General features: G+C 41.7%; 1 protein-coding gene and 1 long non-coding RNA gene across 2 annotated transcripts; both read right to left on the bottom strand.

Annotated features, from left to right (window-relative positions):
• Positions 1-72,655: 72,655 nt before the first annotated feature.
• Positions 72,656-124,536, bottom strand: LOC307003452 (neprilysin-like). Its single transcript, XM_079621854.1, has 19 exons — positions 124,460-124,536; positions 124,121-124,216; positions 123,909-124,027; positions 123,547-123,612; positions 122,660-122,794; positions 100,656-100,757; positions 100,341-100,477; positions 96,867-96,960; positions 96,652-96,780; positions 84,253-84,351; positions 83,954-84,031; positions 80,702-80,805; positions 80,479-80,537; positions 80,250-80,369; positions 80,028-80,161; positions 79,462-79,527; positions 78,844-78,939; positions 75,203-75,279; positions 72,656-75,087 (listed from the first exon to the last, which is right to left on the bottom strand). Exons 2-19 carry the CDS (start codon positions 124,176-124,178, stop codon positions 74,988-74,990), a joined length of 1,773 nt encoding a protein of 590 aa, XP_079477980.1. The 5' UTR covers positions 124,179-124,216; positions 124,460-124,536; the 3' UTR covers positions 72,656-74,987.
• Positions 117,670-118,955, bottom strand: LOC307003453. The gene is made up of 3 exons (XR_013798713.1): positions 118,632-118,955; positions 118,067-118,140; positions 117,670-117,794 (listed from the first exon to the last, which is right to left on the bottom strand). It is a non-coding gene; the product is annotated as an uncharacterized lncRNA (long non-coding RNA).
• Positions 124,537-144,179: the final 19,643 nt, after the last annotated feature.

The following is a 144,179-nucleotide window of genomic DNA, read 5'->3' as shown; positions in this document are numbered from 1 at the left end:
GAACTACGGCTTGCCAACAGTGTCAGATGTGACATACGGAAACACCTTGGCGACTTCGCAGCGCAATTACGCAAATACTTCCCCGAAACAGACGACCACGACACATGGATTCGTAATCCTTTTTCGTCACCCAACACATGCCAGCTTCCTATGCTCGAGAGAGAGAGCCTTATTGAAATATCCACAAACGGGTCGGTCAGAATCGAGTTCGGTCAGAAGACACTGACAGATTTCTGGATTAGTTTGGGGGCAGAGTATCCTGACCTGGCAAACCGAGCGATTAAGACGTTGATGCCATTTGCTACAACGTATTTATGTGAGACTGGATTCCCAGCTTTGGTCTGCCTTAAGACCAAGTATAGGTACAGACTGTTTGTGGAAAATGATCTAAGACTGAAACTGTCCCCAATTCGGCCTAACATCGCTGCATTATGTAAGAACCTCCAGGCACATCCCTCACATTGATTAAACTGGTGATGTGGATGGAGAGGTGGTAGGCCTATTCTGTGTGGTTTACTACAATTTAGTTTACTGTTTACTATTTAGTTTACTATTGTTAATGTGTTCTATTTTTTATTATTATTTTACAGCAGAGAAGTTAAGAAAATATACGTTATCATATGTGAAAAGCAATACTTATCAGTATGTGAAAAGTTCACAATAGCTTTAATGAGATGTTGGATAATGTGTTGTAGGCCTATTGTGTGTGAGATTGGGTGCATATCTGTTTAAAATCATCATATTCAGCACATTTGTATCACATGTTGACTTTTTGATGAGATTTGTATCATATTTTATCAAAAAAATTGATAAAAATAAATATGAATAAAAATAGAAAAAAAATGTTGTTAACAATTGGTGGTGTTGGGGTACTCCGGAAGATCTATAATGTCTCAGGGGGTACATGCCTGTTAAAAGTTTGGGAACCACTGGTCTAGAGAACACATCACCCCCGTTCTCCAGCAGCTCCATTGGCTACCTGTTCATTATCGCATTCAATATAAGCTCCTTCTCCTCACTTATAAGTCCCTCCATAACCTGGCCCCGCCCTACCTCACTGAGCTCCTGGAACAGCACCAACCCACCCGCAACCTCCGTTCAGCTGGCACCAACTGCCTTACTCCGATCATCTGCACTAACCGCCGGACTTTGGGGGATCGAGCCTTTGCTATCACCGCCCCCACCCTCTGGAACTCACTCCCTACATCCATTAGAACCTCAGACTCACTACCAAACTTCAAATCAGTACTCAAAACCCATCTGTTCAAACTAGCTTTTCCTTAAACCCCTTGTTTTATTTTGTTCTATTCCCCATGTGAAGCGTCTTTGAGTGTACAAAAAAGCACTATACATGTATTGCATGTGTGATGTATTATTATTATTAGGGGCCAAGCACAGAATGTGCGTAGGCACCTATTGTATCTGTTCCCGTACCAAAAATAATTATTCTTCTTCTTCCGCTCTGGGAGTCTATGGCAGCCCATAGAACCGATCGCGGGAAAGTTGTAATGGTTTGACATTCGGATAGAGGACAGTCCCAACATGAAATACACCAATTTTGGTGTGTCTAATTCATTCCCTCTAGCGCCACCAACTGTCCAAAGTTTCACTCATGTTTATACTAATAATTTTTTAACCACAAGGGCTAGAAACAAAATTATTTTTTTCCTCTGATTCCTGACCTCGTGACGATTCGATTGCACCCAATTACGTCATTTTGCGCCATGAAAAGTTTTCCGCCATTTTGAATTTTCCGAAAAAGCTACTTTTTTAAACTCCTCCTAGGCCGTTGCTCCAATTTCCATGAAAATTGAATCAGATCATCTACAGACCATGCCGAAAAAAAGTTATGGAATTCAAGTTGATTCGCTTAGCAATTTTCGAAAAAACCCACAAACAAATTTTACGTAGCGCTTGCAAAAACAGACGTAAGGCTGTATCTCCGCAACGCTTAATCGTATTCAGACCAAACTTCCTACATGTCATCACAAGCATGACCTGAGGCTACATACTGCGTTTCGGCGCAATGCCTCCTACTGGTCCGGAGATATGAAAAAAGGCTATGTTTGCTTATAACTTCTGAACGGTTTGTCCAAAAATCATAAAAGTGGTCTCGATAGATTCAAGGCGTCATGCTGAGTTGACTGATATCCAATTTCCAATATCCAATCCAACCCAAGCTAAAATGCTGTATTTTATGAACGCATGAACGTATCGTTACGAAACTCAGTATGGGTCATCAGTACAAGGCCCTAAAGGTACTCAAAAGATTACGGGACAGCGCCACCTTTTGGTCAAAAGTTATAATGAAATTTCCAAAAATGCTAATAACTTTTGAATAAATTTGCCTATAGTAATGACCAGAGGTGGGAGTAAGTCACTAAATGCAAGTCTCAAGTCAAGTCCAAGTCTTAACATTGCAAGTCAAAGTCAAGTCAAGTCATTCTGTTGTAAGGGTCAAGTCAAGTCAAGTCAAGTCATACTCTTTGTCAAGTCAACTCTTTGTCAAGTCAAGTCAAGTCAAGTCGCAACTTAGTCATCAAGTCATACCAAGTCGCACACAGGCTCGTTTGACACATTTTTTTAACTCAGGGACTTTTATTACTTTAGACACAGAGGGCTAATGATGGGTTACAAAAATAAATAAAATATCGTTAAGAAGCACTTTAAATGCCCTAAAATAAAAATAAATTACATGAACACAAGTAAACAAAAATTAATACAACTTTTCCCATCTTGTGCTAGCCCTACATAGTTATTTTGCTGTGATGTCCCCTATTAAAGTGTAAACAAAACAAAAGCATTCAACATTTCAATTCAATGTCAATCCAATTAGGCCAACGTGAACACGCTTAAAAAGAACTAAGAACATCTATCTGGGAATTTCATATTATTGTAAGTTTTTCAGACAGTAGAATGTGCTGATGTTCCCTTCTCAGGAGGAGTCAGAACTACAGCTGTTAAACTGGATCATTTATATGATGTATCTGTGTAAACATGGAGTGAACATTGTCACATGCCCCCATCTCAACATTGTAATAATACCTATAAGTGTAAAGTATACTGTCATCTCATCAGACACCAAACAATGGGTTGCATATTCAAAGTAGAATATCAATATCAGAAAGAAAGAAAAGAAAAAAAGAAAAATCTTACTGTACAAGTGAGGCAGTGGTTTTTAAAAGGTGATGAATCCAACATAGTTTGTGGATAACTCTTAACAGAACAAACTATTATGATCATATTACTCTAGGGCTTTTCATTAGTTTTCTAATATCTTTAATAATGTTAAAAAAAAAAACCTATCAGGTCATGCCCCAGTATTTATGGAGATATTAACCGTACATCAGATCAAACCATATTTATGTATTTGGCCATAACAACTTTAACCCTTGACCACTGATGTTTGGACAGTTTAAAATAGTGTCAATGTGAAGGCAAATTACAGTGAATTGCATTTGCAAAAAATCAAACTGGACAAAACTGTATCGCTCATTTGTGAGCGATGGGGTCGCATTATCACTCCCCCATGGCTGAATACACGTTCAACTGGTGCACTAGATGCTGGAATTGCCATAAGCCTTGTAGTCAACTTAAATAAAGAGGGCAATGCATTCCTATTTATAGACCAAAACTGAAGAGCATTCTGTCCATCACAAACGTCAAGGTAGTGGTTAAGCTGGATAAGCGGACTAGAGCACGAATTGGTTTTCTGTTTTTTGCGGTAACCTGTGAAAAGTCCAGATTGATGCCCTGCCTCTGGCTCTCCAACTTGGACTTCAGGGTTACTGGTGGAAGCTGGAGATGGCGTGGTCTTGTTTGCCTCTTCGATAATCAGGTCTGAAAAACACAGAACATTCATTGCAAAATATTGAAGATATGTATGGATTAGAAGTTATAGTTACTGAGTTACAGACATGACTTCTACACTAAAATAATTTATAGACCAATTTGTGTTATATTTCAAATTGAACAATATTTAATTACAAACCTACCTTTAATCATTGTAGACACTACCTCCTTGGTCTGATCAGGAGCCAAGACATCATGCATTAACAACATGGTGCCAAAGGAGGGGTCAAGTAATGCGGCTTTCAGGTAGAGAGGGTCTGAGAACGGAAGGGTTGCCGCATCATGCTCACCATCTTCCATCCTTACATTTACAAAGATCCCCTTGAATCTTCTTTTAAGGGAGGCCTGTAGGCTATGAATAAAGCCACCCAAGTAGCACACTTTGTCTTTTTCATTCTCTAAATGGTGATTTAATGAGAGAACACATGGAGCCACTGCACTGATTGTCACTACTTTTTCTCCCTGGGTGAGATCGGTGGCCTCTGCAAAGGGCTGTAAGATGCGGACAAGTTCTTGTAACTGGCTCCACTCTCGTGATGTGAAGATCAGTTCTTTATGGCCAACATTTGAAAGAACTACGCCCAGTCTTTGGTTTTCACATGCAAGAATTGCTTTTAACTGTCTCAGGGTGGAATTCCAGCGAGTAGTCACTGAAGCTGGGATTCCATGTTTACCAAACTCCGACTCAAAGTTCTCTTTGAAAGAAGAACTGGTGTGGAGCAATGAGCTTAATTTTGAGGACTTCGACAAACTGGCACTTGCAACTTTTGTGTCTTTAAGGCCATCCCCTATGACCAACTGCAAGGTATGAGCAAAACACTGGAGTCTGGTTTGTGATTTCAAAGTTCTATCTATCATCTCTTGCTCATCTACAGACACATCATTCCACATCTCTGCGTCATCAAGACTATCCTCCACCTCCTCCTCTAGTCCTGGAAAGCAGACAGTGAAAGCTTTCTTCATGTTGGCCGCATTATCACATATCACATGTGAAATCTTCTTCTTGATGTGATACTCATCACATATTTGTTGAAATTTTTCACATATGTTTTCACCAGTGTGTGATCCTTTGAACCGGTCACATGCTAACAAGTTTGACTGTAGCTTCAGATTGTCATTTTCAATGTCGAGCCAGTGTGCTGTGACCCCTAAAAAGCCCCTCATTTTACGGTCAGACCAAATGTCAACGGTCACTGACACATTGTCTATTCTGGCAAGTTCCGCTTTTAATTTAAGCTTCATTTGGCTCACCTGATCTTCAAGTTTTGAGGTCATTGTGCGTCTACAAACAGGAGTGTATTTACTGTCCACAATTGACAAAAAGTGATGAAAGTTTTTATTGTCAATTATTGACAATGGAAGATTGCAGTTTATGATCAGGTCTGATAGTATTGAGTGCATTATTGCTTTTTGCTGAGGATGACTACTGCTGTAGAGTGGAACAGTGCGCTGGTCAAAGAACTGCAAGATCTGAGGCTGCGTTGAGTCCATCTCAATTTTGGCCTTGAGGTACTCTTCATATCTAAAAGAAAAGAAAAGCACCTATTACTTTATGTAATAGACACATTTTAAACATTAAGCTAGAGTAATTATAAACATAATCTTAAAAAAAATAAAGATATTACATTCTAAATTAGTACTGTATGCCAAAGTTTGAATGTTCTTACTCTAAATATCCAGGTGATTTGATCCCATAACACAAAATATTATATGGAAATTTTAAGAAAACAAATCTAATCAAGCAAAGTCGATCATTGCGAAGAATGCCGATATTAGCCTATCAACACATGTGATCAATCATGTGTGTCGATATGCCAATCGGCACCCTCCGCAATGGCGACGTGTTTCCTTTCATTTTTTTTTTACCAATTGACCCGAAACGTAAACTAATTTTATGGTTTGACTACTGTCAAATAACTTGTGTAATGCAATTTTCGTTTCAACTCTGATTCTGACATGTAAAAGGATTTGGCCTTGTAGCCACAATAGTATACGTACGTAGGTAGTTACAGTGACAAAACAATAGTTTAGCGGCATAAATGCAGCATTTGAGCTTTCAAGGAGCACACAATTCTAATTGGCTGTATTATTTATTTACTGCGTTTGCTTTTATGTTCTTGAGCAACCGGAATACCGGTACAGATATTTTCGACACGGCCGTCCCAATTAGTCTCACCTGATAAGCAGTAAAAACGTCCCTGTCCCTCCACTATCATCCTAAAAGCTCTCTGTTTTAGCAGCCATAGCTGAGATCGACCGAGGTGCACATTTGGATATTACATAGTAGGTTTTTGACAGGCACGGGATAACACACCCGTTGTGAATGTGGACCTCAAGTTTACATTATTATATCGCTAGCTTTTTATTTAAGTTGGAAGTAGATAGATACCACAAAAAACCTCATGCTTGAAAACTAGCAAAACATTTGCGTTTGCCCAGTGACCAACCAACACTTACTTCTTGCTGTGCAACTTGAAGTGACGAATGAAATTTGAAGTTGTGGCCGATGAGTCACTTATCTTGGCACTGCAGATATTACACACAGCCGTTCTTTTTTTGGCCGTGTGCGCGTAGTCTCTAAATCCAAATTTAATTATCCTCGGCGTTGAAGCTGGTGTTGTTGTTGCGGTGTCCATGTTGTCCGCGGAGGGATCTGCTGTTTTGGCAGGCGGCGACGGCTTCCGTATAGCGTCTAGCGGTTTACGCATGCGTATAAATATATAGTTAATTCTTAAATATCTAAAAATAAAATCACAATAATTGAAAAAAAAATATTTTCCACAAGTCATTTCAAGTAAATGGGCACAAGTCCGAGTCAAGTCTAAAGTCACAAGGAGCAAGTCTAAAGTCAAGTCGAGTCTTTTCATAGATCTAGTCAAGTAAGTCTCAAGTCCAGAAAATTGCGACTCGAGTCTGACTCGAGTCAAGTCATATGACTCGAGTCTCCCACCTCTGGTAATGACACTGATCTCAATAGATTCCTTGGGTTATGGTGAAAACATAGATACCAATTTTGCCATAGTCAGTCAAACTTCCTCTCCGCCATCTTTATTTTCTTTTAAAACCTACTTTTTCAAACTCCTCCTAGACTGAACGTCCGATTTTCACCAAATTCGGATCGTGTCATCTTCAGACCGTGCCGAGTAAAAGTTATGGATTTCGTGTCGATAGACAAAACCGTTTTCGTATACCGCAGATGCAAAGTTTAGGCATGATGCCAAAATGACTATTCAGGCTTTATATCTGCAATGCCTTGACATATTGACACCAAACTTTGTATGTGTCATTGTCACTTCACTCTGACCACATCACATCAGTTTCATAATAGTGCCACCTATTGGTCGAAAGTGATAATCATATTTTTAGTAAATGTATGTGATTTTTCAACCATTTTGTCAAAATTCATCTTTAAATGTCTTCAATTGCTCCTTGCTACAGTTGGTCTCACACTCCCAGCCACTTCGGCATGTCTTGTCGTCTTGCTTGCGCTTGGCCCCGGTGATTGCTGCTTGCAGCTATATTTATAAATGTATTTGTCACGGATACACCTAACGACACACCCCAACCAGCATCAACTCAGTACACCTGGTCACGCTCATCATCCCCTGAATACTGATTACTCACCACCTGCACGGCATCACGAACTCACCACGCTGCACACAGGATTTAAGCTTCAGTTTCTCCATTGTTATCTGTCCGGTCTCGTCAATTGACTCGTGTGACTCACCCGGTTCCTCTGGCTTCCCGTGCTCGGCAAGTATACTCTAGGTTATCACTAACTACTCTCCTGTGTGTATTTCCAAGCAGCCATTGTGTACAGTGGTGCTTCAGGATCCTCCAGTCTGATTCCCAGAGATGGCTAAAGTACTCACTTCTCGTACTCAAGTAAAAGTACAGATACTTGTGTTAAAAAAATACTCTGGTAAAAGTAGAAGTACTGATTAAACTTGTTTACTCAAGTAAAAGTAACAAAGTACAGGCTTGAAAATCTACTTAAAGTATAAAAGTAAAAGTAGCCTTGCGAATTACAAAAAAAAATTATGTAAAGCTACCTGGACCGCACAAATGTTACTATGAGTGCAAACTGAGAAACTGAAGTGGATATGGAAAAAAAAACTTCTTTATATGCCATTGCCTACATTTTAAATGTATATCTGCCAATAGGCCTAAAACATAATATGATTATTGTGACAGAGATTGGAACTCCAGGTTAATAAGATTCTGACTGAGTAGCAAGATAGGAATTCAATTGTGATTCTGTGAGAATTCACAGATCCAGTTTCTCTTTTTTTAATCTTCCCCATAACATTTAAATCTACATGTAGGTGTGTGTGTTCAAATATGGCTTCTGGAAAGAAAATAAAGGATAAAATATGAATTACTAAACCGTCATTAATTAAGAAGTTCCCCATACTTTTAGAGTTACAACTAACAACCACTATACAGCAGCGTATATGAACTGACAGCTAGTAAATCTTTGAACATGGAATGCTAATAATAATAAATGTAATATGTCAGGCTCAATTTAAAAGTTCAAGAAATTACAAATTCATTGTGCATTGTATTGACACTTTTTTTATTGATTTTTCAATAGACAATAGACATCCAGCAAAAGAAAAATGGTAAGTGATGAATGCCCTCAAATCAAATGTGCATGGATTTGTCCTGAAGCCCTTCAAGAACTTGGGAGCAACTAGGGTATACGGACCTTCTGTACAGTGTAACTCGTGTCATAACGTAGGACAGTGAGTGAGTGAAAAAATGTGCGTGTGTGTGTGTCTGGGATGGACAGGGAGAGAGAGACTGCAAGTGATCAAATGTACAGTATACCTCAAAGTCTGTGTATGGTTAATGTTGGGTGAAACCCTAAGACCCTTCAAGACCCGTGGAACAACTTTCAAGTTATACTTAAAGGGTTAGTTCACCCAGTGGTGTAGTCTACGTGATACGCAGGTATACGCCGTATACCCACTTGGAAATGCCAAGTATTTCCGTATACCCACTAAAAAAAGCGTGAGGATACGTAACAACTTCGTTTTGTGACAGAACTCTCATTCATAAATTCACCGCGTCTGTGTTTGCAATGGACACAGATCAAATCGCGGAATCCACTCACAACTGTATAAAGCAGAACGTCACGGAATTTGGTCATTTTTTGAATGAATAAATCAAAAGTAAGACTGCAGTTGTTCAACGCGTCTCTGGGAATGAGCGCTCAATGTTTGCTCTACTACATACACACACACACACACTGAAGCAAGCGCGTGCTTGTTTCAGCGCTTCACTGTAGATATGAGGACATGATGTAGGTACACATGTGCACTTCATCACAGAGCTGCTATGAGAGTCACTTCATGAGAATTTCACCATTTCATTTGATAAAACTATCGTCATTCATTCGTATCATACACACACAGAAACTGTAATGTCTTTACGACAACCTGTCAAAATAAAAGTTCGGTATAAACTCAAAGAAATTATGAAAGAAATTGCACAGTAAAATGTACTGTAAAATAATAATAATAATAATGAAATCTATTAAAACTTATTTTAAAAAGGAATATCACACAAATTTTCATGCATGTTTTAATTTAAACCGTAAACTTGCCAAAACAATAACACCATTTTCTTTCAAAAGCACTATTTCTAAAAGTAAATCTGTATTTGTGCCTATAATGTTTTTATTATTAGGGCCCAAGCCCTGAAAGGGCGCAGAGCCCTATTGTTCTTCTAAGAATTTTTTGTTATTAGGGCCCAAGCCCTGAAAGGGCGAAGGCCCTATTGTTTTCCAAAGGATTATTATTCTTCTTATTATTATTTTACTACCTTTTGGGCACTTTTGGGTGCCTTAACATGCTCAAAAACTCTTGAAACTTTGCACAAATGTCAGAACCTGCGGCCATTAGGGCCGCGCTGAAGCTGGTACCCGGGCGTGGCAGGGGGGCTCGGCAGCGCCCCCTGGAATGGGATTCAAAAACATGTCCATATATCAAACACGCTTGCATGTAATAATATGAAACTCGGTACACATATAGATCTCATCGGGCCGAACAACTTTCGTGCTCTAAGTTTTACGCCAGTCCAACAGGAAGTCGGCTATTATGGGTTGTATGGAAACGCATGTTCTGGCATTTGAAACACTTCTCCTAGAGAATTCATCCGATGACCACGAAACTCGGTTAGCATGAAGTCAAGACATGGAGGATGATAAATTGCGAGGGGATTTTTGATATCTCGAACGGTTTGGCCGTGGCGAGGAAACAAATTGATGGCGAATATTGGAAACAGGAAGTGTGTTATAACATCCTCATACATTAATTGATCTTGATGAAACTTCAGCAGTGTGTTTGTTGTAAGAGGCCGATCACATGGATGTGACTATTGTGAGTCAAAGTTATAGCGCCACCAACTGGTAGCAGGAAGTGTGTCACTTTCAAAATGCTTTGAATTCACCCTCTTATTTTTACCCGATTTGCTTCAAACTTCATCTGTATAATGTAAACACACGACAGATGTAGACCTGTGAAAGGATTATTGATATCTTTAATACTGTCGCCATGGCAACGCTTTAAACTTTTATATTCTTTTTGGATGCATTTGAGGCTCTTAACATGCTTCAAATTGCATGAAACTCAACATGCATATCACATTTATTGCCTAGTACACTTGTGCGAAGTTTCAGAAACGGGCGTGGTAAGGGGCTCAGTAGCGCCACCTTTAGTCAAAAATGGGGTATTAGTTTTACCTACAGTAACCAAACTCGCTACGTATATTCTTCTCTTCGATCTGGACAACTTTCTAATTTACACTCATTAGCTCCGACCAACAGGAAGTCAGATATTTTGGTTTGAATGTGTACTTTCTGGAGCATTTTCCCTCTGCCCCTCTGCGTCTCTGTGTGTGTGAGTGTGTGTGTGAGAGGAGGGGGGCTAGTTTAGTTTAACCCTTTCTCTGCTGTGTGCAAAATCTCTGGCACTTTTGAGGGCCTTAACATGCTCGAAAACTCTTGAAATTTTGCACACAGGTCAGAACCCGAAATATTATATTATTATATATAGAATAATAATATACATGTTAAAAATAGGGAGGGGGGGGGGAGAATATACACACATACCGGTATATATATGTAACCCAGATAGCATTTATTACCAGTAAAGGGTTAAAGGAAAAAAGAGTGTTCTAGACGGAAAAGACATGTATCCAACCACACATCGTGCTGCAGTGACTGACACCTCTGTGAGCCAATAGTAGCAGCATATTGAGGAAGCCGCCCACAGGTCGCGCGGGCGCTGTCTTCAGCAGTGAGCAGATGAGAGCGCATTAGATGAAACAGCAGCACGGAGTATTTCTTCAGAAACTCTGCGTTAAAGAATGAATCTTGTACAGAACTAAGTGCATCTGGAAAGTTGGACTTTGGATACATTAGCCTGAAAAGTCGTCGAAGAGAGAAAAGAGTGAATTGATGATCGGAGGAGAGCAGATGTAAAGGATTTCGGAGTGAATCGACGTGAATGATCTTTCTTTTATGAAACTGATTCTATATCGCTTTGGTGAGTGAAAATTCAGCTATCAATCCGTTTCATATAAAAGACATGCCAAAATCTGTGTGTGTGTGTCTGTGTGGGGAGGGGAGGGAGGGAGGGCACACACACACACACACACACACAAATAGCCAGCCCCCCCTGTCTGTGTGTGTGGGGAGGGGAGCAGAAAGACTATGAACAATTGTGCCATCTAGTGTTTTATACTATGTATAAATGTGTTTTTTATTTTAAACAAGTGTTTTAAAGTACACTAATTTCAATTAATGATATGCTGCATTTTTATGTATATTTAAACATTATCAGAGTTAGGATGTCATTTTTTTAGTTTCAAAAGTTATCTGTCTCTGTCTCCCTTTGGCTGTCATTACCCTCCCCTCACTCCCACAGTCTCACTTATTTCTTTCTGTATCAAATAATATTACCATAAACAAAAAGTTTGAGTTTCTTTTTCAATCAATGTATTATGTGTAACTTAAAAATAAGCAGATTAAACAGATATGTTTGAGGGCAAGACATGAAAACGATGAAATATAATATAGTATTAGTAAAAGAGTGCAGTATAGGGTTGGATGAATCAGATAAATAACATATTTTGTTAAAAAAACATTTGGTTAATTTTCGGTGTTGTGTACTTACAATGGCTGCTGATTCATGTGTCCGTTAAGTCCATGAGACTGTAGGGTGTCTAATTATTCATTTTAGGTTTCAGAAGGGTGCTCACGCATACTTTGTGGTTGATATGTGCCCTCGATGCGCACTATTGCAGAACTCACACTGATGCAAGCTCTAAAGCAGACTTCTTCTCGACAGTCAAAGCGGAGTTACGTTATTGCCCGTCGTGCACAGGAACCCTAAAGGCACCGGGGTGGCGGTTTTTATATATATATATATATATATATATATAAATAAATATAGCTGCAAGCAGCGATGGAGGGCCCAAGCCGGTGGCACCGCCACCGCGGTGCCTTTAGTGCAATCTTCTTCTTCTTCTTCTTTATAATAAATTTTTTTTCAAGGTTTTTGCCACTTTTGGGGGCCTTAACGTGCTCAAAAACTCTTGAAACTTTGCACACTGGTCAGAACCCGCGGCCATTAGAGCCAGACTGAAGCTGGTACCCGGGCGTGGCAGGGGGGCTCGACAGCGCCCCCTGGAACGGGGTCCGAAAACTTGGTCCATAAATCAAACACGCTTGCATGTAATAATATGAAACTCGGTACACTTATAGATCTCACCGGTTCATATATCCTTCATGCTCTGACTTTTTACCCCAGCCCAACAGGAAGTCGGCTATTTGGCGTAGTTTAAAAAACACATGCAATGGAATTTAAAATACTCCTCCTAGACGATTCAACCAATCACCATGAAACTCGGTGTGCATGAAGTCAAGACATTGAGGATGAAAAGTTGCGAGGGGATTTTTGATATCTCGAACGGTTTGGCCGTGGCGAGGAAACTAATTTATGGCGAATATTGGAAACAGGAAGTGTGTTATAACATCCTTATACATTAACTGATCTTGATGAAACTTCAGCAGTGTGTTCGCTGTAAGAAGCCGATCACATGGATGGGACTATTGTGAGTCAAAGTTATAGCGCCACCAACTGGCAGCAGGAAGTGTGTCACTTTCAAAATGCTTTGAAATCACCCTCTTATTTTTACCCGATTTGCTTCAAACTTCATCTGTATAATGTAAACACACGACAGATGTAGACCTGTGAAAGGATTATTGATATCTTTAATACTGTCGCCATGGCAACGCTTTAAACTTTTATATTCTTTTTGGATGCATTTGAGGCTCTTAACATGCTTCAAATTGCATGAAACTCAACATGCATTTGACATTTATTGTGTAATAGACATGTGCGAAGTTTCAGAAACGGGCGTGGTAAGGGGCTCAGTAGCGCCACCTTTAGTCAAAAATGGGGTATTAGTTTTACCTACAGTAACCAAACTCGGTACGTATATTCTTCTCTTTGATCCGGACAACTTTCTAATTTACAGTCATTAGCTCCGACCAACAGAAAGTCAGATATTTTGGTTTGAATGTGTACTGTTTGGAGCATTTTCCCTCTGCCCCTCTGTGTGTGTGAGTGTGTGTGTGAGGAGGGGGGCTAGTTTAGTTTAACCCTTTCTCTGCTGTGTGCAAAATCTCTGGCACTTTTGAGGGCCTTAACGTGCTCGAAAATTCTTGAAATTTTGCACACAGGTCAGAACCCGCGGCCATTAGGGCCAGGCTGAAGCTGGTACCCGGGCGTGGCAGGGGGGCTCGACAGCGCCCCCTGGAATGGGAATCGAACACTTGTCCGTATATCAAACACGCTTGCATGAATTAATATGAAACTCGGTACACTTATAGATTTAATCGGGCCGAACAACTTTCCCTGGGTCAAGTTTTATGCCAGCCCAACAGGAAGTCGGCTATTACGGGTTGATTGGAGAACGCTTGCTCTCGCATTTGAAACACTTCTCCTAGAGAATTCATCCGATGACCACGAAACTCGGTCAGCATGAAGTCAAGACATGGAAGATGATAAATTGCCAGGGGATTTTTGATATCTCGAACGGTTTGGCCGTGGCGAGGAAACAAATTTATGATTAAAAAAGGATGCATAAAGTGTGTTATAACTTAGTTATAGTTTTACCTACAGTTACAAAACTCAGCGTGTATATTGATCTTATCAAGCCGAACAACTTTCTAAATTACAGTCATTAGCTCCGACCAACAGAAAGTCAGATATTGTGGTTTGAATGTGGATTGTGTCTCTTTCTGTCTCTCTGCCATTCTGTGTGTGTGTGTGTGTGTGTGTGTGTGTGTGTGTGTGTGTGTGTGTGTGTGTGTGTGTGTGTGTGTGTGTGTGTGTGTGTGTGTGTGTGTGTGTGTGTGTGTGTGTGTGTGTGTGTGATATTTTGGTTGGGTGACAGTTGTAGGTTACAGTTTGACAAGAGTTTATAGTTTAACAAAAGCACAATGTTGTGCTTGATTGCGAGTGTACACAAATATAGAGAAACACTTTGAATGATGTCCTGTGTGAACAAAATGACGGAGTATGTTTTTATGTCTCCATTCGATCGAGCCACACACACACACACACACACACACACAGCATTCCAATCTTGACATCGCAGCATGTTCATTATAGCCTTAATAAAATTTAATAATAAAATAGTCAACCTAACATAAAAAAATTACACTGCTCTGTTTAAATAGTCAGTTGTACAGTTCGTACCGTTCACAGTAAGCACCGCTCCACTGTGATGTTTCCAAGCATATATATATATATATAATTAAAGCTGCAAGCAGCGATGGAGGGCCCAAGCCGGTAGCACCGCCACCCGGTGCCTTTAGTGCAACTAAAGGCACCAGGGTGGCGGTGCCACCGGCTTGGGCCCGCAATCGCTGCTTGCAGCTTTAATTCTTCTTCTTCTTCTTCTTCTTCTTCTTTATAATACTTTTTTTCAAGGTTTTTGCCACTTTTGGGGGCCTTAACGTGCTCAAAAACTCTTGAAACTTTGCACACGGGTCAGAACCCGCGGCCATTAGAGCCGGACTTAAGCTGGTACCCGGGCGTGGCAGGGGGGCTCGACAGCGCCCCCTGGAACGGGGTCCGAAAACTTGGTCCATAAATCAAACACGCTTGCATGAAGTAATATGAAACTCGGTACACTTATAGATCTCACCGGTCCATATATCCTTCATGCTCTGACTTTTTACACCAGCCCAACAGGAAGTCGGCTATTTGGCGTAGTTTAAAAAACACATGCAATGGAATTTAAAATACTCCTCCTAGACGATTCAAACAATCACCACGAAACTCGTTCAGCATGAAGTCAAGACATTGAGGATGATAAATTGCCAGGGGATTTTTGATATCTCGAACGGTTTGGCCGTGGTGAGGAAACGAATTTATGGCGAATATTGGAAACAGGAAGTGTGTTATAACATCCTCATACATTAATTGATCTTGATGAAACTTCAGCATTGTGTTCGTTGTAAGAAGCCGATCACATGGATGTGACTATTGTGAGTCAAAGTTATAGCGCCACCAACTGGCAGCAGGAAGTGTCACTTTCAAAATGCTTTGAATTCACCCTCTTTTTTTTACCCGATTTGCTTCAAACTTCATCTGTATAATGTAAACACACGACAGATGTAGACCTGTGAAAGGATTATTGATATCTTTAATACTGTCGCCATGGCAACGCTTTAAACTTTTATATTCTTTTTGGATGCATTTGAGGCTCTTAACATGCTTCAAATTGCATGAAACTCAACATGCATTTGACATTTATTGTGTAATAGACATGTGCGAAGTTTCAGAAATGGGCGTGGTAAGGGGCTCAGTAGCGCCACCTTTAGTCAAAAATGGGGTATTAGTTTTACCTACAGTAACCAAACTCGGTACGTATATTCTTCTCTTCGATCCGGACAACTTTCTAATTTACAGTCATTAGCTCCGACCAACAGGAAGTCAGATATTTTGGTTTGAATGTATACTGTTTGGAGCATTTTCCCTCTGCCCCTCTGTGTGTGTGTGTGTGTGTGTGTGTGTGTGTGTGTGTGTGTGTGAGGAGGGGGGCTAGTTTAGTTTAACCATTTCTCTGCTGTGTGCAAAATCTCTGGCACTTTTGAGGGCCTTAACATGCTCGAAAACTCTTGAAATTTTGCACACAGGTCAGAACCCGCGGCCATTAGGGCCGGGCTGAAGCTGGTACCCGGGCGTGGCAGGGGGGCTCGACAGCGCCCCCTGGAATGGGATTCGAACACTTGTCCGTATATCAAACATGCTTGCATGAATTAATATGAAACTCGGTACACATATAGATTTAATCGGGCCGAACAACTTTCCCTGGGTCAAGTTTTACGCCAGCCCAACAGGAAGTCGGCTATTACGGGTTGATTGGAGAACGCTTGCTCTCGCATTTGAAACACTTCTCCTAGAGAATTCATCCGATGACCACGAAACTTGGTCAGCATGAAGTCAAGACATGGAAGATGATAAATTGCCAGGGGATTTTTGAATGTGTGCCCCCGAACCCCCCTAGAGGGACAGAGGTAGTCACCACAGTTTTACCAAAGATCCTGTGGGAAACACTGGTATTGCTATGCCAATGCAGCTTATAGCTTGTTTTTTGGATGCATCACTGTGGAGTATAGTTCAATTGTATTAATAAATGACAATTTTGTACTTATTTCATCTGTTAACTCTCACTCGTTCCTACTCACTCATTACATGGCGTTAGTGGTTTTAATGAATAAGAGTTGTACAAAAACATATTCAAGGGCGTGCAAAGATGGGTGATGTTTATGATCATAACAGTACTGAAGTAGTGCAGTATTACAGAGGACAAATTACAGGTGTGGACATGGGATGGAGTTTAATTGTTTGATTGACTTAAATATATGAGAATGATAGTCAAAATACCATAAAAGCGCATGTCGCCCTGTCAAGATTATTTTCATGGGGCCCAAAATCCTTAGCAGCGCCCCTGGTAATGAACATTGAATATTCGAAGCTTTGGAGAGAGGGGGCTGAAAAGCAAGCTCAACAGGAGTGAACCTGACAACAACAAAAAATAAGAATTTAGAAAATTGTAGCGATTAATGAATGTACCATTTCATTCATAGTGGGAAAGTATTCATTAAGCCAATTTAAACCCATCCTTAACTGCAAGACATTAAATTAAACTATATGAGGATACCTTATATTGCAGTCCAGTCAATAAATCTACAAAATAAAAAGGCAGGTACAGATGGTACTCAACCAGAATGCCTATTACCGCCGCCCGCGGCAAAAATAATCAAGTCGCATTTTAAAGTCATTCGCGAAATGACCGCCAGGTGGCGCAGAGGGACATTGTGCAAAACAGCAGCTATTGCCGTATTTTGAAATTTAAGCGGGGTTCATGTCAATTAACAGATGAAATAGCCTACTATAGAACATTGTTTAGGACAGAAAAATAGAATCATAATTTAAAAATAGAGACGAGAACAATGTAGCCTTTAGGCTATTTCATATTGTAGCCTACGCCTAGACGTCGGTGGGCGACATACGCCTATTGCCCGTTGGGAGCAGCGTGATTAAAAAATAAATAAAAATAATAATAACAAAAATAACAAACAAAAATAAATTAGGTGCAATGAAGCTGATTATTTGTTTTACTATTCTATTGAGCATGGGCGTCAGTTTGGTTTGAAATGTGCTGGGGACAGAGACGCATTCGGAAGTGCATTTTCAGAAGTGCTGGGTACAATGACACATTAATTTTTTCTCTCTTTAGCACAGGTCATGTTTTGAAAGACGACGTCATGTAGCTTACTAATGTAGCTTAAAGCGAAAAGAACTTATCCATCTGGCATGGCAGCTCGCTCTAACTTTAACCAATGTTCGCTATTATATGGATATTAGGTGCATATTCAAAGTGTGTGTGCGGAGTGTGGAGCGCGCATGCACTGCATGACACGCGTCGGGGCGAACACTTGCATTTTCCTATCAACAGTGGAAACAACTTTAAATAGGCCTACTCAATCTTTTCTGGTCATACAGAAAGGAATAATGCTTCTGTCGCAAGTAGCCTACTTTTATATGGGTAAACTCACAATAACAAGAAAACGTTGTGCTTTTGTAAAATAAAATAAAACAAACAGGGCGCGCTATATAGCCTATAATTATCTCCATGCGTGAACTGGAGCGCGTCTCAATAATGAACTAAAATGCAGTGTATAGCCTCAAAAACATGATGAATATTTCTATATAAAGCTCGAAATGTCCACTTTTAAACTAAAAAATTCGAATCGAAAGCAAATACCGGCTGATTAGGCTGTAATCCATATGAAAGGTGCATTTCTCTCTAAAGGCGCATCCACTAGCGGAGATGTATATAGATATGTTTGGAGCCGACACTGATTTAGAAATATATATTTTATTAATAAACAATAAAAATGCCTCATTTTTTCAGACATATTATCATTAGTCTGCTTTTGCCAGTGTTTTGCGGCAAGATTTATGCATGTGCTTGAGCGCGGAATAGCCTAGGCTATATTCCTCCATGCACTCAGTAGCCTATTTAAGCAGAAAATAATATAAACGTTTGAAAAAATAAAACGAGCTCCACAGAACATAAAATATTCATTTTATTTTATTTTTCGTGTTCGCATATGAGGAAAAAACGATGTTACGGACGTGACTGCTCTGAAATCGGCACTAAAATATGCTTTAAAACATTCACAGACCTCAATCAGAAAGCACAAAGCCTTTCTTTAAAGTGAATTTCGTTTTGTATTAATTGTATCTTAATTTTAATCAATGTTTCATCAACCAATTGCCTGGATTTAATACATAATAAGTAAAGCAAATAATAGATATCTATCACGACGACAGGGAGGCGCCAGCGCATGAAGTGGAGCTTGTCTCATAAATGAACCGAAACTCAGCACAGCCTAAGCCTCACAGACCTGAGAAATATATATATATTATCTACAGAACGCTTTAAATCATACTTTTAAACAGAACCATTCAAAACGAAAGAAAATTATGTAATCCGTATGAAATGTGCATTTCTCTCTGCCGTGTTCACTAGCCTAAGATCGCGAGTCAGCATCGTCAACTTCATCTTTGCAGCGAGACAGAAAACACTTGTTTATTAATAAAAATGTCTCCTTGCTATATTTGACATATTCAGATTACTTTTGCCAGTTCTTTGTGACAGCTTTTAGGTGATTCATTGGCAGCGCCACCCTTATGTTACATGAACGGGTCACCACTGCATCAGCACCGATTTTTTTTTTTTTTTATCCCCCAAAAAATCGTGATACGAACTGAATCGTGGGTCAAAAATCTTGATACGAATCGAATCGTGGGTTTGGTGTCACTTACAGCCCTACTAGTAGCAACCCTAAAAAGTGGTGGGTACAAAATGACTCATGACGAAATCATCGCCACCGAAATCGACGGCTATGCTATTGAGGAATGAGACGAATGAGTAAATTCATGGCCGAGTGGTAGAACTTACGTATCGATCATTTGGATGACACGGGTTCGGATCCCGAATAAGCATATACTAAACATTTTATATTAGCCTATTAATGCATGTCATAGCCTATTATTAATGCAGACAATCAAACAAACAAAACATTTTTTTATACAGGATAGCCTTTTTTTTGGTTCCTAGCCTAGGCTATACATTTTTTTTTTAAAACATGGTTTTAATAAGGTGCGATTTGCCAGGGGGACGGGGATTTCCTTCTGGTCTATTACACCCCCACAGTAATCAATGGTATACATTACTTCACCAATAGACCATTTAAAATATATAAAATAAAGATAGACTGAAGTGAATATCAGTATCAATGGGAGGGCTGGGCCTGGTAGCAACATTCAACAGTGAGTGAGTGAGTGAGTGAGTGAGTGAGTGAGTGAGTGAGTGAGAGAATATCAGTATCAATGGGAGGGCTGGGCCTGGTAGCAACATTCAACAGTGTGAGTGAGTGAGTGAGTGAGTGAGTGAGTGAGTGAGTGAGTGAATATCAGTATCAATGGGAGGGCTGGGCCTGGTAGCAACATTCAACAGTGAGTGAGTGAGTGAGTGAGTGAGTGAGTGAGTGAGTGAGAGAATATCAATATCAATGGGAGGGCTGGGCCTGGTAGCAACATTCAACAGTGTGTGTGAGTGAGTGAGTGAGTGAGTGAGTGAATATCAGTATCAATGGGAGGGCTGGGCCTGGTAGCAACATTCAACAGTGAGTGAGTGAGTGAGTGAGTGAGTGAGTGAGTGAGTGAGTGAGTGAGTGAGTGAGAGAATATCAATATCAATGGGAGGGCTGGGCCTGGTAGCAACATTCAACAGTGTGTGTGAGTGAGTGAGTGAGTGAGTGAGTGAGTGAGTGAGTGAGTGAGTGAGTGAGTGAGTGAGTGAGTGAGTGAGTGAGTGAGTGAGTGAGTGAGTGAGTGAGTGAGTATCAGTATCAATGGGAGGGCTGGGCCTGGTAGCAACATTCAACTGTGTGAGTGAGTGAGTGAGTGAGTGAGTGAGTGAGTGAGTGAGTGAGTGAGTGAGTGAGTGAGAGAGAATATCAGTATCAATGGGAGGGCTGGGCCTGGTAGCAACATTCAACAGTGTGTGTGAGTGAGTGAGTGAGTGAGTGAGTGAGTGAGTGAGTGAGTGAGTGAGTGAGTGAGTGAGAGAATATCAGTATCAATGGGAGGGCTGGGCCTGGTAGCAACATTCAACAGTGAGTGAGTGAGTGAGTGAGTGAGTGAGAGAGAATATCAAGTCAAGTCAAGTCAAGTCATCTTTATTTATATAGCGCTTTTTACAATACAGATTGTATCAAAGCAGCTTCACAGTGATAACATGAAAATAATACAAAAAAAACAATTTCATCATCATCCACCTTTAAGGCAGATCTATAATATTGTTGAATATTAAATGTCCCCAACTAAGCAAGCCAGAAGGTAAGGCAACAGCGGCAAGGAACCAAAACTCCATCAGGTGACAGAATGGAGAAAAAAACCTTGGGAGAACCCAGGCTCAGTCGGGGGCCAGTTCTCCTCTGGCCAATGAGTGAACAGTGTATGAAGTTCAGAATGAATCAGAGTATTTGTCCAGTTCCGGTTGGTTGAAGTCGGAGTGGAGAGGAGGAGAGACTGGTTGACACTTCAGGTCAGCGGCGTCGTCGTCGTGTCCTGGCGCTGGTCCTTCATCAGATCTGGATACGGCCTGGTTCCGGTGGACAGCAGTAAACCTCGGGATAGACAGAGAGACTAATATTAGCGTAGACGCCATCCTTATTATGATGTACCAAGTACATCAGGATTTACGGGAAGTGTTCCCGGTCCCGGCTGTTCTAAACTATGCAGCCTAATTATAGAAGTCTATAATGTGTTATGTGTATGCTAGGCCGAAGAGATGTGTTTTTAGTCTAGATTTGAACTGACAGAGTGTGTCTGCTTCCCGGACAATGGTAGGAAGACTGTTCCAAAGTTTTGGTGCTAAGTAGGAAAAGGATCTACCGCCAGCAGTCGATTTTGATATTCTAGGTATTATTAACTGGCCGGAATTTTGAGATCGCAGTAGACGTGAAGGACTATAATAAGTTAAGAGCTCGCTCAAGTACTGCGGAGCTAAACCATTTAGTGCTTTGTAAGTGATCAGCAATATTTTAAAATTTATACGATGTTTAATAGGCAGCCAATGCAGTGTTGACAGAACGGGGCTAATATGGTCATACTTCCTGGTTCTAGTAAGAACTCGAGCTGCTGCGTTTTGAACTAGCTGTAGTTTGTTTATTAAGCGTGCAGGGCAGCCACCCAGTAGAGCATTACAATAATCTAGCCTTGAGGTCATAAACGCATGAACTAATTGTTCTGCATTATTCATTGAGAGCATATGACGTAATTTAGATATATTTTTAAGATGGAAGAAAGCGGTTTTACAGATACTAGACACATGACTTTCAAATGAAAGATTGGTATCAAAGAGCACACCCAGGTTCCTAACCGACGACGAAGACTTAACAGAGCAGCCATCAAGTGTTAGACAGTACTCTAGGTTATTACGTGTGGAAGTTTTTTGTCCAATAATTAGAATCTCTGTTTTTTCTGAATTTAGTAGTAGGAAATTACTAGTCATCCAATTTTTTATATCAGCTATGCATTCCGTTAATTTTGTGAATTGGTAGGTTTCGTTAGGTTTTGAAGAAATATACAGCTGAGTATCGTCGGCATAACAGTGAAAGCTAATTCCATGTTTCCTAATGATATCTCCTAATGGTAGCATATACAGAGTGAACAGCAGCGGTCCTAGTACTGAGCCTTGTGGTACGCCATACTGAACTTGTGATTGATAAGACATCTCTTCATTTACTGCTACAAACTGATAACGGTCAGATAAGTATGATTTAAACCATGCTAGTGCAATTCCACTAATGCCAACATAATGTTCGAGTCTATTTAAAAGGATGTTGTGGTCAATGGTGTCAAATGCAGCACTAAGATCCAGTAATACTAATAGAGAGACACAACCACGATCGGATGATAAGAGCAAATCATTTGTGACTCTAACGAGAGCTGTCTCGGTACTATGGTACGGTCTAAATCCGGACTGAAAATCCTCGCAGATATCATTTCTTTCAAGAAAGGAACACAGTTGTGAGGATACTGCTTTTTCTAATATCTTTGACAGAAATGGCAGATTAGAGATCGGCCTGTAATTGACTAGTTTTGTAGGATCAAGTTGCTGTTTTTTAACAAGCGGTTTAATCATAGCTAGCTTAAAGGTTTTTGGTACGTATCCTAGAGACAAAGATGAATTAATGATATTAAGAAGAGGATCTATGACATCTGGAAGCATCTCTTTCAGCAGCTTAGTCGGTATAGGGTCTAACATGCACGTTGTGGATTTAGATGATTTGACGAGTTTGCAAAATTCTTCCTCTCCTATAGCAATGAATGAATCAAATTTTCCCTCAGGGAGACTACAATACACTTCCTGATGCGATACTGTATTAGACGGTTGCATAGTTATAATTTTGTCCCTGATATTATCGATCTTATAAGTGAAGAAGTTCATAAAGTCATTACTGCTGTGTTTCTTGGAAGCTTCTGGGCTTGAAGCTTTCTTTTTCGTTAGTTTAGCCACTGTTTCAAATAAATACCTAGGATTATGTTTATTTTCTTCTAATAGGGTTGAAAAATAAGCAGATCTAGCAGCTTTTAAAGCCTCTCTGTAAGCAATCGAGCTCTCCTTCCATGAAATCCGAAACACCTCTAGTTTTGTTTTCTTCCAGTTGCGCTCCATTTTTCTGGCTGCTCTCTTAAGGGCCTGAGTGTGCTCGTTGTGCCACGGCGTTGGACTATGTTCTTTAATCTTCTTTAAGCGCAGCGGAGCAACTGTGTCTAAAGTGCTGGAAAAGAGAGAGTTAAAAGTTTCTGTTGCAATATCAAGTTCTTCTAAGCTATCCGGGATGCTGAGATGATGAAACTGATTAGGAAGATTATTGATAAAGCAATCTTTAGTAGCAGAAGTAATCGGTCTAACATATTTATAACACGGAGTCGGCTTTGCAGCCTTGGCTAAATGTAATTTACACGAGACTAGATAGTGATCTGAGATGTCATCGCTCTGTTGCAGTATTTCAACGGCATCAACATCTATTCCATGTGATAGTATTAGATCTAGAGTATGATTACGACAATGAGTCGGTCCTGACACGTGTTGTCTAACTCCAATTGAGTTTATAATGTCTTTAAATGCCAATCCCAATGCATCTTTTTCATTATCTATGTGTATATTAAAGTCACCAACAATTAGTACTTTATCTGCAGCCAATACTAATTCTGATAGAAAGTCCGCAAATTCTTTGATAAAGTCTGTATGGTGCCCTGGTGGCCTGTATACAGTAGCCAGCAGAATTTTCAAACGTGATTTATCGTTTACACTATATATTTTTACATTAAGCACCAACACTTCAAAAGAATTATATTTACAACTAGATTTCTTAGTGGTTTTGAAAATATTACTATAAATTACAGCAACACCTCCTCCTTTGCGTTTCAGACGAGGTTCATGTTTATAACCGTAATCTTGTGGGGTTGACTCATTTAAAGCAATGTAATCGTTTGGTTTTAGCCAGGTTTCTGTTAAACACAGCACATCTAGGTTATAATCTGTAATCATATCATTAACTATTAGCGCTTTTGAAGTAAGAGATCGAATATTCAGCAACCCAAGCTTTATCATTTGCTCATTTGTATTATATCTTTTTTTTATTTGTTGAAGATCAATAAAATTTTTAACCTTAGATGGGTTTGAACGTATTTTTGATTTCCAAGTTCGGGGAACAGACACAGTCTCTATATGATGATATCTAGGTGAAAGAGGCTCTATGTGATGGGATTTATCTGACCTTGGTGACGTGAGGCCGCTAGCAGACGGTCGGTTAAGCCAGTCTGTCTGCTTCCTGACCTGAGGCCCAGATTGTCATGTTTTATCTCTAAGACTATGAGCCAAATTACTAGAGAGAAGAGCAGCACCATCCCAGGAGGGATGAATACAATCTCTTTTCAACAGGTCAGGTTTGCCCCAAAAACTTTTCCAATTGTCTATGAATTCTATATTATTTCAGTATCAATGGGAGGGCTGGGCCTGGTAGCAACATTCAACAGTGTGTGTGAGTGAGTGAGTGAGTGAGTGAGTGATTGAGTGAGTGAGTGAGTGAGTGTGTGAGTGAGTGAGTGAGTGAGTGAGTGAGTGAGAGAATATCAGTATCAATGGGAGGGCTGGGCCTGGTAGCAACATTCAACTGTGTGTGTGAGTGAGTGAGTGAGTGAGTGAGTGAGTGAGTGAGTGAGTGAGTGTGTGAGTGAGTGAGTGAGTGAGTGAGTGAGTGAGTGAGAGAATATCAGTATCAATGGGAGGGCTGGGCCTGGTAGCAACATTCAACTGTGTGAGTGAGTGAGTGAGTGAGTGAGTGAGTGAGTGAGTGAGTGAGTATCAGTATCAATGGGAGGGCTGGGCCTGGTAGTAACATTCAACACTGTGTGTGAGCATATTAATGGGATGGATGGGCCTGGTGGCTCCTACACAGTTTGTCAAGCCTGGGCTTTATGTTTGTCAGTGCAACACGCATGTCACTCTCCACATTTAGACGTGCTCTGTGTTTTGTTTTAAGTACTTTTAAAGTCGAAAAGCCAGACTCACACAAGTAAGTAGTTGCAAAAGGTAGAAGGCATTTCAGAGCACACTCAGCTAGGCAGTGGCGGAGCCAGGAATTTTTCATAGGGGTGGCCGGGCAGGGGCCAGCAGTTACTCTGGGGTGGCACAAAAAAACATAATTTTGCAAACAAACATGGCACTCATCCAACCGTAAAATACTTTTTAATGTCACAATGATGTATAATGTACAATAGCTAGCCTACAATACAAAGTTCACCAAATAATTGAGAGTCATAATGTTACTCACCCTCAAGTTATTTAATCAAATAAAACTTAGGAAATTCCCTTTGAAAACAGAATACATCTACACTTTATTTATATAGCACATTTACAACAGCCAATAGGCTAATCAAAGTGCTTTACAGAACAACCAGATCAATAATATGAAAACAATACCTGCATAACAACACAAAGCAAAGCTAAGAGAAACCTTAGACCGAGTGGTAAAACAGAATGAGACTCAAATATAGATTGAAAAATAAACAGAAGTGACAAGATAGTATCATACTCAAATATAAATAATTCAACCTACCTAACAAATAGCAATCAATATCTATATATATATATATATATATCAAAAAATATATATACTGAAGTGAATTTTAGTTCAAGTGCAAACTATGAAAATTCAGCAAACTTACAAGCGGTTTCCAAATTACATGACACTAGTTAAACTAGTAAAAACAACCTACATTAGTTGGATTCTACGGTTACTGTGATTTAAAGCAAATAAATTCACAAATTCATCAAGGTTTAGAGACTTGGCTCTCCTGGACTCCACACTTAAGACACCTAGATTGCTCAGTCTATCATCATTCATGGTTGAGCGCAGGTAACTCTTTACCAGTTTGAGAGTAGAGAAGCTGCGTTCACATGCAGCTGTACTCACAGGAATGGCAACAGCAATTTTGCACAATCTAAAGAGCTCGTGGAATACCTCTTTAAATGGCTCAATGAGCACAGTCAAATCTACAACACTGGTGGGCTTCTGTATGCCAGCTTGCACTTTTCTCTCCAGAATTCTTTTCATTTGGTGAAGTTCATGTCTTAGGTCATCTATGTTGCATGAATAGATAGAGGCAAATGGAAAAAGTTTTTCCTCTTGGCAAAATGTTGCACTAGTGGGGTTCAGAGCTTGGATTCCCATCATCATTTCGCAGTTTGGTTTTGAGAATCGTCTGTTTAACTCACTCAGCATATTGTCAAGCACGGGGTAGAATATACTTGTCCGAAAAGTGTCTTTAGTACTTTCAGAACGGCCAGCTAATTGGGACATTGTAACATATCCATGGAGCTTTGAGCTCTGTTTAGTCTTTCTTTTTGGAACTGGCTCTGTTTCAATGTTGCATTGTTCAGCAGTATTTAAGACATCTTTCCAGAGTCCTTCAAAGTAGGATTCATCCCTGTAACAATGAAAACGATGCATAAGAGCTTCAATTAGATCCAGTGCTGAACCCAAATCAAGAGATGTTGATTGAAGAATATCAGAAAGACATCTTGTGTCACCAAATAGCTCAGTGAAGGTCACTAAAAGACCAATGAATTCCAGGTCGATTTGAGCAAGAAGTCCACGTGCATCAACGGTTCTATCTCCACTGTTTTCTTCAGATAATTCCTCTAGCACACGAATTACAGCAGGTAATCGTTTGAGTACAGTATTGCAAGCCATGTGCTGACAAGCCCACCTTGTGTCACTTAATTTTTGCAGCTCTTTGGGTGCACTATTATACATTTCTTTCTGTATGTTAAGCCATTTGATATGAACAAAGGAGCCTGACATGAATGAATACAGTCTCTGCAAAATTGTAAAGAAACATTCAGCTTGGGGGACTGCTTTCACGGTGTCAACTAACACTAAATTAAGGCAATAGGCATTGCAATGTACATAAAATGCCTGCTTTGCCACCTCCTTAATACGAGACTGAACGCCAGAGTGCTTGCCACTCATTACGGCGGCACCATCATAGGCTTGCCCAACCAGGTTACTCCTGTAATCCAAGCCGTATTTCTCGAGGATATGGATGATTTTTTCTGTCAGCCCTGCAGCATCAAGGCGCTCTGCAGCTTCAAAATGTAAGAAGCTTTCCTTAACTGCTCCCTGGTAGTAGTATCTTAGCACCAGAGAGATCTGTTCTTTTTTTTTGGTATCTTTTGTTTCATCAGCCATAATGGCAAACACCTCACTTTCCTTGACTTCATTTATGATGGAGACACGCACCATTTCTGCCAATGTGTCCAAAATTTCATTTTGTATATGATGGCTTGTATATTTTGCGTTTTGAGGGAGGCCCCGCCAATTTCTTTTTAACAGTTGCGTCATGGTTGCCAATGACATTTAATATTTCTAAAAAGTTTCCCTTGTTGTCAGCATCAGCTGTCTCCCTGTGACCCCTCTGGGATATATTCTGTGTTGCAGTTAACAGCAAGACTTCTGCTACAGTTTTTATGTATGTACGATTTTCCTCTATTTGCTTTTTGTGCTCTTTATTTAAAATAGTCATTAAAGATGAATCAGTCTTTTTTCTTCTTTCAAATTCCTTCCAAGCGATCATTGCATTTACGTGTGCCTCAGACTTTGCATGCCCAGCAAATCCACCACCTCTGAATGTTGCCTTTTTCCAATTCTTATATCCCACAACAGATGTAAAGACTGAATCTGTGTTTAGAAAGCCAAAGTTTCTACAAGCGAAACAGTACACTGAGTCCTGGCACTGGGAGTATTCTATCCATGGGTGTAAATTGTACCATGAGGCTTGAAAGTTTCTTCGTCTGTCACCCTGGAGGGTCCTGGGAAAGACTTTAAGGTGTGGCTGAACTGGACCATCAGCTCTTGATGTGGAAATGTCTAGAACAATAAAGAAATGGTGACAGAACAAAAATTAGCTATAATGAATTTACACATCAGAAGGGGGGGGGGGGGGGGGACCAAGACAAAGATTTTTTTTTTTTACTGTTTTTCCCATCATTTACACCTAACATTTGACTGAGGTTCTTTGATAAACCTGAAAACTTTCACACTTATAATCAAGGTATATGTGATGGGTATTTTACCTGGAGGTCCTATTGGGTCAGCGTGGTTAGTTGGCTCCTCTTCATTCCCAAAGTCTTTCTCCTGAACTGTCTGAGAAATTGCTAGAAAACAAAAATCAGTCTCAGTTTGTTTTCATACACTTTAAACAGTGTTATATTATTGATTTCTATATCACTTGATGTATTCAAACATGTATACCAGTAGAGTAGTCAAGTGTGTGAGTGGAGGAATACCTAACATTTCTCTTGGGCTTGTGCTCTCTGGAGATTCTTCTCCCTCACTCTCTGGGTCAGTCTGTACTTTCTCACTTTCATCCTGCCTATTATTCTCCTGTGTCCTAGAGTCATTTGGCTGCTTCGTGCTATTCTTCCTGAAGAAGGATGCTATATCTGCTGCCTTTCTCTTCATTTTCCATACATTTCACTGACTGTCTGACATAAATACACCTGAGCAAAACATTTCAACATTAACATGTAAGACTATTATTGAAAGCAAAGATTATAATGTTTTATACTGTACATAAAATCGATCTAGAAGCTAGTAATTATATTGGAATGTTTGAAACACATTAAATGTTTCATGATAAAAACATAACTAAATAAATGTCTCCATATATTCAGAAATAACATGGAAATAGTTCTGAGCAAGCATCCAAGTCAGCTAATGTAAAGCTAACTGCTTCCTAATATATAACTGTTTACACAGGACATTGATACAACTTCACTGACACAAAGAGTTGAAAGGAACTAAAATAAAATAAAAATAAAAATGTAATCTTTTAAATCGATTTTAGTAACTCACCTGAAAAGAGGTTTATGATGTTTGTGTGCTCAAACACGAGTTGATCCAGGCACCAAAGCGAAGCTGCACCCCTTGTCTCCCAGTCCTCCACTTTTTACAAATGCTGAAAACGCGCGCTATGGAAACTCTCGCGATAGTGCATTTGGCTGTCAGTGACAGTGATTAAACTCTCGCGATAGTTTCGCAGTCCGAACGTAATCGTTTAGCCATGATCGATCGAGATCCTTTTGATCAATATCTAAGAAATTATTATTATTATTATTATTTATAATAGATCGCAATTACGATCGGGGTGGCCAGTGGGGTGGCCGTGACTATTTCCATGGTGGCCGTGGCCACCCCTGGCCACCCCCTAGCTCCGCCCCTGCAGCTAGGATGGGAAACTCATTTCTTACATAAATCCAGTAGTTAGAGAGGGAAAGATCCTCAAATTTAATTTTTAAATCCCATGAAGAAGTCATCTCAATTAGCTCCTCCTGTGATTTTAAGTCCATAAAAGAGCCTACATCAGGGGCAAATGGGTTTCTTACCCAGTTTAGACGAGTGCTGTCAAGGTCAGGGAAATAGTCTCTGAAATGTCCCTGGAGGTGCTCCAGGTGGGATTGTATCAGTGGAGAAATGGTGTCCAACTCCCCACCAGATGACAGCAGCTCTTGGTGTAATAGTGGGAACATTTCTGTAATTCCCTCCTTGAGTTTGTTTGACCACAGCGTAATCTTCAGGGAAAAAGCATGTACTTTGTCTTGCATATGCACTATGTATGTGTCACGCCCTTGCATGCTTTGGTTAAGCACATTCAGATGACAAAAAATGTCAGCCATATAAGCAAGTTTGAGAATCCAGGCTGCATTTGTAAAACGGTCAGCCAGCTGATGTTTCTCAGACAAGAGAAACTCTGCAACCTCCCTCCGCAACTCATACTAGTGTTAATTTTGTCACCTATTTTTAATTTAGTCTTAGTCTTAGTCTTGTGCCAAATGTCCTTGTTAGTTTTAGTCATATTTAGTCATTCACATATCTTTTTTTGTTAGTCAAGATTTAGTCGACTAAAAGTCTCATCATTTTAGTCTAGTTTTAGTCAAAAGAGAACTCAATGTATCTTAGTCACGTTTTAGTCGACTAAAAGTCTTTTCATTTTAGTCAAAACATTTTTGTCTTTTTTTTTTTTTAAATAACACATTATTACTGAGATTATTTCTGAAACATTTCAGTAAAAAAGTGTTTCACATATCTCAAATATTGGATAAATGTCATAATTACCTGACAAAATACACTTGTTGAATGATTTTTGTTGAATGCAACTGTTAAACATGGTTTTCAATTTCTGATTTAGGAGACACATTTACAAATGATGAACCTGTTCTGAAGAGTATTTTATTTTAATCAGCACAATTCAAAAACTGGGGCCCAACAGACTCCGACTGACAAGTTACAACGTTTTTTTTTAACTGTTTTGGTTGCCTTGTGTCTCATGTTTCTGTTCAAAGCAGAAACAAAATATATATACCCAGAAAAACTGAAAAGAATAGGCCTACTTTACTGTGGGCCTAAAATACAACCTATTTACAGTCTAGGTTGATCTTGAGAAATAACAAATAATATTTAACAAGGCTCAACAATTAACAGTTCTGCTGTTACTACAGCTGCTGATACTAACTAGAGCTGCTGATACTAACTACAGTACAGCTGCTGAAACTTCCATTTTAGGAATGAATTTAACAATCAAGTTCAAAGGCAATATTTGCAACAGTAAGCAAAATCCATTACAAGGTAGAGTGCTAGAAAAAATAAATGTGTGTAGCGTTTAATTGAGGGTTATTTAAAGTAAAAAATAAATAAAAAATAACCAAACTTTAACCAGAGCAGTATGCAGCATCACTCTATACTTTGTTAAGTTTTAGAAAAGCACTTCTTTCTAATGTAACTCTAGCTCTGTTGCGGCGGCCACTTGAAAGGTCTCCAGTTAAACTAAAGACCCGCTCTGCAAACGCTTCGGAAGCTGGCATTGCCAGAAGGTCTAATGCCAGAGGTTTCAGCAGTGGATACATGGTGGAGCTTTGAGAAGACCAGAAATCCATGCCGGATTCTTCTGGGTTTGCATGGGACAAGGCTTCTTTGAATTTTTGGACCTCTTGTTTGATGGAGGCCTTGGAGGTCTTTGGCTTTGATGATGGCCGATGGGCACTAAAAAACCTGAATCTAGGCCGCTTTTGCTGAGGCGCCTCTGAGACCTCTGCATTTCCAATGTCCTCATCATCTGTCACCTCTTCCTGGTATGGTACACTGCGAGTGATGTACTCTTCAGCTTTACTGAGGAGATTCTGTATGTCGTCATTATCATTGTCAATCAGGGTCTCTGCTGACACACTAGCGTCAACAAAACAAGCAGCTGCAGCAAGAGGAGAAAACTTGCTTGCTGACACATCCAGAAAACAGCTGAAGCGTAAATCCATGTTTGCAGACATCTTCTGTGCCAGTGTAGCTACATCCCTGTAGCTCCTGGCATGAGCAAGGGAGAAGTCTGAAAGGTGGCTTTTCAAGTCCAGTAGTGCAGGCACAACCAGGGAGAAACAACACGTGTCACTTTCAAGCACCTTTGTGTGTTCTGAAAATGGAAGGAGCAAATCTTTGAGGATGGCCACCTTCTGCCATTCACTGGGCAGTAGGCAGTCCCAGCCCATGGTGTCAGCCACTGATGTCACATGGTCCTTTACTTCGAGTAAACGAGACAACATCAAAAAGGAACTGGACCATCTGGTTTCACAGTCTTTGATGAGAATGAGTCCACATTGTTCCAGCAACCGTTCTGTGGCAACAGATGATTTGCGAAACTGTCTCACCAGATGCCGGACCTTGTCCAGTAGACGTTTGATTGCTTGTTCCTTCTTGACCATGTTGACGACAAGCTGAAGGGTATGGACCACACATGGGGTCCTCTCCAAGGTTCCATATCTGATAAAAAAAGTTTAACACAAAACAACAATTATTTCAACCCGATCTCACCAAATGCGTCTATATAGCACGCAGTGTGTTTATCGTGTAATATATACGCGAAAATGAGTTTTTACGTGCATAGTATACGCATGGATAGCACATGGTTGGGTTTAGGGTGGGGTAGGGTGCGTGTGTATTATACGCTTGGGTAGGATTAGTGGTGTGGGGTGCGTGTGTATATCACGAAATTAAGTGCGTATCATATGCACGCGCAAAACTGCGTATCATATCCACGTAAAAACTCATTTTCGCGTATAAATTGCACGATAAACACACTGCGTGCTATAGAGACGCATTTGGGTGAGAACAGGCTGATTATTTTCATCAATCCTACAATAACTATTAATCTATACAATAGCACTTTATCAGTACATTAAATTAATTAAACCTATTTATTTCTTTTTCTTTTTAGATTCAATATCAAATATCTATTACAGTGAATAAGCTCTCTATAATAACAAACACCATTCACAGACTGACCTTTCGTCTGCCTCTTCCTCTTCATCACTATCATTCGAATCGTTCTCATCAGAACTGGTGTCCTCTTCTTCGACGCGAAATGCAGAAACCATGTTGCTGCCATTATCAGTTATTATCATGATAATTTTTTCCTTTGGGATCCCCCATTCTTCTGTGCACTTCTCCACAAGAGTGACAATAGAATTAGCAGTGTGTGGGTGAACCATTTGCTTTAGGTTTAGTAGTATGTGTTCAGCTTTACTGTCCTGAACATTGAAATAGCAAGCACTGACAGCCAGGAAGGAGGCTGTGAGCCCCTTTTTAGTCCATATGTCAATGCCAATGGTTACTTTGCGGGCCATAGCCAGTCTGTTTTTGAATTTGACCTTTTCAGCTACGTACATTTGGTCCACTAGATTCGTAATTTTGGTCTTTTTTGGCACAGTCAGTCTTTTATCTATTTTCTCCATCATGTTGATGAATTCCTCATCTTCTACTGTCCGTGGAGGGTGGGCTGTCCGGGCTACCCATTTAGCTATAGCCTCCTCTTTAATGCGTTGTTCCTGGGAGTCTGGCTTGTACTTGATGTGAGAAAAGAGTGCACCTGACATAGATGGCCTCTCCTCTTTCCTGGCTGGTTGCTTGACCACATCTGGAATCTATGGTAAGAATAAACACAATGAGGCCTCATTAAATGCAATAATATCAGGAACACAAGTGTCATAGTGAAAAAATAAATAATTAATGTAAAGCCTAAAATCAAAACGAGGTGGATATATATTTTTTCATATATTAAGTAAATTACCAAATACTGAATGCAAGTTACGTGGTATGGCACACACCATTATTGATGATATTTTTTGGAGAAATATTACATGTAATTGTTAAAATTGATTCCCTTACATATAAATTTGCTTTTATGCCTAATCCCTAATTACATTCATTTTGATTATGATGTGATTGTGACAGGGGCGCGGGAAGAGGTTTCAGGTTGGGGGTGATGAGTTTTTTCAGTCACCACTTTTGAATAAGAAACAATATCAAGACTATAAACTTGTCAAAACTCCGCGAATCACAACAAGTGTATCGTGAGAACACTCGTTTAAACAGCGCATACACTCGAACTTGACTGCACATCACAGTTTTGACTTTATTGATACTGCTTTTAATCGTAATGCAAGGGACCTGTCAATGGGACATACATTAAGCCTTTAAAGAAAAGGGTTATTAGGCTATAATGTGTAATAAAAGAGCCCGCGCAGCGACAGGAAATAGAATTTAACACAAAAAGTCTGCCTAGTGCTAGACGGTGGACTTGCGCTCAGGATTTTTTTTTTTTTTTTTTTTTTTGAGCGGCGTGTGGACGAATTCTTTCTACGCACACACCATTTTATGCAACACTCTGTGCGTATGTTTTTTTTTTAAATATATATAATATTACATGGCTTGCTTGAATTCTAATGTAGAATGCGCTACTAAGTATAACACACCGTTGCCATGAAAACCGTAGAGATGGAGCGCTATATTTTCTTTAGTGGAAGCAATACAATCGTAACCTGCATAATGTATGTGCCAAAACACCATAGCTAACTGGTTGATTTACAACCATTTAGATGCCTAAAGATCAGCATTAGCTTATGAGACGTTAATTTAGGTTAACTTACCTGAATGTGTGGGTGGTTAGCCTTTAGATGTCGTTTAAGGTTGGTGGTGTTTTTCCCGGATATTTTTTGTCCACAGTGTTTCCCGTCAGTTATGATGACACATTCTGACTTTTTGTCAGTATCACTGTACTTAAAATGCGACCAAATATCGAGCCTCTTCCTTCGACCTAGCATGTCGTCGTCGTCGCTCGTCGCTCGTCACTCGTGTTCGCTGTGGGTGAGGTGTTCTGCAGTTTCGTGTGGCAGCCACAGGAGTGTGAGACCTGTACTTGAGCAACAGCGCGAACTCATTCGGAATATTTTAAAGCGGTACAGCTGATGAAAAAGCAGAGACGATTGTGGACGAAAATGAAGAGAGATTTTATCTTAGTTTTTATTTTATGCAAAACATTTTCGTCTCGTCTTTTTTCGTCAACAATAATGCATTTTAATTTAGTCTTAGTCAGTGTTTTTGAACAGTGGTGCAGTCTCGTCGTCGTCTCGTCTTAGTCATGGAAAAAAAGGTTGTTGACGAACATATTTAGTCTCGTCTCGTCTGACGAAATTAACACTAACTCATACACACGGTTCAAAACTGCCCCCCGTGAAAGCCAGCGTACGTTTGAGTGAAGCAGCAATCCATCAAAACGGGCTCCCATTTCTTTACACAGAAGAGCAAACAGTCTGTGTTTCAAGGGGCGTGCTTTAATGAAGTTTACTACGTGTATTACGTACTGTAGTACCTGATTAAGCTCATCATCCAACCGTTTAGCCACCAGTGCTTCTCGATGGAGCATACAGTGCGTGAACGCCGCATTCGGGGCCTTCTGTTTGATGAGCGCCGTCACGCCGCTGTTCTTCCCAGTCATAGCCGCGGCCCCGTCAGAACACACACCCACACAACGAGACCAGTCAAGTCCATTTGAATCAATATATTCGTCCAACACTTGAAAAATCTCTTTCCCGGTGGTTCTACTTTCAAGTGCTTTACAAAATAGTATTTCCTCAACAAACTTTTCTTGGGAAATGAATCTGATGTACACAAGCAACTCGGCCGCGTTAGCCACATCCGTACTCTCATCTAGCTGCAGTGCAAAATATTCGCTAGCTCTCACCTGGTCCAAAAGTTGAGCAGACACATCCTCAGCCATGTCTCCAATACGTCTGCTCAGTGTTATCAGAGAGTGGTACAGCGTCAATTTTCTTGGCAGCATCCTCACCCAGTAGCTCTTTAACAATGTCTTTGGTAGCTGGTAGTATCAAATCCTCCCCAATTGTGTGCGCCTTTTTAGCTCGCGCAATGTGAAAGGATGCCAAAAATGATGCCCTCAATGCTCTCTCAGGGACAGTAGCTTGCAGCGCGAATGTTGCTGACTGCCTGGTCAAATGTTCTTCCTTTCTATTAAAAAAGTCTATTGGTTTTTCGGCCTCTGCTGGATGCTTCTGGTTCAGGTGAGTTGAAGTTTTGATGGTTTTAGGCATTCATTGGAGAGGATCTCGAAGCAGAGAACGCATTTGGGGCACTCATGTCCATTCTTCTGAGTGACGCAGGTAAATCCATACTTTATGTATGCTGCGTCATACCTACGAGTCTTATTCGGCCAGGAGTTCGTTTTCTGTTTTTTTTTATCTGCGGTTTCGATAGCTGGCTCGTTAGGTTTAGTCCGTTTTACAAATCTATCCATTTTGATAGAGCTAGCCAGCTAACTAAATAAATAGCTTAATAGCGGAGCACTGGCGGTTGTTACCAAGGCTACACTGACAGATTACATGATGGTGTACCAGCCAATCAGAAAGATTACCATTAAAAGTTTAATGTTTAGATATGCGACTAATTATTATAATGCTATTTCATAACAATACTCATAATAATATACATTTTTATATATTTTTAAATATTTATTTAAAAAAAAAAAAAAATTGTCCAACTTTCTGCGGCCCCCACTTTGAAAACCACTGGTCTATGCTAGATCGCCCTGAATTAAATTGTAAAAACAGATCAGATAATGTATTTGTCGAAATGTTGCGATATTGTTTCATTTAAGTTCATAATTATTCTATAAATGTGTAGCCCTGTACAAAATTCCTATAAGTTACAGAGTATAAAAGATCATTAATAGTGTAACACAAAAAAAAAATATAAAAGAAAAGAAAAGTTCATAAATAGAGTTCATGTTAGTTAAAGTTGGTTAAAAGGTGTGCTGGTTAAAAGCATAAATATAATATGTAGTTGAATTTAATAAATGAGTTTAATAAATAAGACTATTTACAGTTAAAGATAAATTCATATAAAAGTCTTTAAGTTTCATCTGCGAGAAAAGTAGCTGTGTTTATCTGTGTAACCTAACCTGTCACATGTCAATCATTTAATTCCTGTTTTGTTTTTGGTTGTGTTAATACTTGAAGCCAATCAGAGTAACATCACCGTGTAAGGGGCGGGACTAGTGGGACAGGTTTGTGTGAGGAGTAATGTGCACGCAGGAGGAGAGAGAACAGACGCGAATGATGAGAGAGAATGAAGGAGGCATCGGGGTGAGGGAAGCATTAATGTTTTGTTATGAAGGTCGACTACTCGTGGTCCTGACAAAACGTTGGTGTGACCTGCAAGAGGTGAATATGATTGTGTATGCCTGTAATTTTGTGCTATATCGAACTGTTATAGTTAAGAGACTGGGTGTATAACGTGGTTAGCGACATGCTAGCTAGCGGTAACATTCTGTGCCAATGTGCTCATATGTTGTAGTTTTAGCATTGTGATATCTCTGAAGTTAAAGCAAAGCTAACGCTAACGCTAGATTAATAAGCAATAGTGTTTTATAATGTGGCTCAATTCAGATAATATGCTTTAAGGAGACGGACGTTGGTGAGAGAGAGAAAGAGTAGAGTGTAGCTCCCCCCAGTAATTTCACGAACACAAGGATTCTCTGATGACAGGCGATTTATTGATTGGTTCACCGTGAGGATAACCATCCAACTCAAGATGCCGTGAGAACTAAATAAACAACAAATAAAGTTAAAATAAAGAATATAAAAGACTCAAATAAATCCAATAAATCAATGTTGTCTTTGTAAACTTTCCAAACAGAATTAAGTTCACTTTAACAGCATAAATGGTCTTTATACAGATATCACTTTTTACCACACAGCAATACAATCGACATTAATCACATATAATATAACTGAAACTTACTTCATTGGCTGCTTATTACCAAAGGAGAACTAAATCTTGCATCTTGTGATATCTTCTGTAACTTCAGATGAGAATACACTTTAGAAATGTGCAATATAGCTTCAGCTTGCCATGCGGTGTAGACAACTTTTCTTCCTGATTCACTCTGTGCTTTTCATAATAAAAGTATCCACACACTCAGCTCTTCACTAAGCAGTTTCAAATTAAAAGTCCTTAACTAAATATTTATAAAATATAAACTGATTTCTCTGTCAGTTACACTCCCACCAAAACACTTTCTTGTGATTTTTGTAACTTAGACTTAGAGACATAACCTTTAATCAACAATAGTATGGACTAACCCAAGGAATGGTAGACACAAGGCAAGCTCTTAATCTGCTTCAATCAGGGTGACTATTTTCTGAATGGGCCTTTCGAGGTAAGTCGGTTTAGTAACACGTTTGCCCTTTTTATCCAGTGTCGAATCACTGATCAATAACTTCACTGTTCTCACACAGTCATCTGTACCACTGTGCACTTCTGTTACCTTCGCTAGCTTCCACTGACTGCGTGGAGCTGTGTCATCTTTCAGAATGACAATGTCATTGACCTTTGCATTTCTACGATGTTTGTGCCATTTCTGCCTGTGTTGCAGGTTTAGAAGATATTCTTTTCTCCATCGTGACCAGAACACATTCGCTAAATACTGCACCTTACGCCATCTCTTACGAAGGTAAAGGTCTTCCTTGACAAACACTCCAGGTGGTGGTAAAATGATTGAAGTCTTCATAGTCAAAATATGGTTAGGTGTAAGAGGCTGCGGACCAGATGGATCATTCAGATACTCTGTGGATAAGGGTCTGCTATTCACGATAGCCATGACTTCATAGAGAAATGTTCTTAGAGAGGCACCATCAAGTCTTTGAGCTGATTGATCCAGAATGGATGTCAAGACACTTCTTATTGTCCGAATTTGCCTCTCCCAAATGCCACCCATGTGACTGGCTGAAGGGGTGTTCATGATGAACTCACAGCCAAACTCCTTTAGGCGTTCTTGATTAATTTCCTTTAGTGCTTCAGCAAATTCTCGTCTTGCACCAACGAAATTAGTACCCTGGTCAGATCTAAATCATCCAGCATTTCTACATGGACAGCCCTGGAACACATACATGTAAGTAGAAGCCCATATCGCTTAAACTCCTTTCTTCCTTCTTTGACGTAGAAAGGACCGAAACAGTCCATCCCACAGTATGTGAAAGGAGGGGTTGTCTCCATGCGTTCCTGGGGAAGATTCGCCATTCTTTGCTCTTCGGTGCATCTTCTCAGTTTCCTGCACCTAACGCATTTGTAGATATATGAAGACACTGCTTTGCTACATCCCAAAATCCAGAAACCGTTTGATCGCAGTTCATTTATAGTCATTCCTCTCCCTTGGTGATACACTTGCTCATGATAATGTTTGATGAGTAATGTTGAGATATGACTATGTCGTGGGAGAATTGCTGGGTGTTTCACATGTGGGTGTAATGCAGCATGTACTAAGCGACCTCCCACCCTGAGGATACCGTGCTCATCTAAGAAGGGATTCAGGCGATGCAGTTTGTTAGAGCTGTTGTTGGACTCAATCTCCTTCTGTTGCTGGAGTTTCTGGATCTCATCACAAAAGGCTGATTGTTGAACCATTTTGATAATGGTAAGCTCTGCATCCTTTCTTTCTTCAATACTGGTGGCTTCATTGACCCTTGGACTTAGACCTTTGACTTCCTTGGAACGTCTCTGAAGTCTTGCAATAGCTTTTACCACTCTTGTCCAATCCGAAAACTTGTGAAGTCGATCAAGCAACGATCTTTCTTCCTTTGTTTGAGTTCTATGAACTTGGGCTTTTCGTAGCTCTGGGTCATTGTCTATGATCTCTTCCACCTTAACATCTCTGGGCAGCTCATCTTTCCACAGAAACTTTGGTCCTGTAAACCAGTTGGAGGATATGAGGTCTTCTGCTGTAAGGCCTCTGGACGCATAATCGGCAGGGTTCTCTTCAGAGGTCACATATCTCCATTGATTAGTATCTGTACTTTGTTTGATTCGTTGAACACGGTTTGCTACAAAGACATGAAATCTCTTGGCGTCATTATTAATGTACCCAAGGACAACCTTTGAGTCGGTCCAGAAGTACTCTTCTAGGTTGTTGATCTCCAGCTCTTTTCTGAGCAAATCACTTGTTTGTACAGCAACTACTGCCGCTGATAACTCCAGCCTTGGTATGGTTGTAACCTTAGTAGGAGCAACTCTGGCTTTGCCCATAACCAAGGAGCAATGAACATCTCCTGATACGTCAATGGCTCTGAGATATGTGCATTCTCCATATCCCGATGCACTAGCATCAGAGAAATGATGAAGCTCATAACGCCGAACTTCCTTAAAGGTAGACGGGAGATAACATCGCTGAATCTTCACATCAGCCAAGTTTCGCAGATCTGTAAGCCAAGCTTTCCACTTTGTCAACAAGTCATCTTTAAGTGGTTGATCCCAGCCCACTTTATCTTGACACATCTGCTGCAATATTTGCTTACCAACAAGAATGAAGGGTGCTGCAAAGCCAAGTGGGTCATATACAGAAGCCACTGTGGATTCCTCTTCTAGTGAGTGGTTGTTCCTTAACGAATACTCTGAACTGGAAGCTGTCAGATCTGATACACCATTTTACACCAAGTGCCCTTTCCATGTGAAGCTCACCCAAAGCAAAGTCATGTTCCACAACACTCGGAGCACATTCTTCCTGAGGAATTGACGCTTTCACTTCTTGATTGCTTGACACAAATTTATGCAAACGAAGCCTTCCTGTGCTACAAAGCTCTCTTGCTTCCTTCATCAGCTTGATAGCTTCATCTACAGTTGGGACACTTATCAGCCCATCATCGACATAGAAATTCCTTTCTATGAATCGAATGGAGGTTTCACTGAAGCAACCACGACCTTGAGAAGCAATATGCTTGAGTCCGTAGTTTGCACACCCGGGTGATGAGGCTGCACCGAAAAGGTGTACTTTCATCCTATAGACCTGTGGCTGGGATTCTAGATCTCCTTTCTCCCACCAGAGGAACCGTAAGTAGTCTTGATCTTCTTCCTTCACATGAAATTGGTGAAACATCCGCTCGATGTCACACATGATTGCCACCGGACCCTTGCGGAAACGACAGAGAACACCTACAAGGGTGTTTGTTAACTCCGGACCAGTTAGCAAATGGTCATTGAGGGATGAACCTTGAAACTTTGCTGAGCAATCGAAGACTACACGGATCTTTCCAGGTTTTTGAGGATGATAAACCCCGTGATGGGGAATGTACCAAGCAGGATTCTTGTCTGTTTCTTCAGCCGGGACTTTCTCAGCATCTCCTCGAGCAATGGTCTCATTCATAAAGTCTACATAGTCTCTATAGTATTTCTCATCTCTTTTAAGCCTTTTTTCCAAGCATTTGAGGCGATGAATAGCACATCCTTTATTGTTGGGCAAGTTTGGTCTGTCTTCTTTGAAAGGCAAAGGCATTTCATAATGACCATCTTCTTTGTGTCTGATGCCCGTTTCCATTTTTGACAGAAAACGTAGGTCTTCTTGAGAAATACAACTATCCTCTGCTGCTTTCTCATTGAAGTCAGACTCAAGAGCTTTGATGACATTTGGTGGAGTGATTACTTCCTTGATCTGTGTTCTACAGATGTACTGAACTTCACTTGTAAGGTTGAGAGAAGACTGTAGACTTGGCAGCACTTGTTTCACTATAATGCGATGACTCACTCCAATAGCATCCTCGTAGTCTACAGAGAAATTGCCACAGCCGACAATGCTCCAGCCTAGATCCGTTCTTTGAGCAAATGGTTGATTTTCTTTACCAGACACAATTTCTCTAGGAAGGAGAGCTTGAGGGCAGTTGTAGCCAATCAGTAGGCCAATATCACAAACTTGTTGAGGAGCAATCTTCTCAGCTATATGCATTAGATGAGGCCACACTCTTGCAGTTTTGGGTGTAGGAATGTGGGTTCTGTTTGCAGGAATGAACTCTCTAGAATAGGTTACTGGCAAAGAGATCTTCTTATCTGAATAAAATCCTCTCACCTTTAGTCCAGTTACCTTCTGGCATGGAACAACTGTACTCTTTGATACCATCGTTGAGAGCTTCAGCTGCACAGATTCCTTCTTTGTGTCAAGAGCTTGAGCTATCTCTTCCAGGATGAAGGTAGTATCACTCTGGGTGTCAAGAAGTGCATATACCAGAACTTCATTATTTTGTTCACTGGTAGCTGATACCCATACTGGAACAATTGTAGAGGTATGAGTATTATTTACATCCTGTAATACTCGGTTGGATGTTGCTTCACTTGCGGTTTCTTTATTCTGTACCAACTCTGGGTTTCTTTCCTTCAACTTCTCTTTTGACTGACCTGACTGTGGAGTCCTCTTTACTTCTTTGATACGATCCTCATGTAGACATGATGGGTGCCTCTTCTGACACTTCTCACAGACACTCCTGTAGTCACAGTTCTTTGAGTGATGACCAGGCTTCAAACATCCAAAGCATAACTTATTCATTTGGACAAACTTGACTCGCTCTGCAACGCTGTTCTCCATAAACTTACGACATTTGTGAATACCATGTCCTGGTCTCTCACAGAAGGTACATTTTGCAGCATCTGTTTTTTCTCTGGACTGTACCGTTAACACCTTTGCTCTAGTGTCTTGATTTCTTGATACATTTCCTTTCCACTCTCATTAAACTTCAGTGCTTGAAGCGATGTCACTGGATTACAAGCTATCTTAGCTTCTCGTGTTAGAAACTTTACAAACCGACTGAAGGTAGGAAATGTCTTAGTTTCTTCTTCAATTTCTATGACCTGACGATTCCACATTGAGGCCAACCAATCAGGAAGCTTGGAAAGGATTTTCTGGTTCTCGTTACAATCATTAAGGACTTCAAGACCCCTAATCTGAGACAAAGCTGCTTCACAGCCTCTGAGAAAGTCAGTAAATTCTCTCAGCTCAACACTGTCCTTGGAACCAATCTTTGGCCATGAATTAAGCTTGTCTCGAAAGGCTTTAGCAATGACGAATGGGTTTCCATACCTTTCTTCTAGTACGCCCCATGCTGTTTGGTATGCCGACTCAGTGCCTAGCAGGAAGTAACTTTCAATAGCCTTTTTAGCTGGTCCTTCCACATACTTGCGTAAGTAGTAAAGCTTCTCATTCACTGGTATGTTTTTTCTGTTGATCAGAGTTTGAAACGAGATTTTCCAATCACTATATCTGAGAGTGTCTCCATAGAATGTTGCAGGTTCGGGTATAGGAAGACGACTTGAGCTGATAGATTCTGTTAACACCCTAACAAGGTCTGCTGTGCTGGCTTCTTGATATGATTTTGTTGCGCTTTCCTGTGGAGGTATGCTCTGTAACACGGAGCTGCTTAACTTTGGTACATGCTTCTTTTTTACAGATGTGCAGTCACGAAGTAGCTCTCTTGTTTCTTCCTTTGAGTCTTCGTTCTGCTCATAGACTTGCATTCGTGCCCTTGCAGCATTCAACCTTTTTAGTGTCTCCAAGCGCTCAAGCTCTCTGCGCTTGTCTTCTAATGCCTTCCGTCTAGCAGAATTTTCAGCTTCAATCTTAACACGTAGCCTAGCTTCCTCTTCTTCTCTTTCTAGTCGTCGCTTCAATGCTTCAGCTTCTTGTTCTGCTGTTCTCTTTTTATCTTCAGCCTCAAGTCTTTGGAGTTCTTCCAGTTCATCCTCTTGTTGCTGTAATATTTCTAATGTTGCCTCAGTTGCAGCAATTTCTGCAGCAGCCTCTTGCTTCTTAGCGGAGGACAAACTTGAACCTCTGGAACTCAAACTTGAATTGTTCATAGACTTAGAAGTCCTGGAACGTCCATGACTTGATTTGGAGGCTATGGATGAGAACACAGAACCTGTATCAATACAGCATGCTTCTGGTCTAAGAGGATCTTGAACCTCTACTCCCTCATCTAGACGACTCCATGCAGATTCAACTATCATTTTTGTGACTGCTTCACAAGTGTCGACTCGGCGGCGAGTATCACTGTCTGGACTCATCTTTTGTCGCAACTCTTCATATGCAACATTTACATCCTTTGAAGAACCACTGATTTCTTCTATGAGGCTGTTCAGCATGTCATTGGAGAGACGCCCCATTAGTCTTTGTCTAGCATCTCTAGCTAGAGTCTTCCATTTCTCATAAGAGCTTTGAAAGCAATTTTGAAGTTTAGTCAGTTTTTCATCATGTAACTCTTTACCTTTCTCTGTAAATTTGCGTGCTCTTTGACTTCTTCGTGGCTCTTGCTCTGTTGTGTCATCAACAGCTACTGATGCTTGCGTGTCTACACATTCTTGGGATTCTAGCTGCTGCTCTGTCTCTGTTATGTTTTCTTTGTCACTCTTAGCAGACTGACTACCTTCTGCCATTTTATGTATCTCTTAGTTACAATGACTACTCTAATTGACAAATTGTACATGTAACGTGAACTGTACTAAACATAGATATTTTCAACAGATGTTTCTCTCTTAGATTATTAACTCTGGTTAAAGTAGTTTTTTTTCTTTCTTTTTTTTCTTTTTTTTCTGTATATTAAACTTGTAACAGAAATTCTGCAACACTTAGATCAGGTTATTTTTAGACGTTGCACTTTGCTATTCCTCACAATTATTCTCTTACTTGCAGCTTGATATGCGCTTAAAAAATAACAAACTTAATTAGGTAAACACATAACACCAGCACTTCTTTAAAGTCCCTGTAAAGTCAAAATTAAGTATGTGTTCTGAGTTTGTCATATCACAGAAAAATATGTTATTAGCCACCCAGCCAAATTTGAATGATAAAAAAAGCCGGCAAGTACATAAAATAAGCTATCAAAATCTTGAAAAAATGAGCAGTGGTCTCTGCTCTCAAACGCTGGGGGCGTGTCCGCTGGCTGCGCTGAAACCACGCCCACTCGCGGGGAAGCTGCCGTCGCCACACTCAACTGTCACCGCTACAGCCGGAATGGATGCTCCTAGCAGCTTATTAGGTTTATAATTATAACATAAGCACACAAGGCAGCTTACCCTCATTGGTGGGCACGCACTGCCGATGATGACACAGTTGTCGGCGCGACGGGAGGATGAAGGCCGAGGCGGGAGATAGTCGGTTCGGCCCCATTCACCAGTAACAGCGGATTATCAGAGCATCCCAGTTAAGTTGTCTCCGACGAAAGTTTATAAAACTATCCCGTGTAAAATGATCACTACAGAGGCGGGTTTTGGTGGTGATCCTCAGCTCTCCATCAAGGTGGCTCTTCACAAAATTAATCCACCTCTTCTTGATGTGATCGTTTTTAGGAAATTTAAATAAGGACACCGATCTGTTTCGTACGTGATCGCATCCAGGTAGTAGTGACGAAGGCATAGCTAACTAGCAAACTGTAGGCTGTAGTAACTAATAATAGTACTGACTGACAGTAACTCGCGATTGAGCGGCAAACCGATGCGAATGTGCTCTGTTTATATTGTTAGGGAACGCCGCGGCCAGCATCAGGGGCTCCAGTGCGTCATCAAGTAGGGGCGTGTCCAGCAGCTCAGGGGCTCCAGTGCGTCATCGAGCCCCCGTTTTAGCCCCGCCCAACAAATCCGGAAAATAGCAATGGTGAAAAACTGTTTAACGGTCTAACTCCACAATTCAGTACTTCGCAGTTCACAGTCTTTGTAATATGTTTTAGCAATACATTTCTAACATGTATAATGTGTTTAGAATTTTTTTTTAGAATTACCTTTACAGGGACTTTAACACTGTAATGAACACTTAAAGAGTCTATTTTCAGCAAATGGCAAGAATAAGTCCACTTCAAGCACCTTAACTTGAACTTAGTTGTGCTTATCTTCTTGTTGGCCTTAACTTGACAATGCCATTCAACTCTGTGGATGTGCATGTCACTAACTTCTTGGTTACCAGTATATACAGTGCTTGTAGAATCCAGAATGATGGAACTTGGAGTTAGCTTGACGCTCACTTGACTGCTGGTTGGAAACGTTCCTTCTCCTACCCGTGAAGAGCAGATGAATTCTCACTGTAGCTCCCCCCAGTAATTTCACGAACACAAGGATTCTCTGATGACAGGCGATTTATTGATTGGTTCACCGTGAGGATAACCATCCAACTCAAGATGCCGTGAGAACTAAATAAACAACAAATAAAGTTAAAATAAAGAATATAAAAGACTCAAATAAATCCAATAAATCAATGTTGTCTTTGTAAACTTTCCAAACAGAATTAAGTTCACTTTAACAGCATAAATGGTCTTTATACAGATATCACTTTTTACCACACAGCAATACAATCGACATTAATCACATATAATATAACTGAAACTTACTTCATTGGCTGCTTATTACCAAAGGAGAACTAAATCTTGCATCTTGTGATATCTTCTGTAACTTCAGATGAGAATACACTTTAGAAATGTGCAATATAGCTTCAGCTTGCCATGCGGTGTAGACAACTTTTCTTCCTGATTCACTCTGTGCTTTTCATAATAAAAGTATCCACACACTCAGCTCTTCACTAAGCAGTTTCAAATTAAAAGTCCTTAACTAAATATTTATAAAATATAAACTGATTTCTCTGTCAGTTACATAGAGAGACGGGTTTTCCAACCGAGGTGCCCTGCTGTTTCTGCGTGCCCTGCTGTTCTGCGTGCCCTATTGCTGGCCCGTGACTTTTTGGTGCTGTGTTTCTTCCTTTGCCATTACCATCGCCATTACCAGCGCCATTACCATTGCCTTTGCCGTACTGACTTAACCTGGATTCGTGAGTACTAACAATTCACATGCACGTGCTTTTTGTTTATGCTCAGTTCTGAGTGAAGCCATTCCAGTTTTTAGGCCCCACCGCACACAAAGTGTCATCGAACAGGCCTGCAACGAGTGTGGACATTTTCAGAGGGATTGACTAATTATTTAATTTCAATATAACCACAGAAAAGGTTTTTCTTTTGGGAAAGTGAAGCTTTATTTGCTTGTAAGTTTTATTTTTAATCTTTTTTCTATACTCCTGTGATTTGTTTTATTTTATTCTAAGATTTATTTATTTATTTTTTTCCATGTGGTAAATGAATACTTTTGCATCTAAAATACAGTTGTGGTGGTCATTATAAGAACAGCAAAGAGTATTACAAATATACATTTATTAAGTAGCATACAAAACAAGTTGTATTTCAAAACAATGAACCTAGGCCCAGTCTCATTGTATTAACCACTTCAGCTTTATTTTCTAATTATATGGGACCTGGGTTACATAATTGGAGGCACCGCTGGGATATTTAACATAAACTTCGATTTATAAACATAGAGTACAAGCAACTAGACCCCACAACTTTTAAGCATTAGTATAAAAGTAACGTGCCAACAGTAACAAAAAGCAATTTAGGTAAAGTACAGCAATGGAAAGCCAAACAAGTAGTTCATCACAACGTGAGCTAATTAACTGGTGCAAAGGAGAATCATTAGATTTAAAGCATGCCCTCCTTCTTCACGGAGTGCCAGAAGGTGTTTCAAGAGAAGATATTGAAGAAACAGCAGGGACCGTGAAAGCATTGGGAAAAGTTAAAGTGAGAGGCAAAATGTTTCACCCTCAACAACAATCAGTGATGGTGCTATGTGAGTGTCGTGAAGAGATTGACCCCTCTAAAATCCCACCTGAGATAATGCCTATAAGTGAAGGAAGTGGTTGGAAAACTGTCTATTACACAGAGCCTCAGCTTGATAACTTTGAAGAGAAGCTACTTACCTTTTTGCAGAGCGAAGGGAGAACCTTAGAGGACATACAAGGTCTATGTCCCCCCACCAAAGAGGTTAACAGCAACCCTGAAGATATCATCCGTGCGGTCGGTGATGTTATGAGCAGAACAAACAACAAGCTGGAACAAGCAACACTCTTAGTAGAGGAAGGTGAGTGCTCAGACAAAGAAAAACGACGTCGGATACTGGAAAGTCTCAAAGGGCCCGCCTTTGAAATCATTCAAGCTGTGCGCCTGACTCAACCTGATGCTAGCCCACATGAGTACATAAAGGCTATAGAGAGCATTTTTGGTACAGTAGAGTCCCCAGAAGAACTATACTTGTCGTTTAGAGCCCTCCACCAACAGCCTGGTGAGCGTCTGTCTGAGTTCCTACGAAGAGTAGAAAAATCCCTTGTCAAAGTAGTACAGGGAGGTGGTTTACCTGTTAGCACTGCCAATAGCGCTCGTTTAGAGCAGCTTCTTAGAGGGTCTACCTCTGAACTCATGTTGCTTCAGTTGAAAATTAGGGAGCGGAGTAGTAATCCCCCTACATTCTTGAACCTGTTAAGAGAAGTGATGGAAGAGGAGGTTCGCCAGTCAGCCAGACAAAGCCATGTGTCACACATGCGTCCTCAGCGTGTACGCACTGTCCAAGCTGAAAAGGAGAAAGAACCTGAATCAGTCTCTAGGAGTGAACTGCAAGCTCAGATTCGAGAATTACGAGCGCAGCTAGAGCAGAGCAGCAACCTACCATCTCAGCCAACCTCTGATGAATCCTTTACAGGTCTGAAAGAGAAACAAAAACAGAAAAATGAGTCACAGAGTGAATTGCAATCGCTAAGGAAACAAGTGAAAGCCCTAGAAAACAAAATGAGTGTAATGGCAGTGAAATACACATCAGACCCCCCACGAGAACACACACCCCAGCCTCACCGATACGAAGCAGCTCCCGTTCACAAGCCCGCTCATTCCAAAGTTTTTCCTCCCCGGCAAGACAAGGATGAGTTTTTCTGTTATCGGTGTGGGGAAAATGGCCACATAGCCACCAGATGTACTGCCCCTGAGAATCTCCCGAAAGTTATTAGAAAGCTCATACGCTTGGTGCGAGTTTCCCCTTTACCCAACCAAGAGAACCCAAATCCTGCAGCTGAAGAGCAGCATGTAGTTAGAACCAATAAGGTTGAAGTCTCAGAACCTAACACTGATTTACCTGAAGGTCTCGTAGGTCCATCATTTATTCACACCATCAAAGTTAATGATGTGGTCTGTGATGCTCTCATCGACAGTGGGTCTAACGTGACTATTATTTTTGAAAGCTGGTATAACAAACACTTACCTGATGTCCCGATAAAACCCCTCTCTGGCCTTGGACTCTGGGGCCTTTCAGACACTGAGTTTCCTTACAAAGGATATGTTGTGGTTGAGATGGAGTTAACTGAAGAGATCACTGGTGTATCGGGACGAGTAGAAGTGCTTGCTTTAATCTGTCCTGAGCCAAGAAACCAGCAACAAATCCCTGTATTAGTTGGCACCAATACATCTCTGTTTCGCCGCTTATGGGAGCTGGTGAAGACAAAAGGTGACGAGAACACTGTGCACTCAATGAGGATTCAGTCTGTTTACGCCCCTGTCAAAGCACAAGAGCAGTTTGCAAAAGATGAAGTCTTGGGACAGATAAAGTGGAAAGGACCCGGTTTACTCTCCATTGCTCCAGGTGCAAAGTACTATGCAACGTGCAAAGTGGAAAGACAGAGTGCCCCGTCCAAAGATCTTGTACTGATTGATGCACCCACTGAACAGTTGCTCCCCGCCGGTCTGCTGGTACAGCCTGGTGTGCTCTCAGACGCCAACATAGACAATAACAGTTTCACTGTCCTCATTCAGAATGAGTCCAAAAGGACAACTTCTATCCCAGTTGGGACCATCGTTGCTGAGATGTATGCTGTGGATACAGTTACCCCAGTTCAGGTTTCTGACCCCCCAGCTGAAACCTTAGACCCAAGTCTTTTCAATTTCGGCGACTCTCCCATTCCCGAAGAGTGGAAAAGTCGTTTTCAACAGAAGTTGGCTGAGAGGCGGAATGTTTTCTCACTGCATGAGTGGGATGTTGGTTGCGCCAAGGGTGTTGAACACCACATACGCCTGCATGACCCCAGACCCTTCAGGGAGAGGTCAAGGAGACTAGCCCCTGCCGACATAGACGACGTGCGGCGACACATACAACAACTATTGGCCACTGGCATTATCACTGAGTCCCGTAGCCCGTACACCTCACCAATTGTTGTAGTCCGCAAAAAGAATGGGAAGATAAGAATCTGTATTGATTACAGAACACTGAACAATCGCACCACGCCAGACCAGTACACAATGCCATTGACGACGCCTTGGATTCTCTATCAGGCAGCCAATGGTTCTCAGTTCTGGATTTGCGCAGTGGATACTACCAGATAGAGATGGAGGACAAAGAGAAGACAGCGTTCATCTGCCCTCTCGGGTTCTATCAATTTGAGCGCATGCCACAAGGAATCACCGAAGCGCCAGCAACATTCCAGTGCTTAATGGAAAAGGCTGTAGGCGATATGCATCTTCTGGAAGCTCTCGTGTACTTGGATGATATCATCATTTTCGGCAAGACACTTGAGGAGCACGAGCAACGTCTTCTCAAAGTGTTGGACAGACTAGAGGAGGTCGGATTGAAAGTCTCTATTGACAAATGTCAATTCTGTCAGCCCGAGGTCAAGTATGTGGGTCACATTGTTTCTGCTAACGGAATAGCTACGGTTCCAGATAAAGTGGAGGTAGTAAAGCATTGGAAAGAGCCCACTCATCTGAAACCGTTGAAGTCTTTCCTCTGATTTTGCAGTTATTATCGGAGGTTCATTGCAAACTACTCTGCCATTGTCCGTCCCCTCTCCGAGCTCACCAAGGGTTACGCCCCCACTTGGAAAGACCCCAAGACAAAAAAAAGTGTTGACCCAAGCAAAGTCTATTTCAAGCCATCAGAGCCGTTCGGAGAACGGTGGACTAAGACCTGCCAGGACGCTTTTGAGCGTATTCGTGACTGTTTGATCCATGCCCCAGTGCTAGCTTTCGCTGACCCCACAAAACAGTACATCTTACATGTGGACGCCAGTATGGATGGTTTGGGCGCTGTTCTGAACCAGGAATATCCTGAGGGCCTCAGGCCAGTAGCTTTTGCCAGTCGTAAGCTTAAAGACTCAGAACACAATTATCCAGTCCATCAATTGGAATTTCTGGCATTAAAATGGGCTGTCGTGGACAAGTTTCACGATTACGTGTATGGAGCAAAGTTTATAGTAAGAACTGACAATAATCCGTTAACATATGTATTGACCTCCGCCAAACTCAGTGCAGTCGAACATCGTTGGCTCGCCGCCCTCGCCACCTACGATTTCACCATCCAGTATCGACCTGGGAGACACAATATTGATGCTGACTTGTTGTCCAGACAGTACTCTTCAGAGGAGACAAAAGAGTGGACTAGTGTCCCCCCTGCTGGCATCAAAGCCCTCTGCAAAAGAGCCTGTGTCAGTGAAGAGGCTGATGTGCCAGACAGATTAGTTGATCAGTTGGGAGTTCCTGCCACCGCAGTACCTGAAGCTTATGTGTTTCCAGTGAACCTTAGCATGAATACACTTGACCAATTGAGCTCAAAAGACATTCAAGCATCACAAGATATGGACCCAACAATTGGACCATTAAAGAAAACACTGGAGAAGAATAAAGGCCTGACACGCTCCGAGAACGACTCACCTGAAACTGTGCTGCTCCTTCGTGAAAGCCGCAAGTTGGAGTTAAGAGATGGATTACTCTACAGAGTAAAAGAAAAGATGTGCGGAAAACAGATCAAACAACTTGTCTTGCCCACAAGATACCGTCCAATGGTGTTAAGGTCTCTACATGATGAGTGTGGACACTTGGGAGTTGAACGCACCACCGAACTGATCAAGGACAGATTTTACTGGCCGCGAATGACAGCTGAGGTCGAGCAGTACATTCGAACCTGTGGTAGATGTATCTCGAGAAAGACGCTCCCTCAGCATGCCTCTCCCTTAAACCAAATAACAAGCAATGGCCCCTTGGATTTAGTTTGTATTGACTTTTTGCAAATAGAGCCTGACTCTAAAGGTGTTGCTAATGTGTTGGTAGTGACAGACCATTATACACGTTACGCACAAGCATTCACTACAAAAGATCAAAAGGCCATCACGGTTGCAAGAGTATTGTGGGACAAGTATTTTGTGCACTATGGCCTACCTGCAAGGATACACTCGGATCAGGGCCGAGATTTTGAAAGTCGCCTGATAAAAGAACTCTTGTCCATGCTTGGGGTTCGGAAGTCAAGAACATCTCCCTATCACCCTCAAGGGGATGCCCAACCAGAACGATTCAATCGAACACTTTTAGCCATGCTTGGTACCCTGGATGCTGTACAGAAACAACATTGGAGTCAACATATCACCTACCTGGTACATGCATACAATTGCACAAAAAATGATTCCACGGGATACTCCCCTTATCATCTCATGTTCGGAAGGGAAGCAAGGTTACCCATTGACATCTGTTTTGGAATCTCACCAAATGGTGAAAGTGAATCCTCCTACCAACAGTACGTTGCCAGGATGAGGAAAGAGTTGCAAAAAGCTTATCAGTTGGCATCTGACGCTGCTACAAAGAATCACCTGAAAAATAAAGCCCGATATGACCAACGTGTGAGAGACCAACCTTTGGAGAAAGGAGACAGAATTCTCATACAGAATGTGGGTCTAAAAGGCAAACATAAACTCCAAGATCGATGGAAATCAATGCCATATGTTGTTGTGGAGAAGTTGCCTAACCTGCCTGTTTATAAGGTCAAACCGGAGCATGGTTCAGGTGTGATGAAAACTCTACATCGAGATCACCTGTTGCCCATCGGTTACATGGTCAGGATGTTTAACCCATCAGATGATGCAAGCTCTGTTCGGAGACCTGTAACAAGAACTCAATGTGCTCAGAAACGTCAGCCAACCAAGTCTGAAGAAAGTGACACAGAGTCATCAGGTTCAGAGTTTGAAACTGTACACAAACCTCCCGATTTTGATATGGATGAGGTCCGGAGACGGATAAACATAAATCACACTGTGGAGAATGATGAGAGTGAAAGCTCTGAGGAGGAAAACTGTGAAGTTACAGAGACTCAACAATTTACAGAAACAGAGTATGAGGAACCGCTTGAAGGCGCTGCACTTCCTCTGTCACAATCCGATATCCAAGAGACAAATACTGAATCTGTGGAAGAAGATTCTCAAGATTCAGAAGAGGGAGCAAGCTCACCTCCCTTACAAAGAAACAGACGTAATATAACTGCTGAAAGTACAAAAAGTGAAAGGTCTTCTACAGTCCGGACATCCCTGAGAAAACCAAAGCCACCTATGAGATTTACTTATGAGAAACCTGGTCATCCATCGTTTGAACCAATTACCATCATGCACCATGGCATGGTCATCCAACTCAAGTTAAACCCTCCAGACCAAGACAACAAACCAAGGAAAAAGTCCAAAACATCCCAAAGGTATATGGAGGAGGATAAAAGGAATTACCCTGTCAAGTTGAAGAGGGACAAAAAGGTGTGATGAGGACATCTACACATTCAGAAGAGGGAGGGTGTAGCCCTGTACAAAATTCCTATAAGTTACAGAGTATAAAAGATCATTAATAGTGTAACACAAAAAAAATTTAAAAGAAAAGAAAAGTTCATAAATAGAGTTCATGTTAGTTAAAGTTGGTTAAAAGGTGTGCTGGTTAAAAGCATAAATATAATATGTAGTTGAATTTAATAAATGAGTTTAATAAATAAGACTATTTACAGTTAAAGATAAATTCATATAAAAGTCTTTAAGTTTCATCTGCGAGAAAAGTAGAGAGGAAGAAGCTGTGTTTATCTGTGTAACCTAACCTGTCACATGTCAATCATTTAATTCCTGTTTTGTTTTTGGTTGTGTTAATACTTGAAGCCAATCAGAGTAACATCACCGTGTAAGGGGCGGGACTAGTGGGACAGGTTTGTGTGAGGAGTAATGTGCACGCAGGAGGAGAGAGAACAGACGTGAATGATGAGAGAGCTAATGAAGGAGGCATCGGGGTGAGGGAAGCATTAATGTTTTGTTATGAAGGTCGACTACTCGTGGTCCTGACAAAACGTTGGTGTGACCTGCAAGAGGTGAATATGATTGTGTATGCCTGTAATTTTGTGCTATATCGAACTGTTATAGTTAAGAGACTGGGTGTATAACGTGGTTAGCGACATGCTAGCTAGCGGTAGCATTCTGTGCCAATGTGCTCATATGTTGTAGTTTTAGCATTGTGATATCTCTGAAGTTAAAGCAAAGCTAACGCTAACGCTAGATTAATAAGAAATAGTGTTTTATAATGTGGCTCAATTCAGATAATATGCTTTAAGGAGACGGACGTTGGTGAGAGAGAGAAAGAGTAGAGAGACGGGTTTTCCAACCGAGGTGCCCTGCTGTTTCTGCGTGCCCTGCTGTTCTGCGTGCCCTATTGCTGGCCCGTGACTTTTTGGTGCTGTGTTTCTTCCTTTGCCATTACCAGCGCCATTACCAGCGCCATTACCATTGCCTTTGCCGTACTGACTTAACCTGGATTCGTGAGTACTAACAATTCACATGCACGTGCTTTTTGTTTATGCTCAGTTCTGAGTGAAGCGGCCATTCCAGTTTTTAGGCCCCACCGCACACAAAGTGTCATCGAACAGGCCTGCAACGAGTGTGGACATTTTCAGAGGGATTGACTAATTATTTAATTTCAATATAACCACAGAAAAGGTTTTTCTTTTGGGAAAGTGAAGCTTTATTTGCTTGTAAGTTTTATTTTTAATCTTTTTTCTATACTCCTGTGATTTGTTTTATTTTATTCTAAGATTTATTTATTTATTTTTTTCCATGTGGTAAATGAATACTTTTGCATCTAAAATACAGTTGTGGTGGTCATTATAAGAACAGCAAAGAGTATTACAAATATACATTTATTAAGTAGCATACAAAACAAGTTGTATTTCAAAACAATGAACCTAGGCCCAGTCTCATTGTATTAACCACTTCAGCTTTATTTTCTAATTATATGGGACCTGGGTTACAAATGTTATTTAGTTTAGCAGCACCACGAAGCACTGTGGTTCGAGATTTATATATAAAAAATAATAATAATTCACAAATCGCGCACCCTGGTTGTAAGGATCCAAAGATCCCCGTGGAATTTAACATGGAGTTGAACGTTGTATTCGTGACAACAAATGAGCATGCGTTTGAACAAATGAACATGCGTTTGTATTTAGGTTTGCTTGGAAAAAGCTGCCCAAACCGAGTAGCGTTTTATTTCTTCAATTATTGAAATAATTAAATGTTTAGTAATAAACTTTTATGACAGAAATATTAGCCTACTAGCCTACATGTAGCCTAAATAATTCAATTATTTCATTTTCAACACTTTACTAGCCTAATGCTAATGTCTAGAATGAAGTGTGAATTGCGACTTCTCATTGTTTTAAGTCGGTCTCAAACTCGGATAGCCTGTGGGGGTTGGTTGGGGGTTCAGGAGGTGTTAATGTTCCGTCTTTCATATGGAGAGCGAGCCTGATGACCAGGCAAAGGCAAAATACTTTTAAAGATAAATCTCTCGATGTGTCCAAATGTAGGCCCTTAAATTATAAATATTGTAGTTTTATGTATTGTATTTAAAGGGGTTTCACACAGCATTTAAGTTGAAGTGTTCAATCAATTTGTTTCAACTAGTTTTGTAGAATTTTAACATGTTTGAGCAGTGTGTTTGTCAATAATCTGGCATTATCTAAACATGAACTATCGACGAAACGCGTTCTTGCCAACTAAACGAATGCAAGTGAGCAGCAGATACAGAGCTATTTTATTCGCGATCCACCTCGTTTTATTGTACGGTGAATTCAACCAGGCATTCTGTTTCTTTGAAGCCACAAAGGCTAAATCATTTGTTACAGTTTTTTTTCGTGATTTTTATGGATGACACACAGCGATACAGTAGCTGTATGATGGGTTGAGAGAGACCCGCCGCGCGCAGTGCAGGGAGACTAAATAAGCTAAAATAAAAGTGATTCAGCGCGAGAAAGAAGCAAAGAAAAACGCATTATCTTAATTTGTTGCTTTGAACTATTTTCGTTTTGTAGACTAGCCTACTGTTTTAATTGTTTATTTAGCTGCAATTTCTTTGGCAATACAGATTTAAAATGTCGCAAGAATAATATTCTGTTTCTTACTTAGAAAATAAACTCTATGCAATGTTTTAAATAAATAAACTCCCCCCGACACTTTATTTAAACCTTGAAATGTCCAGGATCTATTTAAAAAAAATTCTTCCTTTGCTATGGCGGGTATCAATGTCAGTCATCTCAATTTCGTGAATGATTCACAAAACAATAATTTAGCAGATTAAAGACTATCTTCATCATTTTCATTTTCTGACGCAATCGGCTGAATTGATAATCTTCCTTCATCAGGTTTGTCGTCTGTGCAGCGGCTCTACTGGAATTTAGCAAATTGATGTTGAAATGTGCCATTGATAATTAAACAAAATGCTTGACTTCATTAAACAGTTAGTTACCTATCTAAGCATCAAGAATGGTAAAAAATGTAACGCTGCCTGTCAGCCAAAGCTAGTGGGATTCGATCTCATCGCTTGAAGCTCGTGCTGTTGCGTTGACCACTGCGCTATCATCGGCCCGCTGTTAACATCACGTCTTATGCTGTTCTAAAGCTTCATTGATGTAGTCTAATATTTTTCTATTGCAATGTTTTGTGTGTTGAAATGTTTTCATTATTTATTAAATGTATTACATTTAATTTCAGTCTTGTGATTATGAATTCGTTTAACTACATGTTTCACTTGAATTGATCTGTTACTACATTTCAATCACTCTCAATGAGCCGCGGCGCGGCGGCAGATTACGCAATAGAGAGAATAAACTGACACTTTTCAAAGTCTGCGATTGTAGCGCCTCTTAGCGGTCAAAGGCAGCAAATACACACCCGCAATTTTACTGCCGCGGGAACGGCGGCGGTAAAAGTCGTATTCTGGTTGAGTACCATCTGTACATACATGGGTATCTTTAGCGCACTGCAGACAGCTGTAATTGCTCCTTGTTCCCTTAGGATTCTCACAATCCTCTCCACGGCAAAGAAGAGGGAGTTCCACCGTGTCATATAGGGCCTCAGGAGCTGAAGTTTGCAGTTATCCTCTATGATTTCAGCAGCTGTGGAAGATCTTGAGCTTTTGTTCCACAGACTCGAACACTTGGAGAACGCTGAACGAGACAGCCGCTTGTACACTGGATTTCCATTTGCTTTCTAAGACATCAACGGTGGAGATCAGGTTGAGAAGGTGGCAGGCACACCGTTGATGCTTTGGCAGCTGGTATTCCAAGCCATTATCTTCATCCAATATTGTCCCGGCTTCAACAAACTCGACACCTGTGATATCTCCCCCCTCTTCTTCTTCTTCATTACTCTCTCCTTCTCCCGTACTTGCCCTCGCACCCTGAAGTGCAGTATCTGGATTGTTATTTTCATCCAGCTTACCATAGACTCTAAAGGCCTTTATAAAATTTGAGCCATTGTCAGTTGTTGTGCAAACTATCTTTTCGCGGATGTTGTACTCCATGTGTATAATCTTGAGACCACTAGCAAGGGCAGAAAAAGTATGTGACCCTTTTAGCTGTTTGCACGCTAGGGCTGCACAGCACCTCTGCAGAGTTGCACTATCTATCCAATGTGCAGTGACACCTATAAAACTCCGTCTGTGTGCGGTCCAGCAATCTGTAGTGGTCGCTATAAACTCAACTTTATTCAAGGCCAATTTCAGATTATTTTTCATTTGTTGTGTTGCTTTCTCCACTTTGTTTTTAAGAGTGCCACGAGACATCACTGCTAGATTGGGCTGGAGGAGAAGCAGAAGGTCTATGAATCCCTGCTGCTCAACTACTCTGAGTGGGTGTAGACCTTGAATGGCGAAGTCAATGATTCCTTTATCCACACTGACCTGTGACACTCTCTTGACTTCACATAACTTTGGTTGTTTGGGTGATGGGCCTGCATCTGGGGTTGACTTTCTTTTCTGAACAACTGAAGTGAGATTTCTGTATCTCTCCATATGATTGACGTGTTTTCTCTGTGAGTGAAAATACAGACAAACACACAAAACAAATTGTTCAGTGATGTAGCCAAGACCCTCTGACATAATTTACTAGGGATGGGCATTTTTCAAAAATTTTGCATTTAAATATTCGGGCTCATAAAAATCGAATATTTGTTTATTTAAATGACGTTCAACGAAAAAGACATTATTTTTTTTTAAGTTTTTGTCACTATTTCTGAACAAGCTTACAATTAGGAAATACACACAAGCTTACATAAATATATATTAAAGTATGTACTATACCGCCACCCAGTGCATTTATTTATAACTTAGTGCTTGAGATTTATCATGGATTCACATGTACGGCTAGCAAAGAAACATAGTAAAATTCGAATAGTATTTTATTTTTGGAATAATAATTACAGATCGAATATTCAAACAATCGTGCACACCCCTATAAATTACTATGAAACATTAGGCATCATGGCCTTAAACCTATATCAAGGTATATTTTCAGCTAGCAACATATCACAGCATATATATGTAGAGCCCCCTAGGCCTATCTCCTGGTACTAAAGGGCGTTCCTGGGTTCTTAAATTAATCCTAGTTAACTGTATATAATATATGGAATTCCTGCTGACCTCCTGTTTAAATGTCTGTTTGTTTATCTTTACGTGCTTTGAATAACTAATAAACTTTTAAACCACAACCCTGTGTACTAATTTTTGTGTAACTGACTTAAACCATTTTCACATGAAATATGATTTACCTATTTCAATCTATTACTCAACGATATCTTACACTAAATGAATACTCAGGACTCAGTTATTAAAATGTTAAATAAAAATAGTGTTTACTGAATAAATAAAATATGAAATTCAGAAAGAATGAATTCTCAATATAAACAAAATAAAAACAATAATATAAAAGTGTATTAAATGAAGAAAAGTATTCAACAAATACTTACTAAGGTTATTGAATAAAATTAAATCACCTCAAACTAGTGATGCACCGAAATGAAAATTCTGGGCCGAAACCGATACCGAAAATTTAGGATGCACTTGGCCGAAAACCGAAACCGATACCGAAAATGGCTTCTTTTAAAAACTTTAATATATATTTATTTATATTGCTTAATTTTTAATGGATCTGAAATGAAAAATCACAAACCAATAGAATAATCAAACTTTTATTACCACTAACAGTTACATAACAAAACCTAAAATATTTTATATATTATATATATTTTATATTGCATGTTCTTCATGAGGCACACGCGCGCGGTCTCTTGCTCTCTCTCCCTCTCCCTGCTACACGGTTTGGAGCACAGTCTCTGTCTCGCGGGCGCGCTCGCTCTAGATTCCTATAGTATCCAGCTGCAGACCCGCAGCACCACCAGTTTCAGAACCCCAGCACCAGAACCCCAGCGCCAGAACCGGATGTGAGGGGCGGAGTTATTTACAATGAGACAAGCATGTAAACGATGACAGAATTTTCACTAATTTGAAGAATGTTAACCCTTTCACACGTAAGTTTAAAATATTCTAATTGACCCCCCCAGCGTGAGTTTTTCAAGGCGACCGTTATTTCGAATCTGTCACTTTATGGTTTCCATGGTGACGCGTCACTGCTTGTCACGTGACACAGCTCAACCACAACACAGCGCTAAATGAATGATGATCTGCTTTTATGTAATTTTTCCTTTTTTATTCTAAATATTCATTACTTTAACTTACATATTTGTTGAGTCTCTTTTCTGTCTCTGCTTACTGAAAGAGGTGTATACATTGTATAGGCTACCATTGACTAAACATTGGGGATTAGTCTACAATAACTACAAATTAATTTAATATATATTCCTTCTGGAGATTCCCGAATGTTTTGTTCAAATATTTGACTTGCTGTATCCACATTATAATATAGGATCTACAGATGTACACTACTCTGCATTGTGAAAAGCCACTGTCAAGGTCCAGCACACTTCTGAATGATTGGTGACAGTTTTCATAATTACTTTAACAATGGTATGTGTCACTTTACAATAGTTTGTGGCATTTTCTCTCATGCTAGTTTACAATTATTTGAAATACCTGATTGGTAAGTGTCAATTTGTGGTGCACAAACAACATACTCCTGCTTGTAAGTAGTACCACTTTAATAAGAACATTTTACTAAAATAGCTAAATAGTTTCTATATTCTTGTATAGTTACAAATGACAGCTTAACTGCCCTATATACTAATAGAAATACATGTGTTCTCTTACGAGAGATACTCTCATACTGCGTTGTCGTAGCAACGCATTGGGGAAAATCCTTTTCCACGAGAATACTGAAGCAAAAAATTATCCTTAATTTTGTATCTATGTAAAACGCTTTGCCACAGCATACAGACCTAGGCGAGACAGCTCGCGCGCCTATTGGCTGCTGTGCGGCAAAAGCTTAAGCCAATCGAGCGAGCCCTTGAGTGACGTCACACCCAATGAGGGCGCTTCGCGCCCTCCCGCGTCACGTCCCGCCGAAACGGGCGTGGCTTAGGGCTATATATTCCGCTCACAGGCTTATGAACTCTGATTGAACTCGTGCCGCGCCGTAAAAAGCGCCGTGCACAGCGGAACCCAGAACCTCCGGCAAGCCACCCAAGTTCGCCGGCGCGCCCGCGAACTGTGTCTCCGGCTTCCTCAGCGTCGATACCCGACGGACAGCGACCGCAGATTGCCGCCGCTTCCGTCGACGACATCGATGACATCTACATCGACGCCATGCTGAGGGACGAGGACTCGTGCTCGGTTTTGGCTTCCGGCAGCGAGGATTGGGCGAGCTCTGCGGATCTCGCGCCCCCTGCCCCCACGCCAAAAGGAAAGAGAGCGAGCATCGAGGCGGAGCTCATGCGCGTTCTCACTCAAGCCACGGCGAGCCTTGGCCTTGAGTGGGTTTCGCCCGAGCAGCCCGCTAAAAACCGGCTGGATGGCTATTTTCTGCCTGGGGAGAAGTCGACGCCTGTCTCAAAGCCCGCCCCCTTCCTTCCTGAGCTTCACGAGGAGGTCGCGAGAGCTTGGACTTCCCCGTATTCTACGAGGACGAGGTCATCTGTTTCTCTAGCGTTCTCCGAGGTCGACGACGCTAAGAACAGAGGTTACCTTTCCCTCCCGCCGGTCGAAGAGCCTATCGCGGCCCACTTATGCCCACCCTCCGCTGGACGGCGGGCTAAGATGGCGCTGCCTTCAAAGGCTTGCCGCACGACGTCATCCCTGCTCCGTCGCGCTTATGCCGCCAACGGACAGGCCGCGTCAGCGCTGCACTCCATGGCGACGCTACAGATCTTCCAGGCCGATCTCCTCCGCAAGCTGGACGAGAACGGACCCGATGCGATCTGCGTGGCGGACCTGAGAAGCGCTACAGACCTGGCTCTTCGCGCTTCGAAGTCTGCAGCCCAAGCCATCGGACGCAGTATGGCGGCGATCACCGTGTCTGAGAGGCACCTCTGGTTAACGCTCTCAGACATGCCAGAAGCAGAACGGACCGCGTTCCTCGACGCCCCGCTCTCCCCTGCTGGCCTCTTCGGGACTTCGGTGAAGGACTTCACCGACAGGTATGCGGAGGTGCAGAAGGCGACCCAGGCTATGAAGCACTTCCTGCCGAAGCGCTCCAGCTCTGCAGCAGGCCGTGCGAAACCGCCCGCTCAGAGCTCACAGCCGAGACCGCCGCCCAGCTCCTCATCTCAACGCCGCCAGACCCAGGGCTCGAGACCGCGCTCTCGCTCTGCCGGTCGCCGCCCCGCGCCGCGTGGCCCGCGACAGAAGGTAGCGTTGAAGCCAGAGCCCCCGAAGACATCCTAGCACTGCTAGGGAAGCGTCGGTGTTCAAGTCCCGCTGCGGCCGGACCCTCACCGAAGCTCACCGCTCGTGCAGTCCCAAGCGAAGCGATTGTACCTGCGATCATTGCAGCCAACAGGCGTGTCTCACTGGCCGCTTGCCTGCACACAACAGCCGTTTTCACGGCTACCCAGATAAATCCATTAAAGAGTGCATTTTCTGGTGTCCCGGCCACGGCCGATGGTGTTTCTTGTGTAGTAAATCTGCCCGCTGTAATGTGCACATCCCTACACACAAACACGGCCCCACACACAGGGCCCGCGCACATAAAATCAACTTAAAGTAGCTCACGTGCCACTACCCAGTGCCCACTAATGCTACCTCCTGCTCATCGCACGGTTTCTGTAAAAACGAAACCTGCGTGCAGGCGCTCCGCTCCGGCGAGCGATGCTATAAAGGTGGTAAACGTGCCCGGTCCCCAGTGCCCGCGTTCCCACACAAGCATCACGGTTCCTACGGAGCCCGTCCAGCCCTCCCTCTCCCGCCTAAATGCTGTCGAGGGGTCGAGCGCGGACATTCTGCCCGCTTTCATAAGCGCGGCCCCGGCCTCAGATGTTGCGAGCGAGACGTTTCTGTCACAGCTCACGAAAGCCGCTGTATCGCGAGTCGATCAGAGCGTGCTTTTCACTCAACCCCTAGCTACACGTGCAGATGCATGGGAGAAGCTTCCCGGGGTTTCAAAATGGGTGATAAACATCATAAAAGAAGGCTATTCGCTACAGTTTCGCAGACGCCCTCGCCGCCACACGGCGCGCGTCGAGACTTCGGTAGATTCGAATGTAGCACACCTACTTCGAGCCGAAATTCAGAAACTTCTGAGAAAAAGGGCTATCGAACCTTTATCTCAGGCTCAGAGCGAAGGGGGGCTTTACAGCAGATACTTCCTGGTACCCAAGAAAGACGGGGGTCTCAGACCCATACTAGATCTGAGGCAACTGAACAGAGCGCTTGTGAAACGCCAGTTCAGAATGCTAACAACCAGAAAAATCCTCGCGCACGTTCGCCAAGGAGACTGGTTCGTGTCAGTAGATCTAAAGGACGCGTATTTTCAAATACAGATTGCGTCACGTCACAGGCGATTTTTGAGATTCGCCTTCGAGGGCCAGGCATACCAGTACAAAGTCCTGCCGTTCGGCTTGTCTCTAGCACCCCGTACATTTACGAAGTGCATGGACGCAGCACTCGCTCCCCTCAAACTGCAGGGTGTTCGAGTGCTGAACTATTTGGACGATTGGCTCATTCTAGCCCAATCTCATTCAGAGATAGTGGCGCACAGGGCCCTGCTGCTGAGTCACCTCGAGAGTCTCGGTCTCACAGTAAACTGGGAAAAGAGTTCGCTGTCCCCCAGTCAGAATATTTCTTTTCTGGGACTGGAACTGAACTCGCTGTCGATGACAGCGCAGCTGTCACAACAGCGCGCGCTGCGCATCCAGCGCACAGTCAGCTCATTTCGCTGCGGCGCTGTTCTCCCTCTAAAGAGCTTTCAGAAAATGCTAGGTCTGATGGCCTCAGCATCTGCAGTACTGCAGCTGGGTCTGCTGCGCATGCGCCCGCTGCAGATATGGCTCAAAGGAAGGGTGCCATGCAAAGCATGGGCCACCGGTCGGCTTCGCCTCAAGGTCAATCAAGCTTGCGTTGCAGCTTTGAAACCATGGAGGTCAAAAGACTGGTACCTGTCAGGTGTAAGCCTAGGGACTTCCTCGAGTCTGAGGGTGGTGTCTACGGACGCATCCAACGCAGGATGGGGAGCGCTGCTCGAGGGCAGACCGCTGTTTGGCCTTTGGTCAGAGCGAGAGAAGCTCTTCCACATAAACTGCCTTGAGATGTTAGCGGTGTGCAAAGCGCTCACTCGCTTTCGTCCCCTGATTATGGGCTGCCATGTACTTATACGTTCAGACAACATGTCAGTGGTGTCATACATAAATCGCCAGGGCGGCCTCAGGTCCCTGTCATTATACAGGCTGACCAAACGCCTCCTGATATGGGCGCGCTGCAACCTCCTTTCACTAAGGGCGGCGCACGTGCCGGGGCACCTGAATGTTGGACCAGACGTACTGTCCAGGAACCGCGTTCCGGCAGGAGAATGGTCATTACACCCACACACAGTACAACTGTTGTGGAAGAAATTCGGCAGAGCGGAAGTGGACCTCTTTGCGTCCCCAGAGAACGCTCACTGTCTAGAATTTTTCTCGAAAAGCAAGGACGCGCTGGCTCATCAGTGGCCACGCCGCCCCCTATATGCTTTTCCCCCTGTCTCCCTCCTGACTCAGGTGGTGGAGAGGATCAGGGAGGAAGGATGCTCAGTGCTGCTAGTAGCGCCGCTCTGGTCGAATCAACCCTGGTTCCCAGCTGTGATGCAGTTAGCCAGCACCGCCCCGTGGCCAGTGCCTCTGAGGAGAGATCTACTCTCTCAAGCGAGTGGCTCGATTTGGCATCCTCACCCGGAGCTATGGTCCCTTCATGTGTGGGCCATCAACGGGTATCCGCTGACCTCCCTCAGGGAGTGTTAAACACGATCACACAAGCTAGTCTACACGGCGGCTCTATGCGTCTAAATGGTCTGTTTTTTCTGGCTGGTGCACGTCTCGCGGCGTGTCACCCCCAGACTGCGGAGTGACAGAGGTTTTGTCCTTCTTACAAGAGATGTTGGATAGCGGGAGATCCCCTTCCACACTCAAGGTATATGTGGCGGCTATAGCGGCTTTTTCTGAAACCGCACACGGCCAGTCCATAGGAAGGAACGATTTAGTCATTCGGTTCCTTAAAGGAGCTAGGAGACTTAATCCACCCAGACCTCCCACAGTTCCCATTTGGGACCTTTCCACGGTGCTGGACGCCATGAAGGGTCCTCCTTTCGAGCCTCTTCAGGAGATTGATATGAAACACTTGTCGCTCAAGACGGTGTTTCTCCTGGCTCTCGCTTCAGTGAAGCGCGTTGGGGACTTACACGCGCTCTCAGTGAGCGCGTCGTGCATGGAATTTGGGCTTAATGACTCCAGAGTCGTGCTCAAACCTAAGCATGGTTACGTTCCAAAATCCCTAAACACACCGTTTAGGGCGCAGGTTATTTCCCTGTCTGCCCTTCCGGTCATCGGGGATAATATGGACGAAAACTTAATCTGCCCGGTGAGGGCATTGAGAGCTTACGTGTCGCGCTCGTCTGCTTTCAGGCAGACAGAGCAGCTTTTCGTTTCGTTTAGTGGGCGTCTCAAGGGACTAGCCACTTCGAAACAGAGCCTATCCAGATGGATAGTGGACGCTATAGCTCTAGCGTACGCATCCAAGGGCATTCAGTGCCCTTTGGGTGTTAGGGTGCACTCCACGAGAAGTATGGCTTCTTCGTGGGCTTGGTCGAGTGGGATTGCCTTACAGGATATTTGTATGGCGGCAGGCTGGGCCTCACCGTCTGCATTTATCAGGTTTTATAACCTCGAGGTACCCGCCTTACAGGCCAAGATATTATCGGTTTAAATAACCGTATTTGTTAGACTGACATTTCAGTCGTCTATTATGGCATTTTTATGCTGAAACTGCTAGGCGCAGTTAATTCTGTACTGATCTGCTATGCGCAGTGTATTCTGTACTGATCTGCTAAGCGCAGTCAATTCTATACTGATCTGCTAAGGCAGTCATTTTTGTGAGAGATGGTGGTTAGAGCCCACCTCTTTCAGGATTCTCTGTGAGTCCTACAGGTGATTATGTACTATATGAACCCCAGCTCAGTGCTCTGGGTCTATGGTGTCGGATCACTGCACACACGGCGTCTTACAGGGTGTTCCCCAATGCGTTGCTACGACAACGCAGTACGAGAGTATCTCTCGTAAGAGAACGTACTCGGTTACTAACGTAACCTCGGTTCTCTCTAGAGAGAGGAACGAGTACTGCGTTTCCTGCCGTGTATGCGCTCTGGTTGTTTCGCTGTTAAAAATCAGAGTTCATAAGCCTGTGAGCGGAATATATAGCCCTAAGCCACGCCCGTTTCGGCGGGACGTGACGCGGGAGGGCGCGAAGCGCCCTCATTGGGTGTGACGTCACTCAAGGGCTCGCTCGATTGGCTTAAGCTTTTGCCGCACAGCAGCCAATAGGCGCGCGAGCTGTCTCGCCTAGGTCTGTATGCTGTGGCAAAGCGTTTTACATAGATACAAAATTAAGGATAATTTTTTGCTTCAGTATTCTCGTGGAAAAGGATTTTCCCCAATGCGTTGCTACAACAACGCAGTACTCGTTCCTCTCTCTAGAGAGAACCGAGGTTACGTTAGTAACCGAGTACGTTTTACAATTGTGTAGCAGAGCTTTGAGGTGTTCAAAAAGAACGGCACACTGCTGCTCACTGTCCATGTAAACTGGCACACGTGGCTTTAGGGGGAACCACTTTGATGGTTTCCCATTGAGAACATCCTGCGGGAAAAAACAAAAAGTGTTGTTTTATATATACACAAGCCATCAATGAATAATTGGCATAACCATTAAAAATATAGCTAAGGAGCATATTGGATGTAAATGTAAATGGCTGGCAACAACTTCATATCACAGTAAAATGAATATTGATCCATTTGAATACTTACGTTTTATAAGAACTAATTTAAGTAGTCTACATAAATTATATAAAGTAAAATAACTACTCCGGCATTAATTAATTCAATAGTTTTAGGAGAAAAGTTCCGATAATTAAAAAAAAGGTAAATCTGATTAAATAATTAATGATGACATTCTTTGATATTAACACATATAATGTATTTAATTGGTCAACTTTAATGTCAACTAATTTTAATAATTTTTTTTACAATGGCTTGTCTACAATAAGTCCATGGTTAAAGGCTAACGTTAGGGAAAAAGGCTAAAAAACATACATTAACGGCTCAAATTTTGTTACAAATTATCATTACAAATATTAAATAGACTGTTCATATATTGGTGTATCGATGAGCTATAAAGTAGTTTGATTAAAAAAAGAAATCATTGAATAAAATTGACGATACTCACGTTTCGGTTCTTCACTTGTTTATGTGTTTATCCGATTCAATTTGATAGGTGGCGCTGTCTCGAAAAACGAGGGGTCTGAGAATGCGGGACTCTGGGTGCGGGACTGTAGATGCAGCAGGCTCTGAGTCTGCAGCTTCATACTACTCGTCCTAGCCGGCAAATGAGCTAAAACCTAACCGTTGCAGGCCTGGAGCGACGCTTGTGTTTTCGGTGTGGCCAAACAAAATGACCCCTTCACTCCCTTTGGAGCAAGAGAAACAATTAAAGATACCTTAATCCCAAGTGAGAATTATCTTCCGTCGAATTACCGCACCGTCACGAGCAGGCAGTCTGTCACACGCGATGTCCATGGACTGGAAATCACTCACTCGACAGACATCCTCTCAGCGGCGAGATGTTAACTTTGGCAAACGTCAATAACTAAAGTCTTCGGTTTCCAAGTTCACACTTCAGTCCGTTTGTGTGCACAAACATAAACAAAAACCAACTGGCAAATATACAACGTTTGTCACGTTCTATTTTACAGTTTAAACACTAAAGCACGGAGCAAGTCATCAATGCAACTTCTCCTCAACTTCACGTATACAAGCAGAAGCCATCTTAGAAAAACAGACTCGATCAGTCGATCAACGAAACGCCGATCTAAATGCGCTGGACCATATGAGATTATACACAGTTCAGCGCATTTGGATCGGCGTTTCGTTGATCGACTGATCGAGTCTGTTTTTCTAAGATGGCTTCTGCTTTTATACGTGAAGTTGACTGTATGTATAAAATATCTTCTTATTAAACTGTCTGGACACTGTCAAAGTTCTCAATGCTTCGGTTTGAAGGTAGGGACCCTCATTATGCTGCCGTGTTAGTGTGGGGCTATTTTGAGCCTTGTTAGTGGTATTAACAACCATTTTTATTTGTCATTACTCTACGCCCCATATACTAGCGTTATACTAGCGTTATAGGCTAAACTGTTTTTAGAGATAAAACTATTTACATTCGATAATCATGAAAACAAATCTCAGATAACGGTTGACTAGGTAACAATGTGTAATTAGACCAAAGGTTCATTTTGCGCTGGAGTTCTCCTTTAACGTTTCAATACACTGTAAATGCTATACATGCAGATATTGTATCAGCTAATATTAGATTATATTCAAATACAGGGTTTCCCCAGGTTTGATCACCCCAAATTTAAGACCACTTTAATGAAAATTAAGACCTACTTAGGGTCTTACCCATTAAGGGTGCGATACCCATTATGCAGTCTTAAAACACCAGATCAAATCCCAATAATGACTATTACTAATCCCTGAGATGGGAAACGAGTATTGCGTAGCCGGCCACACCATAATAACCTGGAGAGTTGTTGCTTCAGTCGTTAAAACCTGCAGCTGCTATAATGGTGAATTCGAGGGACTATTATCATAGACTATTATAGTCTAAGGCCACACCCCTCGGGGGGGCTCTGACGTGTATGACGTAGGGTTCACTCATTGGTCACACGTCGGAGGCGCCCATGCCATTGGAGGTGGAGTTGCTGCAGCACAGCCTATGGGCAGGTCTCATGCTCAACGGGGTAGCTGTGCAGCTGCAAATGCGTTTTACAAAAAAAGCTTCAGTAAATTGAGGAAAGGGAGTTTGTATTAAAACGACATTTCCCCATGATGTCTCTCTTCTCGACTGATTGATTAATGTTGATCCATTGCCGCCGGCGCGAAAACACAAACTATTGTTTGCGCATTTTCCAAGAAATTAGACGTTCTCTGACTCTGACGTTACGCTAAACCCTGTTGAATTTTCACGTTGTTGTTTTTTCCCCCGTTTCACCTTGCGTTGAAGTCTGGTTGAAATGTAAGACCTTCGTTTAAAAAATTAAGACTTGGACAAAGGCATTTAAGACTTTTTTAAGGCCTTGATTTAGGAACATGACATTTAAGACGTCACGTTACTTGGGTTAGGTTACTTAACGTAACGTTAAATGCTAGCGAACCAAGGCATTGTCATTGCTAGCAGGAGAACAAATGTAACTGACCATTAACGTAAACTTAATAAATTTATTGGAACAAACAACAAATAACTTTTGATCCTGTGTTGACTCAGTTCATCCTGTGAACCCTCAATATTGGTTATTAATTGATTAATAGAAATGTACATTTCCGGGGCATGGGAAATGTCTTTCTTACTTATACTACTAAGAGCAAGTAGCCAAAAATCTATGATTATTGAATCCGGATATGAGCTTGAGACACAGACAACCTTACGTGTGATATGAAGAAGACTTTATTAACTAGACTAAACATTTAAACTACTCTAACATACACATACATACATACATACAGGAAAGAGAGCTGAAGCAGAATATAGGAAAACAAGAAGTTATAGCATTGTTTGGACTATCAGCAGATCATCAGCCTTGAGCAAACCATCAGTTTAGTTTTAACACGCCCTTCTTTAAAAGGGGTAAGGATACTTAATGTATCAAATAATGAGACTAAGTTTGATACTTGCATGTCTCGCCCATTTGAATTAAACTGTCCTGATGCAATTTGTTGGGGCTTCAGTTGATCTTGGTTGATGTTGTCTTGATGAGAGAGAACCAGTTGGAGTCAGTCTCTTTGGTGAATGGAAAGACAAGGCCGCAGCCTGGCACAAGCTTGTGGGTCCTTGGGGGACTTCTAGTTCAGCATCATCTTCACATTAGGACTTCTCAGGAAGGACCGAGAGCGTAAGAGTAAGAGAGGGCGGCTGATCTTGTGATCAGTGATTTTATAGCGTGAAGATGTCACACAGTCTGGGGGTCTGTGAGCCAGTAAGAAGTGTTTCCTTTGGAGGGAAAATTTTACGACCCAATGTGCTCTGGGAGGCATTTGAATATGTGATTTCATTGGATGTTTAAGAGAAGAATCTTCAAGACTCTTATAATACTAATGCGTCACAAAGTTAGCAAAATGTAATGTAAATTAACAAATGGGGGACGAAGTTTGGAGTTTATAGAGACCAAACGTGCCATGCATGATTTTGGTTAACCATAGTTTGCAAAGTTTGAAACATTAACCCATTAGAGTTTACAATAAAACATAAGCCAAACCACATAAAAGGAAAATAATGAGATGGGAAAATTAGATGCATGTTTAAACATTTCTCAAGTGGTTATATATATATATATATATATATATATATATATATATATATATATATATATATATATATATATATATAGGATTAACAGGGTTTATTTCTCCTTCTCAGTCAGAATTAAGTGAGTGTCACAGCCCTCTGGAAATTCCTTTTGGGGTCGTAAAACTTGTTATCAGTCTTAATGTGTCCTGTAACAGGACACCAGGTTCTGCCAGTGGGTAAGCTTCATTTGTGATGTTAGTTTTGGGGGGAGTTTCATAGACCTTTGTTGGGAGAGTGAGTTTGCTGGATTATTCATTAAATATAATTAATTGTTAGTGTGTGTCTTGAAAGCCAGCAGTTCGTGGTGTTTCGGTTGGCACAATTTGCAGAACATTCGCCAGGAGTCATTCTTGATGCCTACTATATCAAACATCTCTCTCAGATAAGGCCAAGGATGATTGGGAATGTCCTGCTGCTTTTCTGTCAAATCTCTGGGATCTCCGTTTTCTATAATATTGCCATCCATACTAGTATGTGCTGACGTTACCGCCATCAAGCTGCAATGATTTGCCGCCGAATCTGTCGAGTCGTCTTGTAGTGGTGCGTCAAGTGCAACGTAGATTCCCATCCAATTATATTGAATTCGGCATTGATGACGCGAAAAATAATAACGGTAACTCCATTTGAAATTATTTTAAAGTAAAGTAATGAGCCAATTTTGTCAAATGTAAGGAGTAGAAAGTACTGATATTTGTGTTAAAATGTAAGGAGTGGAAGTAAAAAGTCGGCACAAAAATAAATTGTAAAGTAAAAATATCTGAAAAATCTACTTGAGTACAGTAACGAAGTATTTGTACTTCGTTACTTCCCATCTCTGCTGATTCCCCGAGTTCTTCTGTGCATCTACGGACCTTGTATCTCCTCTCTGCATTCAAGTTGGAAGTTTATTCAGGTTCGCTCTCAAGTTCATGTGTCTTCGGATCGGGATCTCTATTCAAGTGTCTACGTGTCTGCATTCAAGTTCGAAGTGCAATCGTGTCTGCCTTCAAGTCCTGTTAATCTTCAAGTCTACTTCTGAATTCATAATATTCAAGAGACTGTTTATGTTCCAGTTATTCCCTGTTTCCCGTTTTCTGTTCTGTTTGAATCTCGAAGCCTTCTAGGAGATCAGATATTGCAACAGGTGTATAAATAAAATCTGTTAACTGCATTCCTTGTGTCCTCATCCTTTTAGTAGTGTGACAGTAATCTTGTGGGTTTGACTCATTTAAAGTAATGTAATCGTTTTGTTTTAGGCAGGTTTCTGTCAAACACAGCACATCTAGGTTATAATCTGAAATCAAATCATTAACTATTAGCACTTTTGAAGGAAAAGGATTGAGTATTCAGCAACCCAAGCTTTATCATTTGCTCATCTGTGTTATATCGTTTTTTTATTTGTTGAACAATTTAATTTTTAACCTTAGATGGGTTTAGACGTTTTTTTTTGGATTTATAAATTTGGGGATCAGACACAGTCTCTATGTGATGATATCTAGGTGAAAGAGGCTCTGTGTAATGAGATTTATCTGACCTTGGTGACGCGAGGCCGCTAGCAGACGGTCGGTTAAGCCAGTCTGTCTGCTTCCTGACCTGGTGCCTAATTTGTCATGTTTTATCTTTAAGACTATGAGCCAAATTACTAGAGCAAAGAGCAGCACCATCCCAAGAGGGATGAATACCATCTCTTTTCAACAGGTCAGGTTTGCCCAAAAACTTTTCCAATTGTCTATGAATTCTATATTAATAAGCGGACACCACTTCGACGGCCAGCCATTGAGTGAACACAGTCTACTAACTATCTCATCACTCCTGTGAACAGGAAGGGGGCCAGAGCAAATTACAGTGCCTGACATCATATCAGGGACAAAATTATAACTATGCAACCGTCTACTACAGTATCGCATCAGGGAGTGCATTATAGTCTCCCTGAGGAAAAATTAGATTAATTTATTGCTATAGGAGAGGAAGAATTTTCTAAACTCGTTGACTCATCTAAATCGACAACATGTCTGTTAGATCCTATACCGACTAAGCTGCTGAAAGAGATGCTTCGTGGTTGTATCTCTCTATTAGTGTTACTCGATCTTAGTGCTGCATTTGACACTATTGACCACAACATTCTTTTAAATAGACTAGAACATTATGTTGGCATTAGTGGAATTGCACTAGCATGGTTTAAATCATACTTACCGGACCATTATCAGTTTGTAGCAGTAAATGAAGAGATGTCTTATCAATCACAAGTTCAGTATGGTGTACCACAAGTACGGCTCGGTAAGTACATGTATGGCTTCTTCTTCAGCTCCGACTTCGCGTGCAGCCGTGCATGAGCGCAAAACCTCACAACACCCAGCCCCTGTCAGTGATTGGTTGGAACACTGTTTATTTTGGTTTTGATTGGTTGGTGAAACCATTTGTTTTTGTGTGCAGATCAGAGCCTAGGCTGCTTACAGAGACGTGTTTTTTGACTGCCTGTTTATGGGGCGGGCAGCTAGCGGATAGTTAGGAAAGATTAGATGAATGTGATCATTTATTTTTGGGCCTGACATCGCTGATACAACCTTTAACTGTGACAAGATGATTGACAGGCCAGTTTACTGTGACAGGATGGGACAGAGAGCAACCATTAAAGACGCAATTGTATGACATGATAGTATGTTTCATAGCTTGTGTACTCATGATACTTTGCTAAACACTCAAAAGTATTTACTTTTTCTTCACAAAACAATACATACTGTACTTTTAGGGCGTAGTATAAGTAGGTGAATTGAGACGCTGCCGTGGTCGTAACGGGCCAATGGTCCCCAAGAAGAAAACTGATTAATAAACATACTGAATGTTTTAATTAAAAGCAGAGAGCAGAAACATTTGTGTGAGGGTTAAGTACATTGTTATAGAAAAAAATTATTGACTTTGAAGACAATAGAAGTAATTGGAAAGTCATAATGATAAAAAAAATTATAATAATAACATTGTGTGTCAGAACCAAACATCATACACTTTAAAGAGTGATATGCAGGAGGGAGTGAAGAGGGCACCGCAGACCTGCAGTTCAAGGTTCAGCCCTCACTGCAACTTGTCACCAGTGAGCCAACAAATCTGTTTTTAATCAGGTGGGTGGCAGCATAAGGTATATTTGACATATTTAATATGATAAAGTCAAGAGATTTGTGAGTGTCCACTGCAAAGACGCACGTGGGAGCAAATACCCCAACGGAATCTGACCCAATGCAGTGTAAAGGCATTACATGGGGAAAAATAACAGTGTTGCTTTCACTGGGCTGCTAATATTATGCATTACAGTCTCCCAGGGTTTGTTCGCCTGCCAAAGAAAATGTCAGAGAGGTTGTCTGTTTTTGAGGTCTGTTTTTGTTCCCCATTCAATGCTTTTCAACATAGAAACAGAGACCCTGAGAGAACAAAATACACAACAAATAAATTTTTACATTAATTTATTAATTTCTCTAAACATTTCTGATGCTTATTAAAAAAGTATCTAAATACAGGCATCTGAGGTATATTTGTCTGTGGAGTGGTTTACATGGATTTTAGTGATCAGTTTTTTATCAGAAAGGGGGGAGCAGTGTGCAGATTTAGAATGTCAAACAATACTTTGAAGAAAAAACATCTGGGAACAAATGGACAGAAAATAACCAAAATGTAAAGAATAATAAACATTAGGATATTGATGTTTTTGTTTACACAGCACAGAGGAACTTTCGGACAAAATTCCATCTCTGAGCTTCTTGTTTTTAAACCTTCAGTATCCCAGTGGCCACAAAAATGAATTTATCTTGTACAGCTGATGTAAAATACAGTTACTATATTTGATCACTAACAATATTACACATATAATCTTCTACATTTAAAAAAAATGAAAGAAATTTTCTTATGAGGATGTAATGGATATGTTGGGAACAGCATTTCAGAAGCAATTATATCAGATATATAGAATATTTTTAGATTAAAAAACAAAAGCTCGGAGTAAGGGTGTGTGTAAAAAATCTTTGGCATAAACGTACTGTGTGCATGGATTGGTCTCAGTATGACTAATTTAGCCTTCTACATCATAGGAAAATATTGATGGATGGTGAAAACAATAGAATTAAACACATTTTAAGGCTTTAATTCAATGACGCTTGACTGACTAGAGATTATTTGCCACGTGCACACCCATTCATAAAAACAAATGTCAAGGTCAGCACAATGAAAGAAGAAAAACAACACAAACACACATGAATCACATTCAAATAATGTAAGCAGACACCTTTGCATTGTAATGTTTATATCCGTCTTGTCATGTTTTGGATTTTCAGATCAAACATTCAGTGTCTGATTTACTGTAAATGTATTTCTATGGAAAATGTATTCATTGACACAAATTACAATTGAATCTACATATTTTAATTTACAAATGTGCTGTGTAATAATTAGATAATTTGCTATTCAAATAAAGGAATACAGAGTTTAACAATATTCTAATTCTCTGAAATATCCAATAAATCTCATTGTACTATACATAATATTCTTGGTATAATTGGGTAATTTTATCGTTTAACTTGCTGAATATACTCAGATTGACCAGTGGCAGTATAAGCAGTGGATGTGTACTAGTATTGCTACACATATGTATATACATCATGCTACTGTTATCTCCAATTCACAGTTTTACTTAATATTAAAGGCACACTATGTTATTTTTCGCCACTAGGTCGTTTATCGAAAACAAAGGCATAGCTTGATGACGCCTTGATTTCGCAGAATCATGGGAGTTGTTGTCCTCACCTCTACAGCTGATGGAGAATACGACAGGACTCAGGCAGAAATCATATTCATGGATGACTGGTAATGTATTAAAGATTTATTAACGTTAAACAAAAGCTGTTGGAGTGGAACAAGGCCGCTGGAGCGATTGCTAATGAGAGACAAGCAAGACACACAGCTCGAGAGCAGTGGAGCTTTTATTATGCTGCAGACGCCGCTTCCGCTTCTTCCGGTCATGCATATATGGGGTAATGCAGCGCTGTTTTATCATATTAGATACATTTGAGAGTGTTGAAAGTTGTTATAATTATACTCTGTGCGTTCGCTCTGTGGCAAACTATATGAGACACTTGTTGCACTCGCGGTAAATTTTAATTATAATTATTAGTTTCTGTCGATTTAATGTATCCAAACAGTTGCTCACTGGTCTAATAAAACAGCGTCTTTTGTGTTTCTATGGTTTCTACAAAATAACCCGGAAGGTAATGTGGGTATGATGTCATTGATAAGCGGCGCACAGACACAGTCTTGGTTAAAACTGCTTATTTCTCTCGATTTAAACAATCTTAGAAATATTTGGGATAATGCAAGTACACAAATCAACAAAATATATAACATTGTTCTAGTGGATATTTTTGGATATTTTGATCCAACAATCTTACATAGTATGCCCTTAACAATGTGATACTTTTTTTAAGTATTTATTTATAATCTTCGCTTTAGATTTGACAGTGTATTAAACAGTAAGAGCCATGGATTGAGTAATGATCTCACAAACTGTAATCAAATATTGGCTGTTGCTTGTAGGAGTGTACTGAGACAGCTCCCTCTCTCTCCGTATATAGCTCAAGTACACTGGTGGAGTTGAGCGTAGTGGCCATAGCTTACAGAATTGAGAACATTTCTCAGAATCTGCCATAGTGGTCTAAGAGTCAGCAGAGAGGTGAGAGGGTCTACGGACCACAGGCCCTCAATATAACCCTCATCTTCTGTTCCTCAGGTAATCACCACACCCGGCAAATCTTCTCAGGCACCATGTAGTCATTTTTCTGGCACTGGAAGGCTTTTGCAAACTCTGGGAAGTTCTGTAATGACCCAAGAACTCTGCACAAAAAGAAATGACAAAGTAGAGATTACCAGCACAATCTAACATGGCTGTAACAGTCTGAATGTATAAAGACAGAAATGCATCACTGTCAGTGAAAGAAAGTTAATGTACCTAAACTTCCCTGGACTGTGGACATCAGTTTTGATGGAGTTGACAGCATGCTCGGGTCTATGTGTTCCACACCAAACCTTGAATGAAAATACAAATATTCAAGAATCTTCATTGAGGCATTCATCTGACTGGTCCTATGCAGAAGTTCAATACATTCAATATTAGCATAATTTTTAAACAAAAATAAACATGTACATTAAAAGCAGATATGTGAAGCTTAAAAATGTATAATTCTTCTGCTAAACCGGTTATGTATTTGAAATGTCATTCAACTTTTAGTTGGCATTATAATTTATCATGGCAATGAAGTTGTACAATTGTAATGAACTTTGTAGAAAAATGACTTACTAATCATTTCTGTGTAATCACACATTTTGTCCACATCTTTGTGGTTAACAGAGTAATTTAACGTTTATGAACTAGCCCCATTAACTTGTAAGTCCCTCACTGGCTATACTTAAATGCACAACTTTTGTTTCGATCGGACTGAAATCATTCGAATTGATGAATCTGAATGTAGTGTTTACATGACCAAACAAGTGATCGGGTTGATGTGCACGTTTATATGTCACACAGACTTCAAATCGGAATCGATTTTTTTGACATGCGCCCACTGCACAAATATACAGTTCCCTACCAGTCGCTCACGTCGATGTAACGTCGAACAATGTAATTGGGATCACTTCAGGGAGCCCTATCATCTTCGAGCATCTCGTGTTTGGGCATTCAGTACGATGAGGCAGCTTTTGTGATAGCTCATGTTCCCATTGCGGGGAATATGACTATGGTAGCGTTGTCATCGAGACTCGCTTACCTCAAGGGAGGTGCAGTCCCCTCGCCTATGCCCCGATCTAGTGCTCCTACTTTGGCGCTAAGCCAGGGTGATCTGAGGATTACCGTGAGGGCTTCCCCGCCAAGGCAATGTCCGTGGGTCCCTCACGCCTCACAAATGCTGCTGCAGTTGAAGTCTCCAAAGGAGCCTGCTGATCCTTCTCATGGACGACCAGTCGTGTCCATTGGAGCACCACCTGATGACCAGATGTCGGTTGCAGCCTTAGAGGGGGAGCTACAGTCCTCTGGAGATGAGGATTCGGCTGCGTTACCCAAGTGTAGCGTTGCCCAAGTCCAATCCAGAATGGACAGCTATGCTTTTCCGGGCCGCCGAGAAGGTTGGGCTTGCGTGGAATCCTCCACCACGTCCCGAACCTTCTTGGTTCTCAGTGCGCCGCTCCGGTACCATTCTTTCCGGAAGTGCACGAGGAGCTCAATAGGACGAGGACGGTGCCATATAGTGCCAGAAGCCGTCCTACTAGCTCCTCCCTCCTCATCACCCTCGATGGTGGAGCAGCTAAGGGGTATGTGGATGTCCCACCAGTGGAGCGTGCCGTTGCGATGCAGCTGTGTCCAGCGTCTGCTTCTTCTTGGCGGGGTAATCCATGCCTCCCGTCCAAGGCATGTAAGTTTTCATCCGGTCTTACGGTGAAGGCTTACAGAGCCTGTGGACAGGCTACTTCCGCCCTCCATGCCATGGCGCTCCTGCAGATTCACCAGGCCCAGGCTCTCATGGACATGCACGAGGGTGGTTCTAACCCAGAGCTCCTCCGAAAGCTCCGTGCGGCAACTGACCTCAAAAGAAACTGCACGTTCCGTCGGTCAGGTGATGTCCACCTTGGTGGTCCAGGAGCGCTACCTTTAGCTCAACCTGGCGAATATAAGGGACACCAATAAATATCGGTTACTGGATGCCCCGATTTCCCAGGTTGGGTTATTCAGCGATACGGTCGAGAGCTTTGCCCAGCAGTTCACGGCCGCCCAGAAGCAGATGGAGGCCATCTGGCACATGTTGGTACGACGTTGGTCCCGCTTGCACGGTGTCTGGGAGCCTAGCTTGCGCTTCCCAGCCCGTCTCGCTGACTCATCCGTACTATCAGACTATCAGTACTATGCGATTCAGTTCGCCTGGCGTCCCCCAGCCTTCACCCCCCAAGCCGATATGAAGGCCGGCTTCTACAGCCCGTACTTCATTGTACCCAAGAAAGGCGGTGGGTTACGACCAATCCTGGACCTGCGTGTCCTGAACCGGTCGCTTCACAGGTTTCCGTTCAAGATACTTACGCAGAAACGCATTTTCAAGTGCATCCGTACCCAAGATTAGTTTGCAGCGATCGACATGAAGGATGTGTACTTTCATGAAGCCCACAGCGTTAATTGCCAGCCCGGGTTGAGAACCCACTCCACTAGGAGTGTCGTTTCTTACTGGGCGCGACAGATATCTGTAGAGCTGCGGGCTGGGCGACACCTAACACGTTCGCTAGGTTTTATTGTCTACGTGTTGAGCCGGTTTCTTCCTGTGTGCTCGCTTCAACCAGCCGGTAACACCGAAGTTCACGCTCTTCTGTCGGCTTGCTGCGATACGTGCGTATTTTGCTCCAGTCGAGTTCCACAATAAGGCGAACCCTGTAGAGTTCCTCCGCACCCCTTTGGCAGTCGGACGTTGCGGAGCATCCGACCCCAGGCCTAGTGCTCATATGCTTGTGTAACTTGTGCTAGGATGGGTTCCATATGTTGTGATCCCTGCGGCAATCCCATATGTGTATTCTTCCACGACCAGCTCCCTGCGGTGAGTCCGTGTCTTTTTCTTGGCAGAGTCCGCTCTGCAATCACTGCCGGTATAGTCTCCACCTTCTCAGGCTGGAGCCACCTCAGTAATATTCCATATGTCGTACTGCCCCTAACCGGCCATTACATATATGTATTCTCCACGTTACCTCCCTTCGGGCAGGATGTGGCTTCCGCAGCGTTTCTCCCCCCTGGAAAGGCACGCTTTCCCAGTGTTATCCAAGAGTTCCACTATGTGGGTTATAACGGAACAGCAATTGAACTCCCTCTACACAGGCCTTCTGCCCCAGTCAGTTGGCGCTGGATGTGGCAGCAACCGTGGCGTTTTCCATAGGGATCCCAATTACGTTGTCACGTCGACTGATAGGGAACGTCTTGATTACTAATGTAACCCTCGTTCCCTGAAGGTGGAAATGGGAGACGTTATGTCCCGTCGCCTCTGTTGCTGACTATCGCTGTAACAGCCGTCACGATCTTTGCTCCTTAGCGAAAAACAAAGAGTGGGTGCGCCCGCTTCCTGTTTATACCCGCACTGCAGGGTAACGTGATTCACGCACACCAACGTCTATTGACTCGTTCTGTAGATACTCGAAGTTGATAGGACTTCCTGAATTTATACCAATTACGTCGTCACATCGACGTAACGTCTCCCGATCCCTCCTTCAGGGAACGAGGGTTACATTAGTAACCAAAACATTTCCCGCTGTTTACGCATAATAACCATTCTCCTACATTGGTTATTTATTTGTTTTAAACAGCATACTTAATATTTAAGTCGAGCTCAATCGGATCGATTAAGGTGTTTACATTACAGTCCAATTGAGCCGTCAATCCGATTACTAATGGATTATTTGGTTGCATGTAAACGTAGCCACTGTAAGCCAAATTTTTTAAGGAGGGAAAAGTAGGGATAAATGTGGTCATCAAAACAATGTCACAAAGTGGTGTCAACTGATCTTAACTTGTGCTGAACATGTAACATTCCTTTATGTTCTTGGTTATAAGAACATAAAGAGTTTCACCTGTGCAAAGTTAAGGAAAAAGAGTTGCTCATGATTGAGATCAATTCCAGGCAGAGGAGCTTCTTTTCCATGTTTTTTCACATAGTTCTGGTAAGCCTGAAAAAGTGATAACAGTGATACTGATAAATCTTGGGAAGCAATTACTGGAAACATACTCGTTTCTCTCTCAGATTTCTAAATAATAATTAACATCAGAAATGCAGTTTCATCTCACAGTCAAATGCTTTCTGAAGATAATGTGAATCACATGTGACCTGTGAATCAGTGACAGATTTGTGATTGCATCTTATATACCATAGACCATTTTTGATGCTTCAGTAAGACCTAGTATTAAATACACTGAACTGTAGTCCATGCGCCTTTTCTCCCCCTTCGGCTTCTCTAAGAGTCTAAACTATTAGATTCCCTCTGTCATCACAGTCTGACTGAAATCCATCCACAGCGGAACAAACTGAGAATCTATCATCATGCATATGAGAATCTATCATCATGTTTTTATTAACCTTTTTAACCTTGAATTGTGCAAGTGAGAAAGTGTATTAAACTAAATATATTCTTCTGGAAGTAAAAAGGGATGTCAAAAGAGCTGCAGTAAAGGCCAAGATGCCCTGTCCTTACTTGATAAGACTGGCGAATGCCCCCGTTGTCAGCAATGTTCTCCCCAAGGGTATTATTCCCATTTAGCTGTTCACACAAAGGATAGAAGAGAGAGAAAAGAAGAAAGGGGATGGAAAAATCAAACCGTAATTTAGATGTCCTTCTACATCTCTAGAAAATTGCAGCTTATTCTCTTTTTTTTGCAGCAAAATTGCAGCAGTTCCAGGAAAACTATTTGTGTACAATAAAGGTCCAAATTGCTGTTGTCAGAAATTCACAGACAGTTATGAATAACCCATGATAGAGGCTTTAAAGTCTTATTTACCACATATGGTAAACAGCTTAGCACAGCAGGGTAGATAGAACTGTCGTATTTTGGTAATATTTGGTAATATTTGTTGGACAGGACATTACATTATTTGTCATGTCAGCTTAAATAATTCCCCCTCATCTTGCTACATAACCTCAAATTTATATATATATATACAAAATAAAGACTTGGAATTTAAACATGATGATGGTCTGATTAGACAGTTATTGACTATGTGAATTGGTGTGAATCAGTGTGAAGACATTTGATGGAATACATTTTGTCCGTTCGCTAAATCCCAAGAGTAGCTTCCATACTGGTCAACAATGCATTTGGAAAGCTCATGGAATTTCTGAGTCGAAGATGGAGTCCACCAGTCTTTGAGGTCACCATCTTTATCAAAATTACGCCCTGAACAAGAAAGGAAATGCATGGAGATTAAACTTACAACAGCGTTAAATGAAGAATCATTAAGGGAAATATGTTTCTAGTCTGATACCATTGTCATCAAAGCCATGAGTGACCTCATGTCCAATGACCATCCCGATGCCTCCATAGTTCAGAGACCATGGCTGACCTTTACCAAAGAATGGTGGTTGAAGAATACCTGCAGGAAATACTGAGAGAAAGCAGATAATTTCAATGTATTAATAATTAATTAATTGATCAGACATACCTGACTTGTTTTGTTCAATTACTGCTACATTTTGTAAAAGTGTTACAAGTACCTATTTGGTTTCTGCTAGATGAGTAGAATGCATTGACCACAGCAGCTCCTGTTATCCATCTTGAATTAAAGATGCATATCAATTTAATATTTAATGAGAGATATTTATTCGTTAGGGTTTTATAGCAGTTACTAAACTCAAAAAATTCGAAAGATTACTAAACTCGAAAAATGACAGCTATTTTAGAGCTATTTTGGGGGGACATTATGGAAAGAGGCCTTACTCTTCTTTGTTCACTTTGACTCTCAGTTTCTTCAGGCGTTTCTTCTGACCAAACTCCAAGTTCTTCAGGATGTTCTCGAAGTATTCTTCTGCATTATAGCTTAACTAATAAAAAATTAAGGTTTGCACAACAGATAACATGCGGACAACAGCACGGTCTTAAAGGAATAGTTCACTTTAAAATAAAAATTCTGTCATCATATACTCACCCTTAAGTTGTTTCAAACCTGTATGAATTTCTTTCCTCTGCTGAACATAAAGGAAGATATTTAGAAGAATGTCAGTAACCAGATTTCTGGGTCCCATTGACTTCCATAGTAGGAAAAAAATATTCTATGGAAGTCAATGGGACCCAGAAACTGTCTGGTTACTGACATTCTTCTAAATATCTTCCTTTGTGTTCAGCAGAAGAAAGAAATTCATACAGGTTTGAAACAACATGAGGGTGAGTATATGATGACAGAATTTTCATTTTAAAGTGAACTATTCCTTTAAATGGTTTAAATATGGGTTGTATAAACCTACTCCTGGAGGCCAACTGCCCAGCAGAGTGTATCTCCAACTTGCCTCAAACCACCAGTCAGGAAGTTTCTAGTATGCCTAGAAAGACCTTAATTAGCTGGTTCAGGTGTTTAATTGGGGTTGGAACTAAACTCTACAAGACAATGGCCCTTCAGGTGCAGGATTTGACACCCCTGCTTTAAATTAAAATAATCTTTTTGAACATCTAACTCGTTAAGGCGGGCATACACTGTGTGATTTTCGTCCAATTTTGAGCCGAATTCTGACTCGTGCGACTCTTTTGGGGGCTAGGCGATTTTTACCTTTGTCGTGCGTCATTTGACGTGCAGTGTTCATGCAGTGTACATGAGGAAACGAGAGGCGATTAACCTCTCCCGACTAGCAATCGGATGGTCGGATGAATTTCGGATGAAAACCGATTGCTCCTAAACTTTTTTTTCCTCACTGTGCCTGCGCGAAAACAGAAGTTAAACCATTTCATCTGCAGCAAGAAAGAAAACGAAAAGAGGGAGATCTTTAAAGCTGCCGTCGGCAACATTTTTTTTATCAAATTCAGTGAAATTGACACTATAATCCGACAGAACAACATAAATAAGGTGGTTTTAGAAAAAACCCCGAGCTTCTAACTCCACCTGGAGCGTGTTATTTTGTTTAGCAAAAATCCACCGCTCCCGGATCATCGGGTCTAAACAGTGAGATCTGACTGTCAATCACAGGTCGTGCACAAATCACAGATCCCCCTCCCTCGCGCAGACGTTACAATATCACATGCACACAACACGCCTGAAGTTCGCCTGAAGATTGTACGAAGCGTGATGGCAGAGAGAAAATCTAATAACAAGCTTCCAATTCCTCGGTTATTGCTATCTATGGATAGATTAGCCAGGGCAGCCTACCTCCGAGTCTATGGTGTTGATCGATGCTGAAGACGGACGCGTTCACAGAAAATCAGGTACACACGCACTGACGATGGGCGGGCGCTCGTTGGTAGTGGGGGAGGGGCATGAGAGTTGTAAACATTCAAAATTTTGTCTAAGTCCACTCAATCTGCCAGACTTGCCGACGGCAGCTTTAAGATCTGTAGCTCAAACTAACTACAAATTACTGTTGCTTACCTCCAGTTCGTGTTGCAAAATGGATTAACCATATACGGTCTTCCATGCCACCTGCGATGTATTTACACCGTGCCTCTTTTATTAATTTGTTAAACAATGTTTTTGAAATAAACCTGTTTTTAATTTTCATTATGACTAATTATTGCAGTGTTCAGACATATTATAGATCATTTTAATTATATGCCTACAATTCATTGTAATTGACCTAATTGTTTTAGATTTTAGATAATTTTCAATGAGGAGGAGTAAGCTTCTATGTACGTAATCTTTTATTATCCATACAGCGCATTGGTTGTGGTGATGCGCTATGAAATTATTGCGTGGCAAATTAATTATAATAGCCTATCAATTTAATAATAAAAGTAGCCTAGGCCTTCCCTAATAATAATAATAATAATACAATAATACTAATAATAATTGAATACATAAATTGTAAATGCTAAATCATCTTGATATTGATAGCTGATGCTTGTTTTGACAATATCTATGGATACATGATATCTTCTATTGGCGCAACCCGGCACGGGGGTTTATTGCGCATATTTCACACGTATAGTGTGAGCAGCTCGACGTTCGGACCGTATAGTGTGAGCACATAAATCCTGAGCTTTGGCTTTACATCTCATGCAATCTACTCGTTCAGTGCGAGTAGGTAACCTTGCTGAAATCACACAGACATCGCACAGATATTAGGCTGCATAGATTAGGTCAGCGGAACCGGTAACACTTCCTATAACACCTGATGTACTCGCTACATCATAAAAAAAATGGTATCTACCCTCATTTTAGTCTTTCTGTTTATTCTGAGGTTAACTACAATCAGCCGGACCCGGGCCATATCCAGATCAGATGGTGGACCTGCAGCTAGACACGACCACAATGCATCCATGAAGTGTCGGCAGAGGTTGTCAACTAGACTCCCCCCTGTCGACGCCTCATCGACACGACAGCCTTCTGCTCTGATCCTCAACAAACTCGTCTGCATACGCGCGTGATGACTCCGATTCAACCAGATGGAGCGGGATAATATTCTGAATGTTCCAATCCAATATGTCTTCTGACCTGTAATGCTGCCTGAATCATAATCATACACTTTTCGTTCATTTGTTGGCCACAGGAGAACTGACTGAGCCTGGTTTCTCCCAATTTTTTTTTCTCCATTCTATCACCTGATGGAGTTTTGGTTCCTTGCCACTGTCGCCTTTTTCGCATTTGTCGCCATTGGCTTTGGGCTTGCTTAGTTGGGGACATTTAATTTAAGATTCAACAATATTATTGATCTGCCTGCATTAACACCATTATAAAAAACTGAACTGAGCTGGACGATGACATCACAGTTTTCTCCAGAGCTATATATATAAATTAACTAAACTAATAACTTATCTTTGTTTGTTTTTTTGTGTGTTTTTACAACAAAATAAAACCACTGAACTAACTTAAGCTGGACTGTGGACGCTATTTTATTATGGAAACATAATGCTTTGTTGCATTATTTTCCTGTTATCTCTGTAAAGTTGCTTTGAAACAATCTGTATTGTAAAAAGCGCTATATAAATAAAGGTGACTTGACAGTGTATTCCCGCCTTTAGTCTACTCTTTATCTTGTAGCCACTCACATCTTGGTACTCCTGGTCCAGGTATGTGTTGTTCATGATATTTTCTGAGAAACCAATTCTTTCTCTGATTGCTCGGGCCTGCAGTAAGGAAGAGTAAAGAAGCAGCCTTTTTTTAAAGTAGCTAATACATTTAATGGATCTGGGCTAATCTTTTTATTTCTTTAAAGACCAAATTTTCTATGGAACGAGCTTTCAAAGTTACCTTTTGCCATGTCTTAGTATAATTTCAAGTCTTTGTTGTTTATTGATCAGCAGTGATTATATAGTATCATTAAGCTTAAACTGAAAATAAGCCTCACCTTCTCCTCTGCAGATTTCTTAGTTTCACCATCCATCCAGGCTAGATCATACAAATTGCTCACAAATACCTCTCTGATGTTAGTGATCATCTCATCCATCTGAGAAAATCACAGAGAAGGACATAATGAGACACCATTTCTCCACAGAAATTCCATAAACACTTTGGTTGGGTATTGTTTAGTAGGTTGTGCTCATACGATTTTAAGATAGAAGTAATAAATGTGGGCAATTTATACTGCATTGCATTTGTACGTCCCAAGGATCAACAGGTACTATTTAGTAAGTCTAGTAGAAAGGAGCAACAAGATATCTATTATACAATAATAAATAGCAGGTTAAACCACTTTTTGTAGGCTTTTCAATTCAAAGAAAATCCAAGCTTTCGTGTGGTTCTGACAGGTAGCTAGTATGCAGGCCAAGATCCACAATGAGTGTTGTGGAGTGGAGTTTAGTGGAAAATCTAATCTGTGAGGAGGAAAGCAAATGTATCCTAACATTTCTCAAAAAAAGTTGAGTTTTCTTTATCACCTATTTAAAGCCAATGACCTGTGCGTAAACAGCAAAACGGTCCATCTATTCTGTATATGTTTGACAATAATACAAGAAATGGAAAACGAATCAGCTATCTGTAACCAATTTTCACACTCTACATGATGGATTTATTTTAACTTGAACTTACAAGACATCTCGTTCTCTCATTTATAAAACTGGCAGACTAAGAGACCACTGACCACTGACTGAATGCTGTTCCCATTACTTCTAGATAGACTCCTGGACAGATAGACAGTGCTGTATCAGGCTAATTATTGGCATATACTTCATGTGTGTATCTGTAACGTTATCCTGGTGACCTCAAAACCACTGGCACAACATGGATGTAAAGAGTGATTTGTGGGAGTGTAGCGGTCCCTTGATCAGGCACACACACCCACAAGTCCACATACTAATGCTTGCTGTTATGCATGTGCTTATGCAGAAGAGTACGGTCATAAAACCAAATGCTGCTGATGTGCCAAAAACACAAACGTCATCAAGCAAGCTGATATTCATCAAATTACACAGCACATCCTGTACATGAAATGATTGTACACATGAGATTGTTACATTTACAAATAAGACATCATACAACATCCCTTAGGCTATGTCTACATTAAGTTTTTGTTTCAAAATGGTCTCGGCCCACACTAGCGTTTTCCAAAAGTTTCTCATCCACACTGAAATGTTGGAAAATGCTAAATACACCTTACAGCGCCTGTGTAGACCCTCATAAAAGCTCACCGGGATGATACAAGCATAAAGTTATCACGCAATTCTTCTGACAGGATCATTTTATTTAGCAAAATGTCTCACCATTATATGTTTGGTCTAAAACGCATTGTTTTGCCGCAGGACAAGAAATGCAAGTTAATTTTTTGTCATCTTTGCAGGACTGTGATATGGAGACTGTGCAAAGTAACATAATTTAGCAACTGTGTGAAAGTAAAATGCACATACAGACACAATACCAGTATAAACATGAATATCTATGGGGTCAATATGCATCACATGACAAAACTTACGTCATCGTTTCCAAATACCTCCGTTTTCACAGTGCACACTACAACACGAAAATGCCGTTTTTAAATGTATCCACTTTGAAGAGTGTTTTCAAAAAGCTTTGTTTTCGTTGCTAAAAACGCCATCTCAGTGAAGCCAAAGGTCAAAGGCCAAAACAGAGAGAAAAAGATGAGTTTTCAAATGAAAACGTGGACGAGGCTAAAGAGGAAATAATCGGTTACACTATTTTGATGGTCCGCTTTAGACATTTGGTAACACTTTATATTAAGTGCCTTTAACTACTACTGTATGTGGTGACATAAAAAAATAAGTACAATGTACTTATTGTGTTGATGTTGTATTGTAAAAAACACTTGCTGCTACTGAGGTGGGATACAGGTAAGGTTTGGGACAGGTTTAGTGGTATGAGTAGGTTTAAGGCTGAGATATAAGGGAAGGGAAATGTCAACAGTATAATTAAAGCTGTATTTACAGAAATTATTTACAGATGTAATTGCATGGAGTAGTAATAATAATAATAATATACAGTAAGTATAATGTAAAACATGTATGTACATAATGTGCATTGTATCAAATGATTAATTTAAAGGTGACCTATTATGCCCAGTTTCACACGATTTAATATAATATCTGGGCCCGTATGTATAAAACTTTTCAGAAATGCTCTTATGAATAGTCTTATGCTTTGTCTTAAGTGTCAAAAAATACTTAGTAAAGAGTAGGACTTTTCTAAGAGTATGAGACTTTTATAAAGCACCTAAAAGCAACTTTCAGTAAATTATAAGACTGATTCTTAAGTGCTGACTGAAGTGGGACTTAAGTGCTGCAAACTAAGGACTACAATGATGTCAACCCAAAATGGCCGCCCTCAACCTCTGAATCAGCCAATAGTGAGCCTGCAATGGTGAGATCACAGCAGCATGACACCAATCATTTAAGACACTGAAGGAAAATTGTCAGATTCACCCTTTCAAATAGTATTAAAAATGTGTTAAAGATTTTGTAAGCGTATTGTAGTTGTGCCTGGAGTCAATTGTTTATTTGTGATAACACAATGAAACACTCCAAATTGTATGTACAGACATAATTTTTAGCCAGGCTGTCATACAAAGAAATTATTAACACGTGAAAAAACAAGAGAGGACAATGAAATATTAATAAATGACTGTTTATGTTGCAGACAATGTATGATTTTTAGTTTTTCTAAAACCTGTAGCTAGTTTGCCCCTTTTTTGTGACTTAATATTCAACAATAATATTGATCTGCCTGCATTCAGTTCAGTTCATCTTTATTCATTTCCCAAAGGCAATTTGGTTGCAGCAAACAAGCATACACATAAAACACCTAAAACAATTTCACAAACACATAGAACTCGGGGAAAAAAGGTACCCAATAAATACATTTACCTTGAGTTTAAAAACTTTACAGCTGAGGGGACAAATTAATTTTTAAATCGATTTGTTTTACTAAGGGGAGTTCTATACCGGCACCCGGAATGAAGAAGATGGAACAACTCATAATACAAGGCAGGGGTCACCAAACTAAGGCCCGCGGGCCGACTCAGGCCCGCCACCCCCCTTTGACTGGCCCCCCAGCCCCTCTGCCCCCCACTACTTGAACCGGCCCTATGAGGCAATCCCCAAAAGTCGTCATGGTACGGGCGTCACAGTTTGGTGCATACATTTACACTGAGAATACACGGTATAAAATAAATAAAACTTGCGTGCAATTTAATTAATGTAATGCGGAACTAGCTACTGTTAGATACGCGGATTCTTAGGGACACCTAATCTGTAGCTCCGCCTTAGCTCTGAAGCTCTGAAGCAGGCTGCGGTGTAAAGATTGCAATGCTGGAATATGTTGAGAGAGAGGTGTGGGCGCGATCGAAAAGTCGTAAAGTGTTTACTTATATTTGTGTGTGTGTGTGTGTGTGTGTGTGTGTGTGTGTGTGTGTGTGTGTGTGTGTGTGTGTGTGTGTGTGTGGCGCGGCCACGATCGAACAGTGGAAACATAAAAACATACTCCGTCATTTAGTTTATGCAGGACATCATTCAAACTGCAAAGTGTTTAAGTTACTGTTAATTACATTTTTAAGGAAAACAAATATATTAATCTGAAATGTAGCAGATTAATTTTCAATTAATTCAGGTACAATTACCAAACATATCAAGGTATTTTTATTAATTGAATTAATGAACTAATTATATAAAACTATTGTCAGTGAGTGCACTACAAATAAACTGGTTCTATGCCTTTACTTTATTAATAAAACTTATTTTAAAAAAAGTACAAGGCTTAAGACGTTTATTTTTCTTTTGGTGGTCCAGCCTGAGACATGCACAAGCCTTCTGCATTTTTTGTTTTGCTTTTCCCTTTATTGTAACCAACCGTGATGTCTGAACCGAGGTATGAACCGAACCGTGACTTCTGTGTACCGTTCCACCCCTAAAAGAGAGTGCAGAGTTTTCAAAGAACAGTGGACCAACGATTATTTGTGAAGAATAACTTTAAATAAAACAAAGTGTGAAGACTCGATTACAACTTTTGCAAACCACTAGTAAAGATAAACAAATATGTACCATGAATCAAGTGTTGATATAGTAGTGTGGATATAGTAGTGGGGATGGCTGTGCCAGGCTAGTAATCTCTACTACACAATGAGGCCTGCTGGTGGTCATTTTGGTCTGGGTTATACAATTCTATGTTATATAGCTGACCCGGCCCCGGCCCCCCATCACAGTCAGGAACGATAATGTGGCCCCCAGAGAAAAAAGTTTGGTGACCCCTGATACAAGGGGTGGGAATCTTCTAACAAAATGTTCTGGGCTTTACCCAAAGCCTGTCTATGGTATAACTGAGCCATGGTCATCTGCTTCCTCCCTGTTATTTTATTTCCCTGTTTTACCATCATCTCAATCCGATTTTTATTTTTCACATTCAGAGAATTAAACCAGCACAACAATGAAAAGGATAAAAACGACTCGATATAGGATCTATAGAATATGCACATCAATGTTTTATCCACATTAAATGACCTTAGTTTACGCAAGCAATACAACCTTTGCTGCCCCTTCTTACACAAAGCATCAGTATTTGCGGAAAAGGTCAATTTACAATCTAATCAACACTCTGGATACCTGTTCCATTAATACTTATTTGCTTATCGTGAGTTGATTTTCCCCTCACTCTAAAATCAATAGTCATCTCTTTAGTTTTCAGAACATTAAGTTTTTAAAAAGCATTCTGACACCAAACAGTAAAATCCTCAACCACAGGACCATGCATAGGATCCTCCTCACTCAATAAGCTAACAATTACAGAGTCATCAGCTAATTTTATTTTGTGCCTATTACTAAAACTACTCTTACAATCATTAGTATATATAATAAGGGAGAAAGGACACATCCTTGAGGTGACCCAGTAGATGACACCAGCCATTTAGAAAAACAATCATTTACTTTGACTCTCTGTGTTCTCTGCACAAGGAAATCTAAAATCCAGCCTACCAAATAAAAGTCCAACCCAAATTCTTTAATCAGTTTATCCACTAAAATATGTGGCTGAATGGTGTTGAAGGCGGATGAAAAATCAATAAAAAGTAATTTAACAAAAGTTTTCGGCTTCTCTAAATACTGAAATACTAAATGTAAGAGAGTTGAAACTGCATCCTCTACGCCTCGTTTATTCCTATACGCAAATTGAAGAGGGTCTAGAGAGCTCTCAGTTCTTTGCATAATTTCTCTCTTCACTAATTTTTCTAAGCATTTCATCACTAAGGATGTGAGCGCCACAGCTCTAAAATCATCTAATATCTGTGCATTCTGTTTTTTTGGCAAAGGAATCACAATAGACTGCTTCCACCGTGCAGGTACTTTTTGTAGTTGTAGGGACCAAGCAAAGATTTCATAAAATATTGGTCCTAACTGCTCAGCACATTCCTTAAGTAAACGACCCCCAATATTATCAGGCCCCGGTGCCTTCCTGATTCTACATTGTTTAAAAGCTGTTATCACATCCCCTACATCAAAAGGGACACAAACATTCTCTCCGTTTATCCTACACTTATTTTTCAAATCCTCAATTTCCGATTTAAAATCATATGTATCAAATCTCATATCAAAATTATTAAAATCCTGCGATAACACTGCATCTGAACTGAATCCGTTGAAACTAATTCTATTATTTATTTTCCTACTATCCTGGCCTGTAATTAAATGCATCCCTTCCCAAGCAGAACTACAAATTTCATCTGTTACTTGATCAATGTCCGAACCAGAGACCATAAAAACAGTCCAATCTGTACACTCCAGACACCCTTTTAAACATAACGTAGCATCTTCAGACCAGTCTTTCGTGCCTTTTCGTGCCTTAATTACCTGTGCCTTTTCACGTTTCAGAACTGTTTTGTATATAGGGACGAGTAAAACCATATTATGATCTGATGTTCCCCCAAAGGTGGTTTACAAAATGACTTGTAAGCTCCTTTAATCAATCCATAACACAAATCCAGAATTGAATCCTTACGTGTTGGACAAGTCACATACTGATTAAAATGGCAGAGTGATTTCTTCAAAGTACACTTATTAAAATCTCCCAGAATAAAACAGGGTGCGTCCGGAGATGCATTGACACCATTATGTGAGAACTGAACTGAGCTGGACGATGACATCACTGTTTTCACCAGAGTGGCTGTAGATAAATGAACTAAATAGATAACTAATGATTTTTTAGCTTAAAGGAGAACTCCGGTCAATTTTAACATTGAGCTCAATTTTTAGTAAATTTGGAGTGCTGTCAATACAGAGAACAACGACAAAAATCAGTGTTGCCTACACTGTGTTACCCTATTTTTAAAATGTGCACCCTATTGACTTCAATGGGGCAAGTTTTAAACCTGCTTTTATCCTCTTAACATATTTGATGTGTCATTACAAGTGCCCAGCCATGTTGAGTGATTCCTTAAGAGTGAACACGAGTGAATCTGACTGCAGTAGATGTGAAAGATATGAATAAAAATGATGTTATATTAGCCAGCGCAAATACCTGTATTTAGTTCCTGTTTTCGGTGGAAGTCCAAAGTAGTCGATTGTCGAGTTCACGCGCATAGGTTTAGTTACTATGATCACGCGCGTGAACTCGACAATCGACTACTTTGGACTTCCACCGAAAACAGGAACTAAATACAGGTATTTGCGCTGGCTGATATAACATCATTTTTATTCATATTTTTCACATCTACTGCAGTCAGATTCACTCGTGTTCACTCTTAAGGAATCACTCAACATGGCTGGGCACTTGTATGACACATCAAATATGTTAAGAGGATAAAAGCAGGTTTAAAACTTGCCCCATTCAAGTCAATAGGGTGCAAATTTTAAAAATAGGATAACACAGTGTAGGCAACACCGATTTTTGTCGTTGTTCTCTGTATTGACAGCACTCCAAATTTACTAAAAATTGAGCTCAATGTTAAAATTGACCGGAGTTCTCCTTTAAGCTTTAGCTTAAGTTCTGCCAGGAAGACTAAATTGTCCCGTCACTTATTACCTTCTAGTATAAACACTTATACTTGTAGTATAAAAGATCGGTACTTGCACCTGTCTGAGTTCACAGATGCTGATGCCTACATTACCCTCCATCCTCCCCACCATCACCAGGATGGTCCCTCCCCATACCTCCCCGGGGGTCCTTCATCTCTCCATACCTCTTACCTCCCGGGGGTCATCTGTCCATACCTCATACCTCCCCAGGGGTCCTTCATCTGTCCATACCTCATACCTCCCGGGGGTCGGCTGCACCCCTGCCTTCGTCTTCAGGCAGGAAATGCAAATTCCGTACCCTCAAATTGCGAGCTACGGACAGGGCCTACGGCAAAAAACGTTATAACGCAATACTTGCTTGCTGGGCTGTTAATAAATGTATACTTTGTGACGTCATTTTGCCTCTCGAGTCTTTCTGGTAGAAATGAATCAACACTGAACTTACTTAAGCAGGACAATGACACTATTTTCTAGTGAGCTGCTGTACAGTTAAGACTAACTTTGTTGCATTATTTTCCTGTAATCTCTGTAAAGCTGCTTTAAAACAATTTGTATTGTAAAAAGCACTTGACTTGAAATCATTTTTGTCAAAGTTTAGTGTTTTGTTCTTCCCTCATTTTAAAACATTTAAAAAATATAAATATACAAATATTTTCCTCATAATTTGATGGTTTAAGCAAACTTGTAGGGTCATTAAAAAAAATAAAAAAACATCAAATTTTTCCACCACTGTATATTTGGTGTGGTCAGTGTCACAATAGTGCTATTCAAGAGCCTTCTAACTGTGGACTGAAGGGCTCGAGTCATCACCGGTGCACTGCTGCATTTTTCCAGTCGCCAAAAATATAATTATTACTTTAATTTCATTGCTATAAAATGTCTTAAAGGTAAGTTACAAAAATAATACCTTGGTGATTAAACTTTTTTATTGTTTGATCAACTCATTTAACTACAATACATCATATTTTCGTTGAAAAGTGCATGGCCACGTCCTCTCTGCTGAGGTTAGTAGAATAAGTTGACATACAGTAGGTGCAAAGTTACTTATAGTCAGTAGAATGTCTGTTGGGGGACTAATTCTTTAAGAGTTAGTTGACATGTAGTTGCAAAGTTATTTATAGTTAATAGAATGTCAAGAGTGGACTATTGAAATAAAGTGTTAGCAAATAATCAATAAAATCTAAAGAACACTAATCTGCCTGGTTTTTTTTTTGTAAATGATGAGAATTCTTCAAATAAAGTGTTTCTTTAAAGGAAGGGTAGGCAATTCCGGAGAGGCTAGAAATAACAAAGTAGTTTTGAAAGCATAAGATCCCACCCTCCCTTCAGAGTGAACTCCAAAGCCACGCCTCATTCAAAACACAGCAAGAGCAGAGGCTACAAACCGTCACGAGAGACAGCGTTAAATAACTAATGTCTAAAAGCACATAACATTACAATAATAATAAACGTAAACAACTTACAGAGCTCTACTTGTACTACCTGACTGCTGCAGGTCATTTCGGCGTTGATAGTGTTGACATAGAAATGCATAAGTCTGAGGATTTGAATAGCTCCGGGTAGAACGTCACGAGTTGCCATCTTGTAATTACGGTTACGACATAAGGAAAAGCTCGTTATTTTGTTAAGGAGGAACTGTAAAAGGCGGCTGCTGTTTGTTGAAGAAGTCAGTGAAGAGCATATGAGAGACATATGATGTGTAGGGAAAAAAGTAAATATCACTTGTGATCAGAATAAAGATATTGGTCGTCATTTCCAGTCAAATAGTAATTGTCAATTAATGCAACTCATTTAACTACAATATATCATATTTTCATTGAAAAGTGCATGGCCACATCCTCTCTGCTGCCATCTTGTTACTCCTAACTAGGTTAGGAAACCTCTCCAGCTCTCTTAAATAATTTAGGAGCTGAGACCAAGTCTTAACACTTAGGAAGCTTTATGAATCACACTTATTCTTAAGTTTAGGAATAAGAGTAAAATTATGTCATTCTTAGAATTTTGACAAACTTGAGACTAAAATTTTATTCTGAGTGGCTTTATACATTCGGCCCCTGGTGTCCTCAGAATGTGTCTGTAAAGTTTCAGCTCAAAATACCACCGAGATTTTTTATTATAGCTTGTCAAATCTGCCCCTTTTTGGGTGTGAGAGAAAAATCTCCATTTGTGTTTTTTCTTTCCTTTAAAGGGGGGGTAAAATACTTAGTTTCAGTCAATCTCATGTTAATATTGAGTACCTATAGAGTAATAGTGCGTCCTTCATATCTCCAAAAAGTCTTTAGTTTCATCATATTTATAAAATAAAAATACAGCTTTCCGATTCTATCCGGAAAAAGCCGAGGTCATTGATTCTGGGCGTGGGCGGAGCTATAGAGTCAAGCGGGAGCGCGTGATACCGTTGTACTTACATGAATGGGGTGTTTTATCACTGGGACCACGCCAGGTTTTAATTGCAACCGGTTTGCAAATCCTTGTTAATAAAACATTCGTCACTGAAATGACCAGAACACAAAACCGCACTTGCCACACTCCTTTGCTGTCCCGGAAATACAAACTGCATCCACTGTTCCAGTAACACTGGGTTCTTTGGGAAGCTGAACAAGGTAAACTTTCCCTCACATCCCAAAACACACTTTTTTGGAGACATTCTTGACATCAACCATTCCTATTTAGCGCTGATGATGATGATTTCCGGTAGTAGCGCGCGTAGATATACGCTTGGGTCTTTCCATAGACAGTATATAAGAGGGTCTTTCTCTCCTCTGGTCGACGTGTGCGTGCGCTTTTCCGAGAGCAATGCTCATATAAGGAGTTCCACTCTGGTCTACGTCATTAGATCTACGATAGAAAAAAAACAGCCGAAACGTGTTGCAACCCGGAAGTATGATTTTCAGCACAGAAATTCTCTGTTATTCGTTCAAAATAACTTTTCAAACTTTGGCCATTATTAGCATGAGAATCCATCTCTTTAACACTGTAAACAACTCTGAATACATGAAACACGATTGTACCCCCCCTTTAAATGCGTTCAGACGACGGCCGATCCTTTATATGTGCTTCGGATACTATGGGAACAACATAATAGCCTAATTTCTCTCAGGAAAAATGTCAATAATACCTACTTACACGTTTGAACCGGAGTCAGACACAAATGGAGTCCAGGGTTACAAATGTATTAAATGTTTAATTTAGGTTCCAATACCTTAAATAAACTGAGAAAGTTTAGTAGACTGATTTTAGCATTTGAGGTATAAATGATGATTATTGAGTTTCCAGCAGGAGATTCCTGCCAGACCTGTAAATGAGTCAGAGACTCACCTTTTGTCTTTAATGGCTCTTGGAGCCCGAGCCCCAGCCCCAGTCATTGAATAGTTCGACTGATTGGATTAGCCTCTAAGCATTTGAATAGTTATGCTGATGAGATTAGAGCCGCGGAAAGTTTGGTAACGAGCTAACGGCTACTTCATTTACATGCTTTGTTCAGAGTCTTCTCCTTGTAAATGTAAATCCCTCCCCCTTGGAATGGATATAAACTACAATGTATACTGTTTGCGTTTTTTTTTTTTAGACTGTTGGACGACCTGCAGCTACGCACAGAGAGTTCTCAATAAAATAATAACTTATGCTTGAAAGATATCCCAACGTCTCCTGGTCTGCTTTGACGAAGGAAAACGTTTCCTACAGGAGAAACTCAGGATGAGGCTGCAACTTGTTAGATTTGGACATTTCAGAATGGTTAGCGGATACATTTATGTAGTTGTTGTGGAGTTACATTGATTAATCTCATCGACTAACCTGTACTGTCATGTTAACTGTATTAGGATGCACACAGAGCCAGAAAATATATGCTGCATGGAGATAGAGCAGGTATCGTTTTGTTTACGGTTATAATGTCGGACTGCTGCTTCTCACTCAGGGTGGGATCTAGTGCAGATCGTCACCAGTTGTGGGCAGGGTTTCCCTACTCTTACGTAGGAGTAGGGGGAAATTTGAAACCGCTTGTTGTGAGAGATTGATAAAAATATATGGGGATTATAAAAAAAAGTATTTGGTGGGTTTTTACCATTATAGGCTGGTTGTTTACACACACTGTGGACACACATTTGTGTTCAAACACCTTATAAAAGTGAATTTTTCTTAAAGGGATAATTCACTTTGAAATTAAATTTTGGTATGTTTTAGCTTACCTCAAGGGCATCCAAGATGTAGGTGTCTTTGTTTCCGCAGTAGTTTCAATTTTTATATTTTTAGGTCAAACTGTTCTTGTCTGTCAGTCATATCATGCAGGTCTATAGTTACTGTCTCAACGAGCATGCACAGAGTCCAAATTAAAACAATTCCCCATCGTCCAAATTAAACAATTCCCCATCATAAGTACACATTTATGGCCTAAGACACGAAACGAGCGGTTTGTGTGAGAAAACGAACAGTATTTATATTGTTTTTTACCTCTTGTAACACAGCCACGTCCAAGTGATCTGAGGGCGCGAGCGCATCCTAGTGTGTGACGTGTGCGCAGACTGGTGCATAGATGTATACACTAGATGTCGCCTCGGCTACAGCAGTTCATTGGAACGAATGTATTTAATGCGGAATCTAGTGTATATATATCTATGCACCAGTCTGCGTACACGTCACACAGAAGGAAGCGCCCGCGCCCTCAGATCACTTGGACGTGGCTGTGTTACAAGAGGTAAAAACAATATAAATACCGTTCGTTTTCTCACACAAACCGCTCGTTTCGTGTCTTAGGCCATCAATGTGTACTTACGATGGGGAATTGTTTAATTTGGACGATGGGGAATTGTTTTAATTTGGACTCTTAGCTCTTCTCACCCGGCCGCAACACTGCTTCTGCTGATGCTGGGGTAACGTCCCCAGAATAAAGATATTGGTCGTCATTTCCAGTCAAATAGTAATTGTCAATTAATGCAAACAGAAAAAAGCATTTTTTTTTTTAACATTTTTTTTACTGTTTGTATTTAGGCTACAAACATGCTAACAAAGGATGTTTAAAATGACAGAATTTCATAACAGAAACTGTGCTATGAAAAACACATCCTGTAGGTTGAGATGTGATGGAAATATTCACAACAGTGTTTTCGAAAAAAATACTTGGTGAGGGTGAAATTATTATAATTTTTTTCAGTGCCCATAGTTGAAGACATAGTTGAGGAAATTGGCCTCATATGGACTCAAGTCATCCCACACAGGACTGAGATTATGTACAAACACACAAGCACATCCAGGAATCATTATAGGACCCACACAGACATACACTGCATACACACACAGCTCACCATATCTTTGCTATCTCCAGCAAAGGCTTCCTCCACGTACAATCTCCCCACAGCATTCTCCATGTTGTTGTTCACATAGATGGTACACTGTCTCCAAACTGCTGCTTCAGATGTAGTCCCATAGATAGCCTAAGAGAGGTGGGATAAAGGGCATAAATGTTTTTAAAATTATGACAGTTAATTCACAGTTTGAATAAAAAAAAGTTGGTCTTCACCTTTCTGAAAGCTTTTCTGGTTTCCCTGTATTTCCTGCTTAAACCAACCACCAAATTCATAACAAAACGCCACACCAGGTAGTTTTGCATGTCCCTGCACATACAATCACATGGTTTATATGTATATACTGTATATTTTTAATTTGTCTAGTGAATTCAGGGAGCCCAGTTATAGAGATAGTTCCCTTTCGAGTGGAACTCAATGCTGCATTATGACGTTAACACTAGGGGAAAACAAGCCAATCACATTGGCCAGAGAAATATCATGTGACGTAACATCAGTTTGCCATGAAGACCATAAATAGACGCCTGAAAAATGTGTCATCAGCTTCTTTGTCTCCAGGAAGCCATTTGTTTACGTGCGTGTTGAATGTCCATTGTGTGTGTTAGAAGTGAAAAAATGAAAAAAGAATCTAAGTTTGTCTACCATCAATGTTTGTTGTGAAAGATAAAGCCATGGCATCAGACAAGCAATATAAACAGTGTGTTCCACCATGCCCCCACTTTCTTATAAGGAGTGACAAACATGATCTGTGTGTGATATGCTTAGGAGCAGAGCATGCTAGATCTTCTCTCGGGGGAGGCGATTGCACTCACTGTGAGAAATTCACTTTAAGGAAGCTCCGCTCATGTCCGGCTCTCTTCTCGAGGGATGGTCAGCCGTCAGTGCCCTGTGGTTAGGGTCCCACATCTGCCAAGGCGGCGTGTCGACTTAAATCATGAGGTTCAAAGATGGATCTGGTGGATGAGTTTGAGATGGGCTCTACATTTACATTTACATTTATTCATTTAGCAGACGCTTTTATCCAAAGCGACTTACAAATGAGAGACAATAGAAGCAATTAAACTAGCAGTAGACCAACAGTATGTAAGTGCTATGACCCTTCACAGTACAATCCAACGTACAGTTTTTTTTTTTTTTTTTTTTTTTTTTTTTTTTTTTTTGTTAGAATAGAGAAGAGAGAAGTGTTAGTATTACTGGATTAAATGCTGCCGAAAAAGATATGTCTTCAGCAATTTCTTAAAAATGGGTACGGACTCAGCGGCTCTGGCTGAGTTAGGCAGATCATTCCACCAGTAGGGAACAGTCATGGTAAAGGTCCGAGAAAGAGATTTTCTGCCTCTTTGAGATGGCACCACAAGACGGCGCTCACTTGCAGAGCGTAGGTTTCTGGATGGCACATAAGTCTGAAGTAATGAGTTCAGGTATGAGGGAGCAGTGCCAGTGGTTGTTCTGTAGGCAAACGTCAGTGACTTGAATTTGATGCGAGCGGCAATCGGCAACCAGTGCAATTTTGTTAGGAGAGGAGTGACGTGTGCTCTCTTCGGCTCGTTGAAGACCACTCTAGCTGCAGCATTCTGGATCAGTTGCAGAGGTTTGACAGTGCAAGCTGGGAGACCAGCCAGGAGAGCATTACAATAGTCCAGTCTGGATAGAACAAGCGCCTGAACAAGCAGTTGTGTAGCATGCTCTGATAGGAAGGGCCTGATCCTTCTGATGTTGTACAAGGCAAATCTGCATGACCGGGCAGTGCTAGCAATGTGATCTGTGAAATTCAATTGGTCGTCAATTACAACTCCAAGGTTCCTGGCTGATCTTGATGGAGTTATGGATGACGAGCCTAGCTGAATGGTGTAGTTGTGATGAAGTGCTGGGTTAGCCGGGATTACGAGTAGCTCTGTCTTCGCAAGGTTTAGTTGAAGGTGGTGGTCCTTCATCCAGCCAGAAATGTCTGTCAGGCAGGCTGAGATGCGAGCGGCTACCGTCGGATCATCAGGCTGGAATGAGAGGTAGAGTTGTGTGTCATCAGCGTAGCAGTGGTAGGAAAAGCCATGTTTCTGAATCACAGATCCTAGTGATGTCATGTAGATGGAGAAGAGAAGTGGTCCAAGCACTGAGCCCTGAGGCACACCAGTAGCTAGATGTTGGGTCTTAGACACCTCACCCCTCCACGACACCCTAAAGGACCTACCCGAGAGATAAGACTTGAACCACTGGAGTGCAGTTCCCGAGATTCCCTTCATCTTTAGGATTGTCAGGAGGATCTGGTGGTTAACTGTGTCAAAGGCAGCAGACAGATCCAGCAGGATGAGAACTGAGGACTTGGAAGCAGCTCTTGCCAATCTCAGAGCTTCAATTACTGAGAGCAGAGCAGTCTCAGTCGAGTGTCCGCTTTTGAAGCCAGACTGATTGTTGTCCAAGAGGTTGTTCTGCGTAAGAAAGGAGGAGATCTGGTTGAAAACAACTCGTTCAAGTGTTTTTGCGACGAAAGGAAGAAGAGATACCGGTCTGTAATTCTCTAGATGTGCTGGATTTAGAGTGGGTTTCTTAAGCAGTGGGGTTACCCGAGCCTGCTTGAATGCTGTGGGAAATGTACCAGTGTGAAGAGATGTGTTTATGACGTGTGTGAGTGTGGGTATAACCGAGGAAGAAATAGCTTGAAGTAGGTTAGTGGGAATGGGATCAAGCGGACAGGTAGTAGGGCGATTGGAAAGAAGGAGTTTGGAGACTTCTGTCTCTGAAAGCAAGGAGAAGGAAGGTAGAATGTGTGTGTTAGCTGGTAAAATGTGTGTGTTAGTTTGTGGATTGGTAAATTGGCCGCTGATGGTGGTAGTTTTGTTTATGAAGAATGAGGCAAAATCATCAGCTGTATGGGTAGATGAAGGAGGAGGAGGAGGAGGGTTAAGAAGGGAGGAGAAGGTTTTGAAAAGCATGCGAGAGTCAGAAGAATTGTTAATTTTGTTGTGATAGTAAGTCATTTTAGCAGTAGATATGTTAGCTGAGAAGGAAGAGAGGAGGGATTGATAAAGATCAAGGTCAGAATGATCTTTGGATTTGCGCCACTGGATTTGGCTCTGCCCTTTCCCTTGCTGCTGTAGAGGTGGTTACTCGAGCAGTAGAGAAACTTAGTATTGAATGGCCAGAAGTGAAAACGCAAAACAAGAAAAGTAGGCTATATGAGTGCTTTCTCACAAGCGGTCAGGGACATCAGCCCCATAAACATCTGCCATTTTTTCCAGACCTCCACACTGAGGGGTCAAGGTCTTGAAACAACCCATACTCGGATTTATCAATACTCCCTATATGTTCCTTCACCTGACTTTTCTCCAGCCAATGTGATGGCTTGTTTTCCACACGTGTTTCAGACACCAGCTCATGCAGAAGCTTTTTAATATTGTTACCATCACAATGCAACATCTCGTTCCTTCTCAGAGAACCGTTACATGCGTAACCTGAGACGTTCTTCAGCATTTTTTATGTGTACACATCTTTAAATTTAGCTGTCTCAACAAAAAAATAGTCAAGAAACAGATGTTAAAGTCACCATGAAATCAAAATGTACAATTCTTAGTTAATAAATTACCCATGCACCATACATTTTTTTATGCATGTGGTTGTGTTCTATAACAACATTTTAAAAGCATATTCTAGACTAGAGCACTAGATAGAAAACGGTGCATGCAGTGAACTACCTCTTTGTGTACTTGGCAAGAACAGGATTGAGCCTCTTAAAGTAATTTGGGGCATACACAATAACCTCCTCACTGTCTGTAATAGGAACACCAACTGTATCCATGATCTTGTTAGTAAAGAGTGTCCAGTTGAACACCTGAATAGGAGCAGTGCAGAACAAAATCTGTTATTTGAGGATACGAAAAATAATACTGTTCATTAAAGATCAAATTATACATATTATAGGAAAACTGCATAGATGTTTATGATAAGTAATTGTATGCAGTAGCATGGGAGGTAACACTTGTTTTTCTTCTTCTTCTTTTTTTTTTTACCCTGGAATCAAAGTCCAGGGTGAAGTTGTTGTTCAGGGTCTCCAGAGGCACCTTGTTATAAAGCAGAACCGGGTTGTTTCTGTCCTCTGGTGTGTCTGTAGCCTATGACGACAGGGAGAGCATGGATTTCAGTGAATTTCCTGGGATGCAAGGAGATTTAACAGGTTTTGTCCAGTTTTCTTCTACCATTCCAGTCCCTCCACTTTGTATATACACAGCAGCCCAATCCCCTAATAAGTTATTTTTATTTTATTTTATTTTATTGCCATTGCTTCAATAGAGAATCAAATCTAGGACATAACCTTGCTGTGTACACTCCTCTGAACCAAATCCACTGCTGTTGCATAATTCCATATGCCAACGTTGTGATTTTTACTGAGCATGAGCATTTAACTGTATTATTATTGTCAAGAAAAATGTCTCAGCAGCAGTATCGGTCTGACTTAAGCTCCAACACAAATGACTAGCCCTGCAATACATACTGTATAAACTGAATAGGAATGAGCTTACTATCATAAAAGGTAAAAACCTCACCAGGAACACCGAGGGAAACATGGCAGTAATGTTTACCAAAGTTGTGCTGTACAGCCACTCCAGCAAATTGTTTCAGTGTGGAGCACAAACACAACATATGGGTGAAGCAAAGAAACACACTGTTCCCTTTCAGTCACTCAAGTTCGACGTAGTCGACGTGTCGACTGATTGGGATCACGCTTAGGGAGCCTGTCATCTTTGAGTTTTGATAAAACAAGCCAATGGCGTGCACACATTGACGTGCGAGCTTTGCATCCATGCTCCGCTCTGCAGCGCATGTCATAATTCAGGGGCGGAAGCAATATGCAAGTTTTAACTCTTTATTTAGTGGTCAGAAGACACAGCAAAACACACGGGTGGGCTGGTGGCGCAGGGACTTGATGGTCAGCGTGGAGGTGAAGACAGGTGACGGTGAATCCAGAGAAGTGAACATCCAACACGACGAACACCACGAAAACACCGAACAGGACACGATCAGGAACTGGAACAGGAACTGGAAGAGCTGACGACGACAAACACTGAGGACACCAAAACCAACGATCTGACAGGGAAAGGAGAGTGCGATGAGTTTATATAGCAGAGATGATTGATGGTAGCTGATGAGGGGAATGAGATCAGGTGGAGAGCTGATTAACAAAACGAGCAGCCACGCCCAAGTCAAGTCAAGTCATCTTTATTTATATAGCGCTTTTTACAATACAGATTGTATCAAAGCAGCTTCACAGTGATAACATGAAAATAATACAAAAAATAATTTCATCATCATCCACCTTTAAGGCAGATCTATAATATTGTTGAATATTGAATGTCCCCAACTAAGCAAGCCAGAAGGTAAGGCAACAGCGGCAAGGAACCAAAACTCCATCAGGTGACAGAAGGGAGAAAAAAACCTTGGGAGAACCCAGGCTCAGTCGGGGGCCAGTTCTCCTCTGGCCAATGAGTAAACAGTGTATGAAGTTCAGAATGAATCAGAGTATTTGTCCAGTTCCGGTTGTTTGAAGTCAGAGTGGAGAGGAGGAGAGACTGGTTGACACTTCAGGTCAGCGGCGTCAACACACATCCACACACACAAAACAACAAATACACGAGACACGAAGAAACCAGTGAATTCATGAACCGTGACAGTACCCCCTCTCCTAGGAACGCCTCCTGGCGTCCCCAGACTCCCTTACCTGTCGATTGTAATCATCGATAAGAGAGTGATCCAGGATGTCTCTGGCAGGAACCCAACTCCTCTCCTCCGGACCGTAACCCTCCCAGTCCACCAAGTACTGGAATCCGCGTCCCCTCCGCCTTGAGTCCAGAATGCGATTAACCGAATACGTAGGCTCCCCTTCTACGAGACGCGGCGGGGGGGGAACCAGACGGGCGGATTAAACTGAGAACGAAACACGGGCTTGATTTTGGAAACATGGAAGACGGAATGAATCCTCCTGTACACTGGAGGGAGTTTGAGGCGGACTGCCACCGGGCTAATAATTTTAGTGACAGTGAATGGGCCAATAAATTTGGGAGCTAGCTTATTAGAGACGGAGCGGAGAGGAATGTTCTTAGTAGAAAGCCACACTTTTTGACCAACGACGTATACGGGAGGCTTAGACCGGTGGCGATCGGCTTTAGCCTTGGTGCGCGCTCCCGCTTGGAGTAGAGTCTCGCGGGCTCTAGTCCAAGTGTGGCGACACCTCTGGACAAAGGCGTGAGCGGAGGGGACCGCGACTTCGGATTCCAGACTAGGAAAAATTGGTGGCTGGTAACCTAGACTACACTTAAACGGCGATAGGCCCGTAGATGATACTGGTAACGAATTGTGGGCGTACTCCACCATTGACAGTCGTTGGCTCCATGAGGAAGGATTCTTGGAGACCAAACATCGCAACGTTCTCTCCAAATCCTGGTTGGCTCTCTCAGTTTGGCCATTGCTCTGGGGATGAAACCCTGAGGACAGACTAACAGTCGCACCCAGTAATCTACAAAATTCTTGCCAAAATTTGGACACAAATTGGGGTCCTCTGTCGGAGACCACGTCTGTCGGCAGGCCATGTAGCCGAAAGACGTGGTCAACGACTGTTACCGCTGTCTCCTTGGCTGAGGGTAATTTGGGCAAGGGAATGAAATGGACCGCCTTCGAGAATCGGTCCACCACGGTCAAAACTACCGTGTTACCCTGAGAGGGTGGGAGGGCGGTGATAAAATCTAGAGCGATGTGGGACCAGGGTCTCGAAGGGATCGGCAGCGGTTGAAGGAGCCCATCTGGGGGTCGATTGGAAGTCTTACCAGTGGCACAAACTGAGCAAGCCAAAACAAAACTGTGAACGTCCCGAGCCATACGTGGCCACCAAAATCGTTGCTTAACTAAAGACGTGGTACGACTGACTCCTGGATGACAAGCCACATTGGAACAATGACCCCACTGAATGACGTTGGACCGTAATTGCTCTGGCACAAATAACCGGTTCGGCGGACAACCGGGCGGAGGCGTTACCCCTTCTAAGGCCGTTCTGACCTTCGATTCGACCTCCCATGAGAGTGTGGAGACAATTAGGGACTCCGGAAAAATGCACTCGGGAGTAGACGGGCGATCGGAATGGTCAAAAATACGTGACAAAGAATCGGGCTTGATGTTCTTGGAGCCCGGGCGGTACGAGAGAGTAAAGTCAAAACGTCCGAAAAAAAGTGCCCACCGAGCCTGCCTAGAGTTCAATCTTTTAGCGGTTCTAATGTATTCCAGATTCTTATGATCGGTCCATACGATAAAAGGTACCCCCGACCCTTCTAACCAGTGACGCCACTCTTCCAATGCTAACTTGACTGCCAACAACTCTCTGTTACCAATATCATAATTACGTTCGGCAGGGGACAAACGATGAGACAAAAACGCGCACGGATGCATTCTGTCGTCTGTAGGAGAACGTTGGGATAACACTGCACCTACCCCCACCTCTGACGCGTCGACCTCCACCATGAACTGACGTGATGGATCAGGGGTAACTAGGATGGGGGCTGAAACAAAGCGGCCTTTCAGTTTGGCAAACGCAGCCTCGGCTGCGTCTGACCACCTGAACGTAGTTCTGGGGGAGGTCAAGGCGGTCAGAGGTGAGGCTAGTTGGCTGAAATTGCGAATGAACCGCCGGTAAAAATTGGCGAACCCCAGAAACCTCTGTAGGGCCTTACGGGAATCTGGACTTGGCCAATCCACCACAGCCTTAACCTTCTCAGGATCCATGCGCATCCCCTCAGACGACACAATGTACCCTAAGAAAGGAACAGACTGTGCGTGAAAAGCGCATTTCTCCGCCTTGACAAAAAGACCATTCTCTAACAACCTCTGAAGCACTCGTCTGACGTGCTGAACATGTTCCTGGAGAGACGAAGAAAAAATCAATATGTCATCCAGGTAGACATAAATGAACTGATCGACCATGTCTCTCAGCACGTCATTGACGAGTGCCTGGAAGACTGCTGGACTATTGGACAGCCCGAAAGGCATAACCAAATATTCAAAGTGCCCCCTGGGGGTGTTAAACGCAGTCTTCCATTCATCCCCCTTCCTGATGCGGACCAAATGATAAGCGTTACGTAAGTCCAGTTTTGTGAAGACCGACGCTCCCTGCAACCTCTCGAAGGCTGAAGACATCAACGGCAAAGGATAAGTATTCTTTACCGTGATGTTATTCAGCCCTCGGTAATCAATGCAAGGTCGCAGAGAACCGTCCTTCTTCCCCACAAAAAAGAACCCCGCCCCCGCAGGAGAAGAGGAAGGTCGGATGAATTTGGATGCCAGAGAATCAGAAATATATTTCTCCATGGCCTCCCTCTCGGGAATAGAAAGAGAGTAAAGCTTGCCTTTAGGCGGAGACGTACCTGGCAGTAGATCTATTGCACAGTCATAGGGACGATGCGGAGGGAGAGAAGCAGCCCGAGACTTACTGAACACTTCCTTCAGGTCCAGATACTCCGTGGGCACGTTTGATAAATCCACTGCCTCCTCCTGAAAAGCAGAAACAATAACAGACGGACAGGCAGACGCAAGACAGGACTCATGACAAAAACTGCTCCACTCCAACACTGATCTCTGCTGCCAGTCAATCTTGGGGTTATGCTTGATTAGCCAGGGGTGACCGAGAACGACAGGTGCCAAGGGGGAGTCCAGGATGTAAAACGAGGTAGTCTCTGTGTGATTGCCGGATACAGTGAGTGTAATGGGTCCAGTGGTGAATGCGATGGTGGGAAGGGCTTGACCATTGAGGGCGTGCACAGCAATGGAATGGGTGAGTGGTAACAGGGGAACGTGAATCTTGTGAGCGAATGTGTAGTCCATGAAGTTACATTCTGCCCCGGAATCCAAAAGTGCAAGACAGTCGTGAGTGTTGGCTGACCATCTAAGTCTTACCGGAAGGAGAGTTGATGTTGATGAGGTCTTCTCAGCGGAGATCCCACCCGACAGTAGCCTCAGATTTACTGCCGGGCTTGCCCTTTTACCGGGCAGTTGTAAGCGAAGTGACCAGCAGTCCCACAGTACAGGCAAAGGCCCTGGGATCTCCGCCTTTCCTTCTCCTCCCGGGAAAGCCGAGCTCGCCCGACCTGCATGGGCTCGTGATCGTAGACGGGGCTGACCGCGTCCCCGCCGCTGGCTTGCGTGGTCTCCACGGTGGTTGAAGGCCGAACCGGTAACTTCATCCGTTCCACACGAGAGAGACGAGAATCCACGCGAAGCGCCAGGTCAATGAGTCCGTTGAGTGTAGCGGGTAAATCCAACGCGTAGATTTCTCTCAGGACGCGGTCAGCCAGCCCATGCAGGAACATGTCCCACTGCGCTTCCTCGTTCCATTGACACTCAGCCGCCAAGGTCCGGAACTCAATGGCATAATCTGATACGGATCTGCTTCCTTGCTTGAGATCCGCCAGGGTTCGTGCTGCTTCTCTTCCTGCGACCGCGCGGTCAAACACCATCTTCATCTCGGCGGCGAGTGTCTGGAACGAGGCACAACACGGATCTTGATTCTCCCACACCGCCGTCCCCCACAGAGCTGCCCTCCCAGTCAGCAGTGTGAGTACAAATGCCACTTTGCTTTGTTCTGTGGCAAAGGTTCTGGGTTGCAGAGAGAAATGCATAGTACAGCGTGTTAGAAAAGCTCTGCAAAAATTCGGCTCACCACTGTAGGGTTCAGGGACCGGTAGACGGGGTTCTGACTGGGAGGCGCTTGATGGTGGAACTGGGGGAGCGGCCGGTGTGGGTGGTGGCGCAGTGGGAGCTTGTAGATGTTGAAGCTGCTGGGTGAGCTCGGACACCTGCGCCACGAGAGCTTGAATGGCCCGACCCGACTCCATAGCTGTCCTCTCTTGAGCCTCTATCCGAGAAATGGTTACTCTGACGAAGTCATCGAGCGAAGAGGATCCACTTGCTGCTCCCATCGTCTGGTCAGATCGTTCTGTCATAATTCAGGGGCGGAAGCAATATGCAAGTTTTAACTCTTTATTTAGTGGTCAGAAGACACAGCAAAACACACGGGTGGGCTGGTGGCGCAGGGACTTGATGGTCAGCGTGGAGGTGAAGACAGGTGACGGTGAATCCAGAGAAGTGAACATCCAACACGACGAACACCACGAAAACACCGAACAGGACACGATCAGGAACTGGAACAGGAACTGGAAGAGCTGACGACGACAAACACTGAGGACACCAAAACCAACGATCTGACAGGGAAAGGAGAGTGCGATGAGTTTATATAGCAGAGATGATTGATGGTAGCTGATGAGGGGAATGAGATCAGGTGGAGAGCTGATTAACAAAACGAGCAGCCACGCCCACTCACACACATCCACACACACAAAACAACAAATACACGAGACACGAAGAAACCAGTGAATTCATGAACCGTGACAGCGCAGGTATAAATACAGAAGTGGGTGCACGCACCACTTGTCTCTGAAGAGTGTTGATTCCTTCAACGAGCGTGTCGGTGCTTATTCTGGAACTCTCTCCCGGTGCTGGTGGTTATACAGCGTGAGTGTAGAGGTGGTCGCGAGCCTTCTGAGTTCTCAACTGCTGCTTTAACAGCATTCCTTTTTGTGTTTATTTGTCTGACGGCCGGTTGAGGGCGAAGAAAGTGAGTGCTTCACTGGGACAGGCTGCACCATCCCTGTCAATGTTGCTGCGATCATTCCCCTGTGTGCTCCGGCACTGGTGAGAGTTTTTCATTTCCTGAAAGAGCAACACGGGTGCGTTTGCGTCTTTTTCAAGATGTCATTCCACCCTTGCGTTTCTGGATGCGGTCATTCCCTGTCCCCCTCTGACGGTCACATTAGTTGCATCACGTGTTTGAGTTTACAGCATGCTGAAGCAGCTTTTGTGGATAGTTCATGTTCACATTGCGAGAACATGAAGGTGTTGAGATCGAGACTCGCCTTCGTCCGCGAAGGTGGAGTCCCCATTACCACGCCCCACCTTAGGGTGGCATGTGGGATGGGTGATCAGAGGATCATAGTGATGGCTTCCCCACCTGGTAACCAATCCCTGTGGGCCCCTCACTCCGACAGCCGCCGAGGCTATCGAGGACGTGTGGAATCCTCCACCGTGTCTCGAACAGTCTCGGTTGGATGATTGGTATCTCGGGGCGGACCTTTCTCTGCCAGAAACTGCCTGAGTAGCTCCTCCCCCCTCACTACCCTCGACGGAGGAGAAGTGAAGGGTTACGAGGCTATCCCTTCATTGGAGCGGTCTGTCGCGACACACCTGTGTTTGGCGGCCGCTGCCTCTTGGACAGGGGATCCTCGTCTCCCCTCTAAGGCCTGTGAGTTCTCGTCAGTTCTGACATGCAGAGCTTGCAAAGCCTGTGGGCAAGCCGCTTCCTCTTTGTATGCCATGGTGTTGCTTCAGGTCTACCAGGCCAAGGCACTCATGGACATGCACGAGGGTAGCCCAGACCGTTCTCTCATAGGTGAGCTCCACGCTGCAACCGACCTCGCCTTCCAGGGCACGAGCGTTGTGGCATGCGCGGTCGTTCTGGCGATGTTCACTTTAGTGGTCCAGTGGCCTGCTCGTCGCCGAGGGCGTTTCCCTGCCGCCACTCCCGCTGGGCCTCCGCAGCAGCCTCCATTCAGGCCTCAGCGTGGACCCAGCCGCAGGCAGGTCGCCAAGCCTGCCTCAGGCGCTGCCAATCCAGGTGGCAAGCATAAGACTAAGCATCCCTGAAACAGGCCACGCAGGGATGGGGGGGGGGGCGAGCTCGATCCCCGGAGTCCAGCAGTACCCGAATTGTCAAAAGAGCAAATCCCTCCGTTCCTGGGTTTCAAGAGGCGCAGACTGGTGGTTTGCGACCCTGCACAGCCTTGCACCCCTCAGCCCCCTCTTGTGTCGCCAGCCGGCAGCTGGGTGCGGTTCGAGGACCCGATTACGCCTTCTCACGCACCCCTTGCTGTCACCGCACACTCAGACGCTTCGGGCCTTCCGAGCCGGGTCCCTGTTCTCTACCTCGCTGCCCCACCCCAGGTATGTCTGTGGTGCCCCTGGTCCCCCTGGCCCGGTTTGTAGAAGCTTAAAATGCTCCCAACCGGTCCAGCGGGCTCGGCTTATGATTCAGTTTGGCCGGCGTCCGCCCAAGTCAGTGCTTTTTCGCTACACTTCAGTGTTGAGCGAATGTGCCCCTGGCGGGTGCGCGGACATCGCAGTCCTTCTGGCCAAGGATGCGATTGAGCCGGTCCCTCCAGCCGATATGAAGACTGGCTTCTCTAGTCCGTACTTCATTGTACCCAAGAAAGGTGGTGTGTTACAGCCAATCTTGGACCTGCGAGTCTTAAATCGAGTCCTTTTTTAAGCTTCCGTTCAAGCTGCTAATGCAGAGACGCATTTTTGAATGCTCCATCCCTGAGATTGGTCAGGACGCGTACTTCAGAACTCTATGCTTCCACAACGCAGGCCGTACCTGTGCTTTTTGCGTTCGAGGGTTCGAAGTCAGTACAAAGTTCTTCCCCTTGAGTGCTCCACAGCCAGTTGGGTCTTCAGGTCAACTGGGAAAAGAGTAAACTCGCCCACGGGCTGAGGATCTCTTTTTCCGGTATGGAGATGGATTTGGCCCAACACGTCTCTGAATGAATGAATGAATGAATGAATGAATGAATGAGGCATTTATATAGCGCTTTCATATGTACTATGGAAAATTAAGTGGAATGAAGCGACCTCAGAAGCCTCATAGGAGGAGGTGGCGGGCGAGTTGCGACATGTGAGGGAAGCCTAGCGCAACTGTCTCAATGTTGTCTGTACAGACCAGTACATGCTTGCTGAGCAGCGGCATTTCACGCCGTCTCAAAGCAAGGTGTACTGCCAAGGTGTACACGTCTCTCAAGAGGAACGTTTCCGGTCGGTGCTATACAGAAGTGAGAAAGGGTCCCACTAAAACTTTTTCAGAGGCTCCTGGGGTATATGGCAGATGCACCCGCAATAGAACGGCTTCTTCCATATGCAGACCACTTCAGCACTGGCTTCACGGCCGAGTCCTGAGGTGGACGTGGCAGAGCGGCACGCTCCATGTGACAGTTACCCTGGCCTGCCGCCAAACCCTCAGCCCGTGATCAGACCTTTTGTTTCTCCGGACCAGCCACCCCTAGAACAAATTTCCACCAACATCGGCTGAGGGGCCACGTCCAACGGACATGCAAGGGCGGATCTAGGGGGTGGCAAGGGGTGGCCGTGGCCACCCTTTGCCTAAGCTTGGCCACCCCTTTGGCCACCCCAATCAACAACTGCTGTTTCGGTCTCTTTTTTTATTGTCAAGAATTACGTTTTTTAAACGCAGAACCGTCTCTTTAAGACCAAAAAAAAAAAAAAAAAAAGTGAGACGCGCACTCCAACTGCACCTCAGCGCCAGCGCAAGTAAAACGAGTGCGGAAATGTGCAGGTGCCGAACGAGCTTCAGCAGAACAACAGACAGTGATATAAGCATAGTAAATATAGAGTCAATGTTTCACAACTGGTGGGTTGCAAGACCGTCGCTAGTATGCAGTCAAAGAAACAACAAATGTAAATCTTTGTTTTTCTGATGCCACTTTTATTTTGAAAGATGTGTGTGAAAGCTGGTGACACTTCTGTCAGATGCTGAGAAAAGCGGCGCGCGTTGTCCTACATCAGTTGGCTATCTTCGGTGAGATGAGATGTTTGTAGCAATACTGACTTTGAGTATAAATTGGGGAAATTAGCACTCAAATGGGAAATTAAATATTCATAGTTTTGATGAATATTATTTGCATACGCCCTAAAGTGGTTCCAAATATGGGCTTATACCGTTTTGACCATATGAATATGTATCAGGATTACTCCTGACAATATACATACGGAGAAAGGGAATGATCTTAATCAGTCGTACTTGGAAATACAACTTTAACCACTAATGCGTATAACATATAATATTTACCTCAACACTTCGATCCATTTAGTTCTTGGCAAGCAAAATTACATCCATATGGCCATTAATGGAGATAACTTACCGCCCAAGGGACCAGATATAGAATATTTAATTATGCAATGTTTAACAAAGGTTTAGTGGAGCGTTTAAAGCCTAGTTCACACTACAGGATTTTAAGCCCGATTTGCAAATCGTTGAGCTCGCCGACAGGTCGGGTTGTTATCGCGTGCAAATCGCGGGGGATTAGCGGCCGATGAACGCTCGCCAATCTGTTAGTATGAAAGAGCCAACAACGCATCAAAGACGCTCGCAGACGCCTCGCGGACGCGTCGCCGAGCCCAGAAAAATATCTAGCATGCTAGATATCTGGAGCTGTCGCACGACTCAACCACATGTGATGCCATGAGCTACAGCCAATCAGAGCAAGGCATGGGTTGAGGTCACTGGGAAAATACCGTTTATACTGTCTATGGGAATTTTTTTTTTTTTTTCCAGAGCAAATCATCGCGCAAACAGTTTGCAGCACTAATTTCTGTCTGACGTCCATATTCAAACAAAGACTCGCGTGTTGTGTACTTGTGTTCTTCTTCACTGGGTAGTGGCGCGCGTGCTGTATTGCGTCATTTCCGGTTCGTTTTATCGCGTGATTTCTTCGTGATAAAACGTGGTTTGTAGACAAGATAGAATCGTTGGCTGACAGAGTTGTTGTCACCTCGTGTAGTGAGTTACCTCCTGTTGCGGATCAATCACGTTGTGTCGTGTGGTGTGAACAGCTCAACAACTTGAACACTACTGATTTCACAGAGAGCAAGTCATGTAGTGTGAACTGCACAGTTCAGCCCGACGTTTTAAAATCCTGTAGTGTGCACTTGCCTTAAGGTAGCATAGATCTTTCTTTTCATTGACATTCAGATTTTATGGATTCATAAAACACATGTGAACTCAGGCAAAGATTAAATGAAGTTTAATAAAAGACACATTAAAGTACGTACACGATCAATCTTAACAATATGCATAAACAAACAAATGATTATAAAACGATTACGTAGCGTGTATATATAGTAACACGATATTAACCAAGAGATGGAGAGAGAGAGAGAGAGAGAGTGAGATATGAGAGAGATGAGAGAGAGAGAGAGATTACACAGTTTAAGGAATACTTTCAATAATCAAGAGACCGGAGGATTCTCAGACAACCTTAACTAGCTTTGTTTCAAAGATCAGATTTGGAATTAGCCTACTGTGTTTGTCGTTGGAAAGTCGTCTGGTGCTAGCGCTGTTTCTTTTGGAGCCTCGCGGGTTTCCGGGTTGCGTCACGTGGTTGTTTTGACGCAGAGTGGAGACGCTAAGCTTTCGCTCGTTAAAACGCTGGATCAAGGAAGTAGCTTTAAAACTTGTATAAAAATAAAGACTTAGTCTTAGAAACGGAAAGTAAACGGAGAGCAAGGCTCTCTTGAAGCGAAGTTAAAGCTATGAGTTAGAGAGACTAGCCGTTTAGACTAGAACTAGAGACTAGAGTGGGAATACTAGAATTGTAGCGCAGAAGTGAAGAAGAAGGAGAAGACGCAGAAGATGGGCTCGTCTCCAAAATATGAATGAGACAGGAGCACGCCCATTCTGAGCCTGGGAGCCAATCACGAGTGGGGATTTTGTGGAGCCAAGATTCCTTTGTCTGACGGCACGCCTATTCAGCGCGTGGGGAGAGGTCAGAGTTTTATTCTGACATTATTCTGCACATCAGTAAATATTTAATAATGCATAATAGGTTGTTTCTCAAAGCAGATTCGGAATCGTCTAATTTTCTGGTTTACAATCATACCGAATTTGATCATGTTTAGATCAGGTTAAAGAGAACTATATTGATTTTTGGGTATTATGCGTTTCTACTGGTTGTTTTAATCCGGAAAACGCGCATTCTACGACAGATTCTGCATGCTTGTTAATCGCCGTTTCAAACAGAATGTTGCATTCTCACAAAAGCGTTTTTCTCACTTTTAGAATTCTTGTGCGTGTGTTTCTGTGCCTCGCCCCCCACCGTGTGTGTGTGTGTGGGACGAAGGGGGCGCGCAGTTGACCTGTTGACCAAAAGGGGTGTAAACATGTGTCTGTGTGCGTGTGTGTAGCTTTGTTACAAATGCGTGAATAGCTTTACCCGACGGGAGGTCAGTGTTTGACAGACCCCAGACGCTGTGTGCGTCTTCACCCGACGATAAATTAAATTAAAAACTCCAGGGGTATCTCACCTTATCTGGCAGAGAATCAACTAAAAGCTTTCAGAACACGTTAATGTCTCTGGTAGAAGGAAGAAGACACTATGGAGTGCATTAAATCACAAAGTCTGTGTTTTGTCTAAGTTTAGCAAAATGTCAAGAATGCTCTTAGCCATGCCATAAGTCAACAAAGATAGAAAATGTATGCTTTTATCTATCACCATCTGGCAATGGTGCTACATGTTGTCAGGCCAAATGTCAGTAAAACTAACTTTCCTGTCCTGTCAGCCGTTGTACTGTGCTCGCGGTGCGCAAATGCGGCGTGCTATAGCCTTAGTTTTGACGTCAATTGACTCGTGAAATAATCAAAAAGGCGATTAAAGCTGTGTCAACTGCATGCATGCATCATGTATTTAAGTGTCACATGTGTCTGTGACTAAAATATTCTGCTATGTGAGATCACAATATAAGGCACAAACTGATGTGATTTTTAAATGTAGCCTACACATAAAAGTGAGCACTGTGCATTTGTACTAGCTGGCGTTAATTTGAAAAGAGGACAAAAATGGATAATTTTTAAATCCATAAAATAACTAATTTTACATTCTGGCATTTATGTACTGTTGACTTCCGCCTTAATCACATTCTTGCACATGGGGATTCAAAAGAGATTTTTTTTTTACTTTTTAATTTAGGTAGCCTATGATAGAACTGTTGCAATTATTTATTTTGACAACTAATATAGTAAAGTTAAACATGTAGTGTTTACTTTTTCAGTTGCAACTTTTTTTATGACAAACTCAGAATTGGTTGAAGAGTTCAATGATTATATAAAATTCACTCAAGGTTGATAAATCTTTGAGCTACAGTAGTATCTGCATGTCTCATTCATGAAGGTGCAACAATGTAGAACAAGCTATTGGGGGTTTTGAGAACCAGAAGCAAGCTAACGGAGCAAGTTGAACTTTAGGTATAGTGTGTGCCCCTTTATTAATATGCCTGGAGGTGGTGAATAATAATAATAAAAAAGATAAAAATTCACTCAGTATTCCATGATTCCTAATTCACTACTATCTCAATTACAATTAAGTATAAATTAACTGTATTCAGTTGTGTAGGCACTAAAACAGTCCAATACTTATAGTCAAACTAATTTTTTAATTAAAATAATAAAAATGTCTGTGCCACCCCAGACTGGTTGCTGGCCCTAGCCTGGCCACCCCCATGAAAAAATCCTGACTCCGCCACTACGGACATGCAGTATCGGGGGTTTGGGCGGGCCTCCGCCTGCATTGGCATCAACTGCCTCGTGTTGCTAGCAGTACACCTTGCTTTGAGACAGCGCAAAATGCCACTGCTCAGCAAGCATACACTGGTCTGTACAGACAACATTATGACCGTTGCGCTACACTTCCCTCGCATGTCGCAACTCGCCCACCACCTCCTCCTATGGAGTCAGATGCTTCTGAGGTCACTTCATTCCACTTAATTTTCCGGCTTGCTCAGTCGTGCCGCCGACGAGGCCTCACGACAGCCTGGGCCCAGGGAGAGGAGAGACTCCATCCCCAGGTGGTCCAGCTGTTCTTGGACCACTTCGGGGCCGCACAGTTACATCTGTTTGCCTCTCCGGACTTCTTCCCATTGCCAGTTGTTTTACTCCCTGACCGAGCGGAGAACCCTCGGCACGGAGCTGGCCCCGGGACCTCCGCAGATATGCATTTCCCCAGTGTGCCTTCTTGCACAGCCCTGTGCTAAGTCAGGGAAGAGAAGGAGCAGGTCTTCCTAGTTGCCGCTAATTGGCCCAAACGGACCTAGTTCCCTGAACTTATGCTCATCTCGACTGCCCTTCCTGACCCATTCCTCTGAGACATTCTCAGGGACGGGGCACCATTGGCACTCGCGTCGAAACCTCTGAAAACTTCAGGTCTGGTCCCAAAAGGACAGGACGCGGAGGTTCTAGGTATTTACCACAAACATGTCGTAGATACCATCGCTTCTGTGAGAGCACCCTCTAAGAGGCATGCTTAAGCCTTGAAGCGGTCGACGAATCGTGCCTGGAATTCGGCCTGGCCAACTCTCACAATATCCTGAGACCCCGGCCTGGATATGCCTAAGGTTCCTACCTCTCCCTTAAAAACGGTACCCGGTGGTGAACCTGCAAGCGCTTCCCCGGAGGAGGCAGACCCAGCCTGGCTTTTCTCTGTCCTTTCCACTCCTGGACAGAATGCAAAACCTCAGGACCTCAGACCAGCTCTTGTCTGTTACGGAGACCAGCAGAAGGGAAGGCTGTTAGCCCACTGGATAGTGGTTGCCATTATCTTAGTGTGTTTTCCCAAGGTGCACTGTGCCCACATGAGTAGTGAGCCTCTCCAAAGAGAGAGTGTAGCTCCTACCTGGGCGTTGACACAGGGTGCGACACAAGGCGACACCAAATACGTTCACAAGAAAAATAGCCTGTGTGTCGAACCGGTTGCTTCCCGTGGGCTCCCTTCATATGAAGCCAGTTTCACTGTAAGCCCGGTTCGAAGTGTCGGCTTGCTGCGCCATTCTCCTCCTATGGACTGGATACGTGTGTCATTCTTGCTCCAGTAGAGGTCATCTTTAGCCGAACCCTGTTGAGTTCCTCCACACCCTTCGGCAACGGACGTGGCGGAGCGTCCGATGCCAGGCCTAACACTCGTATGCACTGGTGGAACCTTTGTTAGGCTGGGTCCCATATGTTGTGATCCCTACGGTGATCCCATATGTGTATTCTTCCACGGTATGGATCCCTGCGGTGAGCCCGTGTATTCACTTGGCAGAGCCCGCTCTGCCGTCACTCTGCCCCCCTGTTATAGGCTGGAGCCACCTCAGTAACATTCCATATGTTGTTGTACTGCCCTGTAACGCCCAATCCATTTGTGTATCCTCTACATGTTACCTCCCTTCGGGCAGGATGTAGCTTCCGCAGCGTCTTCCTTTACAACGAAAGGGCACGCTTTCCCAGTGTTTAAAAGTCTGACTGAGTGGGTCTTGCGGAACAGCAGTGACTTCTCTGGCCTAAGCCCTGTCCTATCTCAGCCTCAATAATGCGGGGGGATCAGGAAGCTTTTGTCTAGGCACTGGAAGGTGGCAGCACTAGTGACATTTTTATAAGGATCCCAATCAGTCGACAGGTTGACTACGTCGAACGTGAGCGACTGAAAGGGAACGTCTCGGTTATGTATGTAACCCTCGTTCCCTGAAGGAGGGAACAGAGACGTAGTCCCGTCGCCACTTTTGCTGGACCACCGCTGACTCCGGGCTCTGGATGCAAAGCTCGCACGCCAATGTGTGCAGTGGCTCGTTTTATCAATACTCGAAGATGACAGGCTCCCTAAGCATGATCCCAATCAGTCGACACGTCGACAACATCTCCGTTCCCTCCTTTGGGAACGAGGGTTACATACGTAACAGCGACGTTCCTTGGGCAAGTAAAAAAAGTTTCAAGTAACTCCTATTATTTTCCTGATTTAGCTTTAAAAAAACTCAAATGTTTTAAAATGTTCAAAGGGTACAGTAAATACTGTATTTAAAATAAAATAAATAAAAAATGGTCCCTTTCTTTCTAATAGAGTTTTATTCCAATCTTTGTCATATTCAATTGAACCTCAAAACCTTGTTTTTCTAGCCTATGGATTTACATAAGCTAACACCACATGGTCAAAAGTTTGTGGACACCTGAACATCACATCACATCACATCACATGAACATCATATGTGTCACTGTTTTTTTTTTTTTTTTGTCATGGTCAGGTTTCATGTTCTTAGGCTTGTTCGACTTGAAACGGCACTGCACAGAACGATCGGGTTATGACATCAAAGTACCGCGAGAGCAATTCAAAAGCATACGGAGCCGTCTGCTCTCTAATCACTCTCGCGGTACTTTGATGTCATACACTGATCAGTCTGTGCAGTGCCGGTTCAAGTCGAATAAGCCTCTTGTCTCATTGGCTGCATTCCAAACCGCATACTCAATGAGTAGGTACTTAATTTCAATAAGTACTTACTTAACGAGCGCTAAAAGAGTAGGTACTTTATAGCCAAATCTCGTTAAGTATGAATGCGAACCGGACATCTGCCATGTTGACGTTATCATGTGACCTACGACGCGTTATCACAAGTGCAACAACTTAAAAGATTTGAACGACACGTTTAATTCATCTATCTGTAAATATCTTGATATTGATTAAACTTGCTCATTTTATGGTCTTTTTAAAGAAACTGCTGCCCATTTATTTTGAGAATACATTTAGGGTTGATTTAAGTTCTTATATTTAACCCTACTTATGTGACCCACCGTTTTATCCTTAACGATATTATTTATTTTTATTACGAAATCCCAAAATTGTCATCTCTTGAATATGTTGTTAATTTCTTTATTTTATATCCAAACATTTTCATCCACAAGCAAAAGTGGCTTACCGTGACAAATACTGACCGATACTTAATTATATTACTTTTTACTGAAAAAAATCAATAAAACAAACAAAATGTATGTCATATGACATAGCTATGCATGAATACACTCTAGATGTGTATATTGTGAACATATCTACATTTTCATTCAAACAATTAATTAAATAATGATATTTTATTTACTGACAACAATGATAAATATTAATAAAGGAGTAAATGAATGAATGAAAGTCACCATCACACAATAAACAAATGCAAGTCAACACATGAAACAAAGCTTTATTCAAACTACAATCATGTATATAGGCTACAGGCACTGAACCACATCTACTGCCATCTCAACACAGCGGTTCCCATTCTGCGGCTTTATTCTGATGAACCAGCGGACCGCCAGAGGTGAGCCGTGCCGGAGTGCCGGAGGTTGTTGCGTGATGTGTTGTGCTTCACAATCTGAGGCAATAAGGGCCGGTGGAGTGATGGAGGGTCTTGTCCATGGCACGATCTTCAGCTCTGTGCTCCTCATCCTCAGTGCTCACACCAGTCTGCTGACATTTCAGATCCTACAAAAATGCACAAACATAACACAAAAGCAGTAGTTTTAACAGCACAATGTCATTTGATTTCAGTATTATTTAGCAGACAAGAATGCTTTTTTCCACAAATGCCGCCATCATCTTTCCTTGCAGGTCCTGCTCCACCACAACAGAGTGCAGCAAATGCACAGAAATCAAGAATCAGAAAGGTGCTGTAATAGCTCTGTTTGAAATTACAATAATTAAAATAAACTACAACTTAATATTTGAATTATTATTAATTTCTGTAGTATACTCACTCAAAGCCTTTGATGACAGCATCAGCTTCATGAGCCTCTCTCCACCGGATAAACCCACATCTGTTCATCTGTCCCTGTACTGTGATTTATGAGCTCAACACTACATTTACATGTTGAGGTTGTTTTAACTTTTTATCCAACATACATGTTCCTCAATTTATCAACAGTACTAATGGACAAATAAAATAGATAACTATATGTTTAGTTACTTTATAGATATGTTCTACATAATAGCGCACATATCACTCAGATGTATATTTCATGTTGTGATGTGCTCTTCTGCAATACTTATAAAAGATGTTCCTGTCAGATGTAAATAGACGTTTAAAATAAGCGTCTTTAAGATGTTTATGGTTTATGTAAATCCACGTTAGAGACGTAACTTACGTGTCCTTACTGGAGCTCCTGTCAGCTAGAGCTAACGTTATACATAATAAAACGTGTTTTTACAGCCAAATCACAATCATACTATACTGTAACTCCTTTACACCTTCAACAGTTAAAACGTTTACTCTATAGTAGTTTAACACATGCAATTTTAACACAAGGAACCGTGTTTACTCACATTTGAAACCCCGCACGTCGCTGATCTCCGTGATGTTTGATAATGACGTATCCCCTCGCGTGGCCTCCTGGGATAGAAGAGTATCCACCGGTTGAGCACTCAAAAATCTGGCTGGAAGCAGTAAGCCATCCGGGAACTTCTCGCCTACTCTTTTATGAATACTGATGTTTCGAACGTACTGCTTCCTTCACGTACTGTTTTCGCCTACTATATAGTAAGAAAGTAGGCATATTGGAACGCACTTAAGTCCGAATCTCGCGATAATTAGTACGTCACCCAGGTAATTCTCGCCTACTCTTTTGGATTCATACATACTCATGTCATGTTTCCTGATGTCATGTGATTCCCTGGCCCTCATGTGATCCCGCCAAGTCTTCTGTGTTGTCATGTTGTCATTGGTGCATTGTTTCATTGAGCACAGGTGTGTCTTGTTCAGTCATTAGGCTTGTGTATTTAAGCCCTCATGTTTGCCATGTGTCCTTGTCAATCGAATGGAAGAAATTAGCTTCATTAGGTTAAGAATAGGACACTGTGGGTTAAATAAGTATTTACATAGTATAGGTAAGCTCATATCTGGAAGGTGTGAATTTTGTGATAGTATTGAATCTGTGGAACATGTGATTTTTGAGTGTCAGAAATATGAAAAGGAAAGAACAAAAATGAGAGAGGGCATAATAAGGTTAGGGGGACAAGGAAATTAATTTAAAGAATTGCTGGGGAAACCATTAAATGATATGAGTACACTGTTATTTAGATTTTTAAAGGAAACAAGATTGGCAGAAAGGATATAATTATTATCTTTTAGACATGATTTAGTTATGTATCTCCGGCTCACACTCCAGTACAGTAGGTGGCGGAAATGCACCATTAATGTTGGATGCCAACCGCCGTTAAACAACAAAGAAGAAGAAGGTGTCCTTGTCAAGTATTGTTACCACTGTTGGGAAGTTTATGTCCATGTTTATATTCATGTTTAAGTCTTGAGTTTCATGCCATGCCTTTGTTTTATGTTTGATCTTGTTTTGAGTATTAATAAATTGCACTTGTGTTCTACAACTTGCCTTCAGTGGTCATGTTAATGATAACAATCCTTGACAAAAACACATGGCAAACATGAGGCCTTAAATACACAAGACACACCTGTGCACAATGAACCAATGACAACACAGAACACATGGCAGGATCACATGAGGGCCAGGGAATCACATGACAACAGGAAACATGACAGAGACAATGAGACAATAACATGAAACCTGGGGCACGTTCAAGTTCAAAACGGTGTGCAACGTTTTGCTACAGTTTCCGGGTTGAACATCATGTTTCCTGGAAACGGCGTGCACCGGTGTGCAACGGGGTTTGAGATACATTTTCACTTGTTTGGTGGGTGTGTCAGAACTGCAGTCCAATCAGCAGCAACATGTATAAAGCATGCGGTATTAAAGTGAACTCGCACAATGGGTTCAAGGAAAGTAATTTACAAATGTGTTCAATGCAGCCCGGTATACGCAACAACTGAGGATATTAGAAGACATGTTTGTCTTTTCATCCTAAAATGCGAGGCAAATGTTGTATCACAATAATTAGGAGCCACAGTTTCCACAAATCCCTTCACACGATTGGGATGTTCTCTTTTGTTCTGTGCGGCAAGTGCAGTAACTGTAACGTTGGGCATATTTTGTAGTATTAAACATATTTATACCGACTTCATCAGGCTCCGAAAATTATTCACAAAGAACACAAAGAATGACCTTCTCAGCTGCCATAGTTGTAACTCTTGCGTCATCAGAATGTGTTCAACGCATCACCGTTTCGGTTTAAAAAATGTTGTGCAATGTTTTGTCGGGGCTGAACGCAGCCCAGAACATGACACAAAAACCAAAACAACCCGTGAGTAGTGCTGTAGCGGCGCGTCGATGACGTCGACGATTCGACGTCAAAATTACGTCGACGTCATATTTTTGCGTCGACACTTCTTTATTTATTTTTAATTTTTTGCACCGTTCCCGGAGGTACAGCTTGCCACACACACGTGGGAGAGCGAAACATTGCAGAATGGAGGACGAAACAGCAACCTCTTCACAGAATTCCCAATAGTGTTGTCAAAGTACAGGTACTTCGGTACCAAGTCGGTACTGAAAATGTGACGGTACCAGCATTTCTGTAGTACGGGGTATATTCGGTACCCACTAATAGGCGCTGCTTTCAGTCGCTCCCGTGTTTATCTAAGCGCGGGGCTCCAGACTAACTTTTTTACTATGAGCACTGTAGCCGATATAATATATACCACGATATAGTGTCTGTGTATATTAAACTGCAAAAAGACTATTTAAATATTAACCCTGCATGTTCTGCTTGTCTCTGTGTGAATGAATGGCGCAGACGCGTGGTTTCATGTACCACACACACACACACACACACACACACACACACACACACTGAAGAACGAGTGACGCTCGTGCTGTTTTCAGTCTCTGCTGCCTCACGATATGATGACATTATGAAATTCATCTCCAGAGCCACTTTGAGAGTCACTTCATGAGCATTTTATCGTTTTGAGAAAAACTATCGTCATATCATACACACACAGAAACTCAAAGGTCTTCACGGCAACCCGTCAAAATAAAAGTTCGGTTTAAATTGACAGAAATAATGATATTAGATCTACTGTACAATAGATTTAGCTACATCTCCATATATTAAAAATACTACTACTAATAATTATAATGTGTGCATAGAAGGTTGCTTATTTTTAAGCAATATTTCTCAATATTTGCGTTTTAAAGCATAGCTTTCAATGCTTATATGTATTATTTACTTATGATTACTGTCATAAATAATAAAGTAATTGAATTGAATGTTTTTTTTTTCAAATAGGTAAATAAAATTGAAAAATAGTTCCAACAGATTTTGAACTAATGTGAACGGTAGCTACTAACCTAGCACGAACAAACTGCACAGAGCTAAGATACCTTGGTTAGCCCAGCACCACCAAAGGCACAGCTGCTAGATCTAGCTAACGGTAGCAAGCAGATTGCAGTAGCTTTTAACGTTATCTGTCTAACGTTAGCTAACTACAGAGTCACGACTTAACGTTAGTTAGCGTTAACTCATACTGTGGTCGTTTACGAGTCAAATACATAACGTTAGACTAACGTTAGCCAGCTTATGGTATCATGATTCAGTACGCTAGTTTGCCAATTTCAATTAACAGAGCCAAGCAATGTCCAGGCCAGGGTTTTTATTAATCGAGCAACAGAAAAATAATCTTTATATTAATCGTTAGATTAGTTGACTAATCGATAAAATAATCGCCCGACTAATCATTTTATTAATAATCATTTACCCCAGCCCTACCCGTGAGTGACAATATGTGCTTGTTGATCATTTTATTTCAACACCTGCTTGCTGCAGTCTCCTGGGAAGGCCTACACTAAATGTTGGAAGTGATGGCTGTGGTGATTTGCTCTGATTCAGACAAGAACATCAGTAAGGTCAGGAACAGAAGTTGAGTTCAGGTTGAGCATTTACAATGCACACAGGACATTTCCATTCCTGAATAGAAAAGGTTTGCCTTATTCTACTAAACATTATTGTAATGCTATATTGTTATTGTTGTGCATCTTCTAGTGAAGGGTGTCAGCCGAACGTAATGGAGTGAACACGAAATATAAATGATATAAATATAAAAATATATGTAAATTATAATATGTGAACATTAAATTAAATATAAAATAAATGGAAATCTACACCTAATTTAACTCTAAATGTAGTGCTAAAAATGTTCTTATAGAAAGAAGTAATGAACAGTATCAACCAGTGTAAAAAATATTACATTTAAGTCAATTAAAACTTGCCTTACATTTTCTAACATGGAAAAATTAGGCTGTTGCAGCATACATTAGTGAACATCTGGTGATATTTAAGTGCTGCAGTAACTATTAATCTTCTCAATAGATTGTAAGATGTTGATTACTATAGTATATCGGGTCTGTTAAGACCGCAGAATTTTTGAAGCTTTCCATGCTTACATTAGCAATTTCCTTTTCCATCATCATTATCCGGGCAACCTCTTGCCTGATATTAGTGTCATTAACCTTCATCTTCCGGTCAGTTCGGATAAGCTTTGCCAAGTCAGTCATGAAGTTCTCATATGTCACACAGGCCTGAAAAAACAAAAACCAATTGAAAACACATGAGTGCTAAATTCAATACCTGTTAGCATGCATATGTTATTCATTTATATGCAGATGACAGCACCCAGATCCTGGCTTCACAGTTGTTTAGGAAGCATTTGTGTACTCTGTGGGAAATTATTCAAGCTAATTCCTTATTTCCTCTCATCCTTTGCTTTCCTGCAAAAGGTTACATAATAATTCCTGATAATCTTCAAAATGGAAACAAAAGATAAGATCTTGGTCCAAGTGTTTCCATCTGTTTGTCCCATTGAGGCTTCCCCACTTTCTTTATTGCCTTTTTTGTTTCAAATTAACCAGGTCTGAAAAATATTAGAGGGAAATAGCACTTATAAGTCTGAACTGAATAACGATCAGTTGATGATAACTAACAGTTTGTATCAGAACACTCCAGTCCAAGAGTGACTGTTTCTCTAAGAGAAATGAAATGCAAATTGATTTCTTATTTTAAATGAGCAGACTGTTGGATCTTTTAGGAGATGTACAGGCTTATCTTGCACTTCTAACTTGTGTGGTCTGGGCAAATCCAAAGTAAAGCTGGAGGCAAAGGGTTGCTTCATCTGTAACTCCTATATTTGGTAAATATCATAAATAAGCTTTTGTATTGTATACATAGAGTTAAAGAAAAAGAAGGGCTATAAAGGGCTAAACATAGGCTAAGAAAGAACCAAAAATTAAGTTTCACAAAATCCACCTGTTCCTGTTTAACAGGCAATTCTTACCTCCTCGTATGGCCCAGTGCACACATAGTAGTCTCTTGAGGAGAGGCCAAGACTTGGCTGGTCGAACTGGCACAGAGAATAAAACCAAGAGACAATCAGCCTTTCATTCTTAATTGAAAATCCAATGCATCCACATGTAGTGTCACCCTAATAAACCTGTATCAGTTACTCCAATTAAAAACCTCACAGACCCATGAACAATAATACTGTTTGTTTAAAGCAATTATGTGATTTTAAGTCATTGGATTGACTTCTTGGAGATACAAGTTATAGGCGTGTAGAGAAAGTTTTTTTTTTTCTGCCATAGAGAAGTGTTTTAAACAAAAGTAAACATGGATTAGTCTGTTGTTGTGCACACCTACATGAAGGATGTGTGCATTGGAGTATCGGTCATCTGTACCAATAAAAAAGCTAATTAGGACTTGCTTTCCATATTTCTCATTAAGTTTGGCTATGGCATCTTCTGCTGTCCAATTCATTCCTGTAGAGGAGGAGAGAGGAACAATTTGGATACAATGTACATATAAGGTAATAAGGGTTAGGCATAAAAATCGACTGAGAAATCTTCTCCTACCATAGGTGGTGTCCCAATCATCTGTTGCTATAGGCCACTCAAAGACATCTGGCAGCATTTTGAGGAGAGGTTCCCCACCTCTCTGTTCAATGAGGCCTGTCAGGATAATATTAAAGTAATTCAGGCTTATTTAAGCAGCCAATGAATATTTACATTTTAGTTCGTTTTTTTGTTTGTTGAGAATCTGTGCATGTTTTGCAGTTCATTTAACAACTACATAGTTATTTCATAATGACATTCATGGAGAATGTCATGACAGCATCATTCTGACAATTTTTGAAAATATTATATTTTATATAAGAGCCTATGTAATTATACAGCCAATTGTTTTATACTCACTTTCATTGGTGCAAGACCTATAGAGAATTTTGGCTTTGGTCAGTGAACTACTGCTTCCACTCTCTTCTCTCTCTAGCACTCCTATAGAAAAATAATATAAAGTATCATTGCATTTGTTGGACAGTATAACAAGTCTTTGAAAATTTCCGTTTTTAATCATCATCATAGAGAGCAGCTAAACATGGTCCCAAATGAAATTCAATAAGTGGGCCAGCAGTTTCTCTAAATCTCTCATATCCTATTTGCAGTACTTTTGTTTTAATTAGTGCTTGGGTCTCAGCATTTCCTGTGAAAGGGCACAGATCATGTGTGTGTGATTGGATTATAGAGACCGCCTGGTGGCCATGTGGCACGAACCCCTACAGTTTCGTAACTCTGTCACTTCATCTGTCACTCTTTTTCTCCATCCATCTGACATGTTCAATTACATGCTTTTTTTTCTCTCTTCCCATGTTATATGTAGACCTACTTTACAGACAAATACTTGTTTCAGAAAGTCTTGAAAAACTTGTAGACTGTCATTCATCTAAAGAAAAATACCAAAATCTGAATTGACTAAGAATAAATTGTGCCCACTGATAGCATTGTTTATTTGCATGTGCTGTCTACATAAGTAAAACATTGGTAACACTTTACAATAAGGTTCATTAGTTAACATTAGTTCATGTATTAACTAACATGAACATGAACACTAACAATGAACAATACATTTGTTACAGTATTTATTAATCTTTGTTAATGTTAGTTAATAAAAATACAGCTGTTCAAGTATTGTTCATTCTTAGTTCATGTTAACTAAGGTAGTTTAAGCTACAATATGTAATTTGTTTTCACCGCTAGGGGGTCGCTAACCTCTTACAATAACATAGGCGTAGTTTGATGAAGCAGTGATACGCGGAATGATGGGACTTGCTGTCATGCTGATGGATCTAATAATGTTTATGGATGAGTGAAAACAATTCATGTTTTTTAACATGACTGTGGTATGAAGCAGGTCGCGATTGCTAATAAGAGACAGATATCAGCGCCACACGCGAGTCCCGCAGTTATAAAGGAATGAGGACATTTAATTCTACCAAACGTCTCTGGTTACGTATGTAACCTTAGTTCCCTGAGAGGGAACGAAACGCTGCGTTTACGCTGTGGGAACACTTCCAAGTGTCTCGTCATGAAGCAAATGTATAATCAGTCCAATGAATGAGCGGGACGTCAGGTGACGTCATAGACCAGGAAACTATAAATCACCCCTGAACGCAGAGCGTGACAGCTTCTGAAAAGCCTGAAGCAAGTCGATCAGGGCATGCAGGAAGTATGGCAGGCGAACGCAGCGTTTCGTTCCCTCTCAGGGAACTAAGGTTACATACGTAACCAGAGACGTTCCCTATCAAGGGAACTCCCGCTGCGTTTACGCTGTGGGAACCCCAATACCCACTACGCCATAATGACAAGTGCCCGTTCTGTGTGAAGACCTTGCGCACACTAGAAGCAAGCAACCTCGCCCCAGGAGTGGAGAGGTCCAAGTCATAAAATTTGACAAATGCATGCGGCGAGGGCCAGCCTGCCGCATCACAAATGTCGTGAAGGGAAACTCCCGAAATTAGAGCCATAGAGGCAGCCATACTCCTCGTAGAATGGGCCCGGACAGCCAAGGTGAAGGCTGTCCGGCCGCTTCATAAGCAAGTGAGATAGCCTCAACTACTTGCTTGCTCATTATCTGTTTAGATGCAGGGCAACCTAACTAGTTAACCCAAAGCAAACAAATAATTGCTCTTATATACGCCACAGGGCAGCTCTGTGGACATAAGCATCCAAAGCCCGGAAAGGGCATAACAGATTAAGTTTTTCCTGATCTGGGGTATTAGGTGGAGGACAGAAGGCCTGCAGCACAAATGACCCGCAATTTTAGAAGGGACCTAAGAATACAACCCGGCCTGGGGTGAAGAAAGACTATCACCCTACCAGGTGCAAATCCAAGTATGTGCAGGCCTCAGCCTCATGTACCACGGAGAAATCGAAATTAAGGATCTCTCCTCAGAGATAACCCAGCAAAGAAACATTAATTGCAGAAATCAAGTATTGTACCATCAGGGCAGATAACAAGATTCAGAAGGTGTTCTCCGCACCAGGCAGAGAACAGTTTCTATTTCAATGCATATTCAGTATTCTCGTGGAGGGAGCTCTAGACTGGAGTATGGTCTCCACGACCTCGGTCGAGAGACCTGAATCTATGAGCTGGGCCCCCTCAGAGGCCGAGCCCACAGTATCCATAACTCCGGAAGAGGGTGAAATATTGTGTCCCTGATTGGGACGCTAAGTCCCTCCTGAACGGAATCTCCATGGGAGAGCCATCTAGAAGGGACAGTAGGTCTGAGAAACACTCTCGGGCCGGCCGGAATTGGGCTACTAATAATAGATGAGCCCCTACCAGGCAAACCCTCTCCAGAACTCCCGGGAGCAAAGATATCGGGAAATGCGTACAGGTGTAGCCTCAACCACACCTAGTACATCGTATCCAGTCCAAGCGGAGCTGGATGCATCAGGGAGAACCACAAAGGGCAATGCGTAGTATAAACGATGCAAAAAGGTAGACTGAGTTTACCGAAGTTCTCCCAAAGGAGCTCCACCACCTCAGGGTGAAGTGTCCATTCCCCGGGCCTCAGCCCCTGCCTCAACAGGATATCTGCTCTGATATACGAGACCATCAGTGTGTTGTCCGAAAGGACAGGCACATGGTGACCTCTCGGGTCTGACAGGAAGTATTGAGATAATCGGAATACCGCCATCACTTCTAGCCATTTATGTGCAAAAAGGAAGATGGTCCTGCCAAAGACCCTTCGCCGAGTGACCACTCATGATCACCCCCCACTTGTGAGGGAAACATCTGTCGATAGCATTATGCGTCGACAAGAAGCCCCCAACACTGGGCCTGGGCGAGGAACCAAGGTTCTTCCACATGACCGAGGCACGTAGGCATAGCCGCGTGACCTTGATCATGTGAAAACGGATTTCCCCTCGGAGAAAACCCCTTGGTCCTGAGCCACCACTGCAGGGGTCTCATGTACAGAAGGCCAAAAGTAATTACGTTGGACGCAGCTGCCATGAGACCCAACAGTCTGAAACTGCTTCACAGTGAGTGACTGGCCTAGTTTTACCCCATTTACGGCGAATCGTTATAGCACACCTAGAAAAGTGGTCCTCTGAGCTGGGAGGAGCACACTCTTCTTGGTGTTGTGTCGCAACCCCAACATCTTAAATAAAACAGGACGACATCTCGATACCGAACTGCCATATGCTCAGATTGAGCTAGGATCAACCAACCGTTTATATAATATAATACGTGAATGCCCTGGGGTCTCAGAGGAGCCAGAGCTGCATCCACGCATATTGTAAAGATGCGGGGTGATAAACATAGGCCGAATGGAATAACCCGATACTGGTATGCTTCGCCCCTGAAAGCAAACCTCAGGAACCTCCTGTGATGAGGATGGATAGATAAGTAAGCGTCCTTCAAGTCTATTGTGACAAACCGGTCCTCGGACTGAATCTGTGCACAATCATATTAGCGTAAGCATACTGTGAACTTGAGATTCTGAAACCTGCCGTTTAATTGACGCAGATCTAGAATAGGACGCAACCCTTCATCCTCTTTCAGAACAATGAAGTAACGGCTGAAAAACCCTGACTGTCTGCTGGGAGGAGGAACCCCTTCTATAGCTCCTTTTGCAGAAGTGTTAGCACTTCCTGCTCCATAACCAGAGCCTGCTCGAGGTCCACCACTGTGGGGAGGACCCCTAGAAATCTGGGCGGACGAGAACCGAACTGAATTCTGAAACCCTTCTATAGTGAGCAGGACCCACTGAGAAATATGTGGCAGTAGTAACCACGCTGCCAGAAATTCTGCTAAGGGCACCAGTCTCTGGAGTCTGGCCTCTGGATTTGGTTGAACAGTCACTTCGGTGCCCTGAAGCGGCGAACCGGCAGGAAACAACCAAACTGACCGTTCTACGACCCTCCTCGGAGGATCGTATGGGGACGCTGACACCTCGGTGCCCTGAACGGCGAACCGGCAGGGAACAACCGAACTGGCAGCGCTGCGACCCTCCTCAAAGAGTCGCACCCCAGAGGTCGCCGAGGAGAAACGATTTCTCAAAACCGTCCCTGCCCCGGAGGAACCTTCAGAAGCCTGATAGCCTCAGCGTCAGGACTTCTTGTCCAAGTTTTATTAGAGATAACGACAGTCCTCAGATCTTGCCTACCTCTAACTCCTAGTTCCAACGACCCTCCTCGGAGGATCGTTGGAAAAAGCAGGCACCTCGGTACCCTGAAACGGCGAACCGGCAGGGAAACCGAACTGACCGCTCTACGACCCTCCTCGGAGGATCGTTTGGGGACGCTGACACCTCGGTGCCCTGAACGGAGGACCGGCAGGGAACAACCGAACTGGCAGCGCTGCGACCCTCCTCAGAGAGTTGCACCCCAGAGGGCGCCGAGGAGAAACGATTTCTCAAAACCGTCCTACCCCGGAGGGGACCATCCTCAGAAGCCTGCAGCCTCGGCGTCAGGCTTATTTTCTTTCTTTTTGCAGCACTTTATGCTGCGAGGAGCTTTAGTAGGTTGAGACTGCTTCCCAGCAGTCTCAGGAACATTAGATCGGTGAGGAAGAATCCTCTGGAACGCCGCTGAATAGTTTATTCCTTTGTTTATTTGAAAGCGCAGAGTTCAGAAGAACAGACATGTTTTATATTATTTTTCTTTACATCAGAAAACTTAATATATATCACTCCGTGGCCACCAGCAGGAAACAACCGAACTGGCAGCGCTGCAACCCTCCTCAGAGAGTCGCCCTCCAGAGGACGCCGAGGAAAAACGATTTCTCAAAACCGTCCCTCCCCGGTACAGTTTTGTCTGTTGCGCGACGCAATTCTGGAATAGCGTCAGCGCTGACATCCTCACATTCATCCATGCCCTTATATATAAATATATATATACTTTACCAACCAGCGCTGCTTAATAATATTGATCTATTATTTATGATGGCTGGTGGGTAGCGTCGGGGTTATAATGACGCCGACTCAGGAGAGAGATAGCTTGCAAGCGTCTCTTAACCCGAGGCTCTGTCATACCATGATACTAAATACCCATAACTATAGTAGAAGTTTGGGGATTTAAAACACATAAATAGAAACCGGTTTATTCCACGATCTCGACACCTCAGTGTGCAGATAGGGCGCTTTTTTTAAACGGCAATCCCCGACGAGGAGGCTGAGATTTAGAGTTATATAAATTCATTATATTCTCACTCTCATAATGTTGGCTGGCCAGTAAATATTTATTTAACTTAGCAACAGCACTAGATAAAACCTCCTTTTATAAGCTCCTCTTTATTCAGAGTTATGAGCAAACTTATTTATTATAGAAACTCATAAACATCTGCCTTATATATATATATATATATATATATATATATATATATATATATATTCTTGTATATATTCTTTATTGTTTTGTTCTCTCTTTCTTAACAAAACATAAACGATACCAGTTCCTCGGAACTGGAAATCGCAGCATGAGTGTCTCATCGCGGGGAGGAGAAACGCAGCGCGTGCTTCTCCCCGAGAAAAGCCACTGGATCTGGCAGATGAGAGCCGAGATAGGGCGCGCCCGTCTCAACCCCCGCTGTCAGATCCGTTTGCGAACCCCACGAAACGAGTCCCCGCCGCGCCTCGGCAACAGCGGGACCCTCGCCTCGAGGAACGCGAACCGAACCGTCATCCTCGAAGAACGGCCGGCGGGAGCAGAGCGTCCTCACGGACAGCTTCTAGCAATGCTCACAGGCAGTCCCCTCGAGAACTGACTGTTAACATGCTCCACTCCCAAACAAGCTGATGTGTGTGTGTCCCCGCTCGTAAAATAACGTGGGCAGGGAACAACACAACGCTTGTTTGCTCTTTTTTTGCCATAAAATATATATTGCAACTTGACAGACAACAATAAATAAGACAGACAGAATCAGACCGATTCACACAGAGAGCGCTTCGCTGAAGAAACAGAAGCTGTCACGCTCTGCGTTCAGGGGTGATTTATAGTTTCCTGGTCTATGACGTCACCTGACGTCCCGCTCATTCATTGGACTGATTATACATTTGCTTCATGACGAGACACTTGGAAGTGTTCCCACAGCGTAAACGCAGCGGGAGTTCCCTTGATAGGGAACTACCTACAAGTGCTGAATTATTACTCACACAGGTCCGTTTATTTGAGATAATGCAGCGCTGTTTCATTTGGTCTAATGTTACACTATCATACTAAACAGCATTTGAGTGTGTTGAAAGTTGTATTCTTTGTGTTAGTTTGTTTGCTATATGAGACTACTAAGCTAGATCAACATTAGAATAACATACTAAGGAGTAAATCAAAATAGGGGTGCATGATATATCGAATCAATATCGTTATCGCGATATTACGTTGCCCGATATCATATCGAAAGTCTCACGATAATTATGTGATATTTTGTTTATGATGCAGCCCGTCCGACATGCAGACGGAGTATTAGGGCTGGTCCGAATACCATTTTTTGAGCTTCGAAGCTTCGGTAGTAATGAACATCGAATATTCTAAGCTTCGGAGAGAGGGTGCTGAACATAATCTTCTCTCTAATAAAAGCAGGAATCTCTATGTGTCTGTATGTCTGTTTGCATTTTGATTATTTCGATAACCGTTCATCCAATCGACTTCACAAGGGAGTGCAGTGTCGATTTGGTGCAATATAGATAGACACGTGAGACGCGACACGTTCAGAATTAATAAACTTTTAAAAAACTACAGAACAGCGCGAGCGGGAAGCGGCGCGCCTCAATGCGGGCTGGGCTTATGCTCCGAGAACGTGGACACTGCACTATAGTGATATAAAACGCACACACACAGGTCTGTTAAATTAAGCACTACTTTTAAGGTAGTCTAATATTTTTCTGACTAACAAATTACTGACAGAGTAAAGGGTAGATTTAAATAAAGAAAAACTTAATTTAAATAAAGAAAACAAGAAATTTAAATAAAGAAAAAACGAAATTTAAATAAAGAAAAAACGAAATTCAAATAAAGAAAAATGAAATTTAAATAAAGAAAAAACGAAATTTAAATAAAGAAAAAACGAAATTTAAATAAAGAAAACGAAATTTACATAAAGAAAAACAAAATTTAAATAAAGAAAAAACAAAATTTAAATAAAGAAAAACGAAATTTAAATAAAGAAAAACGAAATTAAGTTAAATTAAAAACGAGATTAATTTAGATTGATAATAACGGGTAAAAAGTCTAATAAATGTTGTTTCTATTATTTTCCACAATGTCAAAACAACGCAGCTTAACCCAAAACACAAGCTCATCATGCACTTCCACATGTATCCCCCCTCCCCACCGGATAACACGTCATCAGCGTCTTACGCCAGCAGCGTAACTGTGGAGTAGTGAAGGCGGATTGACAACAGACCCGGGAGAGAATACAATGCTGAATAAAGTCTTATTTTGTGTTATTTTTGGACCAAAAAGTATTTTCGATGCTTCAAAAACTTCTAACTAACCCACTAATGTCACATGGACTACTTTGATGATGTCTTTATTACCTTTATGGACATGGACAGTATACCGTATATACATTTTCAATGGAGGGATAGAAAGCTCTCAGACTAAATCTAAAATATCTTAAACTGTGTTCCGAAGATGAACGGAGGTCTTACGGGCTTAGAACGACATGAGGGTGAGTCATTAATGACATTATTTTCATTTTTTGGGTGAACTAACCCTTTAAGGCTCTGCTATACTCCAGTTTGGACGCGTACACGACAGCTCGGACGCAGACTACTTGTATTTATACTTTCTGCTGAGGTCCGCTCTACTCGCATGCGCAGTAGATCGGTCTGGCCAGTATAATCGATAATATTTTAAATATTTATAGTTTATATTTGCATTTATGTCAAAACCTATCACTTTCAAACATCAAAATTCCATTTATTAATATGTATTCGTGTCAAAATTACATATAAACATCTTAGGCGTTGGTTCTTTTTCTAGCATGCACGCGTTTTCTCATGTATCAGCAGGTGCAAACTCCAACCTGTTAACATGGGTGCCGAAATAAAAACGGACATGCCACGCAGCCAGTGTGTCGCCGGCCTTATTCAAGCGCAAAAAACAAAACAAAAACGAATATTCGAATGTCAAATTTTCAAATCGCAAATTTTTCAAAAGGCAATACAACAAACCTATTTTCGTATCTTAAGAACCACCACAAGCCACTTTATGATGAGTGCATGATACTATCCCCCAGAAAAACCTGTTGCCGTTAATAGGCCATAGCTAACGTTAGCCAAACAAGCCTCGCTAGCAAGTGCTTTTGCTAGTGGCACAAAGTACGACAAAAACTCAAAGAGACATACCGAAATCACCAATGCCATAACGTACTATTTGCCCAAAGATATGATGTCCATCCACACAGTGGAAAAGAAAGGCTTCAAAAAGCTTCTGGATGTACTAGACCAGGGGTTTGATTAGGGTTGGAGATGAACTGTGCAGGACAGTCGATCGCCAGGAGCAGGATTGGGCACCCCTGTACTAGACAGATGGTACCAAATCGCATCCCGCACCTATTTCTCACAGGTAGCTATCCCACAACTCTATGAACAGGCAGGCAGAGTTTGGAGTCGGAAAGATAGAATATTTTTCATCCACCACCGACCTGTGGTCCAAACGCACTACGGAACCATACATAAGTCTAACTGTGCACTATATTACGCCCGAGTACGAACTCATCGGCAAATGCCTTCAGACTTCCTACTTCCCCGAGGACCACACGGGACAAAACATCTCCGTTGGCCTAAGGGATGCCCTGGATTCATGGGGGTTGTGTCCAGCAATATAAAGAAGGTTGCCGAACTCAACAAATGGCAGAGGCTACAATGCTTTGGGCACCTGTTGCACAATGCTGTTGGTAATTATTATATTATATTATATTTGTAACTTTCATTAAATCTATAAGGGAAATTATTTTTATTACTGACATAATATTGTATAGATCTCGAAGCTTAGCTAACACAATCATATATTTATTTTATTTCATAAAATTTATTTAATTTAATTTAAATAAACCTTTATTTCTGTTTCACTAGTATTTGTTGCTATAACTTGTGTTAATAGATACAAAGTGCTACATGTATTATGCCTTATGTGATGACCAGTGGTAGAATTTAACTAATTCATCTGACAGCTTTAGTTACTTGTTACTTTTTAAATTTAGATTTTTGCACACAAAACAGATTATAAAATACTATGTTTTATTATAAATTTATACACAGCCATATAAAAGTCCAGCTGAAATGATTAGACCATTAAACAAACAACTGTTTACACTTTCTAAAACATAATGAGTTTTCAGCATTGAGTTCTTTTACTTTTAATTATTTATATATATTTACCTGATTATATATACAGTACACATACTTTTGCAGGAGTTTTACTTGTAGCAGAGTATTTCTACAGTGTGGTATTAGTACTTTTACTTAAGTAAAGGATCTAAATACTTTTCACCACTGGTGGTGATGACTTGGCGTTTATTTAGGAAAAAATATATATTAACTTTTGGATTTTGTCTTTACTTCATTTTATCTCTAGAAAACGCAACTAAAGATGATGCTCGCATTGACAAGGCTACAAAGTTGTGCAAAAAGATAGTGGGACACTTTTCTCACAGCTGGAAGAAGAGGAGAGCTTTGACAGAGGCACGCACTGGTTACAGAATGGTTACAACATGCACTGGTTACAGAATGCCAAACCAGATGGGGATCCAAGCAGCACATGATTGAAAGGGTGCTGGAGCAGCAGAAGGCGGTGGCTTTGGTTCTCTCGGCCGACAAGAGCCTCAGGCACTTTGGTACCGACATGGCAGGACATTGACCTTCTTGAATCCATCAACAAGGCCCTTTCTCCCCTGCAGGACTTCACCGATGCACTGTCGGGGGAGAGCTACGTCAGTGTATCTTCTGTAAAGCCAATCCTCCATCTTCTGAACACTCAAGCTCTGATTCATCCATCAAATCAAAGGTCCTCCAGTACCTGAATGCCAAGTGGGATCAGGCCGCAGAAGATCTGCTGGACATGGCATCCTTTGTGGATCCAAGATTTAAAACCAAATATGTCAGTGAGGAGCGTGTCCCAATTCTCACGACCAGGGTACTATCAGAGATGAAAGGTAAATGTTTTTGAAAAAATATGTTTTGGAAAGTAAATTATGAGCAGTGTGGTGGATAAAAAAAAAAATGTACTGGGCCAAATGTTCAATTTTGTTTTTATTCTGTGGTCTTTCAGAACAGTGCCACTGATCCCCGGGATCAGACAGTCCCAGCCCCACCTCCACCAAAGAAGGCCAAGAGGTCGTTGGGGAGTCTGCTGAAGAGCAGCACCACCACACTAGCTGTACAGGTTCTGGTAGATGATGCCGTCACAGCTGAGCTCAACAGCTACCACCTCACCCCCTCCATTGACAGCGAAGATGATCCCTTAGCCTGGTGGAAGTGTCACAAAGTGAGCTACCCCACTTTGAGCAAGCTGGCAAGAAAGTATCTGTGTATCCCAGCAACTAGTTCACCATCAGAGAGAATATTTAGTACAGGGGAAACATTGTGACGGCTCATCGTTCACGGCTTAAACCAGCTATGGTTGACATGCTCGTCTTTTTGACTTGCAATCTGTAGTCTACCTGGCTGTGAGTTGCCTTCTAAAGGCGGTTGCACATGCACGGTTGTTGATGGGCCCTGTTTCTCTTGACATTTTCTGTTTACTTGTTTTTTTTTTTCATTTATTTTATTGTTTCTAACATTTCCTGTTCTATAGACATTCTCTTTATTTATTTATTTTATAGTGTACAACTAGTTAAACATGTCTTGTTCTCTTTATTTATTTATACTATACTGTATAACCAGTAAAACATGTCCTGTTCTATAGTGGACATGGTTATTATTTATTTATTTTATACTGTACAACCAGTAAAACATGTCCTGTTCTGTAGTGGACATGGTTATTATTTATTTATTCATGTTGTACCAGTCCAATATGACTTTAATTTGAAATAAACCTTGTGTTGTAAGAACTTGTTTTATTTGTTATGAATCTATTTTGATACGGTTTTCCATAACTTTTGTAATTTTACATATGTTTAAAAATATCGAAATTAATACCGATATCGCAATATTCATTATCGATATCGCAATATCAATTTTTGCACCCCTAAATCAAAAAGACATGAACTTTCTTTTATTCCACGTGCTCTTAAATTGTTTTATAAATAACTTATAGGTTTTTTTTAAGCCTGCTTTTACAAGGTACATTGTCGAGAACGGCTGTAAAGTAGCGTGATTTGCACTCTGCACACAATGTTTGCATGATGCTTGTGTGGATACAATCAGTTTTGACCACAAAAGATGAGGTAATTTGATAGGATATCATGTATTTGACCATTTACGTCATTTTGCCTGTTAGAAATACATTCTCTGTTTTAATGTAATTTCAAGGTGGGGTAGAATTAAATGAATGACAAAACTCAGTATTTTGTTAATTTACCCCCTCAGTCACCTCATGTAGCCTAGTTTGGAAACCACTGAGGTAACTGTACAAACACACTCCAAAAAATTGCGTAATTCTCTATCTGTCAGGGTTATATCTTTTCTGTGTTTGAATTTGACCCTGTGTTTGTTTTGCTCTGTTTACTGTTTCCTTTGTTCCTTGTTCACACTTCTGGTTAGTCTCCTTGGTTACTCATTTTTGATTAGTGTTCACACCTGCATTGCATTGAATGGTTTGGTTTGTGTATTTAAGTTCTGTATTTTCCTCAGTTCATTATCTGTCTATGTTAGATATCGTTGGGTTGTTCTGTTCAATTGTTTGCCAGTTCTAGTATCTTGATTGTTTGTTTTTACTAAAGATGCCTAGATCCAGCTTTTCCTCTTAACTGCCTGCAACCAGTGCTGACAGATAGATAGACCCAATATAGATGTAGCAGCAGTTCATATTCTCCTCCTCTCGCAGGGGAACCAGTCCCTTGAGACACACAGGGTTTTTTGGAGTTACAACACCTCGTCCAGTATGATAATGTCCAGCCTGTGTTCCTATGTGAAGAGACTGACCTTAAGGGACTTTCCAGGAGTACGTGGAATGGGTACTCCTCAACAACGGTATTTTTTAATCTTTGTTTTGTTATCCCTACTTTGCGGAAACCAAATTATCAATTAAATCTTTACACTGCACAGAGTATCCAAAAATGCCCATTGAAGTGAAAATAAATGAAAACAGATGTACTGTATCTATATCAAAGCTAAACTACTGTTGTTGTTTTGTTTTCTGTCTTAATGGAATGTCCACAAAAGCTAGTATACAGCCCCATTGAAAGTTACTTTTTGATATTGAGATCAGCAGTAGCCTTATCTGACCCACATCTCCCGACAAAGCCCACTCTGTCCCGGCAGGAAACAACCCTTCCCTCGAGCATCTCCTTCATGTATATGCATGAGTATTCTGCTGGCCCTGTTCAGAAATTGTTTCGTATTTATATACCATTTTCTGTCAGGTTGATCTGGATTATGCCTCTCACTGCATATCATAGTGGGCTAAGTCTTCTAGTGACATGTTAACATTTAGACATCAAGATCCATGTATTTATAATTTTCTGTGCAGGCCAAATATCCCTGTCTGCAGAAAAGAGACAAAAAGAACGATGTAAACATTAATTATGTTAGTCTCTAGACTCCTCCCAGCCTCTTTCTTATTATGACCTTTTACACTCTCTATAGGTCTTTTTAATTACACTCTAACTCAAGATATTTCCAGCGGTTCTGCTAACTCACATACTGAAGTTTATATAGTGTTTTTCAACTTCTCATACCTGAGCAGAACACATGCTTCTCAACCAGGAGCAGAAAATACCCTTTATATAAAGCATTTGAACATCCAGGGTAAATGGCTACATTCAAGGCAAGATACTGAATTAATGCCACAAGGATAGGGATGTGCCTAAAGCCGAATACCTTATTCAGACACGGACGAATAATGGCTTCAAAATGAATAATGAATTCTACCGAATAATAGGAAAAATATTCATCAGACAGTCACTATTTGGACTTCCGGTAATGGCAGTGCTAGAGTGAGACGTAGTACATGGAGCTCCTGAATAATTTAATCTAAATAATCCTACCTAAAGGCCTTTCATACGACAAAAGTACTTTCTTTAGAACAATAACTTTGTTGCGCTTCGAACAACCCAATAAATATGCCGAATCTAACGAAAACGGAAAACAAGAAGGAAGATGCTCAACACACGAGGCTACAGTTATCGGATCCTCCGCCATGGTTTCATGCTGAAATGGAAAAGGGATTTCTCAGAATTTAGGAGTTAATCGATTGGACGCCTGATTAAGTTCGCAGAATCCTTGGAGAAAATGAGCAATGAACTATAATCAACACATCTGAGAATGGTGGAGGTGGAAACAAAGCAGATGGAGATGGAAGAAGCAGTAATAGGCCTTCACGCGGATGTCAAGTTGCCTGTTGACGGCGAACAGTGGTAAGAGCATTGTGTTAACAACGCAAATAGTGGGTTTGATCCCAGGGGATTGCACATACCTATGTATAAATGTATAGGATAATGCAATGTAAGTCGCTTTGGATAAAAGCGTCTGCCAAATGCATAAATGTAAATGTAATCTCGCCGTCAGAATTTACGTCTTGTAGGTTTCCCTGATGGAGTGGAAGGGAGAAACCCAGTAGACTTTATGAAGGAATGGCTGCCTAAGATTCTGGGTTGGAAGGACGAGATCTACGAAATTGAAAGAGTTCATCGCACTTTGCAACGACGACCAGCAGAAAATGGCAAGCCACGGGCTATTGTGATTCGTCTACTTCGGTATGGAGACACGCTTAAGATCCTCAATGCGGCAAGAGAAAAGGGCAAGCTCAACTATGGCAACTCTACTATCATGATATTTCGTGACATGTCATTGACTTTGTTCAGAAAGCGACAAGATTTCAGCACACTCAAAAGACATCTACGCAATAAAGATGTTACTAATGCTATGCTTCATCCAGCGACTTTGAGGATTCAGCTGTCGGAGGGACAAAGATCCTTCAACTCCAAAGCATCAGCAAAGAAAGACTTCTCTTCGACAACACCATCCACACTTGATTGTCGGACAAGACACCAGCCAATGGCATCTCAAAGCATTCCTGGGATCCACACTAAACTCCACTAAAGTAATCACGCAACTGTAAAAGTGTAACTCTGTACCACAGTTAAACATTTGGTAGGTTTGACAGTAGATCTACTTGGGAGTTAGCTAGGATGGAAAAGGAAGAGGAAGTCAAGTTCGACTACATGTTGCGGTGCACAATCAGTCATGGGGGTTTAAAGTTTCACACTTCGTTTGGGGAAGTGGTGGGAGTGCTAGGGGGTGGTGGACAGAACACATGTTTTAGTTATTTTATTTATGGGTGACGTAGTGATAATTTCTTAAGATACCCCTAGATGCAAATAAAACAATCTACAGTTAATGTCAAATACACTGAAATACAAGTATGTTACTTGGAATGTCAATGAGTTAAATCAAAGACTTAAAGGAACACTCCACTTTTTTTGGAAATAGGCTCATTTTCCAACTCCCCCACAGTTAAACAGTTGAGTTTTACCGTTTTCAAATCCATTCAGCCGATCTCCGGGTCTGGCGGTAGCAGTTTTAGCATCGCTTAGCATAGATCATTGAATCTGATTAGACCATTAGCATCTCTCTCAAAAAAAATGACCAAAGAGTTTCGATATTTTTCCTATTTAAAACTTGACTCTTCTTGACAGAAAATGAAAAGTTGCGATTTTCTAGCCCAATATGACTAGGATCTATACTCTCATTTCTGCGTTATAATCAAGGAACTGTGCTGCCGTACCATGGGTGCAACAGGCGCAATGATATTACGCAACGCCTGAAAATAGTCCCCAGCTCTGTAACTTCCAACATGACCGGAGTTTGTAATATTATTGCATCTGCTGGTACGGCAGCACAGTTCTTTGATTATTACGCAGGAATGAGAGTATAGTTCCTAGTCATATTGGCCTAGAAAATCGCAACTTTTTACTTTGTCGGTCTTAGTACACGATGTAACTACAGAAGAGTTTTAAATAGGAAAAATATCAAAACTATTTGGTCATTTTTTTGAGAGAGATGCTAATGGTCTAAGCAGATACAATTATCTATGCTAAGCTATGCTAAAAGTGCTACCGCCAGACCCGGAGATCGGCTCAATGGATTTGAAAATGGTAAAACTCAACTGTTTAACTATAGGGGAGTTAGAAAATGAGCCTATTTACAAAAAAAGTGGAATGTCCCTTTAAAAGGAAAAAAGTCATGCTATACCTTAGAAAACATAATATTGGAATTGCTTTGCTACAAGAAACGCATTTGACCAATTCTGAACATCAAAATCTTAAAAAGCAATGGCCTGGACAGGTTTTCTTTTCTTCCTTTACATCACAATCCAGAGGGTTGGCTATAGCCTACTTATTGACAAAAATATACCCTTTCAAATGGAATCTGTTGATGAAGACAAATCCGGTAGATATATTATTCTAAGAGGAATAACTGTTATGCAGAGAATAAAATTGGTAAATGTATATCGTCCTGAAATGGAGGGTGCTGATTTTATTCAAAATCTATTTTTCAAATTTGCATGTCCTATGGCAGAACTAATGATTGGAGGGGACTTTATAATGTAGTCATGGACCTAGTATTAGACAGGTTGTCTACCAAAGTGTCAGCATTAAGTCAAGTTGCCATAGCTTTAAAATACAAACTATCGAGTTTTAATTTAATAGATAAATGGAGATTTAAGAATAAAACAAAAAGAATATTCTTTCTACTCGCATAGATGAGAATTACTCCAGAATTAACTTTTTTTCGTTCCAAAAGCGAAGGAAAATTTGATTGAATTATGTGACTATCTACCAAGAATATTATCAGATCATGCCCCATTACTTATATCAGTGCAACATTCTTTGGAATTGCCGAATTGTAAGTTTTGGCGATTTAGCAACCATTTACTGAACAGTTCTGAAGCGGTGAGCTTCATAAATAATAATACAGATAACTTTGACTACAAACAGGAATTCAACTTCTTCTGGCATAATTTGGGAGGCTATGAAAGCATTTTTATGGGGCCAACTTATCAATTATTCTTCCGGTAAGAAAAAACAATATAATAAAAAGTTACAATTACTCAAAAAATAAATTTTAACAATGGAGAGAGGACATTTTAAGACTAAAGATTCCCAGATGTTTCAACAATTGCAATCAAACAAATTGGAATACAATATTATGACATCCACAGAAGCCGAAAATGCACTTAGATCATGACAGAAATATTATGAACACGGGGATAAGATTGGAAAAGTGTTAGCGAGGCAAATAAGAAAAGAATAAATTAGTAAAACTATTACTACAATATGTTCACCAGGCAAGTCTCAGGGAGTAGATGAAGGAAATCCAAAAATGCGTAAGCAAATTGGATATCTCAGTCTTATGTGACAATGACCGAGAAGAACTCGAGAAAGAAATTTCGAAAGAAGAGATTCATGTTGCAGTTGTCGTTGCATTGACTGGAGGTAAAACACCTGGTTTGGACGGTTTCTCTATGGATTTTTATAAAACTTTATTTCCGAAATTAGCCGATCCGATGCTTTCGATGTATACGGAGGCAATTCATTAAAAAATAATTACCAGTGACTTTAAATCAGGCTTTAATTACAGTTTTTGCTGAAAGCACCCTCTGCTCGCTCGCTTCATCCATCGGGCCAGGCTGCTTAGGCCTCCCGTTAAAACATATATTCCTTCATGGGACTTAGCTATAGTCCTTTAGGGGCTGATAGAGACCCTCTGTGATCCACTAGAGTCAGCGCCTGACAAGTTTTGACTCTACATTTTTTTTTTCTTATGGCTATCACCATGGTTTGCAGGCTCTATCTCAACATCCTGCTTAGACTTTGCCCCTTGAATGGTGAAAGCTATTTTGCATCCTCATACACCCGGTCTTTCTTGAAGCCTACTGTCCTCCGCTTTTCACTAAGCCGGAGCAGGGGAAACTTCACTGACTGTGTCCAGTCTGTGCTCTTCAGACTTGCGCAACCAAGAAAACAATGTCATATTGTGTGAGGGACTATAGCTAACCAGAGCGTTCCTTTGACTAAGAAAGGTTGGTGGTTTGCTCTGTTACTAGAGCACATCAGTATGTGAGTCCTACTGTAGACGGAGGGCTGTTCCAGCTGTTTTCCTTTGTGTTTAATCTGTAAAGGTTATTGTGCTGCCTCATAAGAACTGATCATGTATTTTTAAAAAAAAATTAAGTTGTACTCTGCACGGATTAACCTTGGATTGTTAATAAATTATCTATTTTTGCACCGGAATCCATCTTGTCATGCCATACCTTCCTAACTCCTCTCTAACCCTTGAACTACAGCACCTGGATTTGGACAGTCACAAAGGCTGCCCTTTGCGACAAGCCTATAATTCATATTGTACATGTAGATGTCGGTGGGCAATAGAAGCCTATTCCTCAGGGGAGCAGTGCAATAACAAACAAACAAAACAAAAAAAACACCAAAAGACCATCCTAGGCCTATCTAGGCCAAGGTCAGTGAAAATAAATTAGGTGCAATGACGCTGATTATTTTTACTATTCTATTGAGGAATGAGACGAATGAAGAGCGCTTTTCTCTCGTGTGTGCGCACACACTGACTGCTGTACAACCGAACTTCTGGGATTTCTAGTAAATTCATGGTCAAGTGGTATAACTTGGGTTTCAATCATTTAGAAGACACTGGTTCAAATCCCTAACAAACATGGCTATTGTAATTTGTTTTATTTTATTATTAATGCAGAGAGATTTGTCTAGTTCTAAAACTTTGTTACACCATATAGTTTTTTGTTTGTTTGTTTGTTGCTTATATTTATAAAATAAACTGACCATGCATTTCCATTTTACACTAAGGAACAAATATTATCCAACTGAATTTACATTTGTATAATTCCAATCGTAATTTCAAAAGCCCTGAACCGCAAAAAAAATAAAATAATAATAATAATCCGTGGAAAAAATCTAACATTAAAACTAAAGTCGAAACATTTTCAGAATTAAGTCGAGAATAAAGTCAAAATTACGAGAATAGCATATAGCCTTCCGTAGAAGTTATTTTTTATTTTAGTAAATGCGCTCGTGAAGTCGAACTAACTCGGACATGGATCTAAATATAGCTTTTTATCTGGGGTTTCAACAAAAGGAAATTTTACAGGTGCTAATCTATCAACATGGAATTACGTATCATTTGTTTTAGAACGTAATAAAATATACTGCGCCTGTGGCGAAAACACTTTTCAGACTGGATGGAGTTATCCACCTTTATATCTGAGGAACTCACAGGATCCGGCCAAATTAATTATGCACTTAAAATGTATCCTGATAGGATTTACGGTGAAGGGGGATACAGTACTGTTAACGTTATGTGTTCTCGACCCAGACGGCGTGCGTAGATTAACACCTGGCAGTTCACGAGGTTCCGACTTCACGAGCGAAATTCTTTACAAAAAAGAAAAGAAAAAGAATTGAAAAGGACCTTCTACGGAAGACTGTAGCCTATTATCGCTTCGACTTTATTTTCTAAATGGAATCCCCCCACCCCACATCAATACTATAATTCACCAATAGACCATATCACATATACAAACGCACATTTAAACAACAAACAATAAAGTCAGAACCAGCACTTCTGCTCCTGTAATGAGAGATAGTGGGGGTAGTCTGGGGCGACAGTGGCTCAGTGGTTCATGTAGATTGTCTACAAACCGGAAGGTTGGTGGTTCAATCCCCGGTTCCTGACCAAGTGTCGAGGTGTCCTTGAGCAAGACACCTAACCCCAGCTGCTCCCGACGAGCTGGATCGCCTTGCATGGCTGACACCGCCGTCGGTGAGTGAGTGAATGGGTGAATGTGAGGCAATATTGTAAAGCGCTTTGGTGGACATTGGGTCTGTGAAAGCGCTATATAAATGCAGTCCATTTACCATTTAGATAACATGCAGCGCGTTTCAGTTACGATCCTTGTTCCAGTGGCCTTAAAGGGGTGGTTGAGTATGATTTCACTTTTTTAACTTTAGTTAGTATGTAATGTTGCTCTTTGAGCATAAACAACATCTGCAAAGTTACAATGCTCTAAGCTCAAAGCAAAGGAAGATATTTGCTTTTAAAGAAATAATTTTTTTAAGGACTACAACAAATGGCTGATAGGGACTACACAACATTCCTCCCGGGTTAGTGACATCACCAACCTTAGAATTTACACAAACCCCGCCCCCTGAACACGATTTATAGATTATCAAAACAGAATATGCTAATCAATGACTACACAAGATAACTCCACATAATACATTAATTAATCAACTAACCATTCAGAAATGTCCTGCTTCTACATGTTGTCACTTCTTCTTGAGTCTCTCCATCTTTGTCTGAATCCGATTTGAACATAAAAGGCTTAAAGTTTTAGAAATTCTCAGTGCATGTCTGTGAGTTCGCAAGCTGTTGAAGCTCCGCCCTCTGTGCCAGGAGCAGCAGCTCATTTGCATTTAAAGGAACAGACACAAAACGGT

Source organism: Phoxinus phoxinus (genome assembly GCF_949152265.1).
Source record: "Phoxinus phoxinus genome assembly, chromosome: 8".
Taxonomy (NCBI): Eukaryota; Metazoa; Chordata; class Actinopteri; order Cypriniformes; family Leuciscidae; genus Phoxinus; species Phoxinus phoxinus.
This window is presented reverse-complemented; position numbering and strand designations above follow the sequence as displayed.

What these genes read in the sequence shown, in the direction of transcription:
- LOC307003452 (XM_079621854.1), bottom strand. Translation starts at nt 124,178, where the DNA reads ATGCTGCCAGATGTCTTTGAGTGGCCTATAGCAACAGATGATTGGGAC. An exon ending in CCCTGGACTTTGATTCCAGG is followed by an intron (nt 100,478 to 100,655) that starts GTAAAAAAAAAA and finishes GCTCCTATTCAG; the next exon opens with GTGTTCAACTGGACACTCTT. An exon ending in ATTTAGCGAACGGACAAAAT is followed by an intron (nt 79,528 to 80,027) that starts GTATTCCATCAA and finishes TTGTGTGAACAG; the next exon opens with CTAAATGGGAATAATACCCT.